Below are 144,179 nucleotides of genomic sequence, written 5' to 3' on the forward strand. Positions count from 1 at the left end.
CGCCGCACCTTAACCTATTTTTTACTTTAAATCAAAACATTATGTTATAGGCATCATGGAAAAGTAATATTATGCAAGAAACATTCCAAACTCATTATGCCAAATTATATTAATACTAGCGGCCGCCCGCGACTTCGTACGCGTGAATCCCGTTTTTCCCGCTAATTCCCGTTCCCGTGGGAATTTCGGGAATTCCTTTCTTAGTGCACCTCTATGGTACCTAAGCTACGTCCCTTCCAAATTTCAAGTGCCTACGTTTAGCCGTTTAGGCTGTGCGTTGATCTGTCAGTCAGTCAGTCAGTTTCTCCTTTTATAATATATTTAGATATGATATCAAAACGTTCAAAAGTTTGGCTGTACACGAGCACGTACACAAGATGTTGTTCTCTTTTATGAAATTTTGTTAGTACTAAGGTTGAATTATTAAATAATCACTGTTAAATGTGATTAATTTATCACTTTCACCGCGACTGTCGGGAATTATTCATAATAACCGGTTATTATTAATAATTTTCAATTTATCACATTAACCGTAACATATACATAGAAAATATGCGAAAAAATAAAAGCTTAGGTCTTCATACCATAATCGAACGTCTACAATTAAATAAGTCACGCGGATCTAACATGTAAGATGCTAGTACACACAAAATACTTAAATCAAGTAACAATTTTATTAGTTATTGTGTTTAAAAAATATGTTTCATTGAAAAGATGAAAATAATCTAAAATCAGTTTAATATCAATCAATCGATTGTATTTCATTCGGTTGCAGAAAATCTTTATTTGAAAAAATCGAGACTAAATTGAAGTTCACGAAATCGAGTTGTCACGTTAACGACTTTACGTTACAACGACTTGAACAACACTACTTTATTTCAAACAAGGCCGCTCGGGTTGTGTTGTTGAATTTTACGAAATAATATTGATGAATTTCTTGAATTGTAGTGATTGAAAGTGTAAATTACCATCATGGCTTATCATTACGTGGTTACTGCGCAGAAACCAACAGCTGTAATATCATGCGTAACAGGTAAGACGTGAAATTCATTGCCGTTTCTCTTCATTGAGGTTAACTACAATATTATAGCGCATCAAGCTATCTTCGCTTTGTATTGATATTCTATTTAGATATTTAGCTTAGTTTGTTTGGATTTATCCTGTCTCTTATAATAACGATCGATATATCGAATTAAACTGTCTGAAATGGACTTAGAACCGGCGCAATGGCCCGCCAAGCAATGTGTTTGTGTCGTAGAAAATTCCATTTGTATCCTACATTCCCACTCTACATGACCTGAAAATGCAGACAACATGAATTAAGGCAGAGTAGAAATACAAAAATCCTTCTTGGTTACTCTCAGGTTCATTAGTCTACAGTAAATACGTGCTCATTTCATTAGTCAGCTTTTTTGCGACTTAGCTCTGATAAATTTTGTTGTAAACTTATTATTCAAATGTTATTGCATGATTTTACAACAATATCTTAGACATTAAATCAATCGAATGAGCTACCAAGGCATCAAAATTTCATTGGCTATTTCAAATCTTCTAGGCAACTTCACATCTCCAACGGATCTCAATCTACTAGTCGCGAAGGTGACCCGCCTGGAGATGTATCTGGTGACCCCGGAGGGCCTGCGCCCCATGAAGGAAGTGGGGCTGTATGGGAGAGTTGCCAAAATGAAGATGTTCAGGCCTCCTGTGAGTCTTACATCCTTGTAACATCGCAATTATGATATTTTTTTAAAGTACAGTAGAATCTCTATTATCCGGACTTCGATTACCCAGATATCCGATTATCCGGACTCATTCTTCACAGTTTCTAATTGCCGATTTATGGTTTGGACCCATAAAAACAGAAGGGCAGCCACCATAACGAGGTATAGACTTCATCTTAGTTCATTGTTAAAAGAATTGGATTCATTTAATGGTCTAAAATTTAGATTTTTAGACTCTAAATAATTTAAAAACCTTTTCTATTGTAAAAAGTTAAATATTGTTTGATTTTACTTTGAAATCGATTATCCGGAACACCCCTGGTTTTAATTGATCCGGATAATCGGGATTCTACTGTAATACAAAAAGATTGACAAAATCCACTTAACCTTGCTTCTAGGATGAAAACAAAGACCTGGTATTTATCCTCACTGCTCGCTACAACGCCATGATATTAGAATGGAAAATGGGGCCCAATGATCAGCTGGAAGTAATCACACGTGCCCACGGAGACGTGTCCAGTCGTGTTGGCAAGCCTTCTGAGAACGGCATGCTTGCAGTCATAGATCCCCAAGCGAGGGTCATTGGTCTGCGTCTTTATGATGGTTTATTTAAGATTATACCTTTAGATAAGGATTCTACAGAACTAAAAGCTGTATCATTAAGGTAATACAACCTTTCAGTAGCATATTTACAGTTATAGAACAATTTGTGCTAATTTTATATTGTGATGTGTCTAAAATGAATTAAAACAAAAATATTTCAGGTTGGAAGAACTGAATGTGTTTGATGTTGAATTTATGCATGGCTGTGCCAACCCTACATTAATCTTAATTCACCAAGACCTCAATGGTCGACATATAAAGGTAAAAACTATTTACATAACTTACATACAAGTTTACATACCTCTGACCAGAAAATTAAGCAACTTTCATACATTTTCAGACACATGAACTGAATGTAAGAGATAAGGAGTTCTGCAAAATACCTTGGAAGCAAGACAATGTGGAGACAGAAGCCTCTATACTCATACCTGTTCCTAGTCCTCTTGGTAAGTAAACTAAAAGTGAAAAATCATACATATAGGGCCTTGAAATGTTGCCATATTAAAAGGACAAAGTTGATATTATATTGTCTGCACTTGACAATGTTTATAAATAATTTATTTTCTAGGTGGTGCCATTGTAATTGGGCAAGAATCAATAGTATATCATGATGGACAAAACTATGTAGCTGTAGCTCCACCTCAGATAAAGGTATCTTATACTTTGTATTGAATCTGACCATATCCAAGGCTAATATTTATTTATTACTTCTTAGGCTGTTGCACCATCTTACGTCAAAAATCTGTCTAACTCCATACAAAAACACCGGTTATTGTTAATTATCATCAGCCAAAGGACATCCACTGCTGAACATAGCATATTTACTTGTTGTTGTTATTGTTAAAGTTACATCTATACTAATATTATAAATGCGAAAGTAACTATGACTGTCTTTCTTGCTTTTACGCCTAAACCACTGAACCGATTTTGATGAAATTTGGCATAGAGATAATTTGGAGTCTCGGGAAAGGACATAGGATAGTTTTTATCCCAGTTTTTGAAACAGGGACGCACGTAATAAAGTTTTTCTGTGACAGACAAAATTCAACGCGGGCGAAGCCGCGGGCGGAAAGCTAGTTGTAAAATAAGTTGGTGCAACTCATCCTATGTTGTGCACAGTACATCTTCTTATTCGTACATCTTACTTAAACACTAATATGAAAATATTAAAGTACGTAGTCTACACATACATATTTCATGTTGTGCATAGTTCATCTCATTTTAACTCCTTATATGCCACTGTTGAGGTCTCAGGTAAACATGTTTTCCCAGCTCACCCCAATAAACTGCTACTGCCGCGTGGACACCCCGGGCCACAGGTATTTGCTGGGAGACATCGCTGGCAGGCTCTTCATGCTGCTTCTGGAGCTGCAAGAGAAGATGGACGGCACGCAGACTGTCAAGGATCTGAAGGTGGAACTACTTGGTGAGAAACTTAGATCTCTACATACTGTAAAACAAAGTTGCCCTGTCAGTGGGCTTATGTTTTTAACTTTTTTATATTGTAAATTGGTTAAAATATGACACAATATTGCATCCGCGTGAAATCGTTGTGGATCGCCAAGCTTATATTCAGAGCTTAAGAAGAGAGTAGTATTTGACAGCCAAAAAACTAGACGCATTATATCTATTATTCAAGGCTCACTGGTGAAATAATACATTTTTAACACATATATTAGACAATGTGTTAAAAAAATGTATTATTTTGTGTCTTACAAGTTTTCTCTTACAGAACATTTTACATTTTTCCAATTGCTTATTTGTTTTTTGGAGTTACGTGTCGCCTATTCTATGCAAATACACTACAATTTAACAATTAATGCCTACATTGATAGATAAAGTCAAAATATCACTCGGCATAATATAGTAGACATTTCTGTGAACAAAATTGTTTCGTTTTTTTATGTCAAAATAGAAGAAACATGAAATATGTAGTGTGCTCAATATTATGAGTATGTTACTTCATAGACAGTGATGCATATGAAAATGTAAAGCCAGGTAGTGGGCATTGTAAAGCGCCCTCTAGCTTCGTTTCACCCAAATGACGTTCCCTGCTGGACAAAGCATTTCCACAACAATTCTAAAAAATAAGAACAACTGCGTACGAAGAAGTAACCTTAAAAATTTCCAGGAGACATACCAATCCCGGAATGCATGACGTACCTCGACAACGGGGTGGTGTTCATTGGTTCCCGGCTGGGCGACTCTGCGCTGGTCCGCCTGTCCACCACGAGAGACGAGGCCAACCAGTATGTGCAGCCTATGGAAAGCTTCACCAGCCTCGCGCCGATCGTGGATATGTGCGTGGTTGACTTGGAGAGGCAGGGGCAGAACCAGCTTATCACTTGTTCTGGTAAGTAACTAACAGCTAATCTATACTTCTATACTAAAGCCCGGTCCGTGAGCACGTAGAATCCCGTCCAATGACCCCAAGCTACCCATCCTTATCGCTCGCGCGTAATTATATTGCTGTCGCGACTGTGCGACGCGCGCCCGCAGTGAGTGTGCGAGCGCGACAGCAACATAATTACGTGCGAGCGACAAGGATGGGCAGCTTGGGGTCATTGGACGGGATTCTACGTGCTCACGGACCAGGCTTTAATATTATAAATGCGAAAGTAACTCTGTCTGTCTGTCTGTCTCTCTTTCACGCCTAAACCACTGAACCGATTTTGATGAAATTTGGCATAGAGATAGTTTGAGTCACGGGATAGGACATAGGAGAGTTTTTATCCCGGTTTTTGAAACAGGGACGCGCGCTATAAAGTTTTTCTGTGACAGACAAAACTCCACGCGGGCGAAGCCGCGGGCGGAAAGCTAGTATTGATTTAATTACGAACCAGTCTTTACATTCTAGCTTGTCTTTAGTAAAGTTAGTCGTTTATAATCAGTGTTAGTCCACACGCACGTGTTCCCTATACGCCCACATAGGTAGACAGTATGAATTCAATGAGAGACCCTTCTGGTGCCGTCCGAGAGCCCGACACATCTTGGTATCTTATCGTTCCAATGAGAAAGTGGTCTAAAGCAACCATGAATAGAAATAGAAGCTGTATTTATACCAATAAGAATTATTCATAGCAATAGTGACAAATCTAATTAGACCATCTTTTAGATTAGAATGATTAAAAACTGTAAAATCCATTTAGGTTCCCATTTAATACACTGATTGCCTAGCTCAGTCAGTACCTGCTGAAGTATGAGAACAAACGTCGGCGAGGCTAGATCTTTTTCACATTTATAATGCTCCGTCACGTCACAATATGTCAATGTCACGCCTCCCGTGTCGCTTCCATACCTCAGGCACTAAGTAAAGCGCTAGTCTTAGGGCTACATTTCACCGGGGCACCGGGCTCAAAAACTGAACTCCGACAAACGTTACTTCGACATTACGTTACTCCGACACTACTGAATATCGACATGACTTTACTTCGACACTACACTACTCCGACAAAGGATATTCGCCTTTGTCTAAGTAGTGTAGTGTCGAAGTAAAGTCATGTCGATATTCAGAAATGTCGGAGTAACGTAATGTCGAAGTAAAGTTTGTCGGAGTGTACTTAGGTAGCCGACATGACTTTACTTCGACACTACACTACTCCGACAAAGGATATGCGGCGCAACCAGTCGCCGTCTACCAACAAAATGTATACAGCTCTATAGAGAGTTACTCACTTGGTATCCGTTTGGTTGCGCAAAGCTCTACACATTTTGTTGGTAGCGGCGACTGGTTGCGCCGCCATTGTGTCCCGGTGAAAAATAGCCCTTATAGTTAAACCACTTGTATCCCATTCCTTACTGCAAAACCCAGCTCTAAAATAGTGAGGTTACAGTTTATCCCTCACCTTATCATTGACAACAAACATGTTATTTGTACAGGTGCATTCAAAATGGGTTCCTTGCGTATCATCCGCAACGGGATCGGCATACAAGAGCAGGCGTCCATAGACCTGCCCGGGATCAAGGGCATGTGGGCTCTGACCTTAGCGGAAAACTCCTCATACCACGACACGCTGGTCTTGGCTTTTGTGGGACAAACAAGGTGAGGACATGTGGAAAAATTTGGCTTTCTAGATACAGTACTTGAAGAATTGTATGGTATCATCATGGTGTGGCCGTTAAGTCCACGAGAGCTACTGCCGACAAACTGTCGTACAGTTTGGCAGATCTGATTAAATTGTAAATGTACTGTTACTTGTACAGAACAAATAAATAAAATATTGTCGGCATCTATTTGAATACTTAATTCACAAATAAATAGTTTGATGCTTTTGCTTGATATTCTTAGCGACAGCGCATACTGGGCGAGAAATCGCGGCGACAGACGCGGCCACAAAACGCGTGCGAGTGTCATTTCATATATTAGCTGTCGTCACGACTTCTCGCCCAGTGTGCGCTGTCGCTTATTCAATGATACTATTGTATTGTCTGATAAAAAAAAATATATTTTCAGGGTCTTAGCATTAAATGGAGAGGAGGTGGAGGAAACAGAAATCAAAGGATTTGTGTCAGATAGACAGACTTTCTTCACAGGGAATGTTTGCTATGATCAATTAATTCAAGTAAGTATAAGTTTCTAATACTATTTCCCAAAACCTTAAAAGTGATAATACTATGCATAGAATATTCAACTTTTGTCTATGCTCTAGCTTAAAATTGTATTTTACTTACTAAACCTACTAAAATTAGACACAATGTCTGTAGATGTGCAAGAGGGTCACTTATTGGGCCTAAATCTTTGTCTATGCTATGACATACACATAAACTTTCTTCTTTTATTTTTGTCAGTTTAGGTTTTGAGAATCACGATTTTACCAATGTCACGTGAGCAGCTTTGACAAAGTTAAGTTTTAAAACAAAATGTGTATTTCTTAGGTGACAGACGAAGGCATCCGCCTAATCGGCCGCGGCGCTAACGGGTGGGAGTTAACGGCGGAATGGCGAGCGGACGGATCTCGCGGCGTGTCAGTGGTCGCTTGCAGTGAGACCCGCGCCGTATGTGCAGCCGGGCCCAGGATATACCTTGTGGCAGTACTGGACCGCGCTTTGGAGCTGCTAGCGTGAGTGCTGAATATTTATATGATGCTATAACAGACTAAAGCCCGGTCCGTGAGCACGTAGAATTTGGCCAATGACCCCTAGCTATGTTGCTGTCGCGACTGTGCGACTGGCACCCGCAGTGAGTGTGCGAACGCGATAGCAACATAATTACGCGCGAGCGATAAGGATGGGTAGCTTGAGGTCATTTGACAAAATTCTACGTGCTCACGGCCTACCATAACGCTATAGTCTGGCTATAGCGTTATGGTAGGCTGTAGAGAGAGCGTAAGACTCCCGGGGCGTGTCCGTGGTGGCTTGCAGTGAGACCCGCGCCGTATGCGGGCCGGGCCGAGGATATACCTGGTCGCAGTACTGGACCGCGCTTTGGAGTTGCTAGCGTGAGTGCTGAAATAGTTATTGAAAATTATTTTTTCTTCGTGGAAAAAGTCCTCCCTAGATGCCCTAAGAACATGCCGACCTCCCGGGAATGTCATAAACCGCGACTAAGGAACAAATATGGCTCCTCAAATCCGTCTGACCGAATCTTCCATAATGTATCTGGTAAAGAGAGGATCATTCTCCTGAAGAGGATACCAGAGGGCTTAATGTGTTTACATCAAACGTGGTCACTAGTGAGCGCGTAAAAAAATTACATTAAATGTATGACGGATTGTACAGCGCCTATAGCGGAAACTTTGAAGAACTAAAATTTTAGTATTTTTTAACTAGTGAGGACGTTTGATGTAAACTCACACTAAGCCCTCAGGTTTTATGTGTGCGGCCGGGCCAAGGATATACCTCGTGGCAGTACTGGACCGCGCTTTGGAGCTGCTAGCGTGAGTGACGCAGTATCTAGACAGTGTTGTAGGCAGTGGAGAGAGGGCGTGACTCTCGCGGCGTGTCTGTAGTGGCTTGCAGTGAGACCCGCGCCGTGTGCGCGGCCGGGCCCAGGATATACCTTGTGGCAGTACTGGACCGCGCCTTGGAGCTGCTAGCGTGAGTGGCGCAGTATCTAGACAGTGTTGTAGGCAGTAGAGTGAGGGCGTGGCTCCCGTGGCGTGTCAGTGGTGGCTAGCAGTGAGACCCGCGCCGTATGTGCGGCCGGGCCGAGAATATACCTTGTGGCAGTACTGGACCGCGCCTTGGAGCTGCTAGCGTGAGTGTCGGAATATTTATATGATGCTGTAACAGACTGAAGCCCGGTCCGTGAGCACGTAGAATTTGGCTAATGACCCCTAGCTACCCATCCTTATCGCTCGCGCGTAATTACAATTGCTGTCGCGACTGTGCGACTGGCACCCGCAGTGAGTGTGCGAATGCGATAGCAACATAATTACGTGCGAGCGATAAGGATGGGTAGCTTGAGGTCATTTGACAAAATTCTACGTGCTCACGGACCAGACTATAGCGTTATGGTAGGCTGTAGAGAGAGCGCAAAACTCCCGTGGCGTGTCCGTGGTCGCTTGCAGCGAGACCCGCGCCGTATGTGCGGCCGCATGCCGCCGCATGCGGCCGGTGCGCATTCTAGACAGTATTGTAGGCAGTGGAGTCAAGTAAGTCACGCTCGCACACTCACTGCGGGCGCCCCGTCCCACAGTCGCGACAGCAATATAATTACGCGCGAGCGATAAGGATGGGTAGTATTGGGTAGCTTAGGGTCATTGGACAAAATTCTACGTGCTCCCGGACCAGACTATAGTGAGAGACGCTTTCCCTAACGCTAACGCCTAAGACCATCTTTACCAATCCGTCTGGTCAGCGTGAGAAATAAGTGTAGGCCAAAAAATATTCTGTCTGTAGGCTTAAGATGCGCGCCGTGATAACTTTTATCGACGTCAAAATGTATGGGCAAAATCGATAAAATGGCGTGATAACCGCTTATCGCGGTGCGCATCTTAGGCCTACTGGTAAAGAGAAGTTCTTTTCTCTACAGTGGAGACGTCAAGATATCATCAAACTATACTTTCAGATTTTTTTAAGGTCGTAGGAAGTGTCTGGATACGGATAGCGTAGGACGATCTTTGTGGAAATCCTTCGGGGAGGTCTTTGTCCAGCATTGGACGTCACTTGCCTGATATGAAAGAACGAACTGTATAAAACTACAGCCATATTATTCCCCCTATTCCCAAGCTCTTGTCTCTCTATGCAGTGAGGTGTGCATGGACGAGGAAGTGGCGTGCTTGGACCTCGGCCCGGGTGGTGACTCGGCTCTTTTAGGCGTGGGATTATGGACAGATATCTCTGTGCGCGTGCTCCGCCTGCCCGACCTGGCGCCGCTGCACAAGGAGAAGCTGTCTGGAGGTACGTCCCACAGCTGGGAGACAGTGGGGCTGTGGACCTTTATAGGCACATCGCAACGAGACAGCGACTGATTCGCAACTATTTGCTTGCTCAAGATATGTGGGATCCGTTTAAAAGTCATAAAACTCATTTATTTCTGTAAATAGGCTTAAAAAAAGCACTTTTACACGTCCCAGTATTAACCCTACCACTGCTTCAGGACAATAAATGGGCCAGTGCTGAGAAGAAGCAGCGCAAGAAACTCAGTCACTATTGTCAGCCTCTTTTTCAAAGGTTTACATGCTTTAAAATGTACAAAGTTATAAATATTTATGCGAGGCAGTAACGCATCCCAAACATTTTTATCTTTTAAATAATCATCGACTTTATAGTAGCCCTTTTTCATTAAGGTACTTTTAATATGTGCTTTGAATTTATGAATGGGTAGTTCTACAACAATTTTTGGTAATTTATTAAAGAATTTAATAAATTTTCCCATAAATGAATTACCAATCTTATGCAATCTGAAATTTGGAACGGCAAGTTTATTTTTGTGTCTTGTATTAAAGTTATGCAAATCTATATGTATTGCTAGTGCCCGTGCTTTGATACGACGCTATCAGTATGCTTGGACAGTATTCTGTTACGGTGCAACATACTGTGACACCATATTGCGTTAGAACACGGAACTTAGCTAAGTTCAGCTGGTCGCGCGTGCATTCTTTTGCGCGTAAAGAAATTCTATATTGTTACATTGGACCGTTTACCTCATAACCATCTGAAATTTGCCTAAAATGGCAATAAAATAAAACGTGTCGTTCCCTCCAAGAAGTCAGCAAACAATCGTTGTTTCAGAAATAATCCCGCGTTCGCTTCTCATATGCGTGCTTGAAGGAGTCTGCTACCTACTGTGCGCTCTTGGCGACGGCTCCATGTTCTACTTCACGCTGGACCAGGACAGCGGCGTGCTCAGCAACAAGAAGAAGTTCACGCTCGGCACACAGCCTACAGTACTGCGGACCTTCAGGTGAGAGACATGCGGTGGACTGACGAATATAATAGGCGTACCCAGGGGATTACCCCTCCTTTCTCCAAAATATCCCTTCTTCCAGAATATCCCCTCTTCTAGAATATACCCACTTCCAGAATATCTCTTCGCCCAGAATACCCCTTCATCCAGAATACTCTCCCAGAATATCCCCTATTCCAGAATACTCCTCCCAGAATACTCATTCTTCCAGAATACCCCTCTCTCAATATCCCTCTCCCCAGAATATCCCCTCTTCCAGAATACCCCTCTCTCATAACATCCCTCTCTCAGAATATCCCTCTCCCAGAATACCCCTCTCTCTCAGACATCCCTCACCCAGACTACTCCTCTCTCAGAATACCCCTCTTCCAGAATACTCTCCTAGAATACACCTCGTCCAGAATATTCCCTCTTCCAGAATACCCCTCTCAGAATATCCCTCTTCCAGAATACTCTCCTAGAATACACTAAGTCCAGAATTATACTCCCTCTTCCAGAATACCCCTCTCAGAGAGAGGTCTCAGAATACCTCCTCTAAGGCATACCAAAATAAACGCTCTTATGAAGCAAATGACATCCTGGTTTGCGGAATTGCAATCCCTACTCGTGGAGTGAGAATGAATAAACCTTTTAAATTTTTAAACTTTCGCGTTCCATTTCAACTAAAATAGTAAGACACGGGTCTTAACGCGACGTTTATTAATGAGTTACATTATGTACTCATGTAACTCATTAATTAACGTCGCGTTAAAACCTGTGTCTTACTATTTTCAACCGACTTCAAAAAAAGGAGGAGGTTCTCAATTCGACCCGTATGTTTTTTTTTCTATGTTTGTTACGCGATAGTTCCGCCAATAATGAACCGATTTGAACAAATCTTTTTTCGATGTATAGGTAATATCTCAAGGGTGGTCCCATTTAAATTTAATAATAAAAAAAACAACCCCCAAGGGTGGAAAATTGGGGATGAACTTTTTTATACGCAATATCTCCGCCGATTATTAACCAATTTGAACCATTATTTTTATGTTGAATAGGTATTATTTGTGTTCACGCATTTGAAGTCGGTTTTTTTTTAAGTTATAATAAATCTTTTGTCCCCAGATCTCTATCCACGACAAACATCTTCGCGTGCTCCGACCGGCCGACCGTAATATTCTCCTCCAACCACAAGCTCGTCTTCTCAAACGTCAATCTGAAGGAAGTCACGCATATGTGTTCGCTCAACGCCGTCGCGTATCCTGACAGGTAAGTTTGTTAGCACTTTCAGATAAAGTTTTATACCAGAAAGTTATGACAATTACAACCCACAATAAGTAGAAGATTTTGTACATTTTTTTAGAATTTTGATTCTCTACATAATTTAATAATATGAAGAAAGCAAAAATGAAAGGCCGTAGCGTTGCGTTTGTCTGAAAGTGACATCTTAATTTTTTTGTTTTATAATTTACTTTTAAATCCTGTCCTTGACAAATTTCGTATCAGATATGAATAATCTGTAAAACTTCTCTTATTCATTAGGTCTCCCATTAAATTCGATGCAACAACAACGAACTCCATGTAAATTCGATCGATGTGACTTCATTCTGAAGTCGAGTTGTTCATTCGCCGATTTTAGGGCACAAAATAAGACCAAAATATTCGTTAAGGCAAGCCGTTGAAATTACTAGGTATATTATGATTTCACAGCTTAGCCCTGGCCACAGACAGCACAGTGACAATCGGCACTATAGACGAAATCCAAAAGCTTCATATTCGAACTGTGCCTCTGGGTGAAACACCGCGTCGCATTGCCTACCAGGAAGCCACGCAGGTATGTTACTCTATAATCCATCATACAAAATAATTTATTCTATCGCATTAGGTTATTGACCTAATGCGATAGAATAAATTATAAATAAATCATCAGTGTCATTTGATATTTATTTTGTAACTAATTTTAAAGCGTACCTGTTTCTTTCACTGCACGCGCATGCCATAATTTTATTCAATAATAGTTTATTGCTGAAAGACATCTTCCAAAGAAAGCCACAGAACACAATCTCAGGGCCTGCGCTAAAACGCGCGCACGCGTATCTGTATCGAAAAATAGCATGAGCAGCGCAGTGTGGTGCGGACGCGTGCGTCGGGATTCCACACGTGCGGCAAGCGTGTGCAGTAACAGCGCAGCAATAGTATTGGAGTCCACCCGCGCAAGTTTTAGCGTAGGCTCTTAAGCTTTCTTCCAGCCACTGTTATCTTCTTGCGGTTGTTTTACTCAAATGCCTTCGTTTTCCACCCAGCCGCAACCATCGGCTCTTCGCTTCACTGATTCGTTATCTCTTGCCAGACATTCGCCGTAATCACGATGCGGGTAGACAAGCTAGAGTGGACAGCGGGCGGCGGCACCGCAGCCGTTTGTCAGCGAGCCTCAGCATCCAGCGCCGCAGCAGCCACTAGCGGAGCGCCGCCGCAGCAGCCCAAGCACGCGCCCAGCGCGCTCGACCTCGAGCTCCACAACCTGCTGCTGCTCGACCACCACACCTTCGAGGGTGAGTGTGACCCCGCTAGTGTGCCAGCGCGCGTCAATTCGTGCGGAATTCTTGAGCAGAAGATTTAAAAATTAAATAACTATGTAAAAAGAGCTGTTTCATCTTAACTGACAGTTAAATATTTGCAACAATATTTCTGTTAGATGTAGGGTAGGTATACTCAACATTGATGAAACAAACGCTGGCCGTAACAGCGTATTACACTTAAAAATTTCGACGGGTTCATCCAGTGTCTAAGTAGCTCAGTTGGAAGAGCAGTCGCCCGGCAAGCGGAAGGTCGTGGGTTCAATTCCCGCCTTAGGCAGTTCGATTTTTTCAAGTTATTTATAATTTTCAAATTAGTTTGAGATGCGACTCTTATCGCTAAAAATTAAATAACTAAATAAGTAGGTAATCGTAGTATAACTATTTATATGTAACTTTACGCATTAGGGACGTCCACCCACAAGGTGAACCGACGACATCATAAAGGTAGCAGGAAAGCGCTGGACGCAAGCCGCTACCAACCGGGTAACATGGAAAGCATTGGGGGAGGCCTATGTTCAGCAGTGGACGTCCTAAAATGGCTGAGATGATGATGATGATACGCATTAGATTCGATTTCTCTAATATTTTTTAGATCCATATTCTATTTAGTGCGAAACCGCTCTTACTCTTCGCTGTATTGCAGTTCTCCACGCACACCAACTGATGCCGAACGAGTTCGCGATGTCGCTGGTGTCGTGCAAGCTGAGCGACGACCCCAACCACTACTACGCCGTCGGCACCGCCATCGTCAACCCCGAGGAGTCCGAGCCCAAGCAGGTACCTACAGTGGCCTACTTTTCCTTTCAGCCAAGACGGGACTATTCCCACCTCTCGTTCCCACCACTGCAACTCCTGTGTAGCCAGGATCTACAGCTTGACCGCCACAAAAACCCAACCAATGAAGGTCAAGTTTGTCCCGGGGGAAAGTTAAACTGTCATTGGACCCGCAACGAAATTAATCAGAAGAACATAGGAGGAGTTCGAAATTAAGGTTCGACTTCCCTCCATTGCAAAGCGGATGACAGGTGACAAACAAAGGTTTAAAACCTTTAAGAAAAAGATTATGCACCACGGACAATAAATTAAATTAAGGGGGCCTATCTTATGAGCAATTAGCAACTACCTGCCAATAATATTTTTCACAAAATCGCTTAAAAGCACGGAAATTTTTCCTTGTCGCGACAAGATCGGTGTAATAAATTGCGGAAACAGATGTATGTTGTATTGAATTAAGCATTATATCACGTTCATGTTTCAGCCAAGAGGAAAGCTGGTAAAAGTTGGACGAAAGCTTTGCACTGGAGGAAAGATAATATTTAGAGTAGGCGCACACCGTTGATTTATAGTTGGCCGATAGTTGTTCGTTTCAGCCAAATGACGTCACTGCTGGACAAAGGCCTCCTCCAAGGTTTTCCACAATGCACGGTCCTGCGCTGCCCGCATCCAGGCTCTTCCCGCGACCTTTACCAGATCGTCGGTCCACCTAGTAGATAGTTGTGCCCGATTTTAAATTGTATGAAGAATCGGCCAAATCGAATCGGCGTAGTGTGCGCACTCCCATACATGCCCATACTGATCAACTGCCCGACTAAACTATCGGCCGACGAAAAATCAACGGTGTTCGCCTACTCTTAACTTCGAACAGTTTTGACGCAGTACGCCACTTTAAAAAAATTACATCTAAAAATTTTTTTTCGCACAGCCTCACTTTCGGCAAACGTCACGATTTCCTCTTATGTTCTTCTGAATAATTTCGTTGCGGGTCCAATGACAGTATGACTTTCCCCTGGAACAAAGTTGGCCTTCACTGGTTGTGTTTTTATTGGCTGTTATGCTGCAGTAGATGATACATACACAAAAGTTGCAGCGCGGTGGGAAATATTTTAGGTTTCTGAACCAAGACCTACCACAATTATTTCCGTAACAACAGGACTTGCGATTTGCACAATTTTCACTAGGTAGGTCCACCAAATAGGAGGCCTGCCTACATTCATCATCATCATCATCATCATTTCAGCCATAGGACGTCCACTGCCGAACATAGGCCTCCCCCAATGCCTTCCATGTTGCCCGGTTGGTAGCGGCCTGCGTCCAGCGCCTTCCTGCTACCTTTATTATGTCGTCGGTCCACCTTGTGGGTGGATGTCCCACGCTGTGTTTGCCGGTACGCGGCCTCCATTCCAGAACCTTTCTGCCCCATCGGTCGTCAATTCTGCGTACTATGTGCCCTATAGTCTATACTCTAGCCGTTATATTGGCCCAATCGCGGGACTGGAATTCGCTGCCTGCTGCTGTATTTCCTGAATCCGGGCGTTTTCAAGGCGAGAGTGAATAGGCACTTACAGGGCAGATATGTACCATCCTAGACTGCATCTCACTTAACACCAGGTGCGATTGCGGTCAAATACCTGCCTTGGCTAGCATAAAAAAAAAAGATGTGCGTGGGACTACTATTAGTACAGCACTACATACAGCAGTCCACGCTAATTTCCTTATAAACTAAGACGTTTATGGCTGAACGAAGGCTTTGTACTGGAGTTGAGTCGATCCTTCTTGGCCTTCAATGGTTGGGTTTTTATTGAAGGTCAAACTGTGGATCTCGGCTACACAGGTGTTGCACCTCAAATAAAGACCTAACATGCATTTCCACAATGACCGCTCGCATCTAGGTTGGAAGAAACCTTCAGGTCGTAGGTTCACCTAGTAGAAGCCAGCTTACTTACATTACGTCTTCCAGTGCGTGGTCGAGAGATGAAATCGTTGCCGCCCCAAACGGCCATCTTTTCTAGCTATATGTCCCGCCCACTGCCATTGTGCAGGTTATGTCGGTTACTTTATTAGTTGAATTTCGACCGGGTTGTACCGGCCGTGGTTGACGCTCCAGTCAGCCTGTAAGTTACAGGCTGTAACCACGGCCGGTGCAACCCGGTCGAAATGTCAGACAAATACAGATAATATTTCAATGTCACCTATCGCGTTAAAACCTGTTTATTTACCGCGAAAATTTAAAATTAATTCGTTCGTTCGTTTCAGCTAAAAGACGTCCACTGTTGGACAAAGGCCTCCCCCAAGGATTTCCACAAAGACCGGTCCTGCGCCGCTCGCATCCAGGTACTTCCCGCGACCTTCACCAGATCGTCGGTCCACCTAGTGGGAGGCCTGCCCACGCTACGTCTTCCAGCTCGTGGTCGCCACTCAAGAACTTTTCAAAATTAATTACTTTATTAGTATTACATTGACCTTCCACTTGCAGGGCAGACTCCTGCTCTTCCACTGGTCAGAAGGCAAGCTGCTGCAGGTCGCCGAGAAAGAGATCAAGGGCGCCTGCTACGCCATGGTGGAGTTCAACGGGAAACTGCTGGCTTCTATCAACAGTACAGTGAGTCCGCTCCCCTTGTTATTTAAGAACGTAGAACATTTATCAACCCGGAAAGGGATCTTAATCATATCAACTCGAGGCGGTCAATATTATTTGTATGAAACTCGATACTGCAACGCACACTTATCCGCACCGTAATGTAAACGGTGATGATACCTTTCTGAGTTGATAAGTCTGCTATGACCTTTATTCTTACAGGAAAAATTCACAACTGTGCAATTTCAAGAGATCAAATGTTCAAATCAATATTTAGTTTAGGATGTCCATCTTTTTGCAAAGATGAAATGCCGTGTAAATAAATACACAGCGCACAAACACTCAATAACATCTAATCTCAGAATGCCTGTTCTGTCAGTTTCAACAACACTCAGCGTGGAAACAAAAATCAAAAGCCTTCATTTCGTCTTGTATTATTTACATCATAGGCAAAAAATACCTTTCTGTTACAAAATTATCGATGTTCTCCTGTTTAGTGACTGGATTGAAATAGCCTAAAGATCAGGTCTTGACTGAAATAAAATCTCTTTCAGGTACGATTATTCGAATGGACGTCGGACAAGGAGTTGCGGTTAGAATGCAGCCACTTCAACAACATCGTAGCTCTATATCTGAAGGTCAAGGGAGACTTCATATTAGTTGGTGATATCATGCGATCCATGTCATTATTACAGTATAAACAGGTTAGTAAAGTTTCTTTAGTTTTACACAATATTCTTGAAGTACTGTGATGGTAACTTTTATTTGCAGAAAACTGCACTTGCTGAAAAGCTGTTTCAATTTTGTGTTTTTGCACCCCATTACGTTTTTGCAGCAGATAGAATTTCATCCAATGACCCCACCCCAAGCTAACCATCCTTATCGCACAAAACTTATCGCATAAAACACAGGCAAACATTTTTGCTTAGTTTAGGTATACTACCTTAATTAAAATATTGTTACTAACCAAATAATTTCATAGCCCCATTTAAGTTTCTTGTATTTAGGCTAAGTCTTTATTCAATAAATTTATCTTATCTATCTATCTATCTATCGCTCGCGTGTAATTATATTGTTGTCGCGCTTGCACACTCACTGCGACCGCCCGTCGCACAAGTCGCGACAGCAATATAATTACGCGCGAGTGATAAGGATGGGTAGCTTGGGTTCATTGGACAAAATTCTATCTGCTCGGCGACCGAACTTTACATCGTAACGCGTAATTATCTGACGATGGTGTACAATACAATATGGTTTCCGCAGATGGAGGGCAGTTTCGAAGAGATAGCGCGCGACCACAGCCCCAACTGGATGACGGCCGTGGAGATCCTCGACGACGACACCTTCCTCGGCGCCGAGAATAACTTCAACATGTTCATTTGCCAGAAAGATGGGTGAGTGTGTGTGCCGTTTAAAATACGATTAATTAATTTTCAAATGTGTTTGATTTACAAAGGCTTGTGAATTCGTTGTAAATCGCTTTATTGCAACTGCATTTGACTGTAGGTTCACTTGTATGGCGAGGAGTATGAATGAGGGCTATCGTTTTAGCGCTCACCAGTTAGCGCCACTGTAGAGTAAGGTCCTGTCACTTGCTAGTAGCGAAGACAGTGGCACCAACTGGTGAGCGCTAAAGTGGTAGGAGGACCTATCGCATTTGCACTCATCAAGATGGCGCCACTGTAGAGTAAGGTCCTGTCAATCGCCAGGGGTGCCAACTGTTAAGTATAAAAACGATAGCCTTCATTGCCACTTGACTGTATCTGTCGTAATCGGCCATTGTCTTTGACGGCCGGCATCGCATTAGCCGACTGTCGCCTATCACGGTTGTCTTTTACTACGGTCAGTGTGTCTTAGCCGATCACTGTCGCAAACAGTCGCTCGTCTGACAATGAGGGCTATCGTTTTTATACTTAACAGTTGGCACCCCTGGCGATTGACAGGACCTTACTCTACAGTGGCGCCATCTTGATGAGTGCAAATGCGATAGTCCTCCTACCACTTTCGCGCTCACCAGTTGGCGCCACTGTCTTCGCTACTAGCAAGTGACAGGACCTTACTCTACAGTGGCGCTAACTGGTGAGCGCTAAAACGATAGCCCTCATTCCCTAACGCCTCGCATTACAACGCGCTAAAGTTCAAACTTATTTTTGTCCATTCCAGTGCCGCGACGACAGATGAAGACCGGCAGCAGTTAGAAAACATGGGCCGCTTCCATATTGGAGACATGGTCAATGTAATGCAGCACGGCTCGCTCGTGGCGCAGCACGCAGACACCGCCGCGCCCGTTGCCAACCCTGTGCTTCTGGCTACCGTCACCGGCGCCATCTGTGAGTACACGTGACGTCACGCAGCACGGCTCGCACGCCGTGACGTCATATCATCTTCTCAGTCGGTACACTCTTGTCAGAGTGGTCGTGGTCATCATTTTGAATCACGATTCAGAGTGATGTTCCTCGTAATACGGCGCCATTCCTCGCGGACTGCAGCTTTCCGGGTACTTTCGCTAACCGAGCACTTAGTTGGAGTGTTGCCAACTTAGCTACTTTATAGCTAGATTTAGCAACTTTTTGATGTCAGGCAGCTACAATTTTTTTTTACTTGTAGCTAAATTTTTTAGCTACTTTTTCTAGCAACTATTGATTATGATAAATTTTTACAAAGTATTTGTAACTCGCTATAGCATGTCTTTCACTTCCGCATTCAAATGCTGAGGTAGAAAGATTGTTCTTCCAAATGAATTAATAAAAAATAAACAGAGGAATAGAATGAGTTTAATAACTCTGAATTCTATTTTATGCATAAAAGATTCGCTCAGGAAAAGCGGCCAGTGCTGTCACAATTACGTTTTTCCTAAAGCCGTACCTAGTTGACAAAATGGGATATTAGATAATTATAATATTCGGTAGATAATCAAAATATTGTCTTCTTTTATTTGTTAATTAAGTAGTCACAGTATTAAAGTTAAGTTGATTAAAGTTTATAGCTGATTTATTAACTGCAGTGTTTATTTCTTTAGTATTTTATTTACTTCTGAATTCAGCTACTTCTAGCTACTTTTTAGGGAGAAAAAAATACTCAATCTAGCTACTTTCTGTTAAATTCCTAGCTACGAGCCTTTGGTAGCTGTTGGCAACACTGCTTAGTTGCGGCCCTAATCTGGTTCGTCCATCTCATTGGTCGGCCGTTTGGTGTAGTGGTTCAGAACGGACTACTATGCCAAGAGGTCCCGGGTTCGATTCCCGGCCGGGCAGAAATTGAAATGATGAATTTTAATTTCTGTGACGGGTCTGGGTGTGACTATGTATAATATTTATGTATTTAAAAAAAAGTATATAAGTAGTATATCCGTCAAGCTAGCACCCATAACACAAGCATTAAGTTGCTTACTTTGGGGCTAGCTGGCGCTGTGTGAAATTGTCCAAAGATTTATTTATTTATTGGTGATCTACCACGTGGTCCTTTATGCCCAACCCGTTTGGCCAGGGTGTAGGCAAATCATTTGTCTTTGGTAAATTGGAGAGCTTAGGGCATGCTCCTGCAGTTGAGAGACTAACGCCCGTTTTCACCATCAATCCCTAACTTTTAAATGACCCCTATGGTAACACATAACAGGAATTATCATAGGGGTCACTAAAAATTATAGGGATTGATGGTGAAAACGGGCATTAGTCTCTCAACTGCAGGAGCATGCCCTAAGCTCTCCAATTTACCAAAGACAAATGATTTGCCTACACCCTGGCCAAACGGGTTGGACGTCATCATTGGCTAATTGTCATTGGCCTGCATATAAGGTCACCTTATGAGCAGAGTGGTGAGGCAATATTTTTTTTTTTATGCATAAGGTAATCTGCTTTAATGCAGGTATTTGACCACAATCGCACCTGATGTTAAGTGGGCTGCAGTCTAGTCTAGTCTAGTCTAATTCGATATTTTCTTTTCCACAGGCCTAGTAGTCCAATTGCCACAAGAACTGTACGAGTTCCTCCACCAGCTAGAAGAGCGATTGACGCACACGATTAAGTCGGTCGGCAAGATCCCGCATTCTTTCTGGAGGTCGTTGAACTCGGACATCACCACCGAGGCGGCCGAAGGCTTCATAGACGGAGACCTCATCGAAAGCTTCCTGGACCTCTCCCGGGATATACAGAAGGAGACCATACAAGGGATGCAGGTGGGTCCCACTGGGTTGCTACAGTCGTAGTGCTAATTTAGAATAATTTTACAGTGTTTACCAAATTGACTCTGACATAGCTATCATCATCAGACATCTCCCCTTACCAATGAGGGCTATCGTTTTTATACTTAACAGTTGGCACCCCTGGCGATTGACAGGACCTTACTCTACAGTGGCGCCATCTTGATGAGCGCAAATGCGATAGTCCTCCTACCACTTTCGCGCTCACCAGCCGGCGCCACTGTCTTCGCTACTAGCAAGTGACAGGACCTTACTCTACAGTGGCGCCAACTGGTGAGCGCTAAAACGATAGCCCTCATTACCATACGCGGAATGTTTAATGGGTTTATTCGTGCAAACAACTAATCATTCGATCTGTATGCCATGAAATCTGTAGATCCCATTGCAGTCGTTTGCAATATGAAGAAAACCTTTTAGTACTATCTCATTTTCTTTCAACAAAAGGTCAGTTGATTTGACTTTTCTACTATACTGAGCCTTGACTTTGTCTCTACAAAACCAGAGTTGGGCAATCCTAGACATGCATGTTTACATATTACTTTCGTGCATACCCTGTGATACTAATATAGGACCTTTTGTTCCAGATCGACGATGGAGACGGAATGAAAAGGGATGCAACTGTAGATGACTTAATAAAAATCGTGGAAGATCTCACGCGGATACATTAATGTTTACAGTGATATAAAGAGATAAAATAGTTCACGAAGGTGACTTGCGGTGGTGTTCGGTTCTGTTTGCAATAGTTGATGCTTTGATTGCAATATGAAGAGTATGTATTGAAGGATTAAATCCTATATCAATCCATAAGCGTAGATAGAGCCTTGCTAATCTCTTTCCAATTTTGTTTAGAATATATCTTGTTTGAGAAATCTGATTTATATGTAAAATGTTAAGATCAAGCTATTTTCGTGGACTATTTTATTTACTATTTAGTCGAGAAAATGTATTAAATACTATTATGTACTTCAGATGTACTTGTTTCATTGATCACTAACCATCAGAGGCATTAAAGGATTAAAAAAAACTTCAACTCATATTTAATTACCTATATTTATTTAATTCATTCATTTCTATGATTACATCACAGAAAGTCATAATAATCACAGTTTCATAGTATTGTTAAAAATACTGAATGCATTTATTGCGAGCAAAGCATAATCTAGCAAAAAGTTGCACACAAACCAGCACTGGAATATAGAAAATAGTAAATTAAATAACCCTAATAAATAAAAAATATAACATTGTGTAAAATGTCTAATCTATTAGCCATTGTGAGGAATAAACTATTTGATACATACAATAAAATTATTATTAATAACAACACAAATTATCAAATGTAACTAGAATTATAATTTGTACAATCTATGTTGGAATTTTTGCATACAAATGTTAGTCAAGATTATTATGTAATGATAATTAAGTCATACCACAGGTCATATCATACTGTTGCAAATTATCTATCATAAATGGAAGTCAGTGGGTGACCTTGCAATTAACTCTAAAATAAATACGTTAAACTTTTACCGAGTTTGTACTTGTAGTATGTTTTCGTTAATATTCTTTACATTCTCCACAAGTCCTCTCAAAGGTCCTGAAGGAAAGTCGATGGTTAATTATTCCAAATGTATTTAGATTTTCTAGATACAGATATGAGACGTTATTGAAATTTACATAATTTCCTGGTAAATTATACATTTATTCCAATACATACATATTATGTATGTCTGAGCTTAACTATGAATGTGTGAAACTATACAATTTGTTTATTTATTTGGGAAAGTAAAAGTAATGAGTGACAAAAAAAACTCATGAACAAAATGGGTAAAAAAATATTATAAACCAGTAAACCTAGCATTTACAAAGAATATTATGCATTAATTGTACAGCCTGTATTTTGAGACCCTCAAAAGGAACAAATTGTGATTTATTTATGACGAAAACGGGCATTCTTACTTTCTGTACTTCTCTGCCTTATGGTGCAGAAACCACATGAGTGCAAACAGACAGCTGGGTGGACTGGCAAGAGGTCCTGGGGAGCTGAGCATCTCCTCAATCTCGGGAATTGTCTTCTCAACTACTTCTATGATTTCATCATCCACTCCTCCACCTGAAACATCAAATTTTAGGGTTTATAAGTTCTTGCAATGAGTTTTTATGTGTTCAACTTGTTTGGTTGATTGATAATAATTATACTAGGTATATCACAACACTGCAGACTGTTGAAATGGCTGGATCAAGTTGTAAACAAACCAACCTTGTTCAGTTTTCATTTCGTCTGTCACTTCACAGTAGTATAATGTTTGTAGTGCTCCTTGAACTCCCACTCCAGCCCTGTAAAAAGATAACATTTTATTGATAACAGACAATACAAAAAATTAATAAGTTATTAGGTTGACATTTAAATTCTAGAATATTATTATGAAGCCTATTCTGTTCTGTAGACTTCAAAGGGAAGTGAATATTGTACTGAGCCCCACTGATGTGACAATTTTCTTTAGATACCTGTATGATATGATCCTATGCAGATCCTTGAGTTCAACATTATAGCCACACTCCTCGAGCACTTCCTCTCTAGCTATTTCATTAATTGGCTTCTCCTTATCAATAATACCGGCGCACATTTCAAGGGCAATGCCTAGAGAGGCCGGGTACTTCTTTGTGTCTATGAAATCTTCGTCACGGTCATCAGGATGGACACAGTTGTAATAAATTGCTAAAACAAATAATATAGTGAGGTAATTTTGGCTAGTAAAGTAAGCATTAAGTAAATAGTTTAGTATCTATGTCAATACAATACAAAATAATCTTACCAGGACGGAATTGCTTTACAAAAACCATAACTTTACGAGTAACGTTGAAGACTATAATGGCGACGCTGTCGTGGACTTCTAGCAGGTCCCAGGTCTTCTTCTTGCCATTCTGCGTGTAGTTGAGCCTGAAAGGCTTCACGTACGGAGAGTCGGGAAGCGGGCTGAGATACACTTGCTTCAAATCTTCCATTGCAAATTAATAACCTCACCTGTGAAGAGAATATTTATTTAATTATGGACTGCAGGACTGGATTGAATATTTTGACCAATTTTATAATTGACTACCTAGAGTTTCAAAGTAATTAATCAACTGAACCTGCCTGAAGCCTCGCCTGAAGAAAGCTGAAGAAATGAAATTCTGAAAAATCGAATTGAAGGAAGTAAAGTGACCAAAAACATCTGTTTATTTGACAGTCAGTGTCAGTACTGTCAGACAGACACAGATATGGATTATATCTGTGGATTATATCGATGGGTGCCTGGAACAAAGCCGCAATAGCCATAGCAGCAGTTTTCCGATTAAGTGATTTTAGTAAACTGCGGGTCCCTATCACCCTATACACCTTTTGAATTTTTTTCAGAATTTTATCTTTGAAACTGCCTGATTTACCAAAAGCACTATGGATATTGAATCGTTATTCCCATTCACCATTTAAAATTTGTTGACCGGAATAATCGTGCCTTAGACAATGTTAAAACTTTTATTTAAATCTTCTACAAGCAAACGGCTATTACTGTATCCTTCAGATCAGCGCCCGAGGCTGCAATACACTATTGCTGTTTGATTAATTGCACACTTTTTACGGGAATAAAACCACAATGGACTCTTACGGAACCGACTTTCAATGTATGAAGCGGCAATATGTATTTCTACCTTTTTTAAAGTATATTCTAAGCACTATAACCTTATGCACATTCAATGTTACTCCAGAAAAAATAACGCATCGTTTGATATACAAACCGTTTTGATACGCCTCGTAGTTTAGAATTATTCAAAATTGACACTAAATCTCTTCTCCTGTAAAATTGTGTTTTGTCGATTGCGGCTTTGTTCCAGGCACCCATCGATATCATTAGAGCAGACAGACGTCAGTCAAAAAAAGGGAAGGGAGGTGCAAGCAAGCAGCAAATATCGATTGTAATCGATGTTCAAAGGTTTCATAATCATGCATGAACCATTACCATAGACAGCTTGAAGCAGCTAGTATCGACAGCTTCAAGCTGTGACTGCGTGTGACTTCATAGCAAAGTACAGTAATCTACGGACACGACAAATACACGGAACCGGAATCGTTTGAGCAGTTGTGTTTTGACTGCTTCGGGGCGGTTTGCTTGTGGCACTGCCAACAACACAGTGAAATTTAAAAAAAATTGAATAGTAGGACTGCAAGAGCGGTCTCTGATATTTTTCAAATCAATTATCACTGGCTAACTGCTCCGTCCTAACTGTCCGTGTCTTAAAATTTAAATTTTAAACCTTGAGTGATAATCTATTCATGTCTGCTGTTGCATGGAACATAAATGGCTTATCCCCGAATAAGCAAGAAGTAGAGCTATTCATAAACTACAACAAAGTAGATATACTATTGGTTTCTGAAACACATATGACTGACCAGAAAGTGATTAAAATTAAAGGATACAATGTATACTATGCTAACCATCCAGATGGCACATCACATGCTGGGGCCGCTGTAATAATTAAGGAACACATAAGACACCACGTAATACCGAATTTTACTTTCGCACACTTACAGGCCGCAATGATATCTGTAGATGACTGGCAGGGATCGCTGAATGTGGCTGCTGTGTACTGTCCCCCACGACATCGCATAGATGAACAAATGTTTAGCGATTTCTTCCACACGATTGGTGACAGATTCATTGTGGGAGGAGACTGGAATTCAAAACACACGTTCTGGGGCTCCCGATTGACGACGACAAAGGGCCGAGAGCTAAAAAAGGCAATTGATAGCAGTAACCTCAATGTACTATCTACAGGAGAACCAACTTACTGGCCATCAGACCCTAACAAAACTCCAGATCTCATCGATTTCTTCATCACTAAAAAGATGTCGGGATTATACACAAAAGTGGAAGCATGCCTAGATGGATCCTCAGACCATACACCTGTGATATGCACAAAAAAAAAAAAAAAAAAAAAAAAATGTCTGCTGTTATAGTTCCAAAATACTGAACTGTCCTATCGATGACATTGACAGCGGGGCGCCACCGTCAATACCGAATCGCTGGTTCCGATTTTTGCCATGTTGGAAACCATAAAGTTGAACGATGGTAGCGCCCCCCTGTCATTGAGTTTGGCGGGACAGTTCAGCGTGGGTCATCTATAATCGATCAATTGAAATGTTATTCGTACGTTAAAATAGAATAGCCACCGACCACATGACAAGCGATCGGATAAATAGTGCCTCAATAAAAAAAAAACATTTTGTTAGCAAAAGCGAGATAGAATTTGTAAATAATTTTAATAAATCCGCAAAGCTAGTGAATTATTGTAAAATATATCATGTAGTCAATTTATTGCACGTGGAAATTCAATTAGTAAAATGGCTAAACAAGATAAAACCCCTCGTTCTGGGTTTGTCATAAAGTTGTCCTCCGAGACTGCACAAAAACTAGCCGATGAAGACGAGCAACATGCTAAAGAGAGAGCCAGTGCTGAAAACATTTCCAGTAATGTAGCAACGAGCGAAGAAAACTCCGACAAAAATACTAGTGAGTCAGCAGAAGGTAATAAACAAGACACCCAGCAGGTTGCACCAGATGTCGATAAAAAACCTGATAGCGAGACAAAAGAGACTGAGGTGACTTCAAGTAATGCAGCTGAAAATAAAAAAAGTGATCCGGCCGAAGCTAACGCATCTTGGGGCGACTATGCTCCATACATTACCTATGAAGGAGAGGAGGCAATATACACAGATCCTTCCACACAACAGAAATACACATGGAGCCAAGCCACTAACACTTGGGCTCCCAAAAGTGCTGAATCTGATGTACCTGGTAGAGAGTATAGCTATGAAAATGACACCCATGTTTACACTGAAGCAGATGGATCAAAGTGTTTTTGGGATGCAGATAAAAAGGCATGGATTCCTAAAGTGGATGATGACTTCTTAGCTCTCTACCAAATGTCATATGGATTTGTTGATAACACTGACAAGAAAAAAGATAAAGTGGAACCTGAGAAGACAGAAACACAGAAAAAAGCTGATCCAACAGCTGTTAAAAGGAAAAATGAACCTCAGTGGTTTGAGCCCTCGGAAGATAAGAATACCAAGGTGTATGTATCCAATCTTCCATTAGATTTGACAGAAGAGGAGTTTGTAGATTTTATGCAGAAATGTGGTCTTGTAGAACGAGACCCAAGCTCACAAAAGATGAAGGTCAAACTTTATACAGATAAAGAACACAATTGTTTCAAAGGAGATGCCTTATGTACTTACATTAAGATTGAATCAGTAGACCTAGCTCTGAAGCTGCTGGATGGAAGCGATTTTAAGGGAAATAAAATCAAAGTAGAAAAAGCACACTTCCAACTCAAAGGTGAATACAATCCTGCACTGAAACCTAAAAAGAAGAAAAAGAAAGAGTTGGAAAAAATTAAGAAGATGCAGCAAAAGCTCTTCGATTGGAGACCTGAGAAGTTTATAGGGGAGCGCTCAAAACATGAGAGAGTGGTTATTGTAAAGAACTTATTCCATCCAACAGATTTTGATAAAGAAGTTCAGCTGATACTTGATTACCAGCAGGATTTGAGAGAAGAAGCAACGAAATGTGGGGAAGTGAGGAAAGTTGTCATTTATGACCGTCATCCTGAGGGAGTGGCTCAAGTAACTATGAAGGAGCCGGAACAAGCAGATGCTGTGGTCCAGCTCATGAATGGGAGATGGTTTGGGAAGAGGCAAATCACTGCAGAGATTTGGGATGGCCGAACAAAATACAGGATTGCAGAAACAGATGCAGACATCAATCAACGGATTGAAAAGTGGGACAAGTTCCTAGAACAAAAGGATGATGGAAAACCAGAAAGCAAAGAAGGGGAAAAGGAAATGAAATCAGAATCAAAATCAGAGGAATTGAAAGAAAAATCTAATGAACCAATGGATACACAAAATCTGGCAAAAGAAGAAGTATAATGGAAGCCTTTATTTTTAAGCCTTAAATGCATTTTATGTAAAGTACATAAGTAACTTATAACAAAAGAATGTATTAAGAGTATGTTTTAATTAAAAAGTAAGTTGATTCTTCAAATAAAATAAAAATTTATTTTAATTTGTTTATTTCTTCTCTAAACTTCTCTTTTCTAATAAAAATTAAGGGGGTTCTAACTTGTAAGAACGAGAAGATAATATTGTAATAATTTATTAGCAGACATTATTGTACCTAGTTATAGAAAATGATAAATTCATCTGATGATAATCGGTCGAAATGAAGGTATTTTTCACAGATTTATTTTTTATTGGAGAAGAATCAAAAGATGTTGTCTATGAAATTATCTACAAAAATTCTTCTTCTTCTTCTTCTTCTTTTAATGGCGATGAACTTGTGTATTTTCGCCACAAGGCACACTGTTCCGCCAATATCACGTGCGCAGCTTTTACACAATGTAGGTATTTGAGAAATTTAAATTCAAAGGTATGCTAAGCAAAATACCTAAAACAAAGAGACATCACAAATAAGACAACACAATACATAAAAATAATACATACGAGTGAACACAAATGGGGAGGTTTAGTTTGGAAAAAGTTTACTGCCAACTCTTGCTTGTTACAAAAGGTTACAAATTAATTTTATTGATGTTAATGAATTTAACTAGAGATTTCAAAGTATGGGGATTAGTAAAGTTAAGGACACATTTAAGGTTAGTTGGAAAAGGGAATTTTTTGGGAAGGAAGTCATACAACGAATGGTCAATTTTGGGGCAGTTGAAAAAGATGTGATTAGCTGTTCCTTCATCCAAGCCGCATTCGCATATGGAGCTATCCTTGATCCGCATTTTTGCGAGGTGTACAGGGGTGCACGCGTGTCCTATACGCAGGCGACAGATAATGGACACTGTTCTTTTTGGTAAGTGGCGGTGCTTGAAAAACCAGGGTCTTGAGGGAATATCCTGTTGGATATCAGCATAATATCTGCCTACGTATCTCTTGGAGTTAACCCAGTGAGTATTCCACGACTTGAACAGGTGTTTACGTGGGAGCGAAGAGACATCATGAGCAAATAATCTGTAGTGATCCAGTGAACCTGTGGATATAGCGTTTTTAGAACATGAATCTACAGTTTCATTGCCAGGGATACCTCGGTGACTTGGGATCCAGGCTAAAGTGACATTTAAACCGAGCTGTTTACACTCAAAAAGGGCTTCTCTAATTTTGAAAACGATGGGGAATTTAGTTTTGGATTTAAATGGATTGGCTAAAATAGATTGGAGGCAGCTCAGAGAATCAGTAAAGATCAAGGTGTTATTAAGACGGTGTGAGATAGAGTAACGAATAGCTTCTAGAATAGCGACTGATTCTCCTGTGAAGACTGATGTAACTGGAGGACACTTAAAGCTTAGTGCTATTCTGTATGCAGGTATCCAGACTGCTGCGCCAGTGCATCCACCTTCATCCAGCTTGGAGGCATCAGTGTAAATTTTTAACCAACCTTGCCAGTGCTCAGAGACAATATTAATGAATTCCTGACCAGCTGAGCACGAGTCCTTAGATATGCCAAAGTTGAGGATTATTGAGGGAGTGAAAAGAAGGGAATCATAGCTATTGCTGAAAAGAGGATTCAATGGAATTTTCTCAATTGGAGTAGGGAGGCGGGTAAATTTCCTGTAACTCAACAAAACACAAGGTGAACTCTGAGAGGAGTCAGAGCTACTCAGTGAAGAGAGGAGAGCCAGTTTTTCATGCAGAGGGTGATTGGAATTTTGAGAAGTTTTTACGTAAAACCGGTCGCTTAGGTATTGTCTACGCAAATATAGGGGAGGTTCCACACATTCAATTTGTAGAGCATTAATAGGCGAAGGTTTCATTGCTCCCAGTATAATGCGTAGACACTTCGACTGAGTTTTATTAAGTTTTTCGAGAGCAGCTTTATTACAGGGGTCCAAAAGAAATGAGGCATAATCGAAGTGGCTGCGGACAATAGCGTTGTAAAGTAATTTCTGTGAGTATGGATGGGCACCCCACCAGGTGCCTGAAAGGGCCCGGAGGATATTTAGCCCCTTTTCGGCCTTACCAAGGATGTAATTGAAATGAGGGATGCCAGACAACCGGGAGTCTAAAATTATGCCTAGGAACTTCACTTGGTTGTTACAAGGAACGCTATCACCGTTCAGTGTTATATCTACCTCTGGTGTATTACGTTTACGGGTGAAGGTGACGCAACTACATTTTGGGACTGAAATGGATAATCCATGGTTTGTCATCCAGGCATTGAGATATTCCAGAGCAGTGTTTAGGCGCGAACTTGCTTCGGATATAGATTTGGATGAATAATAGAGGGCAATGTCATCTGCGTACTGAAGGATGCTGCAAAAAGATTCTACAGTTCTACTAAGGTCGTATGTGTAAATGCTGTAAAGTAGAGGGCTGAGTACGGATCCTTGCGGAAGCCCTTTCCAGACAAAACGGGGAACTAGAGAGTCTTGGTATCTCACTGCTATTGATCTTGACATCAATGTGTTGCAGATGAGACGAACCAGTTTCTCCGGGATACTCAGATAGAGCAATTTTTGCCTGAGTATTGGGAGTAACACATTATCGTACGCAGAGGCAATGTCTAAGAAGACCCCAACGAGGTACTCCTTGTTTTTAAAAGCTACGCGAATATCCGTCGTTAAAATACTTAAACTGTCTAGAGTACTATAACCTTTGCGAAAGCCAAATTGGGATTTCGCCAAAATATTATTTGATTCCAAGAACCATTCCAAACGATTTTTAAGCATGTGTTCCATTATTTTAAGGAGCACGGAAGAAAGGGCTATGGGACGATAAGAATTATGATCTAAAGGTTCTTTTCCTGGTTTGGGAATGGGGATTACAATTTGTTGTTTCCAAGCTTCCGGTAGAGTACCTTGATCAAAAAACGAATTTAATAAATTAAGAAAGACAAGTTTAGCATTAGCCGGGGATTTAATAATAAAAGAATAAGGGATTCCATCTGCTCCAGGAGATGAATCTTTTAAGCCGTCAAGAGCTGATAAAAGTTCTTCTAAGGAAAAGGGACCATCTAGATTATTTGATTGGGGGAGAAAACAACTTGTTGAAGGAAGATTATCCATAAAAGGAACAAAAGGAGGGGCCAGTTTGTCTGCAAAATCATTTAGCCAAGCTGTAGGGTTGTTTGACGGGGCATTTATAGGGATTAAGGAAGTGCGGTATCTTTTGATTTGTTTCCAGACAATTGAGGAAGGGGTCCTTGGAGACATACTCTCACAAAAACTGATCCATCCCTTCTTTTTTTTTTTAGCTAAAAACTTTCTAGTTTGTGCAGCAATTTTTTGGTAAAGGATGTAATTCTCCATGGTCATTGAACGGTTGTACCTTTTTTCAGATTCCTTTCGTTTTTGGACACTGGCTGTACATTCAGAATCCCACCAAGGGGGTGATATTTTCCGAAACGGATTTTTCAAAGGTATGTGATCATCTGCTGATGTTTTTAATGTGTTCACAAAATCACAGTATACTGAAAGGGAATTAACATTATTTACAGAAGGTAAATTCTTTAATTTTTCGTTGACTGATGCATGATAGGCAAGCCAGTCAGCTTTATTTAAATTATATTTTAAGAGGGGAGGTGGTCGATTTATTGGGGGGTTATTGTTAGGCAAAGATACTAAAATGGGGAAATGATCACTACCGAGCGTGCTGTTTAAAACTTTCCAAGAACAGAGTGAAGTCAAATTTGGTGAACAGAATGACACATCAACAGCAGACGCTGGATTTTGTGTAGGGGCACATCTTCTTGTTGGACAGCCATTGTTCAAAATACAAAGGTCTAGTTCATCCAAAAGGTCTAAGAGCAATGAACCTGGAGAGTCGGAATGGTAGGAGCCCCATAAAACGTGGTGCGCATTTAGGTCACCTAAGATGATAACGGGAGGAGGAACAGATAGAATAGCAGAGCGCAATTCATTGATGGAGGAAGCGTTAGGTCGGGGAATGTAAACAGATAAAAGGGAGATATCAAATATTCGCATAGCCACGACATTAATGTCTTGGCTATGCGAAGGAAGGGGGAGTTGATTATAAGGAAGGAAGCGTCTCACAAGTAAGGCACTTCCCGCGTAGCCATCATTCCTATCATCCCGGAGGCATGCATATCCCGATACACGGAAATGTGAACCAGGAACCAGCCACGTCTCCGAGATAGCTAGGACTGATGGTGAATATTTATTGATAAGATAAGTTAAATCATGTTTTTTGCGTCTAATACTTTGGCAGTTCCACTGAACCACCTCCTTGTCCATTATTATTGTAGTTTAACTGTGAGATTTGGGAAAGCATTTGCGCAACGTTGGGCGGTATGGCGGTATTACGACCAGAAACAATATGGATGATGAGAGATAGAACCATCTGCAAAAGGTTATCTTCTCCCAGGGAAGGAGAAGAGTCGCCGTTCAAGGCACAACCATTAGGTAGGGAGGAGGCACAATTGCCAATTATGGCCTGGTGTGCCTGCTTGTCGTAACCCTTATCTAACGGTGCATGAGGGCGGGATGTTCGGGGAATGGTCTTTCGGTATGAGACGGTTTGGTTGGGGCGTGAGGAGTGAGGTTGGGAAGGTTGAGAAGCGTAGCTGCTGGTTTGATGGGAGGATGGTGATTTTGTAATGTCCGCATATGATGTGCGGACAGGAGGAAACTGAGAGGAGGCCTGGGAGTATGAGATGTTATCCTGAGACATTGTTACCTTAATAGCCTTTTGGCGAGAATGCTCAGGGCATGATTTGTTTGTTGCAAAGTGGGGACCTAAACAATTGATGCAGGTGGCTTTGGCTTCTGTGGTATTACATTCCTCTGCCGTGTGTGGTTGGGAGCAACGATAGCACCTAGGTTTAGACCTACATTGCGTCTTGATGTGTCCAAAACGACAGCAATTGAGGCATTGGATTGTCGGTAATTGGTATGTCTCGACCGGAATTGAATTATGGCAGCAGAAGACTCTTTGTGGCAGGACTTGTCCCTTGAATGTCACTACCACTGATTGTGTGGGGACCCACGATGTTTGATTATCCTCCCTAACCAGTTTTCTGTTTAGCCGACGAGCCTTTAAAAGTATACCACAACCGTCGGGGGTTGTTAAAGATTCTGCTAGTTCCTCCATTGACCAGTCAGTTGGAATGTTCCTAATGAGGCCCATGCGGGTCACATTATAAGTGGGGATGGAAGCAACATATTTATACATGGGCAGAATTTCGTTGTTCAGGAAGTTATTTGCTGCACTGGCTGAAATGAATTGTACAGAAATCTTGTTTCTGCCGATTTTCGTGACGCCGTCCAAGATGATGCCTTGAATTTTATTGGTTACTAAAAATTTACCAAACCTCATGGGTTGAATGTAGGCTGGAGAAGAGGGTTCCGATTCTACATGGGAAACGTGAACTAAGAAAGGTCCTTTGTCTTCGTCACTATATGTTTTTGGGGCTATTACAAGTGAGGGGTGAGTGTACATCAATTGGCTATTTTGAGTAATTGATCCATCTGTATTCGTCCTCTTGGCCGGCTCGGTATCAACTACCGTGTCTACAAGACGGCGTTTGGTCGCCGTTTGGGAAAATAAAGGCGGGGAAAGCTCCATAGCGGCGGCCTGATCTGGAGGATCAGGCGGATCGGGAGGAATCACCTCCATTCTGCTAGGTACTTACCAAGGAAAGATCAAGTTAAATTACCACCACCGTTGTTTTATTGATAATTGAGCTTAGGATTGGATTTCTGTAAAAATGAACAGTGAAATTACAAAAAAATACGCTAGAATTCCAGAAACACGTGTAGCCACTGACACTCGCGAACGGAACTCTCTACAAAAATTCCCTAGTCGATTTTTGAAAAGTAGATTTAAAAAAATAACGTACCATAAACAACGAGCCGTCATGTCTGACACCTGACTTTTTATGTTGCAAACACAATTTGTGAATTTTAAATAATAAATGACCAATATTATTAGTTCTACCGTTTACTAATTCAAGCTGCTTGGTTTAAGTTTATGCTAGTGTAATTTTAAACGATGACAGTTGTGTAGAAACGGTACATTTCACGTCCACACTTGGGTTAAGTTGACGTCTGTAATCGGGGCTTCTGCAGCCGACTCCATGAATTTTAACTGGATAATATGATAACATGGCTGTGCAACCTGACTCTGGCGGGAAGGACGACGTGAAGACCCAGTTTGCGACTCGCGAAGGCGTTTACCGCTTGATGACTTTGTCGGAGTACTCGCGGCCTAATCGCGTGGGCTACACAAGCGGCGCGGGCTCCTCTCATGTACGCGTGTCGCTCGTATCGCTGCCCCCGGGGCCCGGCAGCGGGGCCCCGGGCTCCGACGGCCAGGGCTCAGACGACAGGATATGCTTCAACCACGGGAAGGAACTTTATGTTTATGTGTACAGAGGAGTCAAAAAGGTACTTGTTTTCTACTCTCTTGTACTCATTTGTGACAATTTGAAGGATCTATATGGGTCATTCCACAAAAATATGTCAACTCTTAGTCCGCGCCACATTTCACATGAAATATTTGTTAATATTTTATTCCAAAATTGTTAAATAACAGCTCGCAGTGTGCTTTATTCATCACCCATTTATATTTTTTGAAAATATTTTTAAAACATCTTAAATTCCTTTTGAATGACCCAAAACGTCATTCCCTAGGCATGTCCGTACTCCAAAAGTTTGTGTTTTGGGACCCACATTTATAAAAACATCAACTTTACCCTTTATTTTAATTAACGAATAATCTATTTAAATGTATATTACACCAAATTCTATTAATATTTTGCGGTTTCAATAAACAATAATTTGATTTTCTTTAGTTGAAAAAGAGTCTACAGTTTTTAGCGTCATTCCCTCATTCCCTCGTCACGCACTGATTTTATAATTTTGCGCTTTAATATGTATTTAGAGTGAATGACATTTAGTTGAGTTTAAAGTACGATACGAAGTTATCCTCAGACCATACTGGCTTTGCGGTAGCCGTNGTGTTGCCTGCCACTGACACATGCGGCGAGCGAAAAAAAAAAAACTTTTTTTTTTTTTCATATAAACAAAGAAGTTAAAGAACTGATTTGACCACAGATGATTTGACAGTTGTTGTATTTTTTTTTTTTGGTTCCATTCGTTCACAGATATGGATAGATGCAGCACACAGATATGGATNGTTTTGAATTAGTGCAAACGTGACAGTTGTTACCGAAACATGTGTTAATCCAGTCACTTCGTCAGTCCCTAGTTGAGTAGCTGTATTGATTATAATAGGAAATTGTATATAATTTAATAGTATTTACGTGTAGTTTTTTGGCTATTTATAAAGTTAATCTGCATTTGTGTTAAGTTTTACTCCAAATCGTCAGTCCCTAGAGCGTCAGGCCCTAGCTTTAAACGGCACTTGAGACTAAATTACTAGTTAGGGAATGATGTGTTTTATATAGTGATAATAACAAAACAACTACATTATGTGTATTAACTTATCTATAAATGTTAAGGTTAAAAGTTTTATACTTTATTAGAAGTCATATAGAAGTAATGTAGTATGAAAAAATTGAAAATTATAATTTCTCCTAAAATAAAGCATAAAATGACTGGCCCTTTTAGACATAACATAATTAATTAATAAACAATAATTTACACTAATAAAGTATTCAAAAGCATCTTAAAAAAGTTACGGACAAAATGACGTCGAAAATATACAGATTTTTATGGAATGACCCATATAATAGTGTAGACGTTTGAAACTATGTAGTACTAACAACTACATCATATTTGGCACTGAAATAGGTGCAACAACAACATTTAAATTTATTATAATCATCATCAATAATGTTTATCTCTTAATGACATTTTCTATGTTATCATTGTTGTACACAGTATTATGCTTCAAATTATAGTTGATGATTGTATGTTTTGATGAATTTTAACTGTAACTGAACTTAATCGTCGCAAAGTGACATCTCCAATTAGATTTACGAAGGAGATGTCCCACTGTCGTCGCAAGAGGACAATATGTAATTGTACAACTAATTAATTTTGTTTTCTTTATCAGGCGGCTGATCTTTCAAAACCGGTTGACAAAAAAATGTACAAAGGCACAAACCCAACATGTCACGACTTCAACACCGTCACGATGACATCGGAGAGTGTATCTTTAGTCATAGGATTTTCTACCGGCCAAATTCAACTCATAGACCCTATTAAAAAGGAATTAAGTAAATTGTACAATGAAGAGGTAAGTTATTTTTCTTTAATGCTGTTGTGTTATAGTTTTATCTTTTCACAAATTGACATTATATCATCATTTAGAGTTTTCTTTGCTTGAGAATGGTTTAGAAAGATTCTTAAATGGATCAAAACAAAACTGAACTTATTTAAGTTGAGATCCAATTTCTTCTGATTGCAATTTGTTGATCCTGCTGCTTTAAGATAATTTTCTTAAAAGAATTACAGGTTATATTCTATTTCAAGTCAGGATATAGGAAGCAAATTGCATTGCAATGTTATTGCAATTTTGTACTAGTGTGTAGAACCAAATAAAGTATCAAGTGCTCTTTTTGTTAAATTACAGAGACTGATTGATAAAACAAGAGTAACATGCATAAAGTGGGTTCCTGGTTCGAGTAATCTTTTCATCTCGGCGCACGCATCAGGACAGCTGTACGTCTACAACGAAGAGTTGACTTGTGGCACCACCGCACCACACTACCAGCTCTTCAAGCAAGGCGAGGGCTACTCGATACACACCTGCCGGACCAAGTCAACGAGAAATCCCTTGTACAGGTGGGTCATAGGCGCCGAGGGTAGCTGCATAAACGAATTCGCGTTCTCGCCGTGTGGAACGAATCTGGCGGTCGTATCACAGGACGGTTTCCTCAGAGTGTTTCACTACGACACGATGGAGCTGATAGGACGCGCGAGGTCATACTTTGGAGGTTTTCTGTGCGTGTGCTGGTCGCCGGACGGCAAATATGTCGTTGTGGGCGGCGAGGATGACCTGGTGACGGTGTGGTCGTTCAGCGAGATGCGGGTGGTGGCGCGCGGGCAGGGCCACCGCTCGTGGGTGTCGGTGGTCGCCTTCGACCCGTATGTCGTCAGCTTCACCGACCCTGAAAGCGAGGAGGGCGTGGAAGACGACCGGCAGAAGAGTGAGAGCGTGCAGTGTTATAGACTAGGCAGCGTCTCGCAAGACACTCAGCTGTGTCTCTGGGATTTAACGGAGGACGTTCTAAAGCCGCCGGTGAGAGCGCGAGCATCCGCGCACCTTTCGCCGAACAGCCAAACGTTCTCCCCGAACGGAGTCCCGGGCATGAAGGTCCCCACAAAAGGAACGAAGACGAACAAGATCGGTCACAAGCACGCAGAACTCAGCGGCCAGGCGACGGCGGCGGGCGAGTCGTCCGGCGCTAAAGCGACGACGAAGTCCAAAACGAACAACGTCGCCACTTTAAACATAAGCGTTGGAAAGGCGAAGGAAGAGAGCTCCGGCTCATTGGGAGTAAATTCTTTAACGCAACGGCTGGCCGGGTTTTCGTTCGGCGATCGGAGGTCGGATCACCGGCGCAACTTCAGTCTATCGTCCTCGAAACCGACAGAGTCGAAATCCGCGTCGAGTTCTGTAGCGTTACGTGGCAAAGCTGGGGCGACGAGCGAAGGGGATCCGGTGCGGTTGATGGGCACGCCGTCGTGCCCGCGGTTCGACGAGTGTCCCGTATTAGAGCCGCTGGTGTGTAAAAAAATCGCTCACGAGCGGCTGACGGCACTATTATTTCGTTCCGAGTACCTAGTGACGGCGTGTGCGGATGGTTGTGTGAACACGTGGGCGCGGCCGGCGCGCGCGGCCAACGGCGAGCCGCGCCCGCACCGCCGCATCGAGCGGATCGACCTCGTCGACTAGTCCCTGACCTTCGATCGGTTCTGTTGCGTTTGGGCGCTGTGAGGCAGCTAAGATGGCCGTTCAAGGACTTGATTTTTTTACCGGAGAAAGTTGAAATAATGACCTTAGCTTAAAACAATACTATAAACCTAAAAATATGATCTGATTTGAAGAAAAATTCTTGATTACTAAGGGGCCTAGCCCTCGGCGACTTTTTGTCGCGCATTTCTCGCATTTGCAACGCACTACAGAAGTGATGTCTACGAGCTACAGCAGCGCAACTGCATCGCTACAAAGAGTCGCCGTGGGCGAGGGCCCTAAAGGTTCGGCCAAACCAACGCGATCACACGGATCAGCTGGCGTGCAGCGATGGCGACCAGACTTAAATGCATTGATCGCCATCGCTGTACGCCGGCTGATCGCGTGTGATCGCGTTGGTTTGGCCGAACCTTAAGGTACGATTGTTCCGCGATACGTATTGCTTGATATGACGAGCTAAGAAAGACGTTATATCGAGACATTAAATCGATTCTTAACAACAAATGTATCTATTTAAAACGATAAATACCAGGATTTCTGCACTCTGGTAGATGTAGGTTATGTCATGACCATGTCAAGCGATAAGTTTCGCGGAATATTTGTAACTTGACATTATTATGTATTTGGATGTTAAAACGTGATGTTTTAAGTGTTAAATTAGTCCTTGAACGAGCCAAATTTATGAACTATAGTTAGGAGGCCCAACCAGCAGTACTATATCGAATTAAAAGTTGAGGTGTGACGTTGAGTGCTAAATAATTATTCCATTAAAGGTTTGGTTGTGTGCGTTTTACCGCTAAGACTAGGCGCGCTGGAACTTTGTGTGTGAAGTATCAATGTTGCTATCCTAAAAAAATACCATGATTATTTTTTCTTTATAAATACTAGGTAAATTTTATTGGCATGGTTCTTGAAATTTGTGGAAATCAATCAATCTTGTGGATTTAGTTCAATTAACGAGCGCTAATTGCTACTGCTAATACTTTAAATTATAAAAACATGGTTTGACGATTGATCGTAATTGCACATCTGTACTTAAAGATTTATTTTGTGTATACAGATCTAGACAGATTTGATATAATTTTTAATTGTTTACATTTCCTATGAAGCTCATGAAAATTCATTCAATTATAAGTCTTTACTCACTCAACCTTTGATTGGAGATTCGAGTGATGGATTGGTCCAATTTCAATTTTTGTACCAATCAATTGATTACACTCGTTTTAAAATCGAGGATTGAATGTTTTAGTATTCAAACTCAAGAATTCAAATTCATACTTTCAGGTAGTTCAATACTATACAGAATGAAAACTAGTAGTCAAATATAGCTTTATAAACTGACATCTTCCTATGTCACACAACAAAGTTCCAGTGGGAATGTATGTAATATGTATGTATGTATAAGTGTGCATTTCTAATGTAAGACGACATACGATTGCAGGTTTAGCTAGCAATAGAAAGAAATTCAACTGTAATGTATAGCAGTGTATTATATTGTATGATGTAAGGGACAGGATTTTCTCAGCTCACTTATGTACATATAGTGATAGGTAAGGCCGAAGACGGCTCGGCACCCGCACCTGTGCGCTTATCGACTACTTGTGTATGTAACTATTTATTTCTTTTTATCAAGTTAAGTGTTGTTGGGTCGGTTGACGCGTCTGTAAGACTCGTAAATTTTATCGATACATTTTACCATGTGAGACTTGCGTAAGTTGTTATTATTGAAGTTCAGCTATTAGTTAATAGTTATAGCTTAGCAAAATATATTATCATAGACAATTTGTTCCGTGTCTTGGTTCTCTTTCGTAGATGTATCGCGAAGTACCATAACTAAATCAGTCGCAGGAAAGGCCTTCAGTAAAGTAATGCTATGAACAGAATGGTATGCAATATATTTTATATAGAGAAAGAAGAATTTTCGATGAAAAAGTTACTGATTACGCAGAGTACCTTTACTAGCAAATTACGTATGAACATTTAGCAAAATACTTCGTTTTTCATGTATCCTTCCTGCCTAGTTATTTGTTATATTTTAATAACACTTGTAGTCACTATTATTTATGTGTATCACGTATAACGTCTTGTTTTATTGTAAATTTAATGTAAATGAGTCTCTGGATAATGCATAAAATTCGGTCCTTGTAAAATTCGAGATTTTTCGCACTTTATTATTAACTAGGGAAAAAACATGAGCCGGATGAAAGAAATGGCTATTGTTTATTTATGTAAAATTCATCCTGATAAAAATGAAACTGGAAATCGCAACCATTGTAAAAAATGCCCCCTATATCTAGTTGATTTTATACCGAAAGTTGTGAGAACACAATCTCTACATGTATCTACACTGCACCGCGATCTATGCTGATGATACCTACGGCATGAGATACATCGGTAACCCTTAAAATTACATCTTATTTTGTTTACAATGGTTGGGCTTTCCAATCCTCTCAATAAAAAATATGAATTTGTTTTACAATCATGACAGAGAGTTATGCAAAATCATGTTATCACAAAACATTATGGAAGCGTATGGTGATACATTTTATGTGCTGTATAAGTTCGTGTTTTATGCGGCCTTATAAGTGTTATGTGTCGTTTCGTTGGGTGGAATTATCTTATGATCATTGTAAACAAACCATTGGCCTTGGGAAACCGCCTCAGAGATGCGACGGCAAACTGTACATACAAATCAATTCTCTAATCAAATTAACCATCTCTGTGGCGATTCCTTCAATGCCAACAACGGTACAGAGTAAATAGTTTGATTTAAACCACGCCCTCTTATCGCAAGTTGGTTTACTGACCGCCTAGTACTAATTTCAATAACATATTTATTGTACACTTTGCCTTAATTATCACAAAACATTATTGAACTAACAAAATGGTGGTGGCCTAGACTGACTTGCGTGAGACTCGATGCTTGATAACGTGAAACAGATTGTCTTTCCTTAAAATTTTGAAACTCCCGTCTAGTGATAGATTAATATCGTGCCAAGATTTGTATTACATTCGGATTCAAAACAACTCTCACGGAATAGTTTTAAAAAGTTAGAAAGGTCTTTCATAGCTTATAGTTTGAGCACAGCATATAAAAGGAAAATCTTCATAGAAGGTATTAAAATGCAGGGAAATAAGAGCATTAGGCAATGCATAATTGTGTAAAGCAGTAGTTTGTTCATATTGAGATTAGATCTAATAAATATTTGGGATGTTTCGCGTTATCAAGCATCGAATCACGGCGCGGTTCTTATAAATTCTAAACATAATATAGGTTGTGCTCCGTGGTGTAAAATGCTCATAGTTGTATATAGACTTCAGATGCAGATTACAGACTGATACTGGTGACGGATTTTTTCAGAAATAACACCAGACGCCATTTTGAAAAGTCCAATGACCGACTATGTGGTCATTATGTATGGTTGCTAAGAAATCCGGCAGCAGACTTTGTATATCAGGCTGTACGTTATATTATTTATAGATAACCGGTACAGAGAAGATTATGAGGGAAATGGCCACTGACTGGGTTATAATCCAATATACAGGGTGTTCGATATCGAGTCGAAAGTTTGGGTGCATATAAAGTACAATCAAGATAAACAGATCGACAGCCAGTAAAACATTATCACTGTCCTTTTTTTGTTTTATGACAGCTGTAGCATTTCTCGAATCGATACCAAACATCCCTATAAAAGTAGACCTTGTTATATCTGCAAGATAATGATAAAGTAATGTATCGTTTTGCACGCGAAAAGTTTCTTGTTACAACATTAGTCCAACTAGAGAGACTTGTCCGTGTATGCAGTTTCATGTTTGATGTCACCATCAAGGTCATACGCCCGTATTCACAAAAAAATCTTTGAGATCCCACAGTGCGCGTTGATGCACAGGGTGATACACAAACCAATCACAGAGCTCTATTCAACGCTGTGCGTTTGATTTGCTGCTTCACTTAAGCAACCATCGTTTGTGAATACGGGCGTTAGTCTCTGCTGCAGGAGCACAATCTTATATCTTCTTCTAGAATCTAGAGGCTTCCCGTTGTAACAAGTAACTAACCTCTTACAGGGCACTACGTAGTTATTAGGGTAAAACTGTTGATGCATTTAGAGATTATGTTCCTAACTATAATTTATTATTCCACCATCAGTCTTCTCTGTACTTGGACGACATTATAGAAGTAAGTTCCTTGATCGAACGCGTTGGCAAGGTTTGCTGGACTGCCGAATCTATACGTAACCTTTTTATTGATCTATTGTTACTTTAGTACAATTTTATCATACATCAGACTTTCGCATATTCGCAGTCCACTAAACTGAAGTAGTCTCAAACAATTCACCTACGCAAAGTATGTAAATTATTACATAATATTATTATTAATTTATTGGAATTCTTTGTTCAAAACTAGTGAGACACAAAATACAAGCCTATCAAGTTAATATTTAAATAGAGGATTCTCTTTATAAATGTATGCCTTTTTATTCACTCATATTACCAAGCATTGACCTATGATGACCAAGGAGAAAGTGTTTCAGAAATGTACAGAACGAAGATAAACAACAAAACTTGAAGCATTAAGAGCACAGAATTGTGAAGAGTGAATTTATTGGTCGCACTTAATTGTGGTCACTTCGTGTTTGAGGTGCTTAAAAAGGTAAGTTTTGAATTTACTAGTTCGTTCGGAGTCATCGAAAAGTTGGTTAATTTTCGTTAAGTTTCATAGTGAGTACGAGTACCCTCTTTTAAAAATGTCATTAGTATGACATTCGTCTGGTGCAGGGGCACTCTCAGTCGCCATTTTGTTCTATCTACTTCGTCTTTATATTGCGGTAGACGTACTTGAGTTTGCAGAGTGTTGGAACTATTGTTCTATGGTGTCAACCATCCTATATTTTCCGTCCAAAGTAGTTAGTACAGTCGCAAATAAAACAGCACATAACCTACAAATATTTATTTACTAGTCTTAGAAGCCGGGGTCCCAGCCGGTGGTGGATTGTGAGTCCACCATCTTGTAACACACGATGGTGTCTCCGGGCTGGACAGCGAATGTCGCGTCCGAGAACCGAAGCCCGCACTCCTGGTCGCGCTTGATGCTCGTCACTTCGTCTTTGAGGTGCTTAGAAAGGTACACGTAACTTTTGAATTTAGTACCTAGTTCATTTGCAGTCGTCGAAAAGTTGGTTAATTTTCGTTTAGTTGCATAGTGAGTACAACATATTTTATATCTGGAATAAAGTTCATCCCTCTCTTTGAAATCTTGTCAAATGTCATTAGTATGACATTTGGCTGGGAGAGGGGCTTTCTCAGTCGCCATTTTGATTTATCTCTACTTTGTCTTTACATTGCGGTAGACGTAGTTGGGTTGGAACTATTGTTCTATGGTGTCAACCATCCTATATTTTCCGTCAATAGTCGCTGATACAGTCGCAAATAAAACAGCACATAGCCTACAAATATTTATTTACTAGTCTTAGAAGCCGGGGTCCCAGCCGGTGGTGGATTGTGAGTCCACCATCTTGTAACACACGATGGTGTCGCCGGGCTGGACAGCGAATGTCGCGTCCGAGAACCGAAGCCCGCACTCCTGGTCGCGTTTGATGCTCGTCACTTCGTCTTTGAGGTGCTTCATCGATGCCAGTTTGCCTGGAAAGGTTAGTTAAGATAAATCTCTTTGACATATTAGGGGCTGATTTTTCAACAGTCGGTTAACTTTTTACTGAAGAATAAGGCTTAGTTGCACCACCTAAGTTTAACCGTAACAATAACAATAACCGGTGCTTTTTGTATGGAGTTTGACAGATTTTTTTTGGCACATTAACAGTTTTAGTATGGGAAATATTATGTCAAAATGACTGAAAAATCAGCTCTTAAAAAGGTAAGTTTGTTTTTTATATGACTTTCATTCACTGGTACGGTTTTTATTGGCAGTCAAGCTGTAGATCTTGGCTACACAGGAGTTGCAGCGGTGGGAACGAGAGGTGGGAATAGTCCCGTTTCAAATGAAAGAAAATAGTTTTCTCCGGCACTTCGTTCCCCCTATGAGATGTAAGATTGTGTAGTAATGTATCTCACTGGACTGAATGGTGGTGTCATTATTCAAATCAAAACGTGACTTTTCCCCCTGGAAGTCGCTTTGAAGGAACTAAGTCAAACGATCTGAGCTAAAAAATCTGATTTGCCCCCCTCCCTAGTCCAGAAGCTGGGTATGACTTGCCCCCTTAGGGCAGAATCTGGGTACACCTGTGTACATTGTACACTGTGGGCCGTAATATCCCAGACCAGAGCCCCGATTACGGTAATTTTTAACGTCTCCAATCCAGACACGCTTCTCGATTCTGCGATACGATTGGTCGTTCAACAGCGTACGTCAGCTGTTTTGACCAATCGTATCGCAGAATCGATGAAGCGCGTCTGGATTGGAAACGTTAAAAGTTACCGTAATCGGGGCTCTGGCCATAAACAAAATATGAAGAAGAAGAATCAGTTATGCACTACAGTAGTACCAACCTTCAAAAACAACTTCTTGCCCCCTAATGACCCGGTAGAGCGCGTTTCGTGCGAGCGAGCCCTTCATACAGCGACAGCCAGCCACCGGTACTTTCTTCTTGCCTTCGGTCACCATAAACTGTTGTAGCACGTTCGCTTCCCCTGCACGACAGCAAAATATTAAATCGATCAGCAGTATAGACCATTAAAAGTCACAACTTCTCTAATATAACACCATTCAAATCTTGTCTAAAACAAGTTTCATCCTCAGCCCTCTGAAAGTTTCAATATAGGCTTGTAGGTGTTGCCACTCAAAAATTCAAGCGGATGTTTTAGGACAATCGCAATACATCAATGATGTCAACATTGTCAACCCTGTTCAAAAAATACAGAAACAGGGTTTTCCTATTTTTTTTTATCTTTATCAGGAGCATGAGACTTGTGATATGTGGTCGGGCCGGATTTATAGCCGAATTGAGAAAAATGAAGCTAAAAATTAATCGAATTTCCTTACCTATAAGTTCTTCCTCTTGCGTGACTGGTATCCTCGCAGAGATCTCTTCTTTGACGTCGTCGACTAGTTTGTAGATGATGTTGAGCTTTTTGACGGGTATATTCTTCTTTTTCGCTTCCACTGATAGCGATGGAGGACAGTCTACGTTGAACGCGTATATTACAGCTTTGAATGCTTCTGCTATCTGAGGAGTAAAAAGATTTTTTAAGGGTGGATTCGACCAAACAAGAGTTAATATTAATCTCAGAATAAATTGTCAGTTTGTCATATTTTATTTCCCATACAGAAACTGTCAATATGCCAGTTATACCAGGAGTTATTCTCGGATAAAAGTTTGGTCGATCCTCTCCAATGTTCGCTCTTTATCAGGTTCTAGAATGACGTATTGTTTCATGTTTTTTTAAATAAATAAATAAATAATATCCTTAGACATTTTACACTGCGCCGCTAGTCCCAAACTAAGCAAAGTTTGTACTATGGGTACTAGACAACGGATATAAACATACTTAAATACTTTTTTTTTGTAAATACATACATATTATGCATAGAAAACACCCAGACCCGTCACAGAAATTAAAATTCATCATTTCAATTTCTGCCCGACCGGGAATCGAACCCAGGACCTCTCGGCATAGTAGTCCGTTCTGAACCACTACACCAAACGGCCGACTACTAAATTAGCCAGGGAGATTCAGAAAGTTTTCACACACAAATCGCAAAGCCCCCCGCGAATCGAGACAACAGAAATCGATTGTTACGCGGTCTTATGCGATCGCTTGAGGTGTGATGAGATATTTCAGCAATAAAAAGAAGCCTATCTTGTAGGACCATGGAGATTGCTCCAATATAAGGGCTATCAGCAGATATTTGATAAAATGGGTGTCAAATAGTATCAATCAAGATTACCTCCAAGTCGTTAGGCGTGACCGGCCCCACTCCAAAGTGCACCAAGTCAAGCCGCACTCTGTCGTGTTCGTCGTACGTTTCCAGTATGTCTAGAATCGCTTCCACGGATCCGTCCACGTCACCTATAGACAAAAACAAGCATTTTGTGAATTTAACATGAATAAGGTTCACAAGTTGGTAAAGGAATGAGTTCCAGTTTTTCGGATATGACATTATTGTTTTGTCGAGGTCCTGCAATGGAGAACTAGGGACAAAATTACTTGAATATGAGTACTTCAAATAAGTACGCAAAGCGTATCTCGGCCCCTCGCGTCGCATCTTGTAGCGTCCCATGGCCCGCTTGCGTGACATGGCGCGGTATTCTGCTTCGTGCGCCGCTTCTTTCGCTTCAATCGCTTGCAGGTCTATTCTGCCCTACCAGCTACCTTCAGCAAAAGATTCACTTACCTTTGACGAGCACGCTGAGGTCTTCTTGCAGCATCTTCTCTCTCGATCCCTCGCGGCGCATCTTGTAGCGTCCCATGGCCCGCTTGCGTGCCAACATGGCGCGGTATTCCGCTTCGATTGCTTGCAATTCTATTCTGCCCTACCAGCTATCTTCAGCAAAGGTTCCCTTACCTTTGACGAGCACGCTGAGGGTAGGATGCGTGTCTTCCCTCAGCATCTTCTCTCTCGGTCCCTCGCGGCGCATCTTGTAGCGTCCCATGGCCCGCTTACGTGCCAACATCGCGCGGTATTCTGCTTCGGTCACTTAAGTTTATTCTGCCCTACCAGCTACCTTCAGCAAAGGTTCCCTTACCTTTAACGAGAACACTGAGGGTAGGATGCGTGTCTTCCCTCAGCATCTCTCTCGGTCCCTCGCGGCGCATCTTGTATCGTCCCATGGCCCGCTCCGTGCGCCGCTTCCTTCGCTTTAATCACTTGCAGGTCTATTCTGCCCTACCAGCTACCTTCAGCAAAGGTTCCCTTACCTTTGACGAGCACGCTGAGGGTAGGATGCGTGTCTTCCCTGAGCATCTTCTCTCTCGGTCCCTCGCGGCGCATCTTGTAGCGTCCCATGGCCCGCTTGCGAGCCAACATGGCGCGGTATTCCGCTTCGTGCGCCGCTTCCTTCACTTCGATCGCTTGCAAGTCTATTCTGCCCTACCAGCTACCTTCAGCAAAGGTTCCCTTACCTTTAACGAGCACGCTGAGGGTAGGATGCGTGTCTTCCCTCAGCATCTTCTCTCTCGGTCCCTCGCGGCGCATCTTGTAGCGTCCCATGGCCCGCTTACGTGCCAACATCGCGCGGTATTCTGCTTCGTGCGCCGCTTCTTTCGCTTCTATCGCTTGTAAGTCCACTGCTTGCTTCTCCTTCATGCGTTGGTTGTGGCGCCACTTCATTACTTCGTTTGCTCTTTTCTGAGGGAAGAGTAACAGAAATCTTTTTTATTCTAAGAGCTGGGAGAGATGATAGTTAAAAATATGGGTAGTTTTATTGCACTCCACTGACAATCACAAGAAATACACATATTGGCATAGTTTAGACAACTTTATGATGAAAAAGATGATGTATTTTTTTTTTGCTGCACTTCAATTCAATTGCTATTGGCCATTTGTTTAAACGTACTAAAAAGCTAAAGCAGTAAAATGAGCAAGTCCAATAAAGTAGTACTATCGCCAACAGTGTTAACTGCCCATTGAAAGTCATGTCATCTCGTTCTATCGCAAAGAATCGCCATTTGATTAGAGCGAGAGCAAAAACGGAAATGGATAGTTAAAAGTGTGGCCGTGTGTACCTACCTCAGACTCGACCTCCAAGACCTGGTCTCCCGCCGAAGGTAGCTCCCGCCAGCCAAGTACCGACACGGGCGTGGAAGGCGGCGCCTCTTGAACTGTTTGACCATCTGCTGTGTTCAGTACTCGCACCTATGGATATAGGCATAAGCTTTAAAATATGGTGGGAAATATAATCCCATTACCTAGTGGGAATATGAAATGAGAGATGAGTGGGAATATACGATTATTTCAAGGTCAAAATTTGAAATTGTTATGATCGTTTAGAGATTAAAGAAACATTGAATGAAATGTAACGGGACTATTTCACTATTCCCATCGCTGTAACTATTGTATAGCCCAATATCTATAAAATGTTATTAATTTATTTTATGATGACTAGCGGCCGCCCGCGACTTCGTACGCGTGGATCCCGTTTTACCCCCTTAATCTATCTTACGCGGTTTAGATTTTTTCATACAAATGTGTTTTTCCGCTAAATCCCGTTCCCGTGGGAATTTTGCAATATCCTGTTGTAACTAAGCTTCAAGTTTACTAAGGTACCTGCATGCCAAATTTCAAGCGTCTAACTTAAGCGGTTTAGATTTTTCATACAAATGTTTTTTCCCGCTAACTCCCGTTCCCGTAGGAATTTTGCAATATCCTGTTGTAACTAAGCTTTGAGTTTACTAAGGTACTTGCATGCCGAATTTCAAGCGTCTAACTTAAGCGGTTCAGATTTTTCATACAAAACGATTTTCCCGCTAATTCCCATTCCCGTGGGAATTCCTAAGTATCCTATAACCTGCCCAGGAGTATGAAGAATAACTGTACCAAGTTTCGTTAAAATCCGTCGAGTAGTTTTTGTTTCTATAAGGAACATACAGACAGACAGACAGACAGACAAAAAATTTACTGATTGCATTTTTGGCATCAGTATCGATCACTAATCACCCCCTGATAGTTATTTTGAAAATATATTTAATGTACAGAATTGACCTCTCTACAGATTTATTATAAGTATAGATTTTTTACCTTAGCCCATCCAGTGCCTGCCACGATGACGCTTCCGCGCCGTAACGTTCCCCTTTGCACTAGAACTGTTGCTTGTTTTCTGTGAAGAACAAGAACAGATGCTCGTATATTTTATTCCTAAATAGTTTACCTACCCAATAAGGCAATAACCACATCCCTTTCAAAAGATTTTCTCCTAAATTCAAGGCTACTCACCCTGTCTTCGGATCCAACAGCGCTTCAATAACCACGCCCTCCACATAGCCTCCAGGGTCGGCCTTTAAGTCCATAAGCTGTGCTTGCAGCGTCAGAGCTTCCACCAAGGTATCCAAGTTGGTCTTCTTTAGAGCAGACACCGGGATCGCTTGCACGTCTCCTCCGAGCGCCTCGCACACTATGCCGTGTTGGGCAAGTGCGCGCATAGTCCGTTCCTAAAATAGTTTGTAGCTTAGCTCTTGAGGTAGAATAGTTTAAGCTTAGAAAAGCAGTCTAAGGGAGCGCTAGTTCTTTCTTGAATCAAGGATTTATTGCCTAATTTTCACAGTAAATAACTTTGAATAACTTTTAATGGCGCTCTGGACTGTAAATAAATACTTAAAATATAATATTATACTTAACTAAAAAATAAATAACTATATAGCATGCATGCAGCCCTCCAAAAAATTTGCAATACCTAAACTAGGTTACTAAGTTTTAAGCACTGTATTTAGTTATAAGACCTTATGTACCTACACTTAGTGAGCAAATAAATGAATATGAATATGAATAAAGCGTGCAGTAGCTTTTTGAGGCATATGCTGCTAAAAGACGCATTGCGATTGATGCGCACTAATTTAATTCAAATAATTAATGTTTACGTTTACTGTGCAGCGACAATCTTCGCGTGAGTTTATGTAAAAAATGTTAAGCTGAATACACAAAAGCACAATAATGTGAAATAGAGGCATACCTACAATGTTCACACCTGGCTTGTCGATTTTGTTGATCGCCACCAATATTGGAACTGGAACAAAATAATCGTAATTATTAACTGCGCTGACCCAAGTATTCCAAGTCCGAGACCTAATATGGCACTATGTGTAAAAAATATCAACACCGACTGAGTTGCTTGGCACCCAGGCTTTAGGCTCGGCAATAGCCGCGTATCCACTAGCTAGAGGCAGCCTTGGGCCGAGTGGCTGCCTCGAGTGAGTGCATTCAAGGTTGTAATATTTGTTTATTGCTTACCTTTCGCCTCCCTCGCCATCCTAATAGACTCGAGCGTCTGCTCCATGACGCCGTCGTCCGCCGCCACAACCAACACTACGATGTCGGTCGCGTGCGCGCCGCGCGAACGCATCGCTGTAAACGCCGCGTGCCCGGGCGTGTCCAGAAACGTCACGCGATCGCCGGATGGAAGTTTCACTGTAGAAGGATATAACTTACATATAAGGTTACAATACAGCCACGATAGCCTACGGTGAAGGGGTCGGACTGGCCGACTCGTGATCCGGGGAACGCGGGTTCGGTCCCCGCCGCCGTTCGACTATTGTGGTGAGCTCACTCGTGATACAAGCATAATTAGCTTAGTACGAGGGGCTTTATAAAAAAATGTAGTCTCACGCTTAAGGGCCTTACTCTTACGCTAAAACATGCGCGGGCGCACGGAGCTTTGCTTCGGACTTCCTAGACGGGGCCCTGCGCTCTGCGGGTATAACCATCGCGTGCTCGCTTATAATAAGAGGTCCACTCCCCTCACAGCACGTATGGAAACCCTTCGCAACGTGCGTGTGCCCTAGCGCAGACCCTAAACAACTGAATCTATTTTGGATAGATGGGCCCAGGAAAACAGAACTACGTTTTCACACGAAAATAAATCTTAAATATTTGTGTGGGGAACAAACTATTCTTTACACAAGGTTTTATAAATTGATATAATAAAATAATAAACTCAGAATTAAACGAAAATAGACACAATTGATAAAAAAATCTTCTCAAGCATCAAATCTCACCTTCAAAAGCGCCGATATGCTGCGTGATGCCACCAAACTCCTGGTCCACCACGGAGGTGTCGCGTAACGAGTCCAGCAGCGTGGTCTTCCCGTGGTCTACATGTCCCATCACGCACACCACCGGCGGCCGCGGTTTTAGAGCCTCGGGCGGCGCCGGCGGCGCTGGTACCGCGTCTTTGTTCTGAAGTAGGAGATGGAGTATCTCTTGAATGTGTTTATTTATTATTGCATTTCTGTATTCAAAACAACTGCACAACATTGCCGCAAAAAGCAACCGCGAGTTTTAAGAGGCGCTCCGTTAGTTCAAGCCAAGCGCGAGGGAGAATTTCTCTTGTCTGTGTCAATTTTTGACATAATAAACCAAGGTACAATAAGGGCAGAGATAGACATATGCGAGGCGTGAGGAAGGCGTTTTGTCGATGTCATCTTTTGGTTACATAGTGAACTCACATCAGACTTGTAATGATAACCTTTCATTATTGATATTACTACTGCTCTATTGATTAATTTGAAATTAGTTTCAACAGATTACTAAATCACAAATTTTATCATTCACACATTTCTAATAGAATCATTAGTCATCTCTTTGGTTCAAGAAATTTTATTCTATCAAATATCTGGTATTGTGTTTGAACCAGGGTTCGAAAATATCCGATATCTATATATATAAAAATGAAACCCGTTTCGCGTTGTCACGGCATCACGTGTGAACGGCTGAACCGATTTCGATAATTCTTTTTTTTAAATGTTTGTGGAAGTCCAAGGATGGTTCTTACGGAAAAAAATATTAAGAAAATCTCTACGCTAAGGCGGTACGAAGTTCGCCGGGTCAGCTAGTTTATTATAAATATCAAAATATCGGATATTAATGATATATATCCGATATATATCAACTTTGATATATATCAAATTTGTATGAAAGCTATACTATTATTTTATTGTATTATTAATGAATACCATTGCATATGTGTCACATAAACATGTTTTTAATGTTTTTAAAACTTAAAATCAGACAAATAAAGCAAAAACATAAAATATTCTTGTAAATACGGCAAAATCAACTAAAAAACAAAAATCTTATGTGAAAAAGTATAAATACAGTTACAAATTTTAAAAATTGATATATATCATCAAAACCGGCTGGATATATATCGGATATATATCCGATATATATCAAGATATATATCCCTTGATATACAGTGTGTCCGGGCATGTAGTGATCAAACTTTAAGGGCGTAATCTATGGACAATTTTATCGATGAAAATACTTCAAATTTGGGGCTTGACCCATTTCTCGAAAAATTACATCGATTTAAGTTTTTAATTTTTAGTTTACACCTCTTCTTTAAAAAACAAATGAAAGCGTGGGTAGCTTAACATTTATAGGCAAATATTTTATATCATGCGATAGCCAATAAAATTATCTATTAGTAGAAGAAGAAAGCAGACACAAGTTTCATACATTTTATGGGAGTAAGAATGGATTCAATTAGAAAAATACATTACTTTTTTCACTTCTTTTTCAGTTATTTTCCAACACAAGAAAAACCAGGTCGTTAAAGTATGTTTTATTTGCATTGTATTTTTAGTATTTGAGCTATTCTACAAAACGAATGTAAATTTATTAGTCTACGTCTATTAGTTTCGGCGTAATTGTTGAACAAAGATACCCCTTCCCAGCGGTTTCCATAGTAATCGGAATAGGTTGTGTGATTCTTTCAGGCAGTGCATTTTCGCATGTCGCGTGCGCTATGGAAACCGCTGGGAAGGGGTATCTTTGTTCAACAATTACGTCGAAACTAATAGACGTAGACTAATAAATTTACATTCGTTTTGTAGAATAGCTCAAATACTAATAATACAATGCAAATAAAACATACCTTAACGACCTGGTTTTTCTTGTGTTGGAAAATAACTGAAAAAGAAGTGAAAAAAGTAATGTATTTTTCTAATTAAATCCATTCTTACTCCCATAAAATGTATGAAACTTGTGTCTGCTTTCTTCTTCTACTAATAGATAATTTTATTGGCTATCGCATGATATAAAATATTTGCCTATTAATGTTAAGCTACCCACGCTTTCACTTGTTTTTTAAAGAAGAGGTGTAAACTAAAAATTAAGAACTTAAATCGATGTAATTTTTCGAGAAATGGGTCAGGCCCCAAATTTGAAGTATTTTCATCGATAAAATTGTCCATAGATTACGCCCTTAAAGTTTGATCACTACATGCCCGGACACACTGTATATCCTCGAACCCTGGTTTGAACCAAATAAATTATTCATGTTTCTTTCTTTCTAATAGACAGTATACTCACCACTTCCTCCTCTACCTCCTGGTCAGGCCGGGGCACGATCTTGAACCTCATCCCAGATATCTTGACCACATCTCGGATGATCTGGGGGTTGTGTATCACAGTGTTCTTTTTGTAAATTGTGTCTGATGTCTTGTCTGCAAACTCCAGTGCTTTGAAAACATGGTCTGAAAAATATTTTTTTATAAATGATATTTAGAGTACAGTTAACTATCTTTATTTTTCATACAGTGCTATATGACTGTCTTAGCTATAATTATGAAGAGAGACTAAAGAGAAAAATAACTCAAGTAGTTGAGTATGATAGAGAGAAGTTACATTTTTCAACTTTTCAATTCCATAACATAAAAATGATAAGTTGGGGACACTTGCCTACATCTTTATTTAGCACATTGGCTATATCTTGAACTGTCATATTCCTCCATATGCCCACTACTTCAGAACCTCCCTTAGGAGAATATCTAATTGCAGGTCTTCCAGTTGATGGCAGTGCCTGTGAAGAATTGAAAGGTCAATTTTATTAATAATAATATATCAAAGAACTATGGGTGAGAGGTTATCAAATAGAAAAAGAAGGCTTTTGGTCTATGGCGATTATCACACTGCTGCGCCGCGCTCCGCCGCGTTACGCGGGACGACAGATTTAATCATTGTGTGCAAGTACCTCAGTTTGTATAGAAAACACGCGCGGCACAACACACTAACGCGTCTGCGCGCGGGATTTTTTATATGAAATCACGCGTCCCGCGGCGGAGCGCGTTGCAGTGTGATAGTCGCCTATCAGTTTGATTGCAGCTGACTTTTGTATTTTATGCAAGATTATCTAGTATTATTATTATTCTGTCCAATGGCTTCAATGGTGCGAATTTTCTAGTCTTACTTACCTTCTCTTCCTCAGACCGCCTTTTCTTACAACACACGGCAGATATAGACAACTGCCTCGTCCATTGTTGGCTTACATTCACGGGCAACCTTTTAGAACCGGGTTTCAAGTAACATTCCCTCTTGAGTAATCGAATAGGTAACCTAAAAGCACTATTTAGATTATTTCTGTTTTTCAACTTAAATTAATCAGGCAAAACTGTTTTGCACTTACCACCGAGATATGACCGTTTTGTACATTTTGTCTGTAAAAAATTACGAGTTTAGACTAATCGAAGCCGAAGAATTCATTGATAATGTTGATGATTTATAGAGGTTATGTCATTTAGGAATAGACTGCTGCTAATGTATTTTAATTATGAATCATTTGTTACAGACAAAAACACCATTTAAACACTAATGCAATGTTCGTCAAGTATGTAATTCATATGGGTTTTTCTCATGTAAGTTTTGAAAAACTAACCAAAAACATTTGACAATATTTTGACAATCTTCCGGAGACTTGACAGTATGTGTCAAGTAGCTGCGTTTTGTTTCTCCTCTTGTAACCCGCGCACGTGACAAGTATGAAAAATAATATTTAGTTGGACCTCAAAATCATAGACAATATTTTCCAATAAAATCTTAAAAAGTTAAATCATAGACAATTCATATTTATGTCCGCCATTCATTCTTTTGAGTTGGTTTTTCGTTTTTACGATTCCAAAAGTGCCCGATTTGTCATCAAGGTCTACGCAACACCATCGCGTAATTGAATAACCTACCTGGAAGCAGCTAAAACTAAACAGTCCACGCGTCGAAGTTTCTTCGACACCAGTGTAGTGTAACATCGGTGTGACGTGATCTGTCTGTGAGATCGTATCGTACTTCCAATGATGCTTTTGCTTCCCTTTTACGTTATCGGTTGCGACGTTCGTTTGAGTGCCTGATGGTGTGGGAACTATGTGTGATTAACGGATTAAAATTTGAGGACTCAGCATGGGGGCGTTTTTGAATAAGCCCGAAACTAAGAAGTACAACGAGAACGGAGAAGGGAACGGTCTTCGATATGGCGTGGCGTCGATGCAGGGTTGGCGGGTGGAGATGGAGGATGCCCACCACGCGCAGCTAACTTTGAACGGGACCCTATCGGACTGGTCATATTTCGCGGTGTTCGACGGACACGCGGGGGCGCGGGTGTCTGCACATTGCGCGGACAACCTCCTCGAGTGCATCTTGCAGACGGACGAGTTCCGGCGCGAGGAGATCGCGGAGGCTATTCGTGCTGGCTTCCTGGACCTCGACAAGAAGATGCGAGAGCTTCCGGAGCTGTCCAACGGCGAGGAGAAGTCAGGGTCAACAGCAGTCTGCGCTTTCGTGTCGCCGAAGCAGATCTACATCGCCAACTGTGGCGACTCCCGCGCAGTGCTCGCGCGAAACGGCGCGCCGATATTCGCCACCCGAGATCACAAACCGGAACTACCTTCGGAGAAGTCACGTATAGTCCAAGCTGGCGGATCTGTGATGATCCAGCGTGTGAATGGAAGCTTAGCCGTGTCTAGGGCGCTTGGAGATTATGAATACAAGAAGGTTCTGGACCGTGGCCCGTGTGAACAGCTGGTGTCCCCTGAGCCTGAGGTGTCAGTCCACGAGCGGTCCGAGGCTGAGGATGAGTTCCTGGTGCTGGCGTGCGACGGAGTGTGGGATGTGATGAGCAATGAGGCCCTGTGTGCTTATGTGCACTCACTTCTACTGCTCACAGACGACTTAACGGCTATTACCAATCAGGTCATCGACACATGCTTATACAAGGTAAATAGCTTATTCATTATTATGTTACAATAGTTAATCCTGTGGTAGAGGTGTGTACACTATAGTTATACTTTTAGCTTTGTTTTTTACTGTATCTTACGTATCAAACATAATTCCTAGTGCTATGTAGTTACTTTGCTTAAATCCTGATGATTGTCAAGAACATTTATTTAATGATGAAATACTCATTCATGAACAATCATTACTGGTTGATGAATAATTAAGTCATCACTGTGAGCTAGTAAGATTAGAAGTGCTAGTTTGCATATCACAGTAGGTAGGTACCTATTTGCTGAACTGAATCAATATGCTACTGCATATATTCATTGTTTCTTATGATGCAGTATAATATACCCGTATTATCTAGTTTTTAATGTAAAACAGATGGAACTTGATTTATTTAGCAAGTGCATAACATCATGCAAATAATTTTAATAAATTTCTTAAAAATACTTGTTTTCATCCCTTGTCAGGTTATGTTATGTGTTAGATCATTATATTTCTCTTTTAATTACCCATAATTAGATACAATATTATTACATTTCCATGTAAATATAACCTCCCTTTCCCATTCTTAATTCTACATGTAATAATGCCCAAGTTCTGAGGTCAAGAATAATAATAATAAATCTGGACAATTTCACACAGCGCTCAAATTTTCAAATTTCAGAAATCTATTTTCCCATTTCACTTGCTCACATAATTATAAATTTTACAGGGTAGCAAAGACAACATGAGCATCGTTCTAGTGGTTTTTCCGGCGGCCCCCAAGCCCAGCCCAGAAGCTCAGCGAGCGGACCGAGAGCTGGACGAGACACTCCGGCAGAGGCTCACAGGTTGCTATTACTCACTACTGCATGCCTGCTCCCATAAAAGTAGGGACCGCAACACACCGACAGACAGACAAAACCGAAGTATTGAGTGTAGGGCCTCAAATGAAGTTAGAGGTTAACTAACGTTGACTAATGATGACGAATAGGCAAATCTAAACAAACAACTTAATGCACTTACAGGATGCTGTAACTGATTTTACTTCCAAAACATATTTTTAGTGCTAAAGATTACGTAATAGACTAACTAACAATTTGAAGCTAAGTTTATTGCTTAGTAACAAAATTAATTAGAGAAAAAAATTTGGTTGTCAGATAGGTGTTGTGACAAAAAAATGCGCAAGTAAAAGTAAAATTAAGGTTGTAATTATTCGGATTAAAGTACGTAAGTATGTATCCGAATTAATAATTTGGAAAGCATTACTTAGGTAAATATTATAAGAACTAACAATTTTTAAGAAAAAATTATACACCTGTGTCAACAATTAAACTCATTTCAAGGATATCTCTTCAAAATTATTAAAAGCACATAGGAAGTTCACTTATTTATTAATAAGCCATATAATATTATGTACTTAAAGTACATTTTTGCCAGTATTCATTTTTTTTCATGCAGGGTTCAAATAGGTACTTAGATTTTTGTTGTATTTTATTTAAATAATTTATGTACATTGTTATGATTTATTTTGAGTTTATTTTTTAAACTAGTAGATAACTTTAATTAAATCATCGAATTTATTAATGTCATTATGATAACAGGTCATGTATCATTCGTTTTGATACAGTTCAGTGATCATAATGTTAAAAAAACATTACAACATGCATAGTCCATACTTTAAAATATGCCTGTTTGTTTATTGTCTCGTCTGATTCTGAAAATGTATTTACGAATAATTAATTGTACTATCATTATCCAGCTGCACAGTACCTGAAAAAAAGAGATAGATACATCCATGAGTTCGTAATTCACCGATCGAATTTGAACGCCATGAAAGGCGTTGAATCGAATATTTCGAAGTCGATTCGAACTCAGTACATAGTTCGATGTTTACAGAATCGAATATTCGTGGGGTTGAAAGTTATGGAATCGAACTGCAACAGTTCGAATCTCATTGGCTCGAGTTTATCCAAGTCTGATTCAGACTGAGAGACACCCGATAAATCTTTCTTGGACTAAACAGACCGATATCGCGCATCGTAATTGAACATTTTTATGATAACAAATAACCATCTGTTTACTTTTACATATCTGCTTTAACATCCATAGCCTTTTTTCCAGAATAAAACTCAAATATGACCAGTGTGAAGTTACTGAATTACATAGTTATGTGTCTAAAGACTCTAAAGATTGTTTCTCATGACATTTTCATATCATTCACATTTCAAATGCAGTTTTCAAGTCACGCAAACCTTCAACTTTTTTCCACAACCATTTTGCAAAACTTATCATATCATTTCAAACGTAGCACACGTTAACAGAATCCTTGTGAAGCCAGTTCAATGTCTGCATGTTATCTCTGGATTGTATAAGCGATTCATAATTTAATTTATTGATTTACCTCACGTATCTGAGGGTACATAAAAATGAGGTTCCAAGTGGACTTGCCACAGTGATACGATTTGAGATAATCATACTACGAGCTTGCCTTATCGAATCTCATTTGGTTTTGTTCCTATTTGTTACATTCATAAAACTTGTATTCCCTTATTATTCAAAAGTTACACACGAGTTTACTCTACTCCAAAGTGCGAGTTAAAAGTAATATAAAAACTCGTGAAACTTAATTTAGACAGGATTTCAGTTATGTAGGAATTTTTTTATCCCCAAAATATTCTAGATTTCCTACTGGTTAAGAGACTGATGCCCGTTTTCATCATCAATCCCTAATTTTTAAATGACCCCTATGAATACAAAATGCCTGTTATGTGTTACCATAAGGGTCACTTAAAAATTAGGGATTGATGGTGAAAACGGGCATGAGATAACCAGTAATATTTTTTGTTGCACAATTTTCTAAAATGATAAAGGCATGGTTACCATGCTAAAATAAAAAGAATGTTTAGTTTACATTTTAAACTAGTTACTGTTTTTACCGAGCCATTATTCTCTTTATTAACTTTCGTTCTTAATTTTAAATATTTTTTTACAATGTAAATTATCAAAAAAAAAATTAATAAAAGTACATTATAAAAAAATACTTAAAAATAGTTATTCCGCTGGTAGCGGAGCAGGGCCCAAGCTACCGAGCCATTATTATTATTAGTTATAGTTAATTGTGCATAAAGAATGTACTTAAAGTACTCTAAAATTAACAAACGGTTTGGTCTTAGGCATCACAAGTTATGTTTAAAATAAAACCTGGATAGAGTTCATTACATAGTGCCGATTGTTGTTTTCGATTATCATGTGCTGGACCAGCAATTCCGAATTAAAGATTGGTATTGTTGGCAACCTTATTACGAAGTAATATTTTAATAGGTTGCAACATTTGTCAAATGTTACCGTTTTAATGCAACTAAGATATTTTGAGCGTAAGATAAATGGTTTATTGCAGTCCTAATTTATTCTAAGTAGCTAGAATCAACTTTTTGATCACTAATGAAACCCAGTTGCTGATACAAGAGCATTGAAAGTTCAAAGTCTATAATGGGCTCATTTAATATTAAGTTCAAATTCAAATTCAAATTCTTTATTGCTCCAAAGTTGAAAGTATCAATTTTATTTATTTACGTAGCACCAAGATAAACGCGTTCAAACTTCTATCTTTACTGCTAGTTGTTCCAACGATTAGTAATCCATAATGGTATCGTTCTGCCATACATATTTTTCGTATCATGCATAGCATATTAATGAATTTGCATCTCCTATAAATATAATGGATTCCTATACGTCAGTTGTATAAGTGGCTATGGCAAAGTACATACAGTTTTTATTATTATTAGTCTATGAGAGATTGTAAAAATTTGGTATGGAAAAAATATAAAAGCAATATTATCTGTAATGTAAATGTAAATAAATGTTAGTGTAATTTGGACCAAACTTAAACCTATATGTATTAATTACACTATCGTAAAAATACTAAAAACTTCCCTTGATGAAAAGACATAATTAACTAAATACGTAATAAAGTACTTATATGTAAATTTTATACATTTTCCCTAGAAATGATAATTATAATTATTAGTCTTGACAATTCAGATTATAATATTTTTTATCCAGATAAGGATTTATGAAATGTAGCATGAATTTGATAGTTATTTCAGCTGCTAAATAATGTCATTTTGTGCTTGTATAAATGTCTAATGTGTATTCTTAATCTTGAATATTTCAAATTTGAGTAGTATTTTCAAGTTACCAATAGAAGAAGGAAACTATAATGCCAAACTATTCATATTTATTTTTATAACCCACATTTGCTAAAACTAAACCCAGGAAAAACCATTTTTCCTCAAATAGATAATAGTTATTATTATCACTTTTTTTTACTCATTATATTTATTTTTGTGTTATATAATATTATATATCTTTTATATTGGTACTATAAGTACATTTTTTTGTTGTTTTCTATTATTTAGTTTTATTGATTTTATGAAAAGTTAGAAGGTATTGAAGAGTTTTAATTTGTTTCGTTTTAGATTATATTTTAAGACTTGAGTGCAATACAATCCATTTAAATAATAACAACTGTTTAATATCTAGAATGTTGATATAATATTTACATATTTCAACTATATCAAGAAATCTTCAACTTGAACATTTCACTAATTTTAAAAGACATTTGAATAGATAGTAGTTTCTATTTTTCCTACCCTATGTATAAATATTGTAAAGTTCAGTGTTTGTGTAAAATAATTCTTGTTCTAATCCAATTTGTGTAATTTAACCATTGTGATATTATTAACTATCTAAATTCTAAAAGACTTTACTATTTGTCTTGACGTTTTACTAATAATGTGATACTAAATTTTTATACCTCCAACGAAGATTGTTAACATTGTTTGCTATTAAAGTTATTGAAAACTGTAAATGCATAGTTTCATTGCTTTAATCCTGACCCTTAGTTACCTTTGCACTCTAGAGGGGTTAATAATTGAGTCATATTGTTGGTGTGTCGAAAGGGTTAAAGCAATGAATGCGTCCGCGCCGACGCCTGCGGCTGCAGTGCGTGCCCAAGCATCGTAGGCTATAATATAAGATCTTGAGAAGCCGTACGACGCGTGTATTATAATCCTGTTTCTTGCTGTTATCGATTTACTCGATTGTCACGTGCGACGCTGATTATAGACCAAGCTGCACAGTGTACACTCATTTTGCATACAATCGTGCCTCAGTTACCGGCAATTTTCTCCCTTTCGAATGCAATGATCTGTCGATGCTATTTCAAGGCTCGAGACGGATTAGTCAGAGTCGGTTATAGAGCCGTCATAAATGCACTGGGGACGCAAATGCAATTGCCATGAGGTTGCAGTGGCTATAAATTTTTCATTATTGTATACTGCAGTTTATAACGTCTCGTGTCTATTGATCCGTTTAAGAAATATCCATGCCATAAAATTGCTTCTAATGTTATGAATTGGGCATTAGTCTTTATGCGACTTTGTTGTATCATCGTAAGACATCACTGTATAACATTTTACAAAGAAAAGCATGATGTCATTCTGAGATAACGCAGATAGTATGTTTGGTGCTACTGTCTATAAATATAATTTTGCTCCGATATGGAATAATTAAGTTTTAATCAAGAAACGTACGGTTGTATTTATACATTGGCGAAGGGAGCCCTAGAATGGGTATGATTCACCCGCCCTTGAACCAAATTGTAAGGCAGCGGTCACGCGAATGTCAGCTGAAGTGTGGCTCGAAGGATGCCATAAGTCGTCACTTGTAGGGCTACCAACTGAAAGTTCGAAAGTCCTTTTCAAAAGCCAGAAATTTTATCGTAAAATGAAATAATGAAGTAACTTTCTTTCAAAAATTTTTCATCTTTCATAAATTCTGGCGATTTTTAGTCTCAATTTTAGACTGAAAGCCAAAAGTTTGCATAAACCCGGTCTGCTGGCAACCCTGCTAGCGCGAGTGGCACCTCCCGCCACGGGTTTTAGAGCCACTAAAAATAAATGCCCGATAACTCCCCGATCACATACGGTGGCATCCAATACCTTGTCGCGGTTTATATTCCTTTGCCATGCTCGGGAATGAATGGCGATATTTTAAAGTTGTCAAATCGCTTCTATGCTGCAACTGCAGCAAGCTATAAATAAAAATGCAGTTGGGTTTTTCTATTTCGATTGAATATGTATTTTAATGTTGACTTAAGTTCTTATCCACCAAAGAAAACATTGATACAAAATATTCAATTTCTAAAAAATCGCTAACTGACTGAAATAGAGTGTAGGTAGGCATTAAGCAAATGTGTCCGTCCATATTTAAATTATGAGATTTTCATACATTTATCATGTTTGAACAGGTGTAAAATAATACAGAAGTTGAAGAATGAATTAAGGAATCGAAATCGATCGCCAACTATTCGACCTTTATAGTTTCTAAAAGCTAGTTTTGGTCTCTAATATGAGCATTACAATAGGAAATTACAACTTACTTTTTAATATACCTATGTTATTTTTACTGAACATAGCATAATCACCTTATCAGTGTCCGTGTGGTCAGATTTCAAGTTTTTTTCCCACGGAAAGTTGCAATATGAGCCTAATATTTTTCATCGCAAAATTGCGTTTCATATCGTACACACTTCAGCTATTAACGAGCTACTGATTAGCACATTGCAATAATGATGAATGAACGTTTATAATTCAGTAAGCAATAACGTCATTCGAATATTATTAAGACTTTAATACGAAGTAAATAAGTTGTAAGACGAACTGTTAGGTATCACTTACATCCAAGATAATAATATTAGCGCGGGCATTACTTATTGATGCCAACATTTTCTAGAAGTATTAAAATGCATGATTTGTGAGTGTTTAGTAATTAATTTATTGGTATTTAGCGCTCGCGGCATTGGCTATTGTTGGCAAGGGGATTATTTTTAGATAAAAGATAGCTTTTTTGGCATTGCATTGTCTTCCTGATTAGATCTGCAATGGGAGTCATTAGTTTTTTGCCTTGAATTTCGGCTAGCATCTAGCGTCAGGCTCACCTTCCTTACTTGTATTTGTATATTTTCAATATGATAGTAAACTAAAAACCGTTCCTTAGGGATAAGTCCTGATAAGTCTATCTACCGTAATATAACCATGACACGAATACGTTAATAAAGCCTATGTAGACGAATCAGTAATGTCACACACAATTGTACCGGGCCTAGCCCTTTAATATTTCATCTTTTATCTTAGAAAAAAGAAAAAAGGGTGTTTTTAAACCTTAAGCTAATGGGAATGTAGTTCCCACTATATTTTAAACCTTATTCCCTAGTATAGGTTCAAACACAATTTGATATAGTTCATAAATGTTACCCTGAAAGAATTTTATCAAAGAATCTCTTCTGGCACAGGTGCTCGTGTACTTAATAGATCATTCAACAATTGTTTATTTTGGTGTATGTCTTCGACGTAATAAATGATGGGTGTCTTTGGGGCACACTGAAAACCAGCGCCGTGGCCTTCGTTACCGTGGGCCACGGCATATGCTGAGTGGGGTCCCGTTGCAGTGGGCATCCTGTTGGTGAATGGGTGGCACTGCTCAGTTAACTCTTGTTTTTATTTTTTTCTTCTTCCATTATTATGTGCCACTGTCATGTATTTAATTTCCTGTATTTGTTTCTTTGTAACCACGTGATTAGTAATATAGTAATCAAGTGTCTCTGTATTCCAGCCTTGATCGAGCGCAGCGCGGGCACCGAGGAGCGCGAGGACACGTCGTGCCACTTCTCGTGGGTGCTGAAGCAGCTGGTCCAGGAGAACATCCCCGGCCTGCCGCCCGGCGGCGGGCTGGCTGCCAAGTGAGTGGACCTACTATTCACAAATAAATACTAAGGCTCAGTTGCACCACCTAACTTTAACGGTAACTATGACGATAACCTGTGCATTTTGTATGGAGTTTGACAGATTTTTGACGTTTGTCAAAGTCCAAATAAGATAATAAAATAGTTTAGTTTATTTTTTAGGGTTCCGTACCTCATAAGGAAAAAACGGAACCCTTATAGGATCACTTTGTTGTCCGTCCGTCCGTCTGTCAAGACCCTTTATCTCAAGAACGCGTGAACGTATCAAGCTGAAATTCACATGAAATACTCAGGTCTATTGTCCCTTTAAGCTGTGAAAATATCAAACTTCTAAGCCAAGCCAATCAAAAGATACAGCCGATTATGTCGATATTTTCAACAAATTTTCGACACTCGCAAAGGAATCAAAACCTACAGGATACTTCCCGTAAACTCAGAATCTTGAAATTTGGCATAAAGCATTGTCATATAATGCAAATATAGGAAAAATTGCGAAAATTTCATTTTTTTAGTTATATAATATAATAAAAATATTTTAATAAAATGAAACTTACTACCTTATTTCTCACGAACGAATAAAGGTATCAAATTGAAATTTATACCAAATACCTAGATCTATTGTCCCTTTAAGAAGTAAAAAAACTAAAGGTAGCATTCGGATCAACGCGACCGCGACGCGCGACCGCGACTCGAGACCGCGACCGGCGACCGGTCGCAGGTCGCAGGGCGACAGCTACTTACGAATCTTCGCGACACGAGTCGTGCGACCCATACGAAACTCAGTATGTTTGCAGTTAAAGTAAAATAGTACCTATCTGTAAACAATAAAAATAAGTACCTTTTCTAATAAAAAATATGTATCATTTGAACTTACTTGTTTTATTTAATGCTTTTCCAATTTTTTCCCAAATATTGTCTCTCACAGTATTATCTTTATAAGCTTGAAGTCTCGTATCGAATACAGGTGCGTTTTTACTTACTAATTCTATTAAAATTTCGTCTTCGTGCGAAGAAAACACGGCCATTTTGCATCTGTCGCGCCGCGGCACTGCCTTGTGAGCGACCGAGTCGCGCGACGCAAGTAGCCGGCAGGCCACGCCCACACGTCGCGCGACTCGGTCGCTTGCATCCGTCAGCACTTCCTATTAATTCATATAAAGCAGTGGGTCGCGGTCGCCGGTCGCGGTCGCCGGTCGCGGTCGCGCGTCGCGGTCGCGTTGATCCGAATGCTACCTTAACATGAGAGATAGTGACAGATAGACCCGAAACTAAAACTACGTAGATGGGGCTACGGAGTAGTCCTGCAGTTTAGAGAATATTGTTTTCTAAATTAACCCGACAAGGAAGCGACTTTGTAATATACCATCTGGCCATCAATATGTAAACGATACTTAGATTAAGACTCACTTAACCTCTTTCCAGCATAGATAGAGGAAAATTGAGGAAATATCCAACAAGTAGGCTTGCTTTAACAAATGTGCAGTGTCGTTTTTCTCATTAGCTTATCGCGTCTCATACACACTTTAGCTCGAAGGAATGCCAATGATTGATAATGGAATGTGTGTCAAAATTGTCTTTAAGCATTTAAGTTAAATAACGACGGGTTTATACGACTACCGTCATCGATAAAACCAGCCAGTATTTACGGTAATTTGTGTTAATGAACATTCATCATCATCATCATCATCATCATTTCAGCCATAGGACGTCCACTGCTGAACATAGGCCTCCCCCAATAATTTCCACAATAGCCGGTTGGTGGCGGCCTGCATCCAGCGCCTTAATATTCTGGGTGTAATGAATATTATTCTGGGTATTTTCCTCAAAAAATGTTTAAGAATGATAATAATTCTCTCATTAGTTTAGGACTAGATGGCGCTGTAAAATGTCCAAGAATATAATTTTGTCTAAAGCCTGGTCCGTGAGCACGTAGAATCCCGTCCAATGACCCCAATTCTCGCTCGCACACTCACTGCGGGCGCGCGTCGCACAGTCGCGACAGCAACATAATTACGCGCGAGCGATAGGGATGGGTAGCTTGGGGTCATTGGACGGGATTCTACGTGCTCACGGACCAGGCTTTAGTGATATTTTATTAATTTTGAAACGTTGTTTCCAGGCAAGCGCTACTGGACAAAATATACAGGGAGTTCTACCCAGAGCACGCAGACAGCTCGGAGACATTCGACTGCCAGGCCGAGCTCGCCGACGCCTTCGGCGCCAACTAAGCCGCGGGCGACCCGCTATCACGCGTGCCGGCTAGATTGACATAGACTTTATGCGATCGCCTTGACTCACATAGCATCTAGCGTAATCGCCTTCTGCGAGATGGCGATTACGATTGAAAATCTTCTATCTGGTATGTACATCTTGAAAGATTTCACTTGTTTGTCCTTGTCATTTAACTAATGTTATTTGAACTCGTTCAATTCCAAAGTCCAGTCGCAATCAGAATTTAAAAACAAGCATTTGAATCGTAAACGTTGTACAAGATGATGTTTCAATTCAACTTCTAAATCACCGACGGGACAAAATCAAATGAAACTTATGCCAATCTAAACGGCACGCACTTCAAACTTACCTGATAGTGTACGCTTTTTGTACTTTAGATGAATACAACTTCGCAGTACAAACCGAGCGCAGTGGCGGCCGCCTCGGCTGTCGATTGCGACATTATTTTTTGTAAATAAAAATACGGACACACGCGGTCGCCACTCGCTCGATTCGTACCCGATAACTTCGTCTGTGTCGATCGTCGTTACTTCATCGCCCGCTTTGTAAAAACATCGGCCCCATACGTGAAAATAAATTTAAATAGTCTATAAATTAGTGGTTGTCTACGGTAGCGGGTAGTGCGGCGACACCGGCGCGGAAAGTCCGGCCACAGATTGCCACGATGTCGGCTGTCTTTGTTACTTTGTGGCCGGATATGAACGTGGTCTACTCCAGAAGCGAGATACAATGCAAATAAGATCAATTTTCGCCACATTCTAGGCTCATGAAGCTACATTGTGAACGCGTAATTTGCCTCGCGCGTCCTCTGGGGTTTGACGGTGTGTAATTTTATATTCTGGATAATCCGCTGTGGTCGGCATCTTCCTTTGGTCTTAGACGATCGGTTGTAACGTTAGCGAGTCCTCGCCCACAGCCGGCCGGTCCGAGCCGGCGTTGTAAATGTGAATGTGTGGCACAAAGAAGAACGGTCATCTGTGACCCAGGCCCGACAGAAACGAGACATGCCTCAGTTTTTTTGTCATGTCTTAATTAGTTAAATTATATATTTTTTATATTCGAAATCTATGTATAACACCAAATTATTACCCTTTGTTTTTGTTCAGGCGTCATACAAAAACTAATACAAAATGCCTATTTATCACCAAAATTGGTAAATGTATGTACCTAAATAGCTGCTATGGAATGTATCTAGGTGACCTGGAGATACAGCCGGATTATACAGGGTGGAAACGAGAAGTTACAAAATCCAAAAATTCAATGTCCAGCTTCCATAACCTGTAACCTATTATTGGTACCATTTGAAAGAGCTCGTGAAGCACTTTCAGAATCATTAACTAGTTTTTCGATATCTTGTATAGTTTAGAAATAATCGAGTGAGATCACTTATCGTTCCATATGTATAACCACCCTGTATAATCCGGCTGTATCTCCAGGTCACCTAGATACATTCCATAGCAGCTGTAATAGACATTTAGGTACATACATTTACCAATTTTGGTGATAAATAGGCATTTTGTATTAGTTTTTGTATGACGCCTGAACAAAAACAAAGGGTAATAATTTGGTGTTATACATGGATTTCGAATATAAAAAATATATAATTTAACTAATTAAGACATGACAAAAAAACTGAGGTATGTCTCGTTTCTGTCGGGTCTGGGTTTTTTTTGTATGGGGCGTGACCGTTCTTCTTTCTTTCCTGCTGTCGCGCAACTGACAGCTCCGCGCGTCTCGAAGCGTTTGTACAGAATTAAACGGGTGTTTCATTTGGCCGGTTCACAATTTTATTTTGTAGTTTAGATTTTTAATTTTTCGTGTTTTCATTGGCCCTTTATGAATGTCATAATATTAGATGTGTAATATAGAGACTCGAGTAAAAATATTGTTAAAAATGTCTTCGTACTATAGTAACTGCAAAACCTTGTTTTCTATCGTCTTGATTTCAAGTCCATGGATTCGAAGTGGCCAGTCGCATTAGTGTTACTATCGAGTAAATCTTGACATTGGTATCTAAAATGTTCATCGTTTTCACGTAAAAGCCTAATAAAATACATCGGTTATATTCCATGATATTGACAGAGTTCTCAATTATATTCGTAGTTTCTTTTTGTACATATTTCTATACTACAACATTAATAGCTGTAATTCTAATAAATGTACAAGTGTAAGTTCAGTTGCCAAATTCTGAAAGACACCAGTAACTGTAAACTTATATTTGTAAACTACACAGAAAACATTTTAATGGGATTTGGATACCCGTGAAGATTTTTTAATGTTCAAAATTATTAATTTTTCGTGTTATGAAATGAGTAGGTTTAATTTTCGCTTCTAAAATTTTAATTTCGAGCTATTTTTGTTTTGATAATTTTGTTAGAAATTAGCTTTTAATTTGCTTCGGTATTAGTGAGTACTGATGTCGAGCAGTGTTCGGAAATCTAAATTGTTTTAGGGAGTTGTACTATAACCGTACAAAGTTATCGAGTAGTCTGAAATCCAATATATCATATTAGCACTATTGTTACCAAATTTATAAGAACTAATAACAATCTTACTTTATGACAAAGACTTTATTTACGGGCCGACCATCAAACGTGGCGTATATTGAAAACATCAAACTCACGATAAAAGTACTTGCATTTTAATTTGTGTCGTAACATTTTAAAACAACATGGGGCAAGACAATGACTTTTTCTTAGTAATTTTACTGTAAAATCGTACACGTTTTATGGTTGGCCCCTTTCCTCTTGTATATAAGAGTGAATAAAAAGAAATATATACTTTTTGTACCTGTTCGAGCGAATTAGTGTATATGCGGAAAATAACTTCACCTATTATAATATTGTAGTCTTCATTTCCAAAGTTAAATCTATAGTGTTGTTTTCCCAACAATAATATTATCTTGACTATGACAGGAGATGTTTTCTACTATTTGAAAGATTTTCTTTTTTATACTGCGACATTTATTGGCTTTGTAAAATTAAGTAAGCTCTAGGTAATATCTAAAGTGATATAATATTATTGTATTACGATAGAACCCATTACAGATATACGATATGCATGTAGAATAAAACATCTGTGTCATAGTATTTCATCTCATCGGTTTAATCCATTTTAATTATTAAAATATACCAAGTGTCAGATTGGATATCACCATTTCAGTTTAAAATATTGTCTGACCCATTGCAGAGCAAACTATTATCTATTTATTTGTAATTCTGGCAACACTGCTTTTTACAAATTGATTTGTTTCATACATAGTGCTATTTAGGTTTAGTTTAGATAGTTCGTTTTTGTTTATGTACCAAATACTGGCAGTGGGTTTAATTGGAATCATTTTATATCCACCAGAATAATAATGTAGGTTGTTTTTTATTATAATTTTGCTTTCGGTCGGAAGTCGACGTCGTCTTACAGTGTGTCTCGTTATTATCCAGTAGACGCTTGAACAATAAATACCTGTACCTTTACTAACGTTGATTTTATTGTTTTTTCGTTCCTTTTAATATAAATCGATGAAACTAATTGCCCTTCCCCCTTAGACAAATTTAGAAATCTGTCACAGTAATATCTGTCTACTTTATCTAGGGTTTCAGTTATCTATTAAGTTGCTAACATTGGGTTTTAGCTTTCAAAATTATTTTTAAAGCTTACCTTGATGATCACAAGCAAGTATCAAACAGTTAGAGCAGTCTATAACTTACTCGTATCACATCAATAATTAAAAATGATTTATTTGCTGCTGAATATCACATTACAGTCACTTTATACATACTAACATTTTCATAATAGTTTACATAAAACAAAACAAGTTGTAGCAACCAATGATGGTTGTACGTTGTTAGTTCGTACAGGGCTTTCGATGTTCTAGAAAATATAGAAATAAAAGGGTGCTCAACTTGAATCACATGAGCCCTTGTTCACCTGACTTTATTTATATAAAATCCGGAGTCAGTGCATTTGGAAGAATTATATCAAGCACATGATTGCTGGAAAAAATGTGAAAAAAGTATTTATTATTCATGGATTCGGGTTGGGCACCCTTTTTAAACACTTGGGGATGTATTTTTTGAGAGCAGTGTCAATCCTAATGGAAAGTACACAATTTGACGGGATTTAAAATCCCGTCAAATATTCAAGCATCCCCAATTTGGGCCGGTAGTTCAGAGATTTTAGGTGTGTAAGAATAAATATTTACAATACTTGATGGTGTTTTAAAGTAGACATTTTTGTGGTCCTTCGAGCCGGATATCTATAAAATTTAATAAAATCAAACTGGTGTTATTTAAATAAGTAATATTTATTAACGCAACATTGTACAAATATTAAAATAAGCCTGTAAAAATCCCAATTCAAGTCAGTCGTAGTTCATATACTGCAAAGAGGTGAGGAATATCTGCGTCGTCGCCTGCGCGTCGTGGGCCCTTTGGTCGGAGTCGTCGTAGGACTCCTCAGGCTTGCTGCGTGGCACTTGCTTGGCCTTCCACGCCTTGCTGGCCGCGATTGCTTTCTGTAATAAGTTTTGAGGCACAGTAAGAAGTGGAGCAGTTTCTAATGTTATAATCAAAAGTATTGGAGAATAAAAAATCTCACTTGTTAATACCATAGCAAACGCGAAGAACTATTTTATAGAAGTTCGAAAGAAGAAATTGCTATATTTTTATATGTCTACCGAAGGCAAGGCACAGTTATTGGTCCTCAAATAATTTCTCAACTAAGTATACACGAATATGAAAAATAATCTGTCGCAATGCCCGAGAGTCAAAATAATAAGAGGTAAGTTTTTTACGTACATCTTTTTTGTCCTGGAATATTTTGGCGCGATAATCTTGGGCTTCTTTCTTCTTTTTATCGAGTTCAGAAATTGTTTTATTATACCTAAAAAAATAGAGTTTAAATTTTAAGGTCGGTAATTTATTTTCTTTCAATACTAATTAACTTTGTTATTTTTGAGTTTCAGATGTCAAAGGCTACCCACTACCTATATTGGGGTAAGTTAGATGTCAACAAATTGTTTATTTACTTGTGAAACAGCAGCTTATGCGCCAGATGCTGTATGGGGTTCTTAGTGCGATCGCGTCCCACGTCGTGCAGGGCGAACGGTAGTACATGCCCGAAGCTGTCCCAGAGGTAACGCACCACTTCAGAGTCAAGGGAACCTAGAATAAAGGCTTAATAAGTATGAGTTGCGTTTTCCGGTACACTCACAAGGTGGACCGACGACCTTATAAAGGCGCTGGAAGGCGCTGGACGCCTATGTTCAGCAGTGGACGTCATGTTACTGAAATGATGATGAAGAAAGGCTTATGGTTTCAGCAAAGTAGAATAGGATAACTCCCACTCTTCCCGTGAATATTGTAACAACAAGCGACAAATACTATACGAAAATGGTGGATCACCCCAACCTGTTTGGCCATGGCAGTAACATCCTCCGATTACGTCTGCTAAAATTAGAGAGGCTAGCTCCTGCAATGCAGTCATTTATGATGATGATTAAAAGTTTTAGTGGCTTTGTCACATATTTAAGTTTCTACAGCGAAGTATATGCAATGCAAGCTTGGGGAAATTAATACAAATGGGAGCCACCATGCATAACAAAATTGCCATGAAAATTGAATGGCCCTGTGTCCACCGAAGCGGAGCTAAGCAGAAAAGTATGTTGAATAACGAATCTCCGCACCGCACAGCTGTTTTGCGCCGCGCCGCCACTGCTGTCAAATTCTATAGAAACATTTGACTGTCCAACATTTTTCCTTTCTGCTTCCTCGGTGGCCTAAAGGTGGGATTTCTATATTTTCTTGGCGTGTGAAAATAACATTTTTTCCACTCACTTTTGATATCAACATTCTCCACATCAGGCAGTATCTCGCCGCTCCTCGGGTCTTTAATAGTCATCCGGCACTTCTTGTTCATCTTCTCCGAGTGTCCGCAGTCCTTCGTGGTCTTCTTCAGGAGATCAGAGCTGCACAGTTTGTAGGTACTAGTGCAGGGCGCACATTGGTAAACCTTCTGCCCTTCGGAGTCAAGGACGTAGCGGCCGCGAGTGTCGAAGTAGTGGACGTCTCTGTCTGACACCTGGGATGTACAGGATATCAGACTATATTTGTTGTAAAATAGCACCTATTGCGACTACATAAGATGCTACAGTGTTAAGCTTGATGTGCCGTCTGCACTTAGGTAATGATTGGGTCTTATCTTCCATCACCTAACTAGCTCTTCCACTCACGAGACTATAAGAAACAGTTCTCCCTCGTGGTCCCATTAATGGGACAAATCCAGGTTATACCTACACGAAAACAGGGATCCTTTATAGTCTTTGGACGAAAAGACAGTAGGTAACTTAGGTAAGTAATGTACTTAATCTTAGCTGTGAGTCAAATTTTCCAGGGTATAAGACACAGTTTCACTTGCTTAAAGAAGTGATTGAAAAAGTAAATACCTCTCTGAAATCGCCTTCGCAGTTGAGATGGTAAATTCCCATCCCGTAATCAAACACGTAGACTTGGTGGTTGTACTCGTCCACGTAATAAGAGCCGATGTTGTCCGTGTAAAACAGGCGGTCGGTTCCTACGAGGTTTGAAAAATGATAAAATCTGGAGCAGATCTAGGGATAGAAGGCAAGTAGGTAGTACTTTAGTTCCAAACTGAAATAGGAACCGTATTAAAAATGCGCGAGTAAGTTCTAAGTTTTTGATTTGGAAAAGCGTCATTAGCGAAGTAAGTAGAACGTTATTTGAGAGCTAAAACTATCTTGAAATACCTCGAATAGAGAAATAAGACATCAAAGGTCTGGCAGCCTCCAAGATTCTATCTTTTAGGTATTCCTTTCTTTGTGCGAAGTTTTTGCCCATGGTCCACCAGCAAATACGTTTCGATCCGGGAAGCTCAGTTGTTCTGGAATAAGGAAGTCCATGGATATGAATCTAAGTTCTAAGGCCGCTTTCACATTAGGGCGTAAGAAGCGCGACAGCAGCATTTTTATAATGTGAAGGCAGACATCCGCTGTCATAGTCATATACCTATCGGCAGCGCGTTTGTCGCGCTGCTAAGTCGCTTAAATATGAAAGCGCTCTAAGAATTCTACGCGAATGATGCAGATGCTATCATCATCAATGTTTTATTCGTGGAACATACTTCATAGATTGATAGATCTCTTCCTGCTTTATGACGTCTGCTTGCTCCTTCTTAAGCATCACCAGTTTCCCCGCAATCTGGTGGAACTCGTTGACGCGGTCCTCCCAGTACGCGACTTCTTCTTCCAGCCGGGAGATGGGCGGGTCATAGGAATACTCTTCGATCTTGGAGCGGATGCGGTCTATACTGCGACTTGCCTGGAGGTAGGTTAGACTCATTTTATAAGGGTTAGATCGAAATATGTTAAACGTGGCAAGTTTTTATAGAACTCTTCTACGAGCTTCCCTTATATTATGTGCTTCGCCACTGCTACGTAGGAAATTCTGCGGGTTTACTCGTAGAACTGACGGCCGTGGGGCAGAAAAAGGTGACGATCACGGGCCGAAGTTTGGTTTAGTAGGCGGCCGACTCTGTGGATTGACGATTTAGTGAAGGTCACAGAAAACTCCTCAATATGGGCAAGGCAGGATCGTTCGTTGTGGAAATCCTTAGGGGGAGAGGCCTTTGTCCAGCAGTGGTTAAAACGAAAGAAGAAAACTGGCTTAAGTGCGACATTAGAGCATAACTAAGAATTATGAGGATCCCTTAGTTGCACTTGTTATATTGAGCTGTTTACTATGCTGAGTTTATTCAAGGAAAGGCAATAGCCGTAGAACTAGCGGATAAAGGAACAAACACAGTACTTCAGCAACGGCGACGGAACACTTGCGGTGCTGGCGGTTGACTTGCAGCAGGCTCTTGTTCCTATCATACAGCTGCTGCAACAAAGCGTTCAGTTTCTCGCCGCACTCCGCTTGTATCTTGCGCAGGTTGTTCCGCGCTCGTAAGTGGATCTCTTCGACGCTCACGCGGATTTGGTTGATCTGGTATTAATGGTACTAGTTTCAAGAAGGGCCAGCAGGAAAATGTATTATGTTACCACTACTTGTTTTTAATAGAAAGAAACCATTCTTCCTAGCAGTCCTCTTGTTGCCTCGCTTAATTCACCAGAATTGAAAAACTAGGCAATAAGAAGCGGTTAGGTTTATGAAGGTAGGTAGGTACGCCAGACGACATCGTTACGAACAGTGCGGTTTTTGAAACTCCTAATATTAGAAGGTTCAGCTAAGCATGCCGCTTGAAAAAATTCAAAGACAAAAGACCTATTCAACTTATTCAGTAGAAATTAATGTATGAAATTCTCACTCGGTCAGCTAGCAACAGTGCCAAATAAGTGTGCGTCAGCTCAAATAGTTCATGAGTCCCTTTGATGGACATTTTAAAATGATCCTTAATGAAATCATCAACTTTTTCCTGTTTGTCCAGTCTTTCTATATTGTTTTTTAATTCCAGCAGCTTTTCCATGTACTGCTGAAACAGTTGTTCCATTTCTTCATACGACTGTTTTTCAGCTGCAGTATGAACAGGTAAATATTCTCTTCCAAAAAAAATATGTCGAGACTGGTGGATATCAATAGTTCTATCTATTAGCACCAACAGTTCGTTGCGATTCATAACATTTGTGCATTTGTCGGCTTCCTGTATAACGTCGTCTATAACGAATTTATAATAAGTGAGAAAGCCATTGATCACTTTTTTAACCTCTCCGAAATATGCATGGTAAGAGCCATCTTCGAACTTTATATTTTCTATCAGGTTTATGTAATTTGTAACTTGAGGAAATATATCAACATTCAATATAATAAAAACTTCTTTAAACGATGATTTTCTAAAACTTTGCATAAATTCTTTGAGAACACTCATTTTTGTACGAAGAAGAAAAAATAATGAGAGAAAAGCAAAGAATTTGAGACAAAATTTGAGATGTTTTTGAAAATTGACGCCAAAATGTTTTTTACTTTTTATTTCTCACGCCACAAATATGTCTGTGGCTTACGCGGTTGGCACATTGCCATCTTGTAATGCAACAGTTATTGCTACGACTTATTGGTGTTGTTGTCTATGAATCTAAATTAAGAAAAAAACGACTTCCGGAATTTTGTCTTTGCTGGCTGAATTCTGTCTAATCTGTGGTTGTTGACGTCCGTGGACTTTGTCTCGAAGGTTTATCTGTCAATGGTTATCAAAATTTTTATCAAAAACACCTCAAAATATGAATGATAACATGTGCTTCGCGGCCGAAACGATTCCCTCTCGTGTAAAATAGGCCCTGAGGAGACTATCGGTGGCCTTAACAAAGTGGCAGCATTGGTTCGTGAAGCAATAAATTGCAATTTAAAAAGTGCCTCCGGCGTAGTCGTAGGTTAATATTTTTTCATAATTTACTGTGTGAACATGTGTTTTTTGTATGTAGTTCGATCATGTGATCTGCTGTGATTAATTGCCGTGTTGCATTATAGTCATTAGCGTCACCATCAATAACCCATATCGAATAACCGAGTTTGTCCTTCAAGTTCAAATTAGAGTTGTTCACTCGGTGTTTACTTCATGCCTTACCTAACGAATACGTGACGATCATCACAAAAGCCTATGTGCCCACGCTTGCCAGACTCATAACTTTTAATTAGTTGATACAAAGTCAAACTGTGACCTACTTTTTAGTTTATGTAATCCGATATTACCTACTCATAGAATACATACTTAGGTACATGTCAAAATTGTTATTCGATCGCAATAACAGTTTCCGTGGTTCGGCAGGTTTTTTTGCAAGCATCGAGCATGGTGTCCTGTTGATTTTAGCCCTCCTGAATATCATTCCAGTAATAAGGTAACAAAAGTGAATAAAAATGGCAAGATATTACGAAAATACTGCAACATTTAACTTCAGTTGGGACCAAGTGGCCTGTGGGTATTGGAAGAGGTACCCCAACCCTCAGAGGTGAGAACATTCAACTTTACATACAAATAACAAAGATGGGCCTTGCAAAATTGGACCTTTCCTTGTTTTGTTGAGGCCTATTGCAACCTTGAAATTATAAAGTCACCTTGACCCTTGTTTGTTTACTAACTTTGTTAATAAAAAATCTTATTTACCTTGTCAGTTTACTATCACTACTACTTTATTACTTGAAAACTTGTAAATATGGCTGTACATTGTAAACATGATTAACAACTTAATGTTAAAACTGGATGATTTTTCTGAGTCATCACATTCGCATCAACATTTTATTTATTTTAGCATTAAATTAGTCTAAAATTGTTTCTCCATAAGTCATGAAAAAACACTCATTGTTTTGTTTTCAAAGAGTAACAGGAAAAGCCGTCATATTTATTGCACTGCCTTAATCTCTTTACTAGACCTGTGGTTCACTGGCAGAGAATGCCACTTGGCATTTAGTTCGCCACTGTACAGTTTTATGGGCAAAAGTATAAATAAATAAATAAAAAAGCAAATAGTATTACTTTGTTTTTTCCTTCTAGCACCCATGTATTATCTGAGGACACATGGAGCAGACAAGTGAAAGATGGCTGCCTATACACGAAGCGGCTCCTTACCAAGACCAACAGGGTCCCTAAGTGGGGTGAGAGGTATGTATCAATTCATTATTCTACAGTAAATGTGTTTGTTTCTTGTTTTCATGATGAAAGCACTGAATATAGAAGATGATGGGGCTAGTGATTGATTAGATTTTCTCACTTAGTTTGATATTTTTAGAAATACAAGGCCCCCATCCATAAGCCTTTTATCCTTAATCCTTCAAGGCCCGCGAATCTAGACACAATAGATAATCAATTGTTATGACATTAATTAATGCCGTCAGGGACTCAAGCGGTTAAGATATTGTCATAGAGGTGATTTTAAATATTAGCAGTTTTAAGCAGATGATGTCATTATTTATTTTGTTATATTCTAGAACCTAGATTATTTAAAAACAATGAAACTTAGTTCCAATATACAAAACTATGGGGGGTGAGGGGAGTGTAAACTCAAGTGGCTGATTAAATAAATTCAAAGATAAAAATGTATGTAATAAAGTTATACAACTTTTATTTATCAATATTGATAAGTGAGTGGATAATCATTCTTAGAACTTATTAACATCATCATGTGTGTAATTTTTTTTATCTGGTTCATTTTGTTTTTGTTTACCCTGTTATTTTTAAAGGAATAATTCTGATGAATCAGATGGAATGACACATGAAATAACACAATATTTTTCAATATTCATACTGTAGGTTTAAGGTTTAGGTATAAGCAATGCATATCTCTTTGTAAATATGTGTTATGTAAAGAAGATATTAAATAGATATTTACAGGAAATTAATATTTACATAAACGTGTGAAAACATTACAAAGCAATATGAGTTGGTCTTACAGTTTTAGAAATGTGTCAGTCAACATGTTTTGCCAAGATTTGGCATGTAAAATTTTGTTAAAATTGCACCATATTCATCATTTAAAGTATGATGCATCTCACATTCATTTTTTGTTGATTGTAGATTCTTCAATGCTAAGTCTGTCAAGATCATTGAGGAGAGTGTTGTGGATCCAAAGCAGAAGGTTCTGGTGACATACACCAGGAATTTGGGATACACTAAAGTTATGGTAAGCATTATTATTTATTGTTATTTTGATACAAATATTGTTTAAATTTTCCTTAAGGTGAGGATTTCTTAACTAGAAACATCTATTAAGAATTGCTTATCAAATCGTTATTACGAAATCGATTAGTTTCTAAAGTTTTCCAGCTTAGCATGCTGTTTTAATTTATTGTCTAATTAGCGATTCCATCGCATGCAACCTCGTCACGGCACGAAACATTTGAATGGTACACGAAATATTGCTGTTGTGTTTAGGCAGGGTTAGGCACACGTTATACACAGAATCACACACAATACAGTACCTACTTATTATGTTTTAGAAACGATCTGCACCCATCTGTTTACCAGATGAAAAGTATTTTAAATCAATTTCAGTACTTCAAAAAATATATCGCGAGTGGATTGACTAAAAAATTCCATTCCATTCATGGTACATCAATTCTTAATACAGTAAAGACCTTTCTAGAACCCTAATGTCTGACTAGCTAGACCCACGCCATCCTGTGAGCTATAAATAAATTCCACTTAGTGCTTCACTTGTATCTCCATAACTCCTAACTTCTTGTATTATTGTCAGATTTGATTAGTTCGCCCTTTTATTGACTTCGACGACTCACCATTTGCATTGTGCTATAAATACGCACCATTGAGCATTAAAAAGAAAATGAATTAATGGCGGCCTGTTTACCCGACTGCGCCAGAAGGAGGGATATGTTTTTTTAATAATGTTCACGCTTCAGGGTTTCTCTCCTGTACAAGTTTAACGCCCAATATGAATGGAAAGGTTTTTTGGAAAATGTTAACTTTATTATCTTGGCTAACGTGTTGTTTTTGAGCAGTAGAATCCTTTTTTTATCACCCTTTATTAGTTTAGCTGGAGTTATCACGCCTATTAGGTTTCTCTGGATTTGTCCTAGTTTAGAGGGGTCCGGGGATCGTCGGTTTAGTTAGGGTTTTATTTATTTTTCGGGTTTCAAAATTTCAAGACTTGACCGATGTCGGGCGACGCAACTAAAGTGTGTGCAAGTGTTCCAAAATCCGTTGATTTCACGCGTCTTGTCCAGAGGGTCTATAGACAAAGTGCACATTTTAATTGCAAACCAGCGAAAAGTGGTCGAAAAGCCTTTTTTATGTTGTTTTGACGGATTCGATTTTCGATTCGATCAAAAAGTGCATTTTGTCTATGGGGCTGGTTGGCCAAGTTTAGAGATGGCAACCATACCAATACCCATATTGTTTCAAAAACACTCGTAATTCGTTTCCCAGAGCGTGGTGGAGCGCGTAGAATACCGCTCGGCAGGCCCGGGCCAGACGGTGGCGCGGCGCTCGGCCTGGATCGACTCGCAGGTGTTCGGATTCTCGCGAGCTATCCGAGCATTCGGCGTCGAAAGGTTCAGGAAGAACTGCAACCAGATGGTAAGAAGCATAATATACTTAAGGGCACTAACTATTGGTAATTGCCAATTTTATTCCGATACAGTTGGCATAAAATTTACCGTGTGCGGTCCACGTCCAAAGTAACGGCAAACGTCCGACACGAAACGTCTAAATTGGAAGATTATTTAAAATGGCTGCTAAGACGTGATTTGATATTGTGGATCCAAGCTGAAGTTTCGAGTTATAGGATTACATTTTGAATCAGCATTGTTTATGATTAAGTAACTGAGCTTTTTAGGGAGAGTCCTTCATCTAAATAATGGGGAGCAATGCATTAGCTTGGTCAAAGACTCGTGTACTTGTCTATATTTATGTAATGTTGTAGAAGTAAAAATCAGATAAAATACTATGAGGCTTTGTGTTTTGTAAATAAAAATATTGAATTTGCATTTTGCTGATAAGATAGTGAAAGTATAGTACTTAGCTCAGTGAAGATATCTGACGTGAATAACCCACTGATTATTTCAATGGCCAACGTCATTAAGAGGTAGGTATGATTGTTGTTATCATTGTTTACTGAATATTGGGTTAGTAGGAATTTCGAAGTATGAACAAAATAAACACTTAGCAGAATATTTTTTCTGTTATTGTTCCTATCAATTTAATTCTCATCTTTCTTCCAAAACGACAAACGTCACTTTTTATTTCGCCAACTCTGTGGACATATTTAAATTATTTAATTGATTTTATAGCTATAATAAGTTGAATTTTACAGTCAACTGAAATCAGAAAAATATAGGAATTTAGGACCGTCTAAATTAAGGATCTAGATCGTCGGTCCACCCAGTGAGAGGAGGCCTGCCCACGCTACGTCTTCCGGCGCGTGGTCGCCACTCAAGAACTTTCCTGCTCCAGCAGCCATCAGCTATATGACCTATGTGCCCCACCCACTGCCACTTGATTTTAGCGATTCTGCAGGCTATGTCACTTTGGTTCTCCTGCAAGACCTGGTGAAGGTCGCGGGAGGTGGATAGATGCGGGCAACGACCGTTCATTATGGAAAGCCTTTGTCCAGCAGTGGACGTCATTTGGCTGAAACGAACGAACGAAATTAAGGATCAAATTCCTGCAGAAAGAGAGAAATAAAGCTGTATAGGAACTAAAACATTTGTTCTTCCAGGTGAACGGTTTCAACCACGTCCTAAACAGCATGTTCCCGCGTCCAGCTTCCCAGCACAGCTTGGCGCCCGTCAGTCACACTCTCAAGGAAATGCGCGACGCCGCCGCCGCCGCCACCGACCGAGCTAAGGCCAACGTGCTGTCGTCCGTCAACAGGACATAACACGAAGACAAGCGGACCAAAGTGTAGTGTACAGTGCAGTGCGTTTAGTGATTATACACGAGGAGTTATTATCGTGGGATGCATCAACAATGGGCGTGCCCAACTTCTAAGCTAAGGGAATAGTATGGACAAGGGAAAGTAGGCTGGACGAGGGGAGGGGGGGCAGTATGACCCAGATCAGACCCATCATTAAAAGATGCACCTACAATACCAATGGGCGTAAGCCAGCTTCTAAGCCAGGGGAATAATATGGACAGGGGGGGGACCAGTCTGGCCCAGGAGAGGGGAGAGTGATTTTGAAATTAGGAGAGAGCAAAATTTTTAAGGTCTGGCTCTCCCAGGCTTACGCCCGTTTTCACCATCAATCCCCCTATGACAACAAAATTCCTGTTATTTGTTACTATAGGGGTCACCTAAAAATTTGGGATTGATGGTGAAAACGGGCATTAGACACAGGTATGCTGCCGGGTTGTGGTATTTACAAAGGGGAAGCTGCCCCTCTTTAATACGCCCATGATGACCTCAACGCCTTTGAATGTCACTCAATGCTTGATGTGTAATGCCGATTTGCATTACTGATTGTATCACCAGCCTCATTCAAATTCGTGTTTACCTAAAGGCTTGTCAACACAAAACTGGCTAATTGTTTATGAAAATACAGATGAAATGACATGGAAAGTAAACAACTCCATCTCATTGTGCTATACAAGGATTATTGAATTATCCATCCAAGCCTAGCCAGTTCAATAAAGTCATGGGGAATATGTCCCTTGTTGCCCACCATTGAATTTCTAAACATAAAGTTCTTATTTACTTCAGAACAGCTTAGCTTAGCCATCTTAATAATATGAATCAATCACCTACTTAAATTATTCCTAAAATAATATTCTTCTACTCCTGGCATATCAGACAGTTCAAAAAATTATTAAATAAATCGGATATTTTTAACTGTGTATTACTGGGTATGTTTGTAACTCCGTGTGGTCCTATGATTTTGACTCAAAACAAAATGGCTTCTAGATTAGTTACCAAACAAAATATTGTGGCATCTATGTATATTTAGGAGTTTGCAGGCCTTAGTAGTGTGTTTAGGATTGATAGCCACAATATTTTAATGGATATTGCATTAACATGATGTCATTATTCTTATCACTGGATTAAGATATTGCTAAAGAGAAAGTCGGCAGTTTATGCATAATGTATTTTCAGTTTTATTTTATTTTCCATGAGTTATTATTAGATTATAGTCATGCTATGAAATGTTTGTTTTTCCACTGCCATGTCATTTGTGCGTAATACGCTACCAGTACCTTTGGCCACATTCCAACTAGTGGGTATATGCTTTTTAATTGATGTATAAGTTTTTTTATTATGGCATTTCCAAGCAACTAGCTTGCTCTGACTGAACCCATTATTTATGTATGGAAACTGAATTATATCGCTGAAGATGGTTGAAAAGTTTATTTATTTTAAATACTTCAGTTAATGATATATTTAATGTTGTGTAAATAGTATTTTCAGGAAATCAACACAATAAGATATTGTTTGGTTAATGTTGTTCGTAGTATTAGACAGAGGGATAGAAATCAGAATTGTTGTAATGTAGTTGGTCTATAGGCCTACTGTTTAACTGAGCCTTCCTGGCAGGATTGTTCAGAAGAGTTGGGAGGCAGGGAGATATGGATAAGTCTTTCCCTAATGATAAAAATCTTCCTTAGAAATGACATAGGTAATCACAGTATCTTCCATAAATTAGTTGAACAGTAAGTCTATCTTAGGTGCAAAGATATGTATTCAACTTATTAAAGTAGAAAATAAAAAATGTATGCATATTTTTGCAGTTAGGGTTTATTTGATGTAGGTTGAGCATATAATTGACACTATGGTTGAGTAAAAAGTTATTATTTGCCAACTTGCTACGTATACTTATTATATTTAATTCCTACCTTGTAATCCTACTCAAATGATATTTTTTTATCAGACGAATAAAAACCTTAGTTAAATGTATTCGTTTTGAAATTATTTTAATGTTATACCTTACTTTACTTATATTTTGAGGGTATTTTATTAGAATTCTACTATGCTGTAAAATTTGATATTGATTATGGTCATATTTATCTAGTCTGTATTATCAATTTCTTTGCAAAAACAAAAGCATTTTAGGTCTCGAAATGTCTATAGCGTTATTCATTGTATAAATGTATACCTTTACGTGATTTAGTAGTTAGCTACTTTCAGGGGAGACAAAATGTAGGTAAGCTTCGTCTCATTACACAGTAATGAAAATGTATGGCTACCTACAGATATTATTTTTGCCGCGCAGGAGGGCTGAAAATGTCAGTATAAGCATAGGGATCCATAGAGTAAATTAGTATTAGTTACCATTTTCAATAATAAGAGGATCAATAAATTTAACTATGCATACTATACATTGTTTTCTTTCAATAACCTTTGCAATAAGTATGGTAAATAAAACAGATTTTCTTCTTTCATTGGGATTGGGACTCTCAGCTCAATTACCAATATCCATTATCTTGAAATAAACAAATAAATAAAAGAAAGGATACAATACTAACTAATATTTATATATTTTTACAATAAAATAAGTTAAAAGTATCAGGGAACATCTACATTTTTGAAATATTCAAGCCGATTTATTTCACTTTGATTGCAGCTCTTAATCTTGCACTTCTACTTCTGGGGTTACGGTCTACTTCATCTTCAGTTGGTACCTCCACATGTTTTGTCATGGACTTCCAAGGGGTATCCAAGAATTGATCTATAGTTTCCTGATTCTGTACCAACGTTGGATTGAGATACTTTAGAGGCACAGGATTTGCTACTTCATTTATAATATTTCCAGCGATATGGCGTTTTACAATCGTATCTTCTAAAGAGTGAAAGCAAATAGTAACAAGCCTCCCGCTAAGTTTCAAGTAATATTTAGCAAGTACCATGCCATAGTTCAGTTCATTCAACTCATTGTTGACAAAAATGCGTAATGCTTGGAAGACTTTGGTTGCATTTGATTGTGGTCTTTGAAGCTTATCTAATCTCACTTCATCTGGAGTGCAGGAATTGACCACATCTACCAACTCTTTGGTCGTATCAATATTCTTTATCATATACCTAGCCTGGATGATCGTTTGGGCAATTTTTGCAGCTTTCTTCTCTTCCCCATACACTTTGAAGATTTTGTATAGCTCTTGCTCATTCGCTGTTGCTAACACTTCTCTCGCTGTGATCTGGTCAGGATCTCTTCCAGCATCCATTCTCATGTCTAAATAACCATTTTTACTTATTGAAAACCCCCTCTCTCCTGTATCTAATTGCATGGAAGAACAACCGAAATCGAATAGTATTCCATCTATACTTGATTGACCATAGCCTTCATTTTTTAACAGTGTTGGTAGCTCACTAAACTTACCAAGTAATGGAGTGACTCTGTTAGGATATTCAGATGCTAGTTGCTTTGCTTTCTCATGGGCGATTGGATCTCTGTCCAAGGCTATAACTCTACAGTTTGCTGACTCAAGTATCCTTTTTGTGTGTCCACCAGCACCAAAGGTCATATCAATGTACACTTCATTATCTTGTGGGTCAAGGTGCTTTATAACTTCATCCAACATAACAGGTGTGTGGTCTTTGTATTTTACTGATTCTGTACTACATCGACGAGCTATACTCGGTGTGCTACGAAAGTATAGTCGCGTTATGTGTCGCAACATTATTTTTGATCTTTCTTCAAAAGTTTGCTAAAGAAACCTTTGTTTTCTTCCTTTAAGTACGTTAATACTTCGTCGGATAGGATTAAATTACACTCTTCAGCACTTAGACCTGTTGCAGTACTGGTTCGTGTGCGTTTATATTTGTTTTTGTAATGGTTATCTGCAAGTTTATTCAACGAATTGTATTGGCGACTGCAAAGCTCAGAATCAAGTTTCTGTTTATCTGATGATTCAAACGCAGCTTTTACTTTATCTCTGATAAATTTTCCGAGGTCCCTGTAAATCAGAATCAAAGGAAACTTCATAAAATACAAGAATAGATCAGTTTTTAAAGTCTTAGAGGTTATGTTATTATTATGATGATTTTTACCTTTCTCCTTTGGTATTATCCACAGGCCACTTTGCTATTAACCTAGTAAACTTCTTGTATTGAGAAGTCATCTCAAATGAAGTTCATAATATTTATAATTTTTTGTAAAAGTAGCTGAAAGTAGCAAAATGCAAAAGCAGCAAGACCAAAGTATTCATGTCAATGTCAGATTTAATGTCACTATTTTTTTATCAGTTTTGAGGCCTTGAACAAGTCTATTCTGCCATCGCGTTAAATAAATAAAATGATTTGGTTATAGGAAAACAATATAAAAATAATAACCAAATATAAATTGCTTTGACCTATAAAAACCCAACCAGTGGAGATTAATCAGTCCCAGGAGAGCGTTAAACGAACGTTCGGTCTCAGAAACTGGAAGAAAACAAAAAAATCGATTTCCATCTAAAAATCTAGTTAGAAGGAGACAAATTAAATGCATTGAATAATGACGTGAGTTTTATTAATATTTATCAGAAATATAAATCACTTAAAATGAGGATTTTTTACGGAAGCCAAAAAAAAAAATATAACCCACAGATATCGTGTATTTAGTCTGTGGTCAGATGATAATCCGTTTGTCTTCACCTACCCACAATATTTTCTCGACGGTTAAGTGCAATAAGAATGACAAAAAGATTTTTCTCTAGCTTTTGTAAAACCGTAATTTTGATTTATTTGTAGGCTTGTATTATAGTGATCAAGATCCTGATGAAGAGAAAACTAAATAGTGAGTTTCAAGTGTGTGTGAGTGATATTTTTATAGTGACTATGTTGTTGCTCAGAGTGTCTTACATCCAGAGGAAAGTTATCGAGGACGAGCAAAATTGCGAAAGAAGTAAGTACCTAGTTGTAATTTGTAACTTTGATTTATCATCATTTATCGAATTAAATGGGATTAGTAGTGGATAACGTTATTAAGTTTGAATGTGGATGTCATTTGTGTCTACCTAGCGGTCCTTTTCATTTCAACATTTTGTATGGGAAAATGATTTTACTTTTATTTTTTCGTGAATTTTCTAATGCAAACCATGAAAATCGATCCAGCCGTTCTCAAGTCGAATAAACCTGACATTGTTTTGTTTATTATATGTATGTAGATAGGTGCTTAGTTCCCAAGTAAAGAGACCCAAAAATAAACATTGTCTCAATAATCCAAATAAAACCCAACGAAACAGATTACCGTTTAGCGAGATCTAACGCAATCCAGTAAGGTAATAAATCAAATCGCACGCAGACAGAACGTGTGGGAGCAAAAGACAGGATAATCCTTGCTAATCCGTAAGTACCTACTTATTACGACGTAGAGAGAAAAAGAGTCAAAGGCAAATGCTGCTCACGATAAAGTTATTTTCACGGTACATTTATGTAAAGTAAAATCAAGGTTTAGTGTAGGTACGAGTAAGTAAATAGAGTAGACGCGTACTAGATCTTCTATTTCTTATCTTTAAACACTATTTTTTGCTGGCTTTACATATTTTTACGGTTCCTATATTGAAGACTGTACTGTAACCATTTCATGACCTAAACATTTAACTTCAAAATATTGCTTGCATGTGTAAATATTGTATGCGTTGATTCTACTAGTGTTTTGTAGCGCTTGTCGCGTGATATCGTGTGATGTTACACTCAACACACAATATTTCGTATAACAACGTCGAAGTGTATGAAAAACACCGCGTAACTTTAAAGTTGTCGCATGAGACGTAGCTAACTTTACTCATCATGACTGATTGGTGAAAAAATATCGCTGACTGAGTAAACAATTGAAATACGGCAGTGAGTCTCAAAAAGAAAGTCGTGTTAGTTACACCACTTATAACTCAAGAACGGCTGAACCGATTTAGCTGAAAATTGTCAGGGAGGTAGTTTAGAGCCAGGAGAAGGACATAGGATACTTTTTATCCCGTTCAAAATAAAAAAAAGTCTGCTTATTTATTGCCATTAAGGCGGAACAAAGTTCGCCGGGTCAGCTAGTGTTCAATATAGATAAATTAAGTTAACACCATTAACACCTGTAATAAGACGGTCTTCCTGGGAGAAACTGTATTTCACATAATATACTTAGATAACATTTTGCACCAAATACAGTTTATTTTACTCTCGTAGACGTCGTGGTCTGAATTTTAACTTAACTGCACCTCATTTTTTGGAATTGCAGGCCTTGGCTTGTCTCGGGCTTAGGTTAGCGAACAAAAATAAAAGTATTGAAATATGCACAAGTCTGAATAGAACCCGCGAATAGAAGGAGTTGGGCGACATTCGAGCCGCGAGCGGGCCAAGGGCGATGGTCAATAATTGATTAGTGCTTATACGGCGTGTCCCAAAACCGTTTCTCAGCAAATTTAACTTCCTTCGTTTGTTTCAGCCAAATGTCCACTGCTGGACAAAGGCCTTCCACTAAAGTGGATCGACGATCTGCTGAAGTTCACTTAAATCTGGACTTCCGTCTGATACAATTTTTGGGACAGCCTGTATACTCGTTCTATCATCCTGGTAAATATATATTCATGGATAGCTTCTAGATGTAAGGGATCAATCAACCGAGGCGGCCGTTCATAAATATAGATTTACTATCACTATCAGATTTACGAACTCCCTGAGTGGTGCAAATCTTTAGTGTCTTCCGTAGGGTGATTTGTAGTCATAATGGCTTATAATAATTCGATGTCTTATTATGTAACTACTTAATTATTATTTCTATACGTAGTAGGCACGTCCTGTGTCAATTTTCTAAAAGAAAGTGGTCAAATAACGACTAAATTTTACGCTAAAGTTAAAGAAGATCCTAGTCTTATTATAAGCAAGAATAAAAGCTTGTAAAAAACTTTCTAGACTTTAATAAATCCTGTTAAATGAAAGTTATCATGTAAAGTGTAGAAAATACCGTCTATTTCTCGAAAATAAAGAACTATTTTTGCAATAAACCGTCTACTTATCCTGTTATAAACTTAATAGACCCTATATAAAAGGGTGTTAAGGTATTCTTAAATCACCCGCGACCTTTAGCGCCAAAACGTACTCGAGGTGGAATAAATGCTCAGAACTTATGAAACGAAATTTCCATTTAAACAACGTGTTCCATATGTCGCAGGCAAATTGTATGATTCCGCATTTTACAAACGGCGTCGTCAAATCACAAACGCTCGCTGTTCTATGAAATGCCGAAGGCAAAATGTAAATTGCCTTGGCACTTTATAATATGCCAAAACATTTGATAGCCAATTCAATCGCTGTTTACAAAATGCCGCGGCAAATTGAAGTATTTAGTTCTTTTTCTCACCACGCGAGGCGCTGCTAATCAAAACAAGAAAAATGGCGTCGGATAGTGGTTTTGTGATACAGAAAACAGTGCAAATTCTACGTATTCAAAGGACTTTTCACAAAAAAATACATTTATTATACTTAGTGAGTTAAGAAAATTTTACGATTCACATATAGGAGCAGTGAAAGAGCTATGGAAAAATAAAATAGTTTTTGAGGTTATCCGGCACGTAAAACACGCTAAGGTGACAATGGAATCTGGTGCTCGGAGGACTGCTGCGGAATATATTGGTATAAAAAATATTGTGTTATGTCTTCTAGACTTCTTCTTGGTATAATTAAAATATAAGACTTATCTAAAGGACTGACTATCGAAACTGACTTAATGTCATATTTTTATGTACCTACCTATAGTACGTCAATAGTTTAAATTAGTCTAGTGTTGTTTTTGTTACGAAAATATTTTAATTACTTTAGGAGTAGCAAGTATTTTAGGTTTGTCTTACTTGAATAGATACCTACCTGATTTCTGAAATTATGTCTGATTTGTCCAACGTGTGTTTTATGATAGTCACCCTATTGCAACAATCATAGTCGAAATTTTATCAATTGAACGAGTTGCCAATTTGCCTTCGGCATTTCATAGAACAGCGAGCGTTTGTAAATTGACGACGCCGTTTGTAAAATGCGGAATCATACAATTTGCCTGCGACACATACATTCTTATTCCACACATTGGCATCTTTACGGCTACTTGAATCGGATCTATCCTAAATTCTTACTGCACCGAGAGTTAGTTCAGGAAAATCTCCATTTTTTTCACGCAGAGTTTCTCGTATCGTAAATTTATTACTACGCGTGGGCACGTAACGTGTCAGTGTACATTTCGGGTTTGGTAAGCGAGATGGCGAGAGGTTTTTGAGAGGAAAGAGTGATGTATGCGGGTGATTCGAAGCTGCCTTCGGAAAGAGGGATGTTGGTGAAAGGCGACGCTGAACGTTACAAAGTGTGAGCCTTTTGTCTAGATTAAGGGGCGGTGCTGTTATTGCGACTAAAGAAAAATATTTTTTAGTATCGTATTTGTAGAGTTACGATGATGTTAGATTATATTGAAGACAAAAGTGGTTTGGCGTAAAATATACACATTTGCTGTGTTTTTTTAACAAACCACTTTTATACAAGTATTTTTCTTATGGAAATAAACTAAGAAAGTTTATTTCAACATAAAATTTAAGTTTTGATTACAAAGACTGAAGGTTAGGTAGGTTGCTGAAAGAATTGCTAAGATTAGTACAAAATCTTACTTTCATGAACATGTCGTTTATTCGTAGCGAGGCCATAACGTTAAGTGCTATTGGAATTTTTACTCGATAAGCTTATGAAAACCGTGGGTACAAACGTGTAATATGCGAAATAAATAGGATTTAGAAGGATGCCATCTGGCGGAGTGTAAACGGAACATATTTTTCCATTCAAAACCGCGCGCGTATATGAAACTTACGAAAGCCTTCAGGCGAACAAAGGCGCCGCCTACGGTCGCGGCCACGCAACCGCCCCGCAGCCGTAGGGCGGGCGGCGCGCGCAACGGCCGCCATTTCTGTCTGCATTCGGGCACCGCGCGCTCCGCTCGCGCCATGCACCCGCTCCGCGCAATTACATAATCCAAAAACAATCCAAAACCCACAGTGCTTGTGCAGGAACCGCCAGTGGACTGTGTCTGTGAGTGTCAATGCGGAGAACCAACATCCACTTATAGGTAACGCATCCAACGCCGAACCTTTCGTTTCACATCACTATTCGTGAGTTAACATTTTATTTTTTCATAAAAACACACTTTTGCGGCCAGGATGGCCGTTTTTAAGTCATCAATCGATCGCGTTGTTGTGATATCGAGTTGTTTTCATTCGATGGGACGCGATGGTGTTATCGATTGAAGGCCGGCAGCGTTTTCTTGGGGGGAAGGCTGTGGCAGTTAAGTTTTTACTGCTACACGTGCTGTGTTAGAAACCTTAGTAAGGTTCGCAGACAAAGTTGAATGACATAAAATTGTACGTCGATCCGTAGACGCTGGAGTAATTAATGAACTAGACTGCTACTACTACGAACTAATAGAGTTTATCAATTGTTTGGGATTAATAGAGTTTAGCAATTGTTTGGGGAAGTTAACCTAAGGGTTACTTTAATACTTCATCGATGATTTATACTTTCACCTAAGTATCTATCAACTTTCTGTCATAAATCAAGTAGTAGTTACGATACATAGTAATAAATACCCCTACCTTTAAGTTCATTAGTAATGAAAATCCATCTACCACATAGTTTGTAGGTATAGGTAGTATAATGATATTAATTAACCATTATACATTCTTTTTAATTATTTTGAGAAGTATTTAAAGCCACAAATGGGTCATTAGCCTCGTTATTCGAACAATGTCACATTGAACTGATTGTAATTATGGCAAAATGAACATTATCGTGTTTCTTTTATACATCACTAGCTTTCCGCCCGCGGCTTCGCCCGCGTGGAATTTTGTCTGTCACAGAAAAACTTTATCGCGCGCGTCCCTGTTTCAAAAACCGGGATAAAAACTATCCTATGTTCTTTCCCGGGACTCAAACTATCTCTATGCCAAATTTCATCAAAATCGGTTGCGAGGTTTAAGCGGGAAAGCGTAACAGACAGACAGACAGACAGACAGACAGACAGACAGACAGACAGACAGACAGACAGACAGAGTTACTTTCGCATTTATAATATTAGTTGGGATGCACCTATCATTAGCATACCATTAAAATTATGTTTTAACGAAGGCTAACAAAGTTTTATTTCAAGTACTGCAGCATATAGGTAATTACTTATGTACTCGTATGTGCTTTTAAGTTGCTACTTTTACACAAACCGCAAAATAGTAGGTATCTTATAAAATTCCCTCCTCATGAATTTATAGAGACGAATGCCAAATTATGACAGATTCATTTTAATGAGAATTTCCATTAATTTTAAGTTAATGAATACTGAATCAAGAAATATTAACAACAGCAAACGGGTAGGCGGAAAAATCAGTCTTCTATTTTCCAAGAAATATTTACTTATTGAATTCAAAAAGTTACAAACAACGCAAAACAAACTAATTAAACTTCTTTTCCATTACGACTATTATACTTCCTCTGAAAAACTTTACAAAGATACAAAATTAATGTCCGTATCCCAGACCTACCTATATAATATATGTGTACTTGTACGAAAGATCCTCACTAAAGATATTCATTCAAAAATATCATTTACTAAAGTAGGACAATCAAGAAAAAATATAACTAGGCAAAACAACAATATTCTTTTGAAACCTTCCAGAACTAATTATGGTAAAAAAAGTATATTATATGAAGGAGCTCAGCAATATAATAAGCTACCCAAAAACATCAAAGAAATTCAGTCTTTTCCGTTTTTCAAAAAGATATTAAAGTTCCACATCCTCAAAGGTCCGCATAAAGGTCTTGATGGCAAGTGATCGCCTTCTACACCTGAGTCAAAAAGTGATACCTAATAAGGTCAATGTGTCTTGTTTTTTTTCACGTCTACCGACGAATGTCTTGTGTTTGGTGAACAATTAAATCCGTGCGCCCTTAGTTTAAGATCTACCTACATTTATTTTATAAATAATTGAAATACCTTGTTTCTCATTTTAAGTGAAATGTACAATTTCTTTTGAGAAATAAATTCTTAAACCTAAACCTAAAAATTAAATTAACGTCTGTTTTCCTATAATTGTAATAACTAATTTTCCGTTCCGAATAATACTTGAATACTGAATAAAATTTAAGTATCTAGAAGACGCTTTTTAAATAAATAGCACATAGCTGCTGTTTTTCATTAATTGAGTGAATAGCTATAGCATCAATTAATTACGATTTGTTTTGTGGTAATCCCAGCTTATCGCAAATTATGGATCCATAGCCGCTGCTATGTAAGCCGTTAATAAATTGGTGGTTTAATAATCGCAAATTATCATCGCGAGATGGGTTTTTAAACCGCTTTTCAATATTGAATTTACTTTTAAGCTGTGCTGATAAATCAATTCTTAATATCAGATTTTATTAATTACTTAATCCTAAATAATATTTATTAAGCTGTTTTGATAAATAAATGTGAAAATACTCTGGTATTAAGGTCAAATTAACCTTAGGGAACCTCCAGGACGCCCAGATGCGTTCTCGAACTGGAATCGAACCCGTGATGATCGATTATGCTTCAGTCCGCCTTGTTATAATTGGCTGTTGAATTACATGACATTTAATTAATGGCGCGCCCGGAGTGGCTTAGTTCAAACGATCATAGCAAATGTTATGATAGGGATAGAGACATGCAATTTTTGGTCTTACGAAGGTAATACGACAGAGAATAATACAAAGTAATAAAAACCACCGGTTATAGGGGCATTTTTTGGAGAAATTTATCAAATAACCAAAAAAACACGAATTTAAAAGCAGATTTTTTTCAAAAAGTATAATTTTTTATCATTTGTTGGCCTTTTTTGTGTATTTTAAGTATTTTTTTAGTATCGCCTGTTATTTACCATTATTACTGATTTTATTTTATCAGGATATACCGCTTAGTTTAAAAGTTATTACGTTTTCTTTACAATAAGCAATTGGAAGAAAAATATGTCTATAAAAAAATTAAAAAAATCTCAAAAAAAATTTGACCTCTTTTTTGTCGATAAAAATATGTCTAGTTTCATCTATTTTCATATGTACACTTTAACGTGACTCACACTGTATTATCACGATAACAATCTCGACATCTCATATTATGTCTACTCTTAGCAAAAGAGTATCTTGCCGCCATGGACTCCATACCACTGCTATATTCTTATTGCACCGGATAGGGGGCGATGCCTTTCATCCCCCAAGATTTACGGCCCCCTCCCCCTAACCCGCTCTCATTAACTTGTCTGATCACATACAACCCTGATTACATACGGCTTTACCATTATCTTGATTGGAAAATGCGTGAGAACACTCCGAAGTTATGTTGACATGATAATTCGTAATGGGTCGGTACTTGGAAGGTATGTGTCTGGTTGATTAATGATGGAATGAAGTAATGAGGTTTTTCAAAATAAATATTTGAATAGTTATAATAACTCATGGTCACAACAACATTATGACATTGGTACTGCACTAATTAATTGCTTGGTCGTTTTTGGGGTTCTACTGTTTAAGAAATTGATTTCGTTCGTTCGTTTGTTCGTTTCAGCCGAAAGACGTCCACTGCTGGGCAAAGCCGTCCCCCAACGATTTTCACAAAGACCGGTCCTGCGCCGCTCGCATCCAGGCACCTCCCGCGACCCTCACCAGATCGTTGGTCTACCTAGTGGGAGGCCTACCCACGCTAGGTCTTACTTTAGGTCGCTAGGTCTTACTTGGTTCTTGAGTGGCAACCACGAGCTTCCGGCTCCAGGAAAGAAAGAACTTTCCTGCCCAGTGCCACTTGATTTTAACGATTCTGCGGGCTATGTCATTATCAGTCACTCTGGTCCTCATAAGGATCTCCTCATTTCTAAATTTCATAATTTCTAAATTGATTTCATTTGGTAAAAAAGTTTTCATTTTACTCTGCATTCGAACATAACTCGCACTTGGCTGTTCTTTCGGTAGAAACTCACTGTCTGTGGCGACCCCTATACGATAGTAATGTAATACTAGTCCCCTAAAGTTCTCTGCCCACTATCAAATAGCTGCCTTCGATAGGGCCTTGATTGATCTATACGTTCCTACTTATAATAGTGCGTACAGTATTTAAATCACTTAAATCGTTTTCTCAGTTTTTACTAGTAGTCCAGTCATTTGGTACAAAATAATGGCTTTACCTGGAAAGTTTTCCGGGGGTAATGAAAATTGGTATTCCTATAGATTTCGATGTGCTCTTTACGAATTTCAACTTTGCGACCTCGTATGGTTGCCGCTCGCGCCGCCATATTGGAAAAACTGCTACCTTTCGGATTAATTTTATCACAAATTAGAGAAACTAAAACTAGAGAATATTTTTTGACTAAAGTGCTGTTACCCATGTAGACATAGGTCGTATAATATCCCACGAAGGTATTTTTTTACGTCTGCCACGTAGAGTTCCCAAGGTTTTCCATAGACTTTTTGACATTTTTCAATTGTATAAGCTTTAAGCTTTGCTGTATACAATCCACAAGCTTTTAAGCCTTTTGTAGCACGGAAATAAATAAAAAAGCTCGCAGCTTAAGTAATTTCGGGTGCGTGCTGCAATGTAGACTATCTTTACTTCCATCAACAGATTACTATCAAACTCTTTGTTGTGCTCGTTTCTTTACATTCCTGCTAGTTTAAATTACAGTACTTACTATGTTGGAAACGTGTACATACTTAAAACGATAAATGAAAAGAAATAAAGGAAAAAACGTCTAAACCAATGATAGTCTACGAGTACTTACTAATCGTCAAACCTTGATGATATGAAAAGGCGATGCTTTAAAAGATTGAACGAGATCACATGCTTAATTATATTTTACAGAGCCTGTGAATTTACGACTCATATAATAAACATTCATAAATATTATATCAAATACGGGTATTATCAGATTAGATTACACATTTATATTGGACTTAAATAGTAATTCTAAAAATCCTACGGTTATGTAGATAAATTCGCTGCTTTTGCTTTATCAGAAAGTGCTCTAGGCTCTTTGAATAATGTATGGTAAAGATAGGTTTGTTCCAGAATATTAGAACAATTTCACCCAGCACACATTCCAGACATTTCAAACTTTCAGGTATCCTGATTAAGGTTTTGCGAAACTCCCTAACTTTTGGGTTCTGGTGTGTCCTGAATTAGTGTTTATATTATGGCTTGTTTTCTATCTAAAATACGCCTCAGGACTAAATAGATATTGTTAAAACTATCTTCGAGGTAACCGAAGAAATGATTCAGATAATTTCAGATATCCATGGCGGCCTCCCATTAGGTATATTGAACCATCAAAATTATCCAACAAAACTTAACTTACATAAGTAAGTTAGTTGATAATTGAAAAACCCCGCCTGTTTTCATTTTATATACTCGTAGATAGTATTGTAAACCCTTTAAAAAGAGGTTGATAAAAGTAACCAAGTTTCTTGCGATGCTTTTTCTCAGCACCGGCTCGCATTATTGTATTAAAGGCAGGGTTTAAAAGTATACTGACTTTTAGAGAAACTGGGTACTTAATTTAGAGTGCATTGAGAACCCGATTGGCTTTCAAGACAGCTAGTTTTGAACTCTTTGTTTAACCTGTTTTGTTCGGCATCCAATAGACAACATTGTTCCGGCTGACTTTGCAGTGGCCGCTTTGGTAGCTCCCGTAAAACGGGATTCATTTTCGGATCGCGTCCAACGTTGCATTGGAATTGCGTAGCTAAACAAACGGTTGTAGGAGGTACTACGTGCACCGTTTAGGTGCTCAGTGCCCGGGTAACTGTTGTGACTATAATTTTTTGTCTCTGTATCAAATAAAATTAGCTCTATTATATGGCTCTATCAACAGATATAGCTTAACCTATTTTTTTAGGTTGAAACCGTAGAGCTACTCGATGATCGATCGATCGATCGATTATTTTTGGTACAGAAAAGATGAAGATGAAGGATTAAAGATATCATTTGTTATCAAGTTGAAGGATGTCATTTATTCATCATTTCTCACGTTTGGGATATGAGAAATATTTTTATCAATTTGTTTATTCACGCTTAGGTATGATTTTCGACATAGACGAAAGTATTCGTTTCCATGCCAACCTCGTAAACAAAGTTTAAAAAAAGTACCTACCGTTGAGTAATAAAAAGTTAATACGGTTTAAGGGCATGTAGCACTTAATTATTTTAATCACCAAGTTTAATTCAAAACAATCGTGTGTTCTATGAAAATAGGTCGCGTACCAAACAATAAAAAACACTTCAAAGTCTAGTAATAAATGTAGGTAGTCGCAGGCTTTGCATGAAGAATGAACTAACTTTGCCCGCTTCCGTTCATTCAATTGAACGGCAATTTATTAACTTAACACGTTCGGTGCACGAATGTAATTTGCTTTAATATTACATTTTATTTAATGCGGTATCTGGTATTCAATTATTTAAGCCTTTGGTATATGATCGCAGTTAGGTAGGTACAGTGTGAGGAATAGCATCATGTAGGTACTAAACCAATATTCATCATCATCAACAGCCCTTTACAGTCCACTGCTGGACTATGAGCCTCCTCCACTATAGCGGAGGGTTTTGGCATAATCCCCACGCTTGGCAGGCGGGTTGGAGATCGCAGTTTAAAAGATTAATATTTTTCAGAGAGCGCTGCTGCCCAACCAATATTCTCATATTATATTTGATAGCCATGCCGCGCTAATCTTTGTGACGCTCATGCATACCAAAATGTACAACAGCCAGCAAAATTACTGTTTTTGAGAATAACTTAATTATTTTAGGTATTCGTAGTTTAGTGTATGGTCAGAATAATAATCCCAGCGAACTAATTGTCTGTAAGAAAGGTCCAGATTATTTTACTTTTGTTTCTTTCTAGGAGGTCTATTCGTCTATTCTGTGAAAAAGTTTCAATACGAAACGGTTTCTATTTGTTAAATGTATTTATTTTATTTATTTATTTAATAAAGGAAAGGATTTTTTAAATTAAAAGCAATAAAATCACATCGAAAATCTCACCTCGTCAGCTCAACCACGACCACTCTGACAAAGAGAATCTGACTAAGAAAAAGAATAAATTGTCAAAGGAATATGCGGAATTCAAAGGTCTCTAATCTAAGCTGTTGCTAGTTCAGTAAGCATAAAACATATTATAAGCTTAAGCACATGTCATGTGAAAGAAACGGATAGCACCGAATAATATCGAGTATTTTTCCGAATAGGGCCTTATCTTCAAAGGTTGGTTCGGTCAAGTCTAGCCGAAGCTTACCGCCCGAAGTTAATTGGTCACGCAGCAACCTTCACAGTCCTAACGTGGAGTGACACGACTTACATAAGGACTGTGATGGAACTAAATCCAATTTACACTATTTAAGTTGAACTGTAATTAAGTTAAAATCATGATTTGCAGACACACGTGGGCTGTAGAATAATCTGAGTTTCAGGAATATTCTGACATCTTCTACTATCACCCCCTTATTAATAAAAAATTACCCTAGTTGAACAGTTTTAAAGTGACAAAATATCACTTTCAAACAGTGTTTAATTAGGCTGTGACTTTTTAATAATAAGAGGGTAAGGCTTTGGTCATACTTTTTCAATAATTAAGTTGTAATTAAAGTAGTACCTAACATTCTTGGATTACATAATTAAATCTGTGGGGTAACTTCAATAAAGCGGTTTAACTATACCTCCAGGTGAAGAAAAGTTTAAACCTATTGCCCAGAGTCGCTGGCTGTCGCGATCTTTAACGAAGGTGTGGTGTCCATCAGTGGCCTTGTAGATACTAGTTGGTAAACTTGTGTACTTAATTAAAACACATTATCTACATTTTAAATATGTAATTAATTGTCATTAGCGCTGGAAGAATGATTTAGAACATGTTTTTTCGTAAATACCTAAAGCAGTTTCTTAAAATCTTCGAATTACGTATTTGTAAATGTTGTTTTAATAAGTAACAAGGTTTCTTAGGTACTTCCAACTTATAAATATAATTTACGACCTAAGTGCCCAAGGGTTTTGACTTAAGGTTACAGAGTATAGGTATAATAATATTTTCATTTCAAAAGAAAATATATGATAGTGGTATTCACAAAATTACGTAGGTATAGTGTCTGAATAATTAAAGATTTGGCATTTGTCTGTATTATTACTTACCTATTAATATTATTCATAACTTAAGCATTTACTCATTATTTATTTATTATTACAAAGCCACAGATAACAAACTATAATATCCTTAACTTACTTTTGTATGGCACTAAAATTCCAAAGCAAGGAAAGCTTGAACTATGGGTTATAAACACCTTCCTAAAATACAAATACGTTCATTAATGTATATGTTACAGGAAATGTATGAAATCTAGGAATTGTATACTTTTCCTAGGAAATGTATACAATTCCGAAGCTATTTAGGAAATGTATAAAATATTGCTTCAGAGATTTTTTAATACGCACATATCCTAGGAAATGTATACTTTTCCTAGGAATTTTATAGAATTCCAATATTGTATTAGGAAATGTATAAAACTAAGTGGCACAAGCACGGTCGCGTGGTCGGGTGCCCCTCGGTATGCCTAAAATTTCATTTAGCCAAGCCACATTGGCCGATAGGTACTTTTAACTCACAATTATTATTGTTTAGCCTGACAGTTGTTTTCGCACTATTATACTTTGGCCGAAAAAAATATTTGCGTAAAATTTATTAGCATACCTTTCTTTCGGCATCACGCATATTACGCTGAAGTATTGGAAATCCCTAATTTTAACATCTCCTTTATTAAACTATTATTGGCATGAAGGTTTTAGTACTCCTGTAGCTGGATAACAATGTCTCGGTTAGGTTAGGTTAGACTCGCGACCTTTTCGCGAAACTTAAAAGTTTCGGAGAAAAAAAAGTGGCGTAATAATTAAATGATTTTGTGTAAAAAATTTTAGGCTTAAAATTTGTGTGCCATAGACAACTAGGCGTACAAAAAATTTGGCGATTACGCGGGGTCTCTATCGATCCCGCGTAATCGGATGATGCAATATCCTCCCCTCGCACCGCATGTCCACGCGTATTTATTGAAATCTTAACATTTCCGATTGCTGTTTAGGAAATGTATAATTTTCCTAGGAAATGTGTCTCATATAATTTACATCACACATTTCCGGGTGATTTTAGGACTTATACACAATTCCTAGGAATTTTATACAATGACGGATTTCATACATTTCCTGTAACATATACATACAAAACACACAGACCAATACAAACAGCATACAAATATCTGTAATGTGCAGTGTATAGCTACCTAGAACTCTGTTAGCAGTCCGGTGCGTCGACCACGGGTCAGGCGGCATGTGACATTATAATTAACACTCTGGATTTACGTCGCATAGATTAGTAGATTATCAACTGACTGCCACTGTATCATGTGCAAGTTATGCTGCTAATGGAACTGTATTACATAATAGGCAATGGACAAGTTTCCAATATTTTTCTTTTAATAAAACTTGAAAATATAAGTAAAATTAATTATAATTGTGCAAGAATCATGAAAATATCTCTACAAACACAAAAGTTACAGGGCCCTAAAGTTGCGCATAACAAATATTCGCGCCATTTTCATCGGTGTAGTCACGACGTCATTCGGAGTACAAACAGTAGGTAAATCACCCCTGGTCCAATGCTGTTGACAGATGCAATTTTTTTTTTAAATCTAGTAGTTTTTAATTTCTTGAGGGATTTCAAAAATAACTTCACTGGCTTTTTAGTTTTGGTCTATAATTTAATCCCATTCAGTGAAATCTAATGTTTTCAACATCACGAAACTTCTCCATTGTAGTAATCTGCTTTTATTGAAATATCACTGAAGCAAATTATAATCAGGACCTTCATCTATCTTAATAGTGACGAAAATTAAGAAATAATCGTATTTAAAAGTTTGGAATTTGGGCTTTAGAAATACAATTTTAATTTAATAATTCAAAGTTAGTGGATGCGAAATTAACAGTTAATTGGGACAGTTGTGTGTTGTCCCTTTTCAGTCACAAAGTGAGTAAGGGATGAAGGACACAGGGGTTTAGTTAGGGATACTACGAAAAAGGAAAGTATACCTTTACAGGGATGGGAAGTACAATGTAGGTATCCAGTTTATAACGGTTATGTAAGGGTCTCATTACATAGGTACGACGTCGCGGGCAAATGAGTACGTTACTTCGTGTTACATCATTATAAGGCTTCCGACTAAAGAAAACTGCAAGACGTGAAATACGGTGGAAAGTTTACACTGCGAGTTTAAAGGCAGACGAAATATGAGTCTTTTGGCTCAGGGTTCTTTGGACGGGTATTGTAAGTCTTCTATAGTGGTTTCTAACGACAATACCCGCTTTGACGATCAAACTAATCGTTTATCGACCAAAGTTTAATTAACATACAAGTACTTACCTACTTCAGAACTCAAGTCTTAATTTTAATATTTGTAATAATTAAGTCCGCCACTGTACATTACTTTCATGTGCAAATGTTTAAATAAATAAACAAATGAATTATTTTAAACTTTTTATCTTTAATTTCTAGAAATAAAACCCATTTAGATGTGATCGGTGTTCACAAGAACATCACTACGCCGCGTGCCCCGCCGCCCGCGCCCGCGGGGCCCCCGCGCGCGCCTGTCACATCTCTTTTGTTTTTACATCGTTCACATCAGAGCAACTACGCAATTTTAATGTATTTCCTTGTAACAAGATATTCTTGGTAGTAAACCGTTTGAAACACGAAACAGTGTCTCCTTCATCGAATAGATACCCATAAGAATCCCGAACAATTTTTGGCGANCGGATCTCCTCATTTCTAAATTTCATAATTTCTAAATTGATTTCATTTGGTAAAAAAGTTTTCATTTTACTCTGCATTCGAACATAACTCGCACTTGGTCGTTTTTTCGGTAGAAAAATTCAGTGTCTGCGGCGACCCCTATACGATAGTAATGTAATACTAATCCCCTAAAGTTTTCTGTTCACTATCAAATAGCTGCCTCCGATAGGGCCTTGATTGATCTATACGTTCATACTTATAGTATTGCGTAGTCGTGGCGTAGTCTTCTCAGTTTTTACTAAGTAGTCCAGTCATTTGGTACAAAATAATGGCTTTACCTGGAAAGTTTTCCGGGAGTAATGAAAGTTGGTATTTCTATAGATTTCGATGTGCTCTTTACGAATTCCAACTTTGCGACCTCGTATGGTTGTCGTTCGTGCCGCCATATTGGAAAAATGCTGCCTAGTAGCAGTTTTTCTTAAATGTTTCCTTTCGGATTAATTTTATGACAAAACATGCTTAGAAAAACTAAAATTATAGAATTGTTTTGACTAAAGTGCTGTTACCCATGTAGACATAGGTCCTACAATCCTACGAAGGTTTTTTTTATCTAGGGCAAACAGCTGCCACGTAGAGTTCCCAAGTTTTTCCATAGATTTTTTGTCATTTTTCAATTGTATAAGCTTTAAGCTTTGCTGTATAAAATCCACAAGCTTTTAAGCCTTTTGCAGCACGGAAATAAAAAAAAGCTCGCAGCTTAAGTAATTTCGGGTGCGTGCTGCAATGTAGACACTATCTTTACTTCCATCAACAGATTACAATCAAACTCTTTGTTGTGTTCGTTTCTTTACATTCCTGCTAGTTTAAATTACAGTACTTACTATGTTGGAAACGTGTACACTGTACATACTTATGACGATAAATCAAAAGATATAAATGAAAGAACGTCTAAACCAATGATAGTCTACGAGTACTTACTAATCGTCAAACCTTGATGATATGAAAAGGCGATGCTTTAAAAAAGATTGAACGAGATCACATGCTTAATTATATTTTAGAGTGCCAGTGAATTTACGACTCATATAATAAACATTCATAAATATTATATCAAATACGGGTATTATCAGATTAGATTACACATTTATATTGGACTTAAATAGTAATTCTAAAAATCCTACGGTTATGTAGATAAATTCGCTGCTTTTGCTTTATCAGAAAGTGCTCTAGGCTCTTTGAATAATGTATGGTAAAGATAGGTTTGTTCCAGAATATCAGAACAATTTCACCCAGCACACATTCCAGATATTTCAAACTTTCAGGTATCCTGATTAAGGTTTTGCGAAACTCTCAAACTTTTGGGTTCTGATTTGTCCTGAATTAGAGTGTTTATATTATGGTCTGTTTTCCATCTAAAATGCGCCTCAGGACTTGTTTTATGTGTTAAAACTATCTTCGAGGTAGTTTACCGAAGAAAATATTCAGCAAATTTCAGATATCGGTGGCCACCCATTATATTGAATCATGAAAATTATCTAACAAAACTTAACTTACATATAAGTAAGTTGCTAATTCAAAAAAACCCGCCTGATTTCATTTCATATACTCGTAGGTAGTATTGTAAACCCTTGAAAAAGAGGTTGATAAAAGTGACCAAGTTTCTTGCGATGCTTTTTCTCAGCTCTCTTTCTGGCTCGCATTATTGTATTAAAGGCAGGGTTTAAAAGTATACTGACTTTTAGAGAAACTGGGTACTTAATTTAGAGTGCATTGAGATCCCGATTAGCTTTCAAGACAGCTAGTTTTGAACTCTTTGTTTAACCTGTTTTGTTCGGCATCCAATAGACAACATTGTTCCGGCTGACTTTGCAGTCGCCGCCTTGGTAGCTCTTGTAAAACGGGATTCATTTTCGGAGCGCGTCCAACGTTGCATTGGAATTGCGTAGCTAAACAAACGGTTAGGTAGGAGGTACTACGTGCACCGTTTAGATGCTCAGTGCCCGGGTAACTGTTGAGACTATAATTTTTTATTTCTATAATATTAATCAAATGAAATTAGCTCTATTATATGGCTTTATCAACAGATATAGCCTAGGTTGAAACCGTACAGCTACTTGAAGATTTTTGGTACAGAAAAGATGAAGATGGTTTCACTCCTTTAAAAGGTACATAATTCAATATAATTTATTCATCATTGCTCATGATTGCGATATGACAAATATTTTTATCAATATTTTTAAGCACGCTTAGTTATGAATTTCGACATAGACAAAAGTATTAGTTTCATATGCCAACCTCGTAAACGAAGTGCCTACCTACCGTTGATTTTAAAAAGTTAATACGGTTATGGGCATGTAGCACTTAATTATTTTAATCAAAGGAAAATGTAAACCAAGTTTAATTCAAAACAATCGTGTGCTCTGTGAAAATAGGTCGCGTACCAAACAATAAAAAATACTTCAAAGTCTAGTAATAAATGTAGGTAGTCGCAGGCTTTGCATGAAGAATGAACTAACTTTGCCCGCTTCCGTTCATTCAATTGAACGGCAATTTATTAACTTAACACCTTCGGTGCACGAATGTAATTTGCTTTAATATTACATGTTATTTAATGCGGTATCTGGTAGTAAATTATTTAAGCCTTTGGTATATGACCGCATTTAGGTACAGTGTGAGGAATAGCGTCATGTAGGTACTAAACCAATATTCATCATCATCATCATCATCAACAGCCCTTTACAGTCCACTGCTGGACTATGAGCCTCCTCCACTATAGCGGAGGGTTTTGGCATAATCCCCACGCTTGGCAGGCGGGTTGGAGATCGCAGTTTAAAAGATTGATGTTTTTCAGAGAGCGCTGCTGCCCAACCAATATTCTCGTATTATCTCGCTCATGCATACCAAAATGTACAACAGCCAGCAAAATTACTGTTTTTGAGAATAACTTAATTATTTTAGGTATTCGTAGTTTAGTGTATGGTCAGAATAATAATCCCAGCGAACTAATTGTCTGTAAGAAAGGTCTAGATTATTTTACTTTAGTTTCTTTCTAGGAGGTCTATTCGTATATTCTGTGAAAAAGTTTCAATACGAAACGGTTTCTATTTGTTCAATGTATTTATTTTATTTATTTATTTAATAAAGGAAAGGATTTTTTTAAATAAAAGCAATAAAATCACATCGAAAATCTCACCGTGTACCTCGTCAGCTCAACCACGACCACTCTGACAAGAGAAAAAGAATAAATTGTCAAAGGAATATGCGGAATTCAAAGGTCTCTAATCTAAGCTGTTGCTAGTTCAGTAAGCATAAAACATATTATAAGCTTAAGCACATGTCATGTGAAAGAAACGGATAGCACCGAATAATATCGAGTATTTTTCCGAATACAGGGCCTTACATCTTCAAAGGTTGGTTCGGTCAAGTCTAGCCGAAGCTTACCGCCCGAAGTTAATTGGTCACGCAGCAACCTTCACAGTCCTAACGTGGAGTGACACGACTTACATAAGGACTGTGATGGAACTAAATCCAATTTACACTATTTAAGTTGAACTCTAATTAGAGTAACTCTAACTCTAATTTAACTTAATTAAGTTAAAAACATAATTTGCAGACACACGTGGGTTCTAGAATGATCTGAGTTTTAGATATGTTCTGATCTTATCTTCTATTGACCGTTGGCATACTTTGTCAATAATTAAGTTGTAATTAAAGTAGTAACAGTGGGATTATATCATTAAATCATTACTGTAATTAAGTATTAAAAATGTTATAATTTGAAGACACATGTGGGTTCTATGTAGAATGATCTGATTTTCAACAATATTCTGACATCTTCTATTACCAGGCTTTGGGCATACTTTTTTAATAATTAAAGTAGAAAGTCTTGGATTACATAATTAAATCTGTGGGGTAACTTCAATAAAGCAGTTTAATTATACCTCCAGGTAAAGAAAAGTCCAAACTTATTGCCCAGAGTCGCTGGCTGTCGCGATCTTTAACGAAGGTCTAGTACCCATCAGTAGCCTTGAACTAAAACACATTATCTACATTAAAATTAAATCATTTTCTAGCACTCGAAAAACAGATTTTTAAAAATACAAATACTTTAGGTAACACCGACAACAGGTTCTTAAAATCTTCGAATTACGTATTTGTAAATGTTGTTTTAATAAGTAACAAGGTTTCTTAGGCACTTCCAACTTATAAATATAAAATGGTAATCTAATATTTACGACCTAAGTGCCCAAGGGTTTTGACTTAAGGTTACAGAGTATAGGTATAATAATATTTTCATTTCAAAAGAAAATATATGATAATGGGATTCACAAAATTACGTAGGTATAGTGTCTGAATAATTAAAGATTTGGCATTTGTCTGTATTATTACTATTAATATTATTCATAACTTAGGCATTAAGCAACTCATTATTTCAGTATTTATTAATAAGACACAGCCTCATATAATAATAACAAACTATAAATATTGTTTTACATAATGTTAATTAACAAACGGTTATGTAAATTATTAAACTCTACTCCTTTTGTACGGCACCCATTGATTATAAACACCTTCCTATAATAGAAATACATTCATTAATTTATACACCCTGACCAATACAAACAGCATTCAAATATCTGTTATGTGCAGTGTGCAGTGTGTGTGCGTCGACCACTGGGTCAGGCATGTAACATTATAATTAACACACACTGGATTTACGTTGCATAGATTAGTAGATTATCAACTGCTACTACCACTGTATCATGTGCAAGTTATGCTGCTAATGGAACTGTATTACGTAATAGGCAATGGACAAGTTTCCAATTTTTTTCTTCGAATAAAACTTGAAAATATAAGTAAAACTAATAATAATTGTGAAAGAATCATGAAAATATCTCTACAAATACAAAAGTTACAGGGCCCTAAAGTTGCGCATAACAAATATTCGCGCCATTTTCATCGGTGTAGTCACGACGTCATTCGGAGTAGGTACAAACAGTAAATCACCCCTGTGGGTTTAGACAAAGTGCACATTTTAATCGCAAACCAGTCGAAAAGTGATGGTGCATTTTGTCTAGACCCACTGGTCCAATGCTGTTGACAGATGCATTTTTTTTTAATCTAGAAGTTTTTAATTTCTTGCGGGATTTCAAAAATAACTTCACCGGATTTTTAGTTTTGGTCTATATTTTAATCCCATTCAGTGAAATCTAATGTTTTCAACATCACGAAACTTCTCCATTGTAGTAGGTAATCTGCTTTTATTGAAATGTCAATAAAGCAAATTATAATCAGGACCTTAATCTATCTTAATAGTGGCGAAAATTAAGAAATAATCGAATTTAAAAGTTTGGAATTTAGGCTTTAGAAATACAATTTTAATTTAATAATTCAAAGTTAGTGGATGCGAAATTAACAGTTAATTGGGACAGTTGTGTGTTGTCCCTTTTCAGTCACAAAGTGAGTAAGGGATGAAGGACACAGGGGTTTAGTTAGGGATAGTACGAAAAAGGAAAGTATACATTTACAGGGATGGGAAGTACAATGTAGGTATCCAGTTTATAACGGTTATGTAAGGGTCTCATTACATAGGTACGACGTCGCGGGCGAATGAGTACGTTACTTCGTGTTACATCATTATAAGGCTTCTGACTAAAGAAAACTGCAAGACGTGAAATACGGCGGAAAGTAATTACACTGCGAGTTTAAAGGCAGACGAAATATGAGTCTTTTGGCTCAGGGTTCTTTGGACGGGTATTGTAAGTCTTCTATAGTGGTTTCTAACGACAATACCCGCTTTGACGATCAAACTAATCGTTTATCGACCATAGTTTAATTAACATACAAGTACCTACTACTACCTACCTACTTCAGAACTCAAGTCTTAACTTTAATATTTGTAATTATTACGTATTCAGTCCGCCACTGTACATTACTTTCATGTGCAAATTTTTAAATAAATAAACAAATTAATTTTAAACTTTTTATCTTTAATTTCTAGAAATAAAACCCATTTAGATGTGATCGGTATTTTGATAAATCGATGTTTCAATCATGGTTATTTTAGAATATTTTCTATTTCTGTATGTGAGATATACTTAGGTAGGTACACTTCTCGTAACTTTGTGTACCTGCTTGTTAAAAGATCGTCTAAATAATATTATACTGTACGTTTCACACATTACCTAACAGTCTACGAGTACAATCCAATTAGGTAGATTCATCTCGAAACGAAGTGAAGTTTATCTGCTAGTCGAGTCTTTTGTTTTATTTATTTATTTTATTTTATTCGTATAACCAACAGCAATACAATACAAATAAATGGGACCTTAAATTATGTATTTGATATTTATATCCGTCCATTCAGTATTCCCACCACAAACAATCGTCGAATCCACCAAAGTTGATCTATCTAATTAGTTCCCAAAACGTTTCCAATGGCACGCGACCGCGATCGGGCACATTCCGCGCTCGCGTCGGGGCGGAATGCAATTCGAATAATTCGATTGTCCCGCCCGCCCACGCTGTCCAAAGGGCTACTTGCGGAAACAAAGTAATATTAATTGGCCGTTTGTAAGACGACTATGATAATTCTAGTTGAATAACGGTTTTAATACGAATTTGGTGGCATTGGTGGGTTTTTAAGTTTAAGGTACTTGGGAAAACGTCACTTCTTATCCACGTTATAAGGTGAAAAATAATAATAATTAAAAGTCCTTTTCGATCTTCCACTGCTTAGCACAGAATAGAAAGAAAAAAAGAAAGAAAGTGATTTTTATCATTAGAAAATATGGAAACTTCAGCTGATTGAAATGCGAAAATTTTAGTTATTTTAATAAAAAGATTGTATTCCAAATTATAGCCAGCGATTGTCATAGGTAATTCTAGAAATTCCAGGATGGAACCGCACATTCCACGCTCAGCGTCCGAGGGGAATGCAATCCGGGATTGTTTCGGAGCCGCGTCGCCGCACCTTCAAAAAGGGTTGCGCCTGAAACAGGTTTTTCAAATGGGCCACCTTTTGGAATTTGCAACCATTTGTTCACTGGAATTTGGAATGAAACTTAATATTTTAAAATGTTTTCTTTTGTTTTTTGCAATGCGTTTTTCGTTATAACAAACACATTATTTAGTAGGTATCAGAAGTTATTCCAATATTTGTAACTAACAAGTCCGAGTCCATTTACCTAATGCTCTAGGTATTAGAGCTAATTGTCCTACTGAACTAACTCTATATTTCATGATTCAACTGGAACTGCTGACCTGCTTTATGAATATATTAAAGTAAAGCAGTTTGGTGCATTTGTACACACAGCAAGTATGACAATACGTATAATAGAAAGTTAGTGAAATGAATGTTTGTTCCGGCGTTTCTTCTCAGCACTTGCCGTATGTTTGTCTCGAAGCGCTGGTAGGGCCCAAAAGATAAGGAGACATGTAAAGTGCCCCATAAGGGCTACCTTTTCTTTTTTTTATTATTTACATTTTGACGTTCATAAGTGCCACTTGTGGTCTAAACTGAATAAATATTTCTTTTTTAACACAATTTTAAGAGATGGATAATTAGTCACCTACTTACGAGTACAAATATCCACAAACGAATTAATTAGTTATAATTAGTTGACAACCCTATTTTACACGTCATATTCCACATCTTGTTCTCTGGGACTGCAACTATTCTATTCTATTATTCAATTCAGCTTAAGTTGTTTGAGTTTATGCAATAATGCTAATGTATATTATCTACATAATATTATTTCAAGAGGATCTGTCTTGTAATCTGAAGCGAAACTTTGTCATTTCAAATCTTTATGATATTTTTCATTATATTTAACACTAATTAGCTGTGCCCCGCGATGTTACCCATGGTAAAACCTATCCTATGTGTTAATTCAAGGTATCAGCTAACTCCGTACCAAATTTTATTAAAATCGCGCAGCCGTTTAGACGTCAAGTAACAAACATACACATTCACAAAACTGAATTTGTTCATTTCGTTATAGTATTCTCATATTGTAGGTACATTTAATTTAATACGATGAGCTTGATCAGGATTTAGTGGGAAGGACTATGCTGTTAGAACATCATTCTCTGCACGTAGCCAAGAAAAATAATAACAACAAGGAATATTATTCGCGATCGGAATTTCAAAGTTTATCCGAGAGAATCGACGGAGGCCTTAATCAATATGCCGCCGATTCGATTTCACATTTAATCGATGCGTAATTAAATCGAGAACGAGCCGTCAGATACACGGCAACTTTTTGTTCTGGATTTATTTTTCGGTAGCTTAAGCCCCGAATAAATCTTTGTGGTTTTTAAATTATATTATTCTATGCTCTGGCAAGATTTGCTGTGGAATACTTAAGTATTTTTTTTATTAAATAACTACCACATGCCATACACCGCGCTTCCATAATAATATTACGAGTAGCACCTGGAAATATTAGTCTTGTGAAACTTCTATTAAAGCTCTCGCGACACAAGCATAGCTTTGTACAGCAGCCGTCATAACAACCATGTTTGTGAACGTCTGGCACATAAATGGTTTTGTATAACTTTTTTATTATTTACTACCAAAGCTCATACTTTTACAATGAATGCCTTCAATAACAGATATTAATAGCTCGGTCCACGACATGAAATAAGTGTTGATTAACCTGCCTAATCATTCGTACAGCCTTTATATTTCACCTCGTCGTGATAATCCCGGTTTTCTGGACGCCACGTCCCGGGATAATGGACTCGATTTGGCTCGTGATAAGCTCCTGGACAATTAAGGTGCCAGTCAGTCAACCTGATGTCCTGGCGTATTTGTCTGTGGCGTACTGATATTATACGAATACAAGAATTTATGGATATATTAGCGGCCGCCCGCGACTTCGTACGCGTGGACTCCGTTTTACACCCTTAGGGGTGAAGTTTCGAGTTTTTTAGGGTTTTCCCGAAAATTATTCAAACTTTTCTCGCCGTAAAAACACATCCTAAGCCCACAAGATGTAAAACATATCGCCCCCCAAAATATACTGCACTTCAATATAATAATAATGGATGCAAGACTCGGAGGCGAACTGTAAGGAAAACAGCGGCGATCACAATAGATCGGTAACGGTCGCAGTGATACTAGGACTTTATTGAACTAGAATAGCCGCTCAACACAAATTAAAAAAAACAATCCTTCGATTTCAATGAAAATTACAAAAAAAAAAGAATTGATAAAATTGGTTCAGGCGTTGTTGATTTATGCGTTTACCAACACATTTTGCGATTCATTTTTATATTATAGATTAGTCCAGTGATTAGAAATTCTGGTGTCATGAAGTGGAGGTCGCAGGTTCCGTTTCCATATGGGAAAACAAGTGGAATAAGGTGTTAATACTGTTCGTTTACGAATTTCCTAATTTCTAATTCGATCTCGTAAAGAAACACCGAGCATAGCCCTTTCCATAAGCATGTTGTGTTGTGCAACTTTGAGGTTCTTTATGAGGCCTATAGTGAGAGGCCACGTTTTGAAGCTATGTAATCACTGGCAACTAATGGACGAAAAAATGCACAATGTCACACATTCAGACAAAGGGATTATTTGGTACATTTCTGTTGCAAAATCACCTCTATCACAATTAAATAAGATTCCACAGTGCGCACTAGTACCTTCATGTACCGTCGTCATAATATAAACACAATAAAGAGTCCCTTATTCGCAGTACAGTTATCTTAGTCGTTCGGTTGAAATATGAAGCACTAGCATCTCTACCTCTACTATTTAAGTTAGATCGAGATTTAGGCGATTCTATCTGTTATGGTATATTATAACAAGTGTCATAACGGCGGTAGCACGGCACGTAGATCACAGGTGTACGGAATGGGCCGAAGGTACAGCCGGTGAACAAGAGCCAGCTCACTTCATACGAGAAACAGGATAGTTACGTTAGCTAGATAATGAACGCTATGCGATGTTTTCAGTCGCAAATAATGTGCAGTGCCATTGTACTTATCTACATTACTTTTACGTTTAGAAGCAAGAGTGTTAGTACACATCAAATACATAATACACATCAATAATACAATATAGTAATACACATCAAAGAAATGATACTGCTTAGTTGAATTACATTGTTCATCTGAAAATAACCTGAACACTTAAGACAGACACGTCTGTACTAGGCAATTAAATAATTAATTAATAATACAGAATATCTATCCACATCCATAACTAGTATGCTAGAGCATTATGGTTTGTCATCTAATCTTCGATCGTATATCAATAACTGCCGAACTCTGATGGAATGCCGAATTGCCCAACCTCTGGCTTTTGTAAAGAAAACTCTTATCCATTTCTCGTAATTTTCTGTGAATTGGACAGTTTTGACTTGCCGTTCCTTTTGGGCATGCCCCAGGTCACCTAGATGCGATCTAGCAGGTCGTTTGGGTGAAATACGGATGTTCCGACGTTACGCGCTGGTTGCCACTTTGAATAATTTAGTTGCCTGTTTAAAGGAATACCCTATTTCACGACCTTACATCGTGTTTCGTAAGCATCTAATTAGGTAGGTACTCGTATGTTTGAATTCTGAGACTGTTAGGCGCTGTTCTGGCAAATCGATTGAGGCTTTCAATTAATTATATCGGTCGTGGTATGTAGTTAGGTTTCTTTCCGTTAAGTAGGTTTCTATACAGTACTAGATTATCTATTTTTTTTTATAACGAATGGAAGGAATTCTTTATTTAAACGGCCTGATAATCACATTCCGGCAGGTGAGACGAAAGTTTAGAGCTTATCTTGTGGGTTAAAAACATGTTGTTGCATAGGTAGGTATCTCTTTATTATACACAGTTCTTTGTATCCTTATAACGGTATAAGAATGATTTACACGTTTATTTAAAGGCTTACACAACGACTTACATCACTTTGAAGCGAGAGACGAATGTGCCGGACGTTTTCAAATTCTGAAGTTAAAATCCATTTATTCATTGTAGGCTTTATAAGCTCTTATGAATATCAAATGAAGCTGTCGTTTGGAGAGAAACCTCAATTTGGGAAAATATGCGGACTTGGGAATTCACTGAGGATATATTATGGGCTGACACTTGTTATTTCAGCCATCTGGTGCTAAAAACGAGTGAGGTTGGGGTTTGTTTGTTTATTTTATTACTTTCAAAATACGATCTTCTGTAAAAAAATGTGTCAAAAGATACGAGAGTGGTGACTTTGAGATTGTACTCGGTATACGTTTGGATGTATATACTATATTAAAATAGCATCATCATCATCTCAGTCATACTGTTTCCTCTGCTGAACATAGGCCTCCCCCTATGCTTTCCATGTTGCCCGATTGAGCAACCGGGCAATATTAAATAGCATATTAGAATAATATTTAAGTATGTATTTAAGTATGTTTATATCCGTTGTCTAGTACCCATAGTACAAGCTTTGCTTAGTTTGGGATTAGAAGCGCAGTGTAAAATGTCCAAGGATATTTATTTATTATTATTATTTATATTACAGTATACCTACCTACCTACTACATCAGATACTTGAAGTGTTGTCGTCTTGTTTAGACTTTATAAGCCACGTAGGTCTAGCTGGGGTTAATCCAATAATAACCGGCTCAATCCGGTTCGCACTGGTTCATCCCAGTTCCTTCCCGCCAGATTTCAACATAGTTAGTGCCATCCATCTGAAGGTAGTATTAATTAATTAAGTAAACCCCAGTCCGACTCGTTAACGTACAACGGGTAGTTAACTGAAACTTGCGAAATCCCAATTAGAATGGAGATCTGAAGGATTCAGATTACAACTGCAATCAAGGGTTAGCAATTCACGCTCTCCAATTACTGGTTCCAAGAGAAAACGATAGATACTGTAACCTACTTTGTGTATGCTTTAATGAAGAAGTGCAAATAATTTTTGTTACCAGTTATCTCTGATACTAGTCGCATTCCTTTAAATATAAAAATGACATTAAACAACCAAACTAGGAACATTACACTGTTCAAGCCGCTGAAATCAACTAAAAACAGAGGCTTATTAGAATACTCCACTTACTCGCAAAATAATCGAACCTTCATGCTTGGTTATCTGCAACAATAAACACCTAATTTACAATGCAAATTATTTCAAAGGAACCAACCTTTTTGGACGCTAAATATAACGGACACTGCCGAAGGTAAATAAATAACACAATCCTTTCAACAATACGGCTGTATTTTTATTAACGCCAGAACTTGGAATCTTACGCTAATATCGTCTTAAAAGTAAAAGGAAGAATCAAATTTTAACGACCGCCTTCCCGATGCTCTCCCCTTTTAGCATCGCCACGAATGTAGCGGGAAGCTCTTCGAATCCATTTGTGACGGTCTCTTTAGCTTTAATGGTACCTTTTTGGATCCAGTCCTTTAGCTGGTTTAACGCTTCTCTCTGTCTCGGCCAATCCCATTGTGTGAAACTGAACGACTCGACGTTCACCGACACTCGCGTGTTGGGCTTCTTGCGTCGAGGGACTCCCATCCCATATGTACTTATGGCACCGCAAACGGCCACTCGACCGTGCTCTTTCATATTCTCCATGATAATCTCGGCTAATTCCCCGCCCACGTTGTCAAAGTAACAATCGATGCCGTGCGGCGCTATCTTCGACAGGGTATCTTTGACGTCCGCGGTTGTCTTGTAATTTATGGCGTGATGAAATCCGAATTCTTGCTTTAAAACTTGCACTTTTTTGTCTGATCCAGCGAATCCGATTATAATGCAACCCATTAGTTTCGCTACTTGTCCCACCAGAGATCCCACAGCTCCGGCGGCGCTAGTAACGCAAACTATTTCGCCTTGTTTCGGCTTGCAGATTTCGAGGAGCCCTAAATACGCCGTAATGCCGGGCATGCCGAGAGCGCCGATTGATAACGACAGCGGCATGTTCCCGATGTCGGGTATATACGGCTTAATGCCGAACATATCATCGCTGCTGCCATCTAAAACGACGTGATCTTGCCACCCGGAGTGCGATACCACGTGGCAGTTTACAGGAAATTCCGGATTCTTGCTCTCTATAACTTTACCGACTTGGAATCCGAATTGATCGTAGGGCACCTCTATGTCCTCGGCAAAAGATCTCATGTACGGATCGACGCTTATGTATTCAGCTTTGACAAGGAACTCTTGAGAGCTGAGTGGCATGATAGACTCTTCAATTATCTCGAAATCCGACTTCTGTGGCAAAAAGTCTTTGAAGGCAGCCTTGACGACGTATTTACGTACTTTTCTCATATTGATATAGAAGTTTTGTTTGTTTGCTGTGGTCAAGATCAATATACGGTGAATATTTCAAACGATTCACAATATCTCACGTTAAAAATAATATTTTACGCACAAAAGACAAAATAGCACAATGAGTTGACGCGGTGACAGTCGACGACTGATGTTTGTCAATGTCAGTTTGACGTTTCCCAGATGCTTAAATCTCCGTTTCGTTGCCACTTACTATAAGTCGTTACTTTTTAAAAATAAAACTAAAAATAAAAAATGTTGTAAAATGTTACACAAATATCGTTTTAGTCCTAAATAATGAAGATTATTTAGAAGCCAATTCCTTTTATGGCTTACACGATTTTAACTCTGTGTATTGTTGAAAGTTTTAGTTGCGTTTAGTTTCACGGTGGAATTAGTTGAAATACCCAGTGATACAGGTGCACTTTAATTTGTTTGTGCGCAATTATGTAAATATAACACACATTAAAATCAAACTTAAAAATATCACGGTAATCTGCCTATTGTACAGATTGAAGACTTATAAAAAGTATTTATTACATATAGCCTGACCAGGAACATAAAAACCCTCGCCATGTTGCGGAAAACTAATGGTACTAATTTCTTTTAATGGCAACAGTAACTGAAAACTTCATTGACATGTCACCTTGCATGTCAGTCTATTGCTGTCAAAGTGTAAACAAACTTTATTTTAAATGTGCGCAATTGATTTTGTGAATGAAATTGCTAAAATCTTTTTATAGTCGTGAAAGAAAAGTGGTTCACAATTTGTTAAAGTATTTGTCGAAGAGAAATACCAAGGGTTCGGACAATATTTTCATTGAATAATGTTTCCAACAAAGGTTGTCAAATTGACTGACATGTTTATCGTATAGTATAGTCCACTATGAAAATTAGCTGTGGTTTGTTTCAACTACCTATTTTAAAGTTTTTTGTCACTTTCTAAGTGTTGAATTTTATGGAATTGGGAAAGAAGTACCGAGTTTGAAGCGTTCATGAGCAGACATTTCAGTTGAATATTCAAGTTCTGAATTTGATTATTGATGAATAATAAAATAAATCCTACTAGCTAGATTGATGGTTTCATTTAATTTATTTAAACCAGGTTACCTTTAATAATATTTTTTTGTTAATTTATGAAAATATCAGATTAGCCCGTAATCCTGAATCCTGACACATAAATTTAGCCTATTAATTTAACACATGTACGACTGTACTCAGTGTTGCACTATCAAATGCAATTGACGCGCCTCTATGCCAGGGTTTTTATGTTCCTGGTCAGGCTATACAGGTAATATAGGCCTACTAAAAGCTTTTTATTACCATTGGAGCTTGAGGAAAGGTTTAACAGCTGTGCGTTACTCATTAATTCTTTATATCTCGGTTTCGGTACAATAAATTATTTTTAATAAATGTTATATTTGTGACTATATTTACGTATTTTATGAAATAAAAAAATGTTTTCTGTGTTATTTTTACGGTTGTTATTAAGTTTGTTATGAATTTGGTCTGGAGTTCTAAAAATTAGTTTACATTTAACTAATAATTTTCAACTTGCGAATACACTCCAGCTCATAAGTTTCAGAACCTAGTAACCCGACGAAACACATATGTACAGATGGTTTGGAATAGTCCTACGAAATTAGAACCTTAGCTCTCTGAAATACGGTGTATATCCTTAATAATTTAAGGTAGGAGGTAATGAAAACCACAAAGCCAAACCCTGGGTCGTTCTATATTAAGACATTGTCCTAATCAATATATTAAGACATTATACCTAGGGCGGGTTGTGTCTAAGGCCCATATTACTTCCGGGAGATTGCTTTGCCGCACTCACCCGGTATAACGTTTAGTAGCGCTATAAGTTCCACTATAATATGAAATATATGAGGTGAAGTGTACTGTCTAGGCTATATTGAGTTAGGACAGCGGTTCCCAAACTTATTTTGTCTACTGCCCACTTTGAGAATAAATTCTTTTCATTTGTAGTCGAGAGTCGAGTGCTCAGTCGGTGTCTAAGAGACCTCCTAGTAAATGACGCCTCCCAAGCCTCTACACAACGTCCCGATTTTGTTTTTGGGTCTCTTACCGCCCCCCTTTAAGCCTGCAGCGCCCTCAAGGGGGCGTTATCGCCCACTTTGGGAAAGACTGAGTTAGACGATCGTGCTTTATTGGCACGAGGGTTAGGGCTAGTTCTAGGTGTTTTGTGTACAATTCAAACTTGTGAAATGAAATGCAAAATAAATTGTTTTATTTATGGGTTAAACGTAGAGTTGAAGCAAAAAGGAACGGGAGATTAAAAGAATCCAAGAACCAGACTCACAAGGGAGGTAATATATTATGTAGATTCAAGAAAACTGAAATATCTACAATGTAATGACTGAAATATTAAAAATATTTAAGTAAAGTTACTTCGTTATCATCATCATCATCTCAGCCATAGGACGTCCACTGCTAAACACAGGCCTCCCTCAATGCTTCCCATGTTGCCCTGCTCCAGCGCCTTCCTGCTACCTTTATGATGACTTCGTTAACGTAATGTATATTGCGACAGTTTTTGTGTATTTGGGAAACATTACAAGGAAACATCTTTACAAATCGAGCAAAATCTAATAGTCGATAGAGTACAAAAGAGCGGAAAGCTTTTCGTCTACGCATTACATAAATTAATACAATGATTAAAGTTCTCCGCTATGGTATTTGTTTTTCAGATGGGTAACTAAATACTCGTATGTGTCGCTATTATAAAGAAGGGTTATCTAGTAACCAAATTATTATTAAAATTATTAAACTGAGTAGTTATTAAAAATATCTAGCGTTAAAAAGCGCATCATCGATTTTTACAAGATTGAAAAAAATAAACTAAGCTTTGTTAAACTAGCAGTTTATCCATGAAGTAAGTCGAACTACTCACGTATATAAAAACTTATAACAACCCCCTAAGAAGTAGAGTCACCATAACAAATAATTGGTTTCAATCAGTCGAGCCTTGACGGGAGTTAATAGGTAAAAAGTCACGAACGAATAATTGTGCCAACGACTCCTTCAAATCAGCGGATTGAAAAAACGTCTGGCATCCAAAGAGGCGTGGAGAACGGACAGAATAAGCTTCGCGAGGTTCCGTAGCAGCGGGGCTGGTTTTCGATCTCCGTTGCTTTCGCATATGACAGCTTCTTGACATCAAATGAGCGATAGAAGCGAAAATGTTTTCGTGTTTATCAGTATTTAGCTAAACTGCTTATTTTATTTTAATTCTAAATCTTACTTAATACATATTATGCCCGTTTTAACCATCACGAAATAAAACCATCATCATAACCAACCACCATCATGAAAACAAAATTCCTGTTATGTGTTACCATAGGGGTCACTTAAAAATTAGGGATTGATGGTGAAAATGGGCATTAGCCTCACTAATCTGTGCGGTCAACATGGGGAGTGTAGACCAAATCCTCGATCCTCCGTGGTAAATTAGAGTGGGTCCTGCAGTGGTGAATAAATGACCTGATGATGGTGATTTAACGTTATCCCCTAACTTGATTGATTTGTATCTTATAAATTATACCTCTTAGATAGCTTGTACGATACGAAATACTGTGACATCTAATAACCATTAGGTTACAATAGGCGCTATATTGTAGCAAAAATATCTATTTTCCTCACGACTGTACAAAAAGTAAGTTGGCTGCTTGAAAACCAGCTGTTATTCAGACATTACTTGTTTATCATCCCATTTCTCTGCGGATCCCCAAAACCGGTTCTTACCGGTTGGGGCCGGTGCCAAGTTCCATCGGAACGACTGGGCTCCCCTCGCGCGGAATGTTGACGAGCCTCGCGGGTGTGGATGAGGCAAATTGCACTTTTTACTTGGATTTAAAACTTTCCGAGATTTTTTGGCAGGTGATATTTTGAGGATGCAATTTGAGATAAATATTATTTAAGTAGTGGAATCTGGTAGGATATAATGACCAAAGCGATAATCTTCCAAGGGTTTCATTAACGAAATGCCTATTCGATTATAGAACGCTTGATAGAACTTAAACGTAACGCAGCCATTTACAGAATTTATATATAAACGATCCGTTCCACGAAATCTTTTACCTAAAAAGGGGTCAAACTCTTTCAGTTGTTGAGTTTCGGTTTTAAAATTTTCTGTGTTGACAGAAAACGAATTCTTCAAAAAACTTAAAATCAGGATTATTAAAAACTTACACATTTCAAGTTTCGCTACAAATTCTTCAGTATACGCCCTCCCAACTATCTCCTCATCTGACTAATGCCTCACATCCAAAGCAGATGCTTCGTGCTCTCCCGGCCTAGTTCCGCATCCAGCCTTTTGTCGCTCGAGTGGCTTTTACCTGCAGTAGATAGCACTCGTCTTCAGCACATGTTTATTCGTTTTTTGTTCCGACGCTTTTCATTTGGGAGCCATTATTTTTATAGCAAACGTCTCGCTCACGTGAACACCTTCAATTTCGTTTTTGATTTCATTGGAAAGATTGTGAATACTATTTTTACTTGAAATAGCTGTAAATATACAGGGTGTTTGGCGCATCNCGACAGGACAGTCCAGTATTTTGGAACTATAAAAGATATCTGACGATTGAAAAATCAGCCCTAAGTTAATATAACTCACATTCTATTCAAACTTAAATATAGGTAGGTATCACGGTAATCTGCCTATTGTACAGATTGAAGACTTATAAAAACGTATGTATTACAGGTATTTCTTCTTACCTTCTTACCTTTAAGTATACAACAAAGTACGTTCGCGCACGCACACACACACACACACACACACAAACACGGTCCAATTATGCATGCATAAATATTATAATTTTCATAATTTTTCTTTTTCGTTGTGGACTGACAGTTGAGGTCGCATATGATATAAATAATTTTGTTAACTTGTGACAAAAGATTGTCTACATGACAGGCTTAGCCTAGCGTAGAAATCTCAGTTACTTTATGAACTGAAGCGTATGTCGGTACAACCTTAGCATTAAACGGGTCTTTAAGGAAATGTATGTACAACAATGCAATGTAAGCAATTTAAAAAATGTTAAAGTTGTTAAATAAACTTTTATTTATTTATTTATTATTTATTTATTACCTGGTTAAATCTAGGTAATAAATACACCTACTAAAAGCTTTTTATTACCATTGGAGCTTGAGGGAAGGCTTATCAGCCGTACGTTACTCATTAATTCTTTATATCTCGGTTTCGGTATAATAAATTATCTTTAATAAATGTTGTATTTGTGACTATATTTATGTATTTTATGAAGTAACAAAATGTTTGTTTTGTTATTTTTACGGTAGTTATAATGTTGGTCTGGAATTCTAAAAATTAGTTTATATTTAACTAATAATTTCAACTTGCGAATACACTCCAGCTCATAAGTTTCAGAACCTAGTAACCCGACGAAACACATATGTACAGATGGTTTGGAATAGTCCTACGAAATTAGAACCTTAGCTCTCTGAAATACGGTGTACCTATATCCTTAATAATTTAAGCTAGGAGGTAATGAAAACCACAAAGCCAAACCCTGGGTCGTTCTATATTAAGACATTGTCCTAATCAAAGGTTGCTATACCTATGGCGGGTTGAGTCTAAGGCCCATATTACTTCCGGGAGATTGCTTTGCCGCACTCACCCGGTATAACGTTTAGTAGCGCTATAAGTTCCACTATAATATGAAATATATGAGGTGACGTGTACTGTCTAGGCTATATTGAGTTAGGCGATCATGCTTTATTGGCACGAGGGTTAGGGCTAGTTCTAGGTGTTTTGTGTACAATTCAAACTTGTGAAATGAAATGCAAAATAAATTGTTTTGTTTATGGATTAAACGTAGAGTAAAGTGAAGCCAAAAGGAACGGGAGATTAAAATAATCCAAGAAGCAGACTAACATGGGAGGTAATATATTATGTAGATTTAAGAAAACTGAAATACGTATGTATACAATGTAATGACTGAAAAATTCCAAATATTAAAGTAAAGTTACTTCGTTATCATCATCATCATCATTTCAGCCATAGGACGTCCACTGCTAAACACAGGCCTCCCCCAATGCTTCCCATGATGCCCTGCGTCCAGCGCCTTCCTGCTACTTTTATGATGACTTCGTTAACGTAATGTATATTGCGACAGTTTTTGTGTATTCGGGAAACATTACAAGGAAACATCTTTACAAATCGAGCAAAATCTAATAGTCGATAGAGTAAAAAAGAGCAGGGAAAGCTTTTCGTCTACGCATTACATAAATTAATATAATGATTAAAGTTCTCCGCTATGGCATTTGTTTTTCAGATGGGTAACTAAATTCGTGTAGCTATTATAAAGAAGGGTTATCTAGTAACCAAATTATTATTAAAATCATTAAACTGAGTAGTTATTAAAAATATCTAGCGTTAAAAAAGCGCATCTTCGATTTTTACAAGATTGAAAAAAATAAACTAAGCTTTGTTAAACTAGCAGTTTATCCATGAAGTAAGTCGAACTACTGACGTAGATAAAAACATTAAAAGACGTAGATTAAAACTAAAGTAGAGTCACCATAACAAATAATTGGTTTCAATCAGTCGAGCCTTGACGGGAGTTAATAGGTAAAAAGTCACGAACGAATAATTGTGCCAACGACTCCTTCAAATCAGCGGATTGAAAAAACGTCTGGCATCCAAAGAGGCGTGGAGAACCGACAGAATAAGCTTCGCGAGGTTCCGTAGCAGCGGGGCTGGTTTTCGATCTCCGTTGCTTTCGCTTATGACAGCTTCTTGACATCAAATGAGCGATAGAAGCGAATGTTTTCGTGTTTATCAGTATTTAGCTAAACTGCTTATTTTATTTTAATTCTAAATCTTACTTAATACATATGCCCGTTTTAACCATCACGAAATAAAACCATCATCATAACCAACCACCATCATGAAAACAAAATTCCTGTTATGTGTTACCATAGGGGTCACTTAAAAATTAGGGATTGATGGTGAAAATGGGCATTAGCCTCACTAATCTGTGCGGTCAACATGGGGAGTGTAGACCAAATCCTCGATCCTCCGTGGTAAATTAGAGTGGGTCCTGCAGTGGTGAATAAATGACCTGATGATGTTGATTTAACGTTATCCCCTAACTTGATTGATTTGTATCTTATAAATTATTCCTCTTAGATAGCTTGTACGATACTAAATACTGTGACATCTAATAACCATTAGGTTACAATAGGCGCTATATTGTAGCAAAAATATCTATTTTCCTCACGACTGTACAAAAAGTAAGTTGGCTGCTTGAAAACCAGCTGTTATTCAGGCATTAGTTGTTTATCGTCCCATTTCTCTGCGGGTCCCCAAAACCGGTTCTTACCGGTTGGGGCCGGTGCCAAGTTCCATCGGAACGACTGGGCTCCCCTCGCGCGGAATGTTGACGAGCCTCGCGGGTGTGGATGAGGCAAATTGCACTTTTTACTTGTATAAACTTTCCGAGATTTTTTGGCAGGTGATTTTTTGAGGATGCAATTTGAGATAAATATTATTGAAGTAATGGGATCTGATAGGATGTAATGACCAGTGTGGTCCAAGGGTTTAAGCATCGAAATTCCTATTCGACAGAACGCTTGATAGGACCGATACCTAACACAAGCAGTTACAAAATTTAAACGATCCGTTCCACGAAATCTTTTACCTAAAAATGGGTCAAACTCTTTCAGTTATTGAGTTTCGGTTTTGAACTTTTCTGTGTTGACAGAAAACGAATTCCAAAATTGCTGAAAAGTAGTGTTGCTTACTTTTCAGCAAAATTTAAAAACAGGATTATTAAAAACTTACACATTTCAAGTTTCGATACAAATGCTTCAGAATACGCCCTCCCAACTATCTCCTCATCTGACTAATGCCTCACATCCAAAGCAGATGCTTCGTGCTCTCCCGGCCTAGTTCCGCATCCAGCCTTTTGTCGCTCGAGTGGCTTTTACCTGCAGTAGATAGCACTCGTCTTCAGCACATGTTTATTCGTTTTTTGTTCCGACGCTTTTCATTTGGGAGCCATTATTTTTATAGCAAACGTCTCGCCCATGTGAACACCAATCAACATTTTCTTTTTCGTATACAAACGCTTCAATTTAGTTTTTGATTTCATTGGAAAGATTGTGAATACTATTTTTACTTGAAATAGCTGTAAATATATTACATACCTATTTGGTTCTTATTAACAGTAATATACTCATATGTTATCTTATGTACAAAACCTTCTGCAAGTTTGTCAAATTTCATTACTTCAACGAATTCAACGAAGAAAGACAATTCTCAGTATAAAATAATAGGAACATTAGTTAGATCAGTGTTGATTACATTTTGTAGTCTTTAACGTTCTTGGTATTCTTTTTTTTCAGTTGATTTTATATGTGTATATTTGTGCTTCACCAACTTTTTCGGGTTATTATTTCAAACATCTACATATACACAGGTGAAATAGGGATATAATATCAGCATTAAAACAATGCCACTGGAAACAGTATAATCTAAATTCTTGGTCCTGAATTCTTTCTTTTGTTTCAAAATCAAAATCAAATCATATATTTTGCGAAAATGGGTTTACATCAGTAGGTGTTACAATTTTTCAAGTAGGTTTGTTATTTTTGTTTGATATTATACCATAGCAGTTGCTCCAAAAATGTCGTTTACTACGTTCGTACGGGCAGTTTTTCGGACAGGCTAATGCAAGCCACAGATGGCTTTTACTGCTGCAGGAGGCACCGGCAGGACGGTTGATTACGATTTACGACACCTGCAGCTGTGACACTTGGCAACTTGTGCGACCCAAAAATTAAGAAATATGTTACTAGAAATATACAGGCTCTTTTGAAGGCTTAGAGAAGAGATAGTGGCTGATACAACATCTTATTTATTTATTTAATTTGTTTTTTTTTTAACAACGAGTAGGTACATTACTAAAAAAAACACAATTAAAATTACATGTATAAGTCACTTAAAGAAAAGCACTGCACGAGTTCTTGTGATAATTGAGGATTGTAGACATTTATATAGAAGTAGTAGGTACTTCTATATAAATGTCTACAATCCTCGTCGAAAATGTAACTAAGGGCCGATTTTTCAATCGTCAGACATCTTCGAACTGAAGAATAAACTTGTCATTTGGACATACTCGTATTTCGCACACTGAAACTGTCAATATGCAAACTTATTCTTCTGTTAAAAATTATCTGACGATTGAAAAATCAGTCCTTATCTAGAAGTTTCTATTTTTCTACTTTCTACCAATTAATCCTCATTAATTTAGCACACTTCTGATGTTTCAAAAATTCAATTCAATTAAATTAGGTACTTACTTTTAAAAATACCCTTGTTTCCTTCTGGCATTTTGTGAACAAAAAACCTCTCGGCTACGTGGTTTGTTTACCATCATCAATCAACTTAACTGAATTTCTTTTGTTCCAGGGCCCAAGAAATGAAACGGAAAAGGTGTACCCCCATCACCTCAGGCGTCGTATAGGTCGTCCGTCTCGCTCTTAGCCATGCCGGACGACGTCACAACAATGCGCTACGTGCTCTTCTGTCTGCTGTCTCTGTCCCTCAACAGGAACCTCGCGTTTGTGCTCGACAAGCAAAACCCATACTCCCAGTTCCGCAAATGGAACGCGGCGTTGAACGGCACACTCGAATTGGAGTTCAAAACGGACCAACCAAACGGTCTATTGCTGTACACAGATGACGGAGGCACTTACGACTTTTTTGAGCTGAAGTTGGTGAATGGGGCGCTCAGATTGAGGTACAACTTGGGCGGGGGAGCTCAGATCATCACGGTTGGGAGCAACCTCAACGATGGACACTGGCACAAAGTTCAAGTAAGATATCCTAAAAGTTATATTTCATAATGATTCTTTGTAGAAGTACCTAATTATTTTGACTGTATCACAGTTATTTTTCCTAAAACAGTATTACGATTTTGCTTATAGTAAAGTACCTACGCTACGCATCAAAATACTTTACTTAAAGTGTAAGTGTTAGGTAGGTTTTGTCCCTTAGATTACCTTAATCTTTACGAACAGAAATCCCTAACTAATTAAGACTACACATTTTAGGCTACCAAAACTACAACTAACCATTCGCTCGCATAGTTAGAACTATGTTTTATTCGTGCAGTGCCGAATGTGAGTTGCATCCTTTACATTTGAAAATTTCGACGGGTTCACCTAATGCAGCGATTCCCAAACTTATTTAGTCTACTGCCCACTTTGAGAATAAATTATTTTTAGCGCCCCCATTTTTGTAGTCAAGAGTCGAGCTCAGTCGGTGTTTAAGAGTCCTCCTAGTAGATGACGCCTCCCAAGCCTCTACACAACGTCCCGATTTTTTTTCTGGGTCTCTTACCGCCCCCCTTTAAGCCTGCAGCGCCCACAAGGGGGCGTTATCGCCCACTTTGGGAAATACTGACCTAATGTATAAGTAGCTTAAATTGATTAGAGCAGTCACCCGGTAAGCAAAGGGTTCGATTCCCACCTTAGGCAATACGAGTGGGCTCACTCTCGTCCCGATGTAGCTTCAAAATGAGAATGCCTGTTTCTTTGATAGAGTATGCCATGAACCAGGTTAATAACCAGTTTATTTTTGTAGGTGGCTAGAAGAGANTTTCGAGCCTTGCCCCTAGCGATTTAAAGTATCGATATCTTGTCGACTCCATTTTATCTTTGTTCTCTCACTAGCGTTTTCTATGTGTGCGTTACGTCACGCGGCCAATCACAGCACTTTTAAGCCGGTTGCACATGTTGTCGTAGACTCACAGTCGCTTTGTTTTTACACAGTTGAATGTGTGTGTGGGAGCTGTGGTGGGGGAAATGTGGGGACACTGGTTCTCGTTGTAGTCACGCGCGACTTCATATCTATTCTCTTTCTATGATCTGAGGAACTATGTTTTATTCGTGCAGTGCCGAATGTGAGTTGCATCCTTTACATTTGAAAATTTCGACGGGTTTACTTCATGTATAAGTAGCCTAAATTAATTAGAGCAGTCGCCCGGTAAGCAAATGGTTCGATTCCCACCTTAGGCAAATCGAGTGTGCTCACTCTCGTTCCAATGTAACTTCAAAATCAGAATGCCTGTTTCTTTGATAGAGTATGCCATGAACCAGGTTAATAACCAGTTTCTTTTGTAGGTGGCAAGAAGAGACGAGCACACGTCTCTCGCAGTGGACGGGGCGACCCAGAGCAAAGTGTCCCGCGGCAAAGAGTTCGTTTTCGGCAAGTTCACCACCAACTCCGACGTCTTCGTGGGCGGCATACCACCTTCGTGAGTACTTTTGAATGTTTTTAATGATAAAAGGTGGAGGATAATTGCGTTGGAGAGAAGGCAGTCGCGTTTATGGAAAAAACAATTCGAAAATAATTCGGACTACATGTGAAATGAAAAAGAAAACTATTTTTTTAGTGCACGACTCGTAATTTCATACTACACATGATATTACAGCGCGACAGTGGCAATAATAACGTGAATACGCTACTGCCGCGCTGCTGTCGCGTCTCTGACGCCCTAATGTGAAAAGGCGGTCTTAAACTATTAAGTACTGGATCGTTCTATCTCAGTTTACTATGTTAAAGTTAATCATTAAGAAACCCCCTATCGTTACGACTGAGCTGCAGTTTGCAAGTAATCATTACCAACATGAAAAACATACTCTGTTGCGTTTAATATTTCAGCCCGTTTATTTTAGTTGAAGATATTTTTTTCACTACATATAACTCAGTCGCAGTCCGCAGTCCTGGTTTCGGTTCAGCCTTGGCGTTTAATTTGAAGTATTTTTAACTCTGACATTACGGAACACCATCCTTTGCGTATAAACAACAAAGAAAACTCTCCTTTTTATGAGGACCAATTAATTTAAGTCAAGATACCCTCTATCCTCGTGCCCTCTCTTTCTGTTCTCTAAAAAGGCTTTCAGATGATAACAATAACATATAGAATTGCGGCTTAAAAAGAACCTTTTGAGGTAAAATAAGCATTGTCCCATCCTATTCCATTAAAATCAAATTGGGCGATTTATTGGAAAAAGCTGTTCTAATAGAATTTACAATTATCTGTAGTCTAAATATAATTAATTATTATCTAGATAACACAGTATTCACGTACTTTCATTTTAATTTCACAAAGGTATTTGAAAGGCTTCTTAGGTAATGTAAAGTTCAAATGAGACCGTATACTAACTTCATTTGAATGAAAAACATTTTGAAGAGTTGTAGCATAATTTTCAGGTATTTTACTTGTGTTAAAACTGAAATTGGTAAAAGTTCTGAGAACTACTCGTAGTAACGTTAATGTTTTTTAACAAAGAAAATAATATAGTAAAGAAATATTATTTTATTTAAACACTTTTTCTTAAAACACAAGGTACACGATCTCATTTAATATTAACGTACATGAAATTCTTTATTGTTTTCAGTGTAAAATATCTTACAGATCATTTCTTTTAAATTCTCATTTTTCTTTCATACCAATTATTTTCTAGTTAATCTTCACGAACTGAAATCCCAAACTAATTAAAGCTAAACATTTATATACCAAAACCAAAACTAACTATTCCCTGCAAAGTTAGAAACGTTCATTTTGCACTAAGTCACACTGTGCCGCTGTTTTCTTAACAATTACACTAACTCAGAGCTCGTATTTTAGTATTGGATGGTACGTGAACTAAGTCCTAATTAGGTAAGCCCGTATTAAATCCTGGACTAGTGCGGGGTTAGGGCTAGTTCAGACTATGAATGTTAGAAATTGTCACATTTACCCTGTAGTAGAAGAACAAAACAAAGTTAGAGAGAGATTAGCAAAGTGTTCATCAGAAGTTGGGCAAAGTAAGAAGCTAGAGTCTAGCTAGACTGAGCTGCGTAAACAGACCACGAGAGATGAAACTGGGGTGAGGTTAGATAGATAGATAGATAGATAGTCATTTATTGTCAAAACTGTGCATACATTGTTGTTACATGGATGTTAAATAACACAGGAACCGACAGTTTGCCCATTTCGGACGTACAATATAGGTAAAGAGAATAATATAATTTACAATGTTACTTAAGTGGGTTGTCCATATTTTAGAATTTCAACAATGATTAAAATATTCTTCTAAACTATAAAAACATTTCATTATTACCTTCTTATTTTTAAAATAACTATAATAATAGTATTATCTTAGTCTGTTTTTAGCAAACATGTCTCTATATTGAAATTTTTAGTGCGTGACTTTTCCATACTCATGTAGAGACAATGTTATTGCACCCTGTGTTCATGTTCTAAAATACATTACGTATTCTTGCATTTTTATGAAACGAATAAAAAATATTCGACTTTCAGGTAGGTAATGTTTTAATTAAAATGCATCTGTTTCGAATGATACCATCATCATTCAATTTTGGTGAATTTTATGATAAATCCAGAGCTGTGCATGATATTATGAATTATTATAACTTAAGGTGAGCAGCATGAGTGTGCACTCAGCTTTACTCTGTAAGTTTGTGGTAATTAAGTCAAGGTTAATTATGTTGCTTCGGTGGGGTTAACTGCGGAGTTAACGCAGTAACAGTTGCTCGCTGGCTCGAAATGCCCGCGCTAGGACCTTGTCAATGGGCAGGTACTAATTAAGATTTCGCACCTTCGGTAGAACAAGGGCACAATTGCACTTTTTGCAATTTTACAGGAGAGCTATTAATTATTAGCTACACATTTTTAAAGTATTTCTGCATACTTAACTCATTTCTGCAATCTTTGACAATTGTGCCCTTGTTCTACCGAAGGTGCGATTTGATTTACCTAATATACCCAGACTCCTACAATCAATGTATTAGTATACTCACATTTTGATTAAAGAATTTGGTATGAGATTAATTTTTATGACAAAATATTCACTAATGAAATCAATACAATATTACTACAATAGGATCTTTTAAGAGGCAGGTAGATATCGTTATGTGTTTTGTCTGTACTCGCTTTGGTTAAAACAATATATTGGTATTTTTGACTGAATTATTATGTTTTTTAGGAGTTCAGTTACAAAGCTATTGCCAAATTTTGGTTTTCACATATTATTATTGTTTAAAAACGAGAATGTAATATAAATTATTTTTGTAATTCCAATTCCTGTCTCCAACATAACTCAGGTTTGAATCACTAACCAAAAATAGACTCTGCTCCTATGAAACAAGATTAAAAAAGCCTTGGCGTACAAAACGGCAAGGTTTCATAAAACCTTTAATGCGCTAACATGAAAAACGTGTTATGTTTTTAATTAGAGCGCCCAAAATCGTAAAAACGAGCAGTCAAAATGGTCATAAAAGGTCAAAATTAAGGCGTAGGCAATAACTAATAGGTATTACGACTTGCTTATTCAGGGTGGAATTTTGTAATGCCACCTGGAGGGAAAGTACCCTTAATACTGTAGATAGAAAATTTTACGCAAAGAAAACATTCCTTTATTTTTGAAAAGAAAGAGAACTGCATTCAAAGATTTTCAAAAATTTGCTTCCTACACTCGAGAATCGAATCAACTAAAATCTGTTAAAAATTACACCCTGTATTGTAAGCTTTCTGCGAAATCTTTCTTAAGAGTAGAATAGAAATAACTCACAAATACCAAACTTTGTAGTTAGTTAGATTGTGCTAGAAGTTGGTAGAGATGCTCAATATTCAACTAATTTTAAGGGAATTTTACTTATTTAAGACTGTAGGTTGTTTTACTTGATGTACCTTTGTTAATATTCATAAACCTTTAAAAGCGATGGATAGAAACTTGCGGTTTACCGCAACTTCTTCATGTTTGTTCGTGACGTAAAACTTGCATACTGTTTGGTAATGGGGGCCGAATCCATCCATTCTAGTTCACAGATTATTATCTGAGATCATAATAGCTATACATGTCATATTAAACAGTGAAACCACCACTGTTACTGTTACCAACAACGCGGCCAATTGCAATTTCTTCATCACTTGTTTTAAGAAGAATGTGACTTAACATTTGGTTACTGATTACTACTTGGTGTACAGGGGCCGAAACCATATTCACATTCTAAACCATAAGATCATGAATGTTGCGTTTTGTCAAACCTCTTCATATGCAATAATGGCTATACATATTGAACAATCAAACCACCACTGTTAATAAGGGCCTGTTGGCAAGGCAGACAGAGCCACCAATCAACGCTAAGCCGTTCTGATGGCCTGGTGGGAGCCTGAGCGCCCCATTAATTTGGGGGCTCCGACCTGCACTGAGGTGCTAATGGGGTGACAAAGCTTTCTATTATAAAGGAGACTGCGATTCAATAACGGTGGCGAACACATTTGTTTTGATGGCTAGTCTTTTTTATATGATACTAGCTTTTGCCCGCGGCTTCACCCGCGTGAAATTTAGTTTGTCACAGATCGTCATAAATAATAGCATATATGTTATTATGGGTTATAAACAATAATACTGTAAAGTTTCATCAAAATCCGTTCAGTAGTTTTTACGTGAAAAAGTAACAAACATCCAGACATCCACACAAACTTTCGCATTCATAATACGAGTATTAGTAGGATTCCATGTTTGATCGAGCTTGAAAGTTTATAGCAGTTTTTATCCAATGGGTTTTGGAATAACATAAAGCATACTACATACATACATATATACATACATTTTAAAGGATAAGTGCGTTTTTTCGTTTGTCTTGTTTTAATGAGGCGGTAGATATTTAAAAATATGTGAAGTTGTCTAAATCCAAAATGATCTAACAGCGAGATTCTCTAAAACCTCATCCGATTCTCGAGGCCAATTTTGGTAAAAACTAAAACTATATACCATGTACTAAAATACTGTCCTCACGCTTTTTTATGTAGGGTAATTCCAGGATACATGCCCCAGTGGGATAGGTGCCGCGATTTTAAGTACACTATGTTACAAGCAACTTAGCCTAAAGTTATAGTACGTATAATAGAAAGGGACCTCCCCGTACCACTTTTCGCCTCGCAAACCATCAAAGAGTGCGTTCGTTTAGCCAGTGAGAGCAAAAATCTTCCGCGGCCAAACCTTAGCGAGCGTCGAAATAAAATTGGTAAGTATCTTTTAATGGATAATTTTTTTGTCAGCTGTAAAATGAAGCAGATTTTTATATAATTTGATAGACTATCTTATAAATTAGACGGGATAGCTATGTTTAATTCGATTTTTAGTGTTATTGTATTTTTTATTAAAAAAGGCACCTATCCTATGCTAAAAGGATAGTTGCCCAATTTTTTTTGGGGATAGATGCCCTTAGGGTCATGTCCCATGCACCTAGGGGCATCTATCCTAACCTGATCTTTTTGTCACAAGTAGCAAGTAAGAAGAAAAAAAGAATGTAGTACGGCTAACCTTAGGAAAGTAATAAATAGGGTGCCTTTCTGATCGAATTACCTTTTTACCCGACTTCGGTGGATGTACTATGTACTATTTTTAATAAAAAATATTAAATTTAATTTTTAATACATTTAATAACAAACAATCTTAAATAATAATACTTGGCTTGTTTGATTTCAAAATGCATTTGATCCTTAGAATTCAAAAACTGTATTAACGAGTCATCTATCCCTGCATCAGGCATCTATCCTTTGAAGCAATCATGCAGTGAGTCTTCTATCCCCCACATTAGGCGTCTATCCCACTTTTTAGAGGTCAATTAAAATGGTATTTACTCAGAATCGGTATAACTTAAACTAAAATAATCATAGTAATATCATAGACGAAAGACCAAAATTTACAGATACTAAGGTCAAATTGTTGATAAAAACTTACTTACTGAGTTACAGAGCTGTTTCAAAAAGTGGGGCATCTATCCTGGACTTACCCTATCTACTCCTGCGAAATGATACTAGTATCTATGACCGAGTGAGTAGGTAATGAACCAAGTAATAATTTTTGATAAAGGTACGGCAAATCTCGAAGTATCTGATACCTTGTTGTTTGACGGCTACCTAGTATCCTAACAGACTAGACACGGTCCGGTGTGCCCGGGCAAAATTGTCTTGCCTGATCCGGGATATCCGGGCAATGAGTGGCGGCCGCGCTGATGCAATATCGCCGTCTGATTGGGTCCGATTGGAAACGAACTGGGATTGTATGGAAATACTGTGTGTTCTGAAAGCATTGGTTATTGCTTTCACACTTATTGCGGTTTTAGGGATAGAAATTGCTACCTAATTGGACCAATCAGTTAATAAAAGCGCCGGTACAACTTCATGATAATTAATGCAGTAGTTAGTGTTTTTTGTGAATCTTTACACCGCGCTGTAAGGTCCCAAACAAATAAATTCTTTAATAATCACACAGGTAGTACTCACGTCACTGTACCGTGTACCGTGTACTGTACAGTAGTACAGTGCAGGGATCGAAGCCATGACTTCTGTTGTAGTAGTCGATCGGTCTTCATTATAGGTTTCATTATAATAAGCAATAATTGATTGTGCCAAGGTGAGATGAAGGGCAACTTTGCTGTTTTTAAAATCAATGAACCCCAGTAATGACGTCATTTATAAAGACAGGTCAACCCTTCTGCAGGACAGCACATCAATCAACCACAAAGTGATGATTCTCACATAATTTTGAACCATATACCAAGGCCATAAAGTTCAAAATTCGTTGTGTAAATTCGCTTTTTTTAGTAAGTTGATGTGCCATCCGCGGTACCTTGTCACGCGCGTTTTTATTGATATTCCAGACGGCCCCGGGACGCAGCCGGCTATTTGGACTGGCATACGTGCGCTGTGTCCCAATCCGGCGGTGTACTTAATCTGAAAAATGGCGGCCGTTACAAAATCAAGTGATCGGATATATTCAAGGAATAATGCCAGGGACAAAGTCGGCACTTTTTTAGAGCTACAAAGCTCCTAGGTATTTAAGTTGGTTTAGATGTCACATTTTTCTCGCGCATTACGTGAAATGTATGAACCTCTTGTATCTCTAAGGCTTGATTTCCTCCTACACTGACGTCGGTCGCGTACATCGGTCGAGCGTACGAATAAACACAATGTTCTATGAAGCACCGCACTGCAACGCCGTCGCCAGCGGCAGATGATTACATAGAAATAGTGTGTAATCGTGCGCGCCGCTGACGTCGGTCACCGATGTCAGCCTAAAAGGAAATCAAGCCTAAAGCTTCAATCACACCAACGCGTGCAGATTGCCATCGCCGGAACGATAAAGGCCAATGACAGAACGAACTGTCATGGGTCGCGCGACCTGTCATTGGCCTATGATCGCGCCGTGATCGCGCCGGCGATGGCGATCTGCACGCGTCGGTGTGATTGAAGCAATAATAGTCGTGCGATTCGAAACGCGCGAGTAAAACGCATTATTTGAACCAGTTCTGACACTATTACAATAGCCACTTAGTTCGCAGTAGAGTCAATTAAAGTTTTGATCAAAAACATAAAACTAATCTACGTGTAGAATTAGCTTAATGACAGTTTGCTTGTTAAGTGGTAGCATAAAAAATGAAACTATTTGGAAATGTCTAATTTTCCAGTCAGCCACAAAGTGTTGCAAAGCAAATAAATAATAATTATCGGTTAGCGTGTTTCCCTGTGTGGTTTAAACTGATAACTTTGACTTTGTGTTCATGTTATTCCTATGTGTTTTCAGATTGATATGAATATGATAGAAGCTCGTTAAAAGACTCTTAGGCTGGGTTGCACCATCTTACTTTAACTTTGAAAAACGTCAAAAATATGTCAAACTCCATACAAAAAACCCCGGTTATCGTTATAGTTACGGTCAAATTTAGGTGGTGCAACTCNAAATAGATTTCTTGGTAAATATATTTCTCAAAAATTTTTGACATTCATTCATCATATTCATCATATTCATCATACATTTGCCTTCTATCAGCATTATATCTAACGGGGGTAAAACGAGGTCCACGCGTACAAAGTCGCGGGCAGCCGCTAGTACGTACGATCATAAATTCTGACAAACTTTGCGTTTTCTCAAACCTCTTCTTATGCAATAATGGCTATACATTGAACAATCAAACCACCACTGTTAATAAGGCCCTGTTGGCAAGGCAGACAGAGCCACCAATCAACGCTAAGCCGTTCTGATGGCCTGGTGGGAGCCTGAGCGCCCCATTAATTTGGGGGCTCCGACCTGCACTGAGGTGCTAATGGGGTGACAAAGCTTTCTATTATAAAGGAGAATGCGATTCAATAACGGTGGCGAACACATTTGTTTTGATGGCTAGTCTTTTTTATATGATACTAGCTTTTGCCCGCGGCTTCACCCGCGTGAAATTTAGTTTGTCACAGATCGTCATAAATAATAGCATATATGTTATTATGGGTTATAAACAATAATACTGTAAAGTTTCATCAAAATCCGTTCAGTAGTTTTTACGTGAAAAAGTAACAAACATCCAGACATCCACACAAACTTTCGCATTTATAATATTAGTAGGATTCCATGTTTGATCGAGCTTGAAAGTTTATAGCAGTTTTTATCCAATGGGTTTTGGAATAACATAAAGCATACTACATACATACATATATACATACATTTTGAAGGATAAGTGCGTTTTTTCATTTGTCTTGTTTTAATGAGGCGGTAGATATTTAAAAATATGTGAAGTTGTCTAAATCCAAAATGATCTAACAGCGAGATTCTCTAAAACCTCTTCCGATTCTCGAGGCCAATTTTGGTAAAAACTAAAACAATATAGGTACCATGTACTAAAATACTGTCCTGACGCTTTTATGTATTTACTCCTGCGAAATGATACTAGTATCTATGACCGAGTGAGTAGGTAATGAACCAAGTAATTATTTTTGATAAAGGTACGGCAAATCTCGAAGTATCTGATACCTTGTTGTTTGACGGCTACCTAGTATCCTATCAGACTAGACACGGTCCGGTGTACCCGGGCAAAATTGTCTTGCCTGATCCGGGATATCCGGGCAATGAGTGGCGGCCGCGCTGATGCAATATCGCCGTCTGATTGGGTCCGATTGGAAACGAACTGGGATTGTACGGAAATACTATGTGTTCTGAAAGCATTGGTTATTGCTTTCACACTTATTGCGGTTTTAGGGATAGAAATTGCTACCTAATTTGACCCAATAAGTTAATAATAGCGCCGGCACAACTTCATGATAATGAATACAGTAGAAATTTTTGTGAATCTGTGCTATAAGGTCCCAAACAAATAAAATAATCACATAAGTAGTACTCACGTCACTGTACCATACAGTGCGGGGATTGAAGCCATGACCTTTATAGTAGTCAATCGGTCTTCAATATAGGTTTCATTATAATAAGCAGTTGATTGTGCCAAGGTGAGATGAAGGGTAACTTTGTTTTTAATAATCAATGAACCTTTCAGTAATGACGTTATTTATAAAGATAGGTCCCTACTGCAGGACAGCACATCAATCAACCACAAAGTGATGATCCTCGAATAATTTTGAACCATATGCCAAAGCCATAAACTTCAAAATCCGCTGTGTAAATTCGCTTTTTTTAGTAAGTTGATGTGCCATCGGCGGTACCTTGTCACGCGCGTTTTTATTGATATTCCAGACGGCCCCGGGACGCAGCCGGCTATTTGGACTGGCATACGTGCGCTGTGTCCCAATCCGGCGGTGTACTTAATCTGAAAAATGGCGGCCGTTACAAAATCAAGTGATCGGATATATTCAAGGAATAATGCCAGGGACAAAGTCGACACTTTTTTTAAAGATACCTACTCGTTTTAAGCTCCTAGGTATTTACTTTAATATTTAATGCTGGTCCAGATGATGCGTTTTTACTTGCGCGTTACGATTCGCGAAGGAAAAACACGCAACTGTTTTTGGACTTTTGAAAGAACCTTTTGTATCTCATGCGTGCGATTCGTGACGCGCGAGTAAAACGCGTCATTTGGACCAGTTCTGAACTTCTGACACTATTACAATAGCGACTTAGTTCGCAGTAGAGTCAATTAAAGTTTTGATTACAAACATAAAACCAATACGTGGAGAATTAGCTTAATGACAGTTTTACTCGTTTAATGGTAGCATAAAAAATGAAACTATTTGGAAATGTCTAATTTTCCAGTCAGCCACAAAGTGTTGTAAAGCAAATATATAATAATTATCGGTTAGCGTGTTTCCCTGTGTGGTTTAAACTGCTAACTTTGACTTTGTGTTCATGTTATTTATGTATTTTCTGATTGATATGAATATGATAGAAGATCGTTAAAGACTCAAATGATACAAATAATTAAGTGATGAGTTTTCTCATGTCATCTAGAGATATTTTATGACATCACTTCTAACAAATACCTAAAGTCTGAAACCTGAGTTGTCACCGCACAGAATAGAAGAAGAAAACCAGTTTCAAAAGCATCTCTGACCTTCTATCTATAGAATTAGATCACTCATGGGATTCCATGACTCATGATGCATGTCTCGATTTTTAGGGTATTTCAAAAATCCTTCGTCATAGTTAATATCATTTACTTTGTACAAGTTTTTTCATGTTACACAATAAAATAAAGGACAATTTACCTATGTGAAAATGTCGACAAATCATTTTCCTTTGAACTTATCAAAAGACCAAAAGCCAAATTGTGTTAATACTATTTCGTCTTTGTACGTACGTTTTATAATTACAATGATTATAACTTTAAAGGTCACTCGACAGAAGCGCGGTTGCAAAACTTTTAACNAAAGTTAAGGTCAAAGTTAGGTGGTGCAACTTACCCTAAGTTGTCACTGCACACTATAGAAAAAGAAAACCAGTTTTCTCGAGTTTTGGAAAATTCCAATTTAATAGTATCACTCATGGGGTTCCACTACTCGTACCGATGCTTGTCTCGATTTTCAGGGTATTTTAAAAAACCTTCATGATATTTAATATTATTTACAATCTAGAAGATTTTTCATGATACACCTGATGTCCTTTGTTTTATTACAAAGGGCAATTTAATTTACCTATGTGAAAATGTCGACAAATTATTTTCCTTTGAACTTATCAAAAAAGCAAAAGCCAAATGTTAATACTATTTCGTCTTTGTACGTACGTTTCATAATTACAATGATTATAACTTTAAAGGTCACTCGACAGAAGCGCGGTTGCGAAACTTTTAACTTCATTTCCCGTATAATTACTTTGAATTCTTTTTTACTTTGCACCAAACATCAAGTAATAATTCCACCGATTTATATTTGGACTTTGTGGACATGGTATAAAGTTTATATTAGCTTGCAATGGTCAAAGTTTTGTGTTGCCAGGTGCGTGATTATGTATTTTGAACGTGGCTATACTTGGAACTACCGTGTTGCCAGTTACTTCCCAATTATGATCGAGTGGGGCCGTAATAGGTCGATTATGGCTACTAATAGTGTCATATTTCAATAACTATTGTGATAATCTACTCGTAAAAGGAATCTATTACGATGTATTTCATGTAGTGTGTTTGATTTTTCTTCCATTAAATAGGTAAATATAGAAATTGTGAAAAATTACTACCTACGTTTAGATGAGTCTCAATTTGTTTACTTAATTTTATTAGAAAGAAAGAAAGAAAGTATTTATTTGATGCGAGTAATTAGATGACGAATTTTAAAGTCATGCTACAATACTCCAGTAAAAAGTATGACAATTTCGTAGTAGGTATCATCTACGACGTAGCATGTAGCAGCTAAAAGGTTTTGCTACAACCGTAGCGCTCGTAGAAGATCTCGCTACGGCGTAGCACATATTTCGTAGCTGGCGTTACGGCTTCCGATAGCCTGCGCTTGGTAATCGTTATAAAATACTGTCACTGCATTTTAGTGGTTAAAACTGAAACGGGCTATTCTCGGGTAATAAACAAACACATTCTAAATCTAAATATAAAAAAGGAAATATATACTGTCGCTGCATTGTGGTTAAAACTATGAAACGGGCTATTCTCGGGTAATAAACAAACACATTCTAAATCTAAATATAAAAAAGGAGAAACTGACTGACTGACAGACTAACGCACAGCCTAAACGGCTAAACGTAGGCACTTGAAATTTGGAAGGGACGTAGCTTAGGTACCGTACAGGTGCACTAAGAAAGGAATTCCCGAAATTCCCACGGGAACGGGAAATAGCAGTAAAATCTTTTTGTATGAAAAATCTAAACCACTTAAGTTAGACGCTTGAAATTTGGCATGCAGGTACGTTAGTAAACTTAAAGCTTAGTTACAACAGGATATTGCAAAATTCCCACGGAAACGGGAGTTGGCGGGAAAAAACATTTGTATGAAAAAATCTAAACCGCGTAAGATAGATGAAGGGGGTAAAACGGGATCCACGCGTACGAAGTCGCGGGCGGCCGCTAGTTGAATTATAACATGCTAGTTTTAAGGTCGTAAATTACTTTAATGCTATAAACTACGTATATGAAAAAGACATGATTATAAAAATGTTACATGAATTCGTATCTTCACGTTATCGTTGAGTGTTTATATCATTAACAAAAGTATGTTAGCATTGATGGATAGCCGCCGATAAAATGTAAAGGATAATGTAGGCCACTCCATTAGTAGTATCAGTGCTGTATTTCGGTTGTATTATCGAGGCCGATCCCATTTCACTGGTTTCAGACAAAAAGTAAATAGGTTTATAACCTTCTCTGTTTGCGTAGACACATAAAAGCTAGATTTATTTATGCGAGCCTAGTACTAAGCTTGAACTATTTTTACATGTCCTAGAATACCGGTAAAAATATTTGTATTTCACTACACGCTTATTGGGTTACCTTATGCTTACATAATGTAAGCCGAAACATACAATTACCTACATTTATTTATTCAATAGTTCGTTGTTCGTGCACACAAATAATTAATATGTACATCAATGTATTAAATTTAATGCCTTTGTGAATATCAAAATTAAGTACAATTTGAAAAGGCCTCTTACCAATATCTTTCTGGGCCTTACTAGAGCTTGGAGATAAGCAAATACTAAGAAAAATTAGAATACGTTTACAAAAAGTTAATTATACCACAAGATTGGGTATCATCTGGGAATCGAGCCCAATTACCCAGCAGTCTAGTAATCTTATCCCCTGCCCTAAATTACGAAATCTTAATTAATCTTGATAATTATGAAGCACTAAGCGTTATCAGTTGTATCGGCCCCCGCGGGATAACTGGGACGCGTATTGTCTCCGGCTCAAGGTATTTATTATTGTGAGTTACCGAGCCCGCGTGATCCCGGCCTGCATTGCATCTGGAACACGTGTAAAAAGAAGGACCTAAAAGGTACTTTAAATACAGGGTATCCCAAAAAGTAGTGTCAAGCCGAAGCGTAGAGCATCACTAGGGCTATCTAAATCACCCCAACGTATGTTCCGCGATTTTTGATGATTTTCGAGTTATGGTTGTTTTAAATTTCTGTGCTTAGGCACTTTTTTGGTCACTGTGAATAGTCAAGTTACATGCCTGTTATTTTTTTTTATTTAATATTAGATGAATACTAGGCCTAGCTGATTTAGAAGTATTTACATCCATAACACGAATGTAAACTAAAAACGTTATAAATAATGTGTTGTACAAAAATCATGACTCTAAAAGGTGATTCGGGTAGCCCTAGTGGTGCTCTACCTCTGGGCTTCGGCTTGACACTACTATTTGGGACACCCTGTATAAAGTAAGTACCTCTTCTGAGAATCGAACACAGTTACCTCACAATCCAGCAGACTAGGTACCAAAGATCTTATCTCCGGCCCTAAATTACGAAATCTTAATTAATCTTGATAATTATGAAGCACTAAGCGTTATCAGTTGTATCCGCCCCCGCGGGATAACTGGGACGCGTATTGTCTCCGGGTCAAGGTATTTATTATTGTGAGTTACCGAGCCCGCGTGATCCCGGTCTACATTGCATCCGGAACACGTGTAAAAAGAAGGACCTAAAAGGTACTTTAAATACAGGGTATCCCAAAAAGTAGTGTCAAGCCGAAGCGTGGCTAACTAGGGCTAACCAAATCACCCCCATGTATGTTCCGCGATTTTTGATGATTTTCGAGTTATGGTTGTTTAAAATTTCTGTGCTTAGGCACTTTTTTGGTCACTGTGGCGCGAAAAGTCAAGTTACATGCCTGATTTTTTTTATTATTAGAGGAATATTCGGCCTAGCTGATTTAGAAGTATTTACATCCATAACACGAATGTAAACTAAAAACGTTAAAAATAATGTGTTGTAAAAAAAATCATAACTCGAAAAATATCAAAAGTCGCGATGATTCGGGTAGCCCTAGTGATGCTCTACCTCTGGGCTTCGGCTTGACACTACTTTTTGGGACACCCTGTATAAAGTGCCTCTTCTGAGAATCGAACACAATTACTCATACCTCACAATCCAGCAGACTAGGTACCAAAGATCTTATCTCCGGCCCTAAATTAGGAAATCTTAATTAATCTAGACAATTATGAAGCACTAAGCGTTATCAGTTGTATCCGCCCCCGCGGGATAACTGGGACGCGTATTGTCTCCGGGTCAAGGTATCTATCATTGTGAGTTACGAGGCCGCGTGAACCCGGTCTGCATCGAAAATGATGCTAACCTCGCCATTGATTACTAGTGATAGTAATTACTAGTGATAGTTTTTTTAATCTGGTTTTTACTTTTGGGAAATGCGAATGCGAAAGTTTAGGCTGAGTTGCACTACCTAACTTTGACGGTAACTATGACGATAACCGGTGCTTTTTGTATGGAGTTTGATATATTTTTAACGTTTGTTAAAGTTATAGGATGGTGCAACCCAGCCTTAGATTTTTAATCGGGCTTTATTTTAAGCCAGTTTTATGGGAGCATAATAGGTTATTGTCATTGAGTTATGGCTTACATAGTTTCGTAAAAGTTTTGTCTATTAAAACTTGTATTTTGAAATGAATCTCAAAAATTTTGATTGAAAGTCATGTGAAGCTTCAAGCTAAATTTGGGCTTGATTAAATTTTATATGAAAACTAGAAAACTATTCTCGAGTGTAGTTTTTGGAGTATGAATGCCGGCCTTAAGTTGGATCAAATTGCAATAGGCATGGAACCAGTTAAAGTTAAATAAATGCTTTTACAAATTATTTTTCTCGCATCAAATATATATACACAATGAAATTAGTGCTTCATCAAGTAATAATAAACTTTGACTGCGAATAATTCAATGTACTAATTTATTGTAATATTGTTGTAACATTTACATAAAATTACACATGGAATTTAAATCGTATGTTAATGGAAATCACTACAACGATAAAATTGACTGATCGGACATTCAAATCAATGTTTATTTTTGTTAGCTACAACTACAACATTGTTGAAAACCCCAGTTTAAAGTTAAAATGGATTTTTCGATGTTTATCCATTTATGGCTGTTGTTGTGATAAGATATTTTTTGTCGGTCTAACTGTAAGTTATCTCTGAAAATAAATACTTTTCATGAACTACAAGGGAATGCCTTGTAGAAGCAGGTTTTCTCATAAACATCAACAACTTTTTCTATTGGACAAACTGGGTTAATCTGTTAAAAAGGTTGTTCCACAAACAAATAAATAAATTCTTGTCGATGTCACCCGTATCCCAAAGTAAAACAACGACAAATCTCTCGTAGAACTACATAATAGGTCTCGAATTTAACCTCGAAACACTGTATAAACAGTACTAAAGTATTTGAGGTATTCTCAGCATTAGTGCATCGCCCACACTCGCCGCGGCTCGTGGGAGACAGATATTGGCGCCAAGCCGTCTGAGCGCCCTGAATTATCCAGGCCTCTATTAGATTCCGATGCCTAAGGACAACGTCTGGTATCCATGGAAATAATATGCTAATATTCGTTGTTATAGGACAGTGGAAAGTTTTCTTGTAATAGGTCTTTTCCATTCGATATGCTTCTTTACTTAGAAACACATCTTTAAACTCGCCTTTTTATGCTACTAGATGAACCGGAGAAATTTGTATCGCCTTTTATACTATCTTCCTCGCAATTTTTCCGTATTTTCTCACAGTTTGAACCTTCCTTGGATTACCAAAACATTTCAAGACTAAAGTCAACTGAATAGGCCCAGCCGTCCTCGAGTTTTAAAGAGATAGGAGACACATACTTACAATCCGAAGGTTATCTACCTAGACATAGTGTCTAGACAAAATTTATGTCGATAGTTATCGTTATGTAAACATTTATCTTGTCTGCCACAAGCCATGTCTGCACGAATATAGCGAGGTGTGTACACTTTTGACAAATCTGCCGCCTCGAATTATTTAGGTTAAGGCAGGAGTTCCCAAACTTATTTGAGACGCGATCCCTTTCGACTATAAAAAAGTCCGCGCCCCCCATGCTCTGGTCAGGATTATTTATTGGTCGTGTCGAGCAGTCTGGAATGTATCCTCTCAGGGATCACATGTTTTTTAATACTTAACTACACAGATAGCCTTATACAGAAGCTCAAAGTTGTACAGCGTACTATGTAGAGGGCTATGCTCGGTGTTTCTTTGCGAAATCGAATCAGAAATAAGGAGATCCGTAAACGAACTAAATTCGCTGACATAGCTCGACGGATTAGCAAGCTGAAGTGGCAGGGGGCAGGGCACATAGTACGTAGAACTGACGGCCGATGGGGCAGCAAGGTTCCGGAATTGAGGCCACGTACCGGAAAACGCAGCGTGGGACGTCCACCCACAAGGTGGACCGACGACCTGATAAACGTAGCAGGAAGGCGCTGGATGCAGGCTTCTACCAACTGTGCGATGTGGAAGTCATTGGGGGAGGCCTATGTTCAGCAGTGGACGTCCCGTGGCTGAAATGATGATGACACAGATAGCCCCCCCCCCTTTAAAGGTCCTAGCGCCTAGCCTAGCGCGTCCCTAACTTTGGGAACCCCTGGTAAGGTGTAAGGACCTGCACGAGCGTCCTACGCAATCTCGCTCACCGCCACAAGTTACACAACAGGTTACAAAGGTTACTGTAACACTACCCAGAAATATTGCTGGCGTACTTTGTGTGTGTGAATTGTTAGAGGCAAATATTATGACAGTAATTATTTTACTCATTGCCTGTGTTTATACGAGCATACGCGAAGCTGGGATAAGATGGAGTTGCCATATTTTAAATTCTTTTTTCTCATACTTTTAAGATCCGTTGGTGACAAAAAAGTTAGAAGGTACATAGACATAAGAAAACTAGTACGAAAATCACAAATGAATCGATACGAACGAATAAATCAGCGGGATCCTTCTGCTATAATGTCTCCGAATCACAAATATGTGACGAGTTCTTATGACTAGATATTAACTCAAGTGCGGGGCGTGAAATTGGTTTTGTCATAACAGTCCCTGGGGCCGTAAATCATGGAACTTAGGCCCATATGAGACGTCAATCGCAATTTTGGCCACACGACATACTGAGCCCACATTAAATTAATTTTCTTTGGACGCAGATTCCGTATCTATAGATAGAAGAGTTAGAATTAAATGTAGCCAAAAGCTTTATTTTATAAAGTAGGTACCGCAAGAGAAAGTAGCCTTGTTTTCTACAAGCCCATATTGTTGTGAGGAATAGTGACACTTTGTAAAGAAGATCTACAAGTTTCAAAACTTTTTACAAGTAGTTGACAAAGACAATGAAAACAAAAAACTTGTTTCGTTGAATTTGTTTGTTATCTTTTTTTATGCATAACAAGACAGGTAGGTATTTGACCGCAATCGCACTTGGTGTTAAATGAGATGCAGTCTAGGATGGCACATATCTGCCCTGCAAGTACCTTTTCACTCTCGCCTTGAAAAGTCCCAGATTATAGTGTTCGAGAAAGACAGTTCTTATTATTTTAACTTAGTACGTACAAAATGATGATAAATCCGACTGATATAGCAGAGATAAGAGAAAAATACATAGCACTTCGATCGCACATGCAACTATTGTGAACCAAAAGCGCGTGCAAACCCCACCTTCTACCAACAAAGAGAAAACACAAAACACCAACCGAGGTGAGCGGGCATATTGTTAGAGATGATTTGTGCGCGGCTGTCTCCGTGATTTGTTGGGGTAATAATGAGAGCTTATTCCGTAACGAGGTCTAATCTGGGATGATTGTCGATTGCTGCTTTATGATCTCGTAGAATGCTGGTAATTCCGAATGGAATGGTATTCGATGTAGAACATTTGTTTGTGAAACGATGATCATGCCATGGTAGCTATCCGTCAAGCAATGGCTACTGAGCTTTTATTTTTCTGTTTAAGACTGTAAGAGTGTTGTAATTGAGTGATATTTTTAAAATCGGTAAATTTTTTAATGCTTCTTTCTCCAGCACACAATTTGTAAGAGCCTCCACACTCCACAGCCTGTCTGGTCAGATTGGAGAGTGCAGACAAATCCTCCATTTGCCTCTAGTAAAAAGAGGGTCGTGTTGTTGCCTTGAATACTAAAACGTCCTGTTAATGATGATGAATTTTTGCAATACAGTATTACCTCTCAACTTTGAAAATGTATGCGTTGACTTATGTTCAAAATCTATGATAAAAAATAATTAATCAATCGTCCAAACAGGACTAGAGCAATTACTATGCGCCCAACGTGTCGGGAACAAGAAGAGAGCCTTAAAATTTCCTACGGCATTAAATCAGCGCCGCGTGCGCGTTAAGACTTGTCGCTGAGTGATGTCGCGAGCGTGCAGCCGACCTAAACGGTGCTTGGAGTATTTAACCGCTAAAACTTCTATAGGGGTCTGGCTTTAGACCACAAATGTCGATACTTTTAGTAGGTATATTTGAGGCCTTTAAAAGTCAAAAATATAAAATAAACTTACCACTAACAAATAATTCTGACACAAAAATTTTATCTGAAAACGCTTAATTTTTAGTCCTGAAAATGTTCATTACAAAATTACGATGGAATGGAATGGTTGAAATGTTGAAATATATGGGCTTATAAGATACATTTCAATAATACGCGCTATTTTTCGATTTCGTGTAATAGGATAGGTAGGTTTCGTATGAATGTTCCTATGGCATTTATAACAGAGCTTGTAGTTTAATAAAATGAACGTGAAACAATTAATAACGTGGAGCTTCCGAGATATTGAACGAATAAAACTTCAACGACCTTTCACAAAATAGATTACTTTTCAAGCTAATTTTGTTGTAAGTATAATGTATTGGTAGTTACCAATATGCAAAGTTGTTTTAACTATTGAGTACTACTTAAATATAGGTAGTACCTATAATCAGGTTGTAGTATCAGGCGTCAGAAAAAATACTGATTTGCTTCGTCAATGCTTTGAACTATCGAGTTAATTGATGGTGAAACCGTAATCCGTATGTGATTGACAAGCTAGAACTTAGTTATTCAATTTTTAGTGTTAAGAGTCGCATCTCAAACTAATTTGAGCAATAAGTGCAGTCGCCCGGCAAGCGGAAGGTCGTGGGTTCAATTCCCGCCTTAGGCAGTTTGATTTTTTCATGTTATTTATAATTTTCAAGCTAGAACTTTGTTGGGTGCTTATTAAATATTGTCTTGTTTAATGTCAATAGTGAAATCAGGCCTTGAACTGTCATTGAACCCCTAACGAAATTAATGGCTAGCAAATACACGAAGTTTCGAGGTTGAGGACGTCTCTCCACTCCATTTTACATAAAGGAATTTGTAAAGACATACAAATTACGAGTAGTCTGCTCGCAAAAGATTTCCACTCGCTACAGTTTGATTAATTCATCACAGAAACATTGTATAATGGAATTAAATTCCGTGATCATGACAAGCACATTCTTATTGACTTGCGAGTCTAGAAAATTAATTTATCTGCTGTTCATAGAATATCCGCCTTTATTTTAATTGAGATAAAGCCAGGAGTTGTGACGCGGCGGTGAAAAATAAAAAAGCAATTACTGTGGAAAAACGCTCTTTTATATTACGTTTGCTTTTTCACCGGGGCCTCAAAGGGCAGCCCTGCACGTCCGTGAACAGGAGTGCTTTTTGTGCGGTGCAATAGGGTTGTCAACAGCGAAACAAACAGAATGCTGGATTTCAGACGGTGCGTTTTAATTATCACCGTCTGGCTAGAACACANGGAACACAAGCTTTTAACACCGGTGACCTATAACGAAGCATGCAATTTTCGACCTTTATTTCAAACGAAACATTCATAGTGCTAACCTAAGTTTGTGGGGGAAAATAAATGATTTATTTATTTATTTATAGTAAAGCTTTTATTAGAGTTGTTCATTACTTTCATTACCTAAGAAGATTAGCTTTTGCCGCCTCTGTGGTCTAGTGGTAAGACCACCTGCTTCAGACGCAGAGGTCCCGGGTCCTATTCC

At 38.3% G+C, this 144,179-nt stretch overlaps 10 protein-coding genes and 1 pseudogene across 13 annotated transcripts in view; 6 read left to right on the plus strand and 5 right to left on the minus strand.

Moving 5' to 3' along the window:
- Window positions 1-853: 853 nt before the first annotated feature.
- Window positions 854-21,978, plus strand: pic (DNA damage-binding protein pic). The gene is made up of 23 exons (XM_028321240.1): window positions 854-1,033; window positions 1,556-1,704; window positions 2,120-2,385; window positions 2,486-2,585; window positions 2,665-2,770; window positions 2,893-2,975; window positions 3,597-3,750; window positions 4,456-4,677; window positions 6,204-6,366; window positions 6,778-6,886; window positions 7,200-7,384; window positions 9,514-9,665; window positions 10,500-10,671; window positions 11,779-11,922; window positions 12,364-12,487; window positions 13,004-13,205; window positions 13,876-14,009; window positions 16,486-16,611; window positions 17,142-17,291; window positions 17,851-17,981; window positions 18,751-18,917; window positions 20,535-20,761; window positions 21,370-21,978. Exons 1-23 carry the CDS (start codon window positions 973-975, stop codon window positions 21,451-21,453), a joined length of 3,411 nt encoding a protein of 1,136 aa, XP_028177041.1. The 5' UTR covers window positions 854-972; the 3' UTR covers window positions 21,454-21,978.
- On the minus strand, window positions 21,861-24,006 carry LOC114364897 (uridine diphosphate glucose pyrophosphatase). 3 transcript variants are annotated; one of them, XM_028321254.1, is made up of 5 exons: window positions 23,916-24,006; window positions 23,596-23,804; window positions 23,288-23,498; window positions 23,040-23,116; window positions 21,861-22,892 (listed from the first exon to the last, which is right to left on the minus strand). In XM_028321254.1, exons 2-5 carry the CDS (start codon window positions 23,783-23,785, stop codon window positions 22,735-22,737), a joined length of 636 nt encoding a protein of 211 aa, XP_028177055.1. In that variant the 5' UTR covers window positions 23,786-23,804; window positions 23,916-24,006; the 3' UTR covers window positions 21,861-22,734. The 3 variants fall into 3 exon arrangements, with proteins under 3 accessions (XP_028177055.1, XP_028177054.1, XP_028177056.1); XM_028321253.1 differs by having other exon boundaries at window positions 23,881-24,001; XM_028321255.1 differs by having other exon boundaries at window positions 23,912-23,933.
- Window positions 24,007-26,020: 2,014 nt separating this feature from the next.
- barc (RRM1_TatSF1_like and RRM2_TatSF1_like domain-containing protein barc) lies at window positions 26,021-27,847 on the plus strand. The gene has a single exon (XM_028321241.1). The coding sequence runs from the start codon at window positions 26,160-26,162 to the stop codon at window positions 27,747-27,749; it is 1,590 nt and encodes a 529-aa protein (XP_028177042.1). The 5' UTR covers window positions 26,021-26,159; the 3' UTR covers window positions 27,750-27,847.
- A 5,814-nt stretch (window positions 27,848-33,661) lies between these two features.
- LOC114364903 (WD repeat-containing protein 20) lies at window positions 33,662-37,988 on the plus strand. Its single transcript, XM_028321262.1, has 3 exons — window positions 33,662-34,228; window positions 35,862-36,044; window positions 36,381-37,988. Exons 1-3 carry the CDS (start codon window positions 33,947-33,949, stop codon window positions 37,704-37,706), a joined length of 1,791 nt encoding a protein of 596 aa, XP_028177063.1. The 5' UTR covers window positions 33,662-33,946; the 3' UTR covers window positions 37,707-37,988.
- Window positions 37,989-43,175: 5,187 nt separating this feature from the next.
- On the minus strand, window positions 43,176-54,117 carry mIF2 (mitochondrial translation initiation factor 2). The gene is made up of 15 exons (XM_028321268.1): window positions 53,801-54,117; window positions 53,589-53,739; window positions 53,077-53,197; window positions 52,708-52,871; window positions 50,391-50,571; window positions 49,627-49,803; window positions 49,353-49,402; window positions 48,616-48,830; window positions 48,421-48,499; window positions 47,413-47,538; window positions 46,806-47,031; window positions 45,631-45,752; window positions 44,725-44,908; window positions 44,232-44,372; window positions 43,176-43,367 (listed from the first exon to the last, which is right to left on the minus strand). Exons 1-15 carry the CDS (start codon window positions 53,824-53,826, stop codon window positions 43,195-43,197), a joined length of 2,136 nt encoding a protein of 711 aa, XP_028177069.1. The 5' UTR covers window positions 53,827-54,117; the 3' UTR covers window positions 43,176-43,194.
- Window positions 54,118-54,230: 113 nt separating this feature from the next.
- On the plus strand, window positions 54,231-65,545 carry alph (protein phosphatase alphabet). The gene is made up of 4 exons (XM_028321267.1): window positions 54,231-55,377; window positions 56,096-56,213; window positions 63,040-63,166; window positions 65,289-65,545. The coding sequence occupies exons 1-4, from the start codon at window positions 54,565-54,567 to the stop codon at window positions 65,395-65,397; spliced, it is 1,167 nt and encodes a 388-aa protein (XP_028177068.1). The 5' UTR covers window positions 54,231-54,564; the 3' UTR covers window positions 65,398-65,545.
- Window positions 65,546-69,683: 4,138 nt separating this feature from the next.
- Window positions 69,684-74,278, minus strand: LOC114364916 (uncharacterized). Its single transcript, XM_028321274.1, has 9 exons — window positions 73,721-74,278; window positions 73,219-73,398; window positions 72,536-72,732; window positions 72,162-72,295; window positions 71,841-71,968; window positions 71,233-71,476; window positions 70,425-70,560; window positions 70,195-70,279; window positions 69,684-69,911 (listed from the first exon to the last, which is right to left on the minus strand). The coding sequence occupies exons 1-9, from the start codon at window positions 74,276-74,278 to the stop codon at window positions 69,759-69,761; spliced, it is 1,815 nt and encodes a 604-aa protein (XP_028177075.1). The 3' UTR covers window positions 69,684-69,758.
- A 258-nt stretch (window positions 74,279-74,536) lies between these two features.
- Window positions 74,537-79,903, plus strand: prel (preli-like). Of its 2 annotated transcripts, none has more exons than XM_028321264.1 (6): window positions 74,537-74,777; window positions 75,173-75,353; window positions 75,896-76,003; window positions 76,916-77,021; window positions 78,284-78,433; window positions 79,575-79,903. In XM_028321264.1, exons 2-6 carry the CDS (start codon window positions 75,262-75,264, stop codon window positions 79,734-79,736), a joined length of 618 nt encoding a protein of 205 aa, XP_028177065.1. In that variant the 5' UTR covers window positions 74,537-74,777; window positions 75,173-75,261; the 3' UTR covers window positions 79,737-79,903. The 2 variants fall into 2 exon arrangements, with proteins under 2 accessions (XP_028177065.1, XP_028177064.1); XM_028321263.1 differs by having other exon boundaries at window positions 74,538-74,773.
- Window positions 79,904-82,333: 2,430 nt separating this feature from the next.
- LOC114364885 (probable methyltransferase-like protein 15 homolog) lies at window positions 82,334-83,979 on the minus strand. The gene is made up of 3 exons (XM_028321239.1): window positions 83,835-83,979; window positions 83,493-83,740; window positions 82,334-83,415 (listed from the first exon to the last, which is right to left on the minus strand). Exons 1-3 carry the CDS (start codon window positions 83,903-83,905, stop codon window positions 82,391-82,393), a joined length of 1,344 nt encoding a protein of 447 aa, XP_028177040.1. The 5' UTR covers window positions 83,906-83,979; the 3' UTR covers window positions 82,334-82,390.
- Window positions 83,980-88,715: 4,736 nt separating this feature from the next.
- Window positions 88,716-144,179, plus strand: part of LOC114364917 (neurexin-2-like) — a 144,164-nt gene continuing 88,700 nt past the window's right edge. The window contains exons 1-3 of the mRNA XM_028321275.1: window positions 88,716-88,894; window positions 122,314-122,720; window positions 124,029-124,162. Of these exons, the coding sequence (XP_028177076.1) occupies window positions 122,391-122,720; window positions 124,029-124,162 (464 nt within the window). The 5' untranslated portion in view covers window positions 88,716-88,894; window positions 122,314-122,390. The remainder of the gene's footprint in view (window positions 88,895-122,313; window positions 122,721-124,028; window positions 124,163-144,179) is intronic.
- Window positions 111,797-112,992, minus strand: LOC114364884 (prostaglandin reductase 1 pseudogene; annotated as a pseudogene).

Source organism: Ostrinia furnacalis, unplaced genomic scaffold (assembly GCF_004193835.3).
Source record: "Ostrinia furnacalis isolate ACB-3 unplaced genomic scaffold, ASM419383v2 OfSCF7487, whole genome shotgun sequence".
NCBI classification, from domain to species: Eukaryota; Metazoa; Arthropoda; class Insecta; order Lepidoptera; family Crambidae; genus Ostrinia; species Ostrinia furnacalis.

Bases quoted from the DNA above. Each gene is read 5' to 3' on its own strand.
- LOC114364897 (XM_028321254.1), bottom strand. From the start codon at position 23,785: ATGGAAGATTTGAAGCAAGTGTATCTCAGCCCGCTTCCCGACTCTCCG. The intron at 23,499-23,595 runs GTAAGATTATTT...TATTTGTTTTAG, and splicing joins TGTAAAGCAATTCCGTCCTG to CAATTTATTACAACTGTGTC. The intron at 23,117-23,287 runs GTATCTAAAGAA...ATCTTTTTACAG, and splicing joins CATAGGATCATATCATACAG to GGCTGGAGTGGGAGTTCAAG.
- alph (XM_028321267.1), top strand. From the start codon at position 54,565: ATGGGGGCGTTTTTGAATAAGCCCGAAACTAAGAAGTACAACGAGAAC. The intron at 55,378-56,095 runs GTAAATAGCTTA...TAAATTTTACAG, and splicing joins TCGACACATGCTTATACAAG to GGTAGCAAAGACAACATGAG. The intron at 63,167-65,288 runs GTGAGTGGACCT...CGTTGTTTCCAG, and splicing joins GGCGGCGGGCTGGCTGCCAA to GCAAGCGCTACTGGACAAAA.
- prel (XM_028321264.1), top strand. From the start codon at position 75,262: ATGGCAAGATATTACGAAAATACTGCAACATTTAACTTCAGTTGGGAC. The intron at 75,354-75,895 runs GTGAGAACATTC...TTTTCCTTCTAG, and splicing joins AGGTACCCCAACCCTCAGAG to CACCCATGTATTATCTGAGG. The intron at 78,434-79,574 runs GTAAGAAGCATA...TTGTTCTTCCAG, and splicing joins GGAAGAACTGCAACCAGATG to GTGAACGGTTTCAACCACGT.
- pic (XM_028321240.1), top strand. From the start codon at position 973: ATGGCTTATCATTACGTGGTTACTGCGCAGAAACCAACAGCTGTAATA. The intron at 16,612-17,141 runs GTGAGTCCGCTC...AATCTCTTTCAG, and splicing joins TGGCTTCTATCAACAGTACA to GTACGATTATTCGAATGGAC. The intron at 17,982-18,750 runs GTGAGTGTGTGT...TGTCCATTCCAG, and splicing joins TTCATTTGCCAGAAAGATGG to TGCCGCGACGACAGATGAAG.
- LOC114364903 (XM_028321262.1), top strand. From the start codon at position 33,947: ATGGCTGTGCAACCTGACTCTGGCGGGAAGGACGACGTGAAGACCCAG. The intron at 34,229-35,861 runs GTACTTGTTTTC...TTTCTTTATCAG, and splicing joins TGTACAGAGGAGTCAAAAAG to GCGGCTGATCTTTCAAAACC. The intron at 36,045-36,380 runs GTAAGTTATTTT...GTTAAATTACAG, and splicing joins GTAAATTGTACAATGAAGAG to AGACTGATTGATAAAACAAG.
- barc (XM_028321241.1), top strand. From the start codon at position 26,160: ATGGCTAAACAAGATAAAACCCCTCGTTCTGGGTTTGTCATAAAGTTG.
- LOC114364916 (XM_028321274.1), bottom strand. From the start codon at position 74,278: ATGAGTGTTCTCAAAGAATTTATGCAAAGTTTTAGAAAATCATCGTTT. The intron at 72,733-73,218 runs GTACTGTGTTTG...ACCTACCTCCAG, and splicing joins GTTCCGTCGCCGTTGCTGAA to GCAAGTCGCAGTATAGACCG. The intron at 70,561-71,232 runs GTGAGTGGAAAA...CCTTTATTCTAG, and splicing joins GGAGAATGTTGATATCAAAA to GTTCCCTTGACTCTGAAGTG.
- mIF2 (XM_028321268.1), bottom strand. From the start codon at position 53,826: ATGTACAAAACGGTCATATCTCGGTG. The intron at 49,804-50,390 runs GTGAGATTTGAT...ATCCTTCTACAG, and splicing joins GCATATCGGCGCTTTTGAAG to TGAAACTTCCATCCGGCGAT. The intron at 48,500-48,615 runs GTGAGTAGCCTT...TGTTCTTCACAG, and splicing joins CTGTTGGATCCGAAGACAGG to AAAACAAGCAACAGTTCTAG.
- LOC114364885 (XM_028321239.1), bottom strand. From the start codon at position 83,905: ATGACTTCTCAATACAAGAAGTTTACTAGGTTAATAGCAAAGTGGCCT. The intron at 83,741-83,834 runs GTAAAAATCATC...TCTGATTTACAG, and splicing joins GATAATACCAAAGGAGAAAG to GGACCTCGGAAAATTTATCA. The intron at 83,416-83,492 runs GCAAACTTTTGA...CACCGAGTATAG, and splicing joins AGAAAACAAAGGTTTCTTTA to CTCGTCGATGTAGTACAGAA.